This window comes from Pinus tabuliformis, chromosome J, assembly GCF_031772625.1.
Source record: "Pinus tabuliformis cultivar Carrire ecotype Pingquan chromosome J, CPIR1, whole genome shotgun sequence".
NCBI classification, from domain to species: Eukaryota; Viridiplantae; Streptophyta; class Pinopsida; order Pinales; family Pinaceae; genus Pinus; species Pinus tabuliformis.
In genome coordinates this window covers 30112927-30257105 of record NC_142295.1, presented here as the reverse complement: position 1 = coordinate 30257105, position 144179 = coordinate 30112927, and the positions used below count along the sequence as shown (strand labels likewise).

General features: G+C 37.8%; 2 protein-coding genes across 2 annotated transcripts; one reads left to right on the top strand and one right to left on the bottom strand.

Moving 5' to 3' along the window:
• Nucleotides 1–28738: 28738 nt before the first annotated feature.
• On the top strand, nt 28739–106203 carry LOC149225276 (uncharacterized). The gene is made up of 4 exons (XM_089379903.1): nt 28739–29771; nt 29872–30013; nt 30149–30263; nt 106141–106203. The coding sequence occupies exons 1-4, from the start codon at nt 28739–28741 to the stop codon at nt 106201–106203; spliced, it is 1353 nt and encodes a 450-aa protein (XP_089236029.1).
• Nucleotides 106204–134479: 28276 nt separating this feature from the next.
• On the bottom strand, nt 134480–140387 carry LOC149225275 (E3 ubiquitin-protein ligase WAV3-like). Its single transcript, XM_089377038.1, has 2 exons — nt 139499–140387; nt 134480–137038 (listed from the first exon to the last, which is right to left on the bottom strand). Exons 1-2 carry the CDS (start codon nt 139733–139735, stop codon nt 134837–134839), a joined length of 2439 nt encoding a protein of 812 aa, XP_089233164.1. The 5' UTR covers nt 139736–140387; the 3' UTR covers nt 134480–134836.
• Between the last annotated feature and the right edge of the window lie 3792 nt (nt 140388–144179).

The following is a 144179-nucleotide window of genomic DNA, read 5'->3' as shown; positions in this document are numbered from 1 at the left end:
GCTCTAGATTTTGTTGGACCCATTAATCCTCCATCCAAGAAAAAGAGGTGTATACTTGTTTGCACTGATTAAGTTATCAAATGGGTATGAGCTAAGCCATTAAATTTTTCTATTGAAAATATATTGTTACATTTCTTTTTTAGGATATTTTCACTCAGTTTGGTGTTCCAAGAGAAATTATAACAGATCAGGGTGCACAATTTACATCCAATGGTGCAGAAGATTGTGGAGCAGTACAAGATCAGGAATTGCAAATCCACTCTCTATAATCCACAAACCAATGGACAAGTGGAATCTATAAACAAAGTCCTCGAAGCCATACTGAACAAGACTATACATCTACATAAAAGAGACTGGGCAGATAGGTTTCCAGAAGCACTCTCGGCATACCAAACCACATGGATAAATACTAGTGGACATACTCCTTATGAGCTTGTCTATGGGAAACAGGTTTTGCTTCCTATTGAATTCCGAGTGGAGACCTACAATACAACAACAAAATTGGGGCTTGATCTCTTTTAAGGTCAAAAACAAATATTGACAAATTGAATGAATTAGACTAGATCCGACAAGATGCATTACAAAGGACAAGGTGGCACGATAAATTTATCAAAGTTAAAAAGTTCAAGACATATGATTGGGCCATTCTTCCCAATAACTAGTTATAAATAAGACCATTGATGAAGAAGGGATCGCTTTCCTTGTCAATGGGCATAGATTAAAACAATATCATAGGCCCTTGACAAGAGAAGAATTTCTTCAGAATCTTCAAGGAAATTTCAATTTAAAGTTGCTAGGAAAAGGAAATCCTTCTCCTCTGCTACCAAAAGAAGTTTGATGCCTTTTCTCTAAAATAAACAAATTATATATATATATATCGAGAGAGAGAGAGAGAGAGAGAGAGAGAGAGAGAGAGAGAGAGAGAGAGAGAGAGAGAGAGTTATGAAAAGCAACATTGTTCGCATACACTATGTAGAAAAGCTTAGTTGAAAACCAAAAGTCCTTTGGCAATTTAGATTTTCCTTTCCCCTTTCTTGTTTTCCATTTATCTTTCCCCTTTCTTCTTTGCAAAATAAAATTTTAGTCCAAACTAATTGGTTTGAATAATTTGTTTCTATTTTAAGAGAACTCATCAATATTCATCAACATTATCAGCTTTGAGTAAACAACATGAGTCCTGAAGAATTGAAGCAAAAATTTGAAGACTATCCATATTTTGAAGCTAGTTCAACATTACGTAGTTGATTCCCCAAGAAAGTATTTTGGAAACGCAAGTAAGAAAAACATAAAAGTGAGGTATGCAACAAAAGGTAAACTATATGGATAATCAATCAGTTTTATTAAGGTAAATACTATATATTTTTGAGTTGATGGAATTATTATAACATTTCAATGGATTGAAAATTGGAGGTGAGAATGGCTTTGAATTTTGTTGAAGGTTCGACCTTGCGATCTCCGTTACGATTTGGGTAATATCTTTGTAGGTTGCTGCATCAGCACATCACAGTCACGAGGAGTATAAAGGGAGGTTGTTTATGGTTATGCTGCGAACTGAGGGATAGGGATTAGGGACAAACATAGTTGTCGAGAAGTGTAGATCAACTGAAGGTCATAAGGAAGGTTTCAGTGTAGAGTGGGATATTTATTTGCTGAGATGGATGAGGAGCCGGTGGAATACTCCTCAGACCCATTTGAATTTGTGCTAATCTAGACAAAATATCCACTTTAGCCTTCCAGTATGGAGCTACCGAGATTAGATGGTTCACCAACCCTATAGGTAGCGTCACCTAGGTCATCTCTGGAGGAGGTCTTTGGAAACACATCACCGCTTAGTATTGGAAATATGTTTTCAGCACTTGGACAAAGCTCGCTTGGTTTTCAATGCTCAGGTGAACCAGTGATGCGGACATGGGATTTTTCTCAGACACAGCTGAATTTTTCGGTTCCATCTCCATCATCCTTACAGTTTATGGAGAGTTACATAAACCCTAGCTCAGTGGAAGAAATGGATACAAAAAACCCTAATAGAGATGACACATAAGGGGTTTAAATTCTATATGGTGGTTAGGGTTCCTTTGGGCTCCAAAAAGTTGTAGGTAATTCCCTAGGGTGGAGGGTTGAAGCTTTTTTAATAACACATGGGTTAGGGGCTTCTTATTTGGCCTAGATCTCTGTTTGTTTTGTTGGGATCGCTATCAGTGAACCATACCAATTTCGGTGAGAAACTAGGGTCAATGGAACTGAAGGTAATCTCTCAAAGGGTTCAAGAAGCACGAAGGAAGGATTACCAACGGCACGAGAGAAGAAATCTAAATCCACCAAAGTAAGAGAAAAAGGGCATCAATTTGTTCTTAGGGAAGGCATTAAATTGAACGAGGTTATGGACACAGCAGATTGAGTCCTCGTGGGTAGGTTTCGGGGCTAAAATTACACAACAACGCCTCCGAAGAAATTGGTTGTGGATGCTTGGGGACAAGTCTTAGATGTTATGTCGTTCGTGGTAACAATGAATAGGGGATGATTCGTGCTTCGTTTCACAAGAGCCGAACATGCGTCGTGGGTTTTGACAAAATTATGGCACATTGAAATGGATCCTATAATGTTGAAGAAATGGTATCCCCTATTTTATCCAGAACGAGAACAATTTGGAGCCGATCAGATTTGGGTCAGGGTGTTTGGACTTTCTCTGCAATTTTGGATAGAAGATGTATTCAGAAGAATTGGGGATGATTTAGGGGTATTTTCAGACTATGATAAATCCTTTGTTGAGACGGGAAGATGGATTTTTCTCATATACTAGTTCACCTTGACACCAGGGAGGGCCTGGTGGAAAGCTTACAACTACAATGGCGGGGTTTCTCTAGATTGTAGAGGAGGATAAAATGGGTGGGATGGAAGGCTCTTTCATAAATAAAGATGGCCCAAAATCTATGGTGCAAGAGTATCAAAATGTTTCGGTCAGCCAAAATGAAGGGGAGGATAACAACGGAAGGAAATCTCAATCTCCTTGTCTAACACCTTCGATGGTTACCTGTTCGCGAGCTTCATCAACAACACCTTATCTGGGTACCTATCTTCATTCCCCATCCTTGGATCCTAGTACATCCTTAAATACATATTTATACTCTAAAGTTTCATGTCCTACTATGAATGAAGGGGTTGTATCTTCATACATTTTAAAATGTGTTGCATGTACCATGGTTTTTGTCCCTGTAAGTTGCCCAATTCCTTTCCCTGCTATGCCTGCTCCGTCCCTCATTTCTAAATCCTCAATGAAGGAATTATCATCAAGTCTTGTGAGGTAGACAATCCTTTATATCGAAATCCATTCATAAGGCTAGTATGGATGTAGCAGAAGGAAGAAAATTATCAATTGATGGGGTTCTTAGAGAAAAGGGAAACCTGATCAAGGTTTCTCGATGAAGTGGTTATCTTTTAATTGTACAGGGTTGTCTAGCCCTACCAAAAAACTAGCTCCCAAAAGATTAACTACATCCGAAAGATTGGATGTGATTTTTCTTCAATAGACATTAGGGATTAGTGATCAAATTATTTCTCTATTAGAAGATATGATTCCGGGATGGACATTACATGCCTTAGATGTGAGAGGGATATCAGGTGGTATTGCTACGAGTATAAATGGAAGATTGATGAAATTATTGAATATTTGGGGGCGGGAAGGCGCTATAATGGCATACGTATTCTCGGAGGAATTAGGCCTTGACATCAGGATTTTAAACCTATATGGGCCTTGTCAAAATCATATGGTTTACTGGGAAGATATCTTGGGCTCATAATTCATGCAAGTTGAGAATTTAATATTGGGGGGATATTTGAATTTATGTATGGGTCATGCTGAATCCTGAGGTCACAATGATCAGGTGGACTCACTCACAAATTTATTTGAACAAATCCTAGAAAACAACAAAATCATTGATATAGAAGTTGCTTGAACTCAACCTACCTGGAGAAATCATAGAATGGGCACTGCTATGTTAGCAAGATGTCTTGATTTATTCCTAATCAAGGAAACCCTAATGGATAAGATTAACTCAATTAGGAAGTGGGTGGGATCAAGTGGTATATTAGATCACTCTCTTATATTTTTAGAAATTGCCGAAATTAACCCTAAGTTACATGCTCTGTTCTAATTTAATGCAACTTGGTTAAGAGATGAGGAATTCCACGGGATCGTCAAAGAAGTGTGGGAGGTTCCCTCAATGAGGATAGGTGTCTGACAAAGAACTTGGCTCAGAATATATTTCGTCTTAAAAAGAGAACGATCGAATGGGCAAAGGAAAATAAAAAAAAGGAGGAGGAGGCTCTCTGTAGAATAGAGGCAAAATTAACTAGTTTAGAGGATTCTGATAGTGGAGGATTTGACACCCCTAAATCAAAACTGCATATGACACAATTAGAGGCAGACAAGATCAAGCTATTAAAGGAGAAGGAAGAATCTTGGAGACTTAGAGTAGGGCTATATGGATTCAAGTGGGAGATGAAAATAAAAAATTCTTCCAGTAGCATGAAAGAGGTTGGAAAGCCATCAATAATATATAGTCTCTGGAGGATGAGTCGGGAAATACATCACAGACTTTTATCAGCTTAGCAAATCTTGGAATTCATCATTTTGGAAATTTGTTCAAAGCACAACTTGAGGCATCACTGGCTGAAGTTATCAAGGTGGCTATTTTATTCCCTCGTTTTTTGAATGAGGAAGTCAATTAAGACCTGAATGTGCCTGTATCGATGGGGGAACTGGAGGTTGTTCTAAAGTGGTTCAAAAAAGACAAGAGTCTCAGTCCGGATGGATGGCTAGTGGAATTTTATCTTACTTTCTTTGATCTGATTGGACAAGACTTGTTAAGGGTGATTGAAGATTGCAAATTAAATGGGAGAATGTATGATGCCTTCAATGCTACATTCATTGCCTTAATCCCCAAATATGATAAGCCCAAAATATTTAATGATTTTAGGCCTATATCACTGTGTAATTGCATATATAAAATCATAGCCAAGATCATTGCCAACAAAATTAAGCCTATCTCATCTCAGCATATATCCATGGAACAATTTGCATTTTTAGAAAATCGATAGTTCCATGAAGCCATTAGTATTGCATAGGAAGGCTTGCACTCCATAAAAGTAAATAATTTGAAAGGCATGACCTTGAAAATTGATCTATCTAAAGCATAAGGGACTAGTTGGCTGTACGTATGAATGTTATTGACTCACATAGGCTTTCATAATGATTTTATTCATTGGATAATGTGTTGTATAACATCCATTTCTTATAGCATAATTATCAATGGATCAATAATATTTTTTTTCCATGCCAAACGTGGTCTAAGGCAAGGATGCCCATTATCTCCCTTACTATTCCTCTTGGTCATGGAGGGTCTGAGTAGATTGTTGTCCGATGAAAGGAATCAAGGGAGATTCAAAGGAGTGAAAATTGTTGTAAATATAATCTTATCACATTTACTTTTCATTGATGATATATCATATTTTTTAGCAAGGCTATTAGTGATACAACTGCGCTCAACAATATTCTCAAAACTTTTTGTAAGGCTACAAAGATGGAGACTAACCAGGAAAAATCCACTTTATCTGCATCGGGATGTTCTCAATTTGAACTAAACTATGCCATATAAAGATTTCCCTACAGAAATATGGATTTTGACAATGGGCTGAAGTATCTGGGCTTTCGCCTAAAACCAAACAATTATAAAATTGCAGATTGGACGTGGCTAGTAGCTAAGATTGAAAGTAGAATAAATGTCTGGCATCATCGATGGCTATCTAGGGCAGGTAGAGTGGTTCTTATCAAGTCTGTTTTGGAGGCCATCCCTGTGTATTGAATGTCTTTATCATGGATCCCAAAGGGCATTCTTCATAAAATTCAACAGATTTGTTGTACATTTCTCTGGCGAGGAAAAAAGGAAGGTAGACTTTTTTCTTAGGTTAGTTGGGATCAAATTGCCATGCCCAAAAAATGGGGAGGTTGGGGGATGAATTTTTTTTCCTGTTTTTCAAAAGAACTAGATGCCAAAATGGGATGGCAATTAATCACCACAAACAACTTATGGTCATAGGTGGTTAGCAGGAAATATATTAACCCACTTCAGGTTGAGGACTGGATCAGATTGTCCAGTTGGAATAGAACGGATGTCTCTTCGATCTGGCGTGTTGTATTAAACTCCTTTGAATATATCAGAGCATGATTCAAATGGAGAGTGGGGACAAGGGAGCAGGTTCACATTGGTTTGGATGCTTGGTCGGGAAGTGGTAATGTGCACATTCTCCCCCCGACCTGAACCATTTCCTTGAGGAGGCTGGTATTCAGATTTTGAATCAAATTGCTGATGCAGAAAATTCCACGCTTTTTGGTAAAAAATGGAAGTCTGCACAAGAACTTCAGATCTTGGATCAATGGCAACAAGACTGGGTTACCTTCACAAATTCCCTCTCAAAATTTCATGGGAGATTACAAGATAGGGAGGATGAACTTATCTAGACTTTGGCTCCTCATGGCAGATACACTCCAAAAGATGGATACTCCTTCATTTTTGTTGAGCACGAACCCGATAACAGTGTATGGTGGTGGCAGTCGATTTAGAAGCTTAAAGGACAAAAAAAAACAAATTTGTTCATGTGGTGCTTTTCGCGTAACAAAGCACTTATTGGAGACAATCTTCAATGTAGATCATTTCAGTGCCCAACATGGTGCATCTTATGCAAGGAAAATGCAGAATCAATAAATCATTTGTTCCTTGAATGCCCAATAACTGTACAATTATGGAATCAGATATATCAGATGCTAGAAATCAATTTTAGGTGGCAGGGAGAAACAATTCAAGAAGCTTGGGAATTATGGTGAAATAGGGCTCAACCCACAAAGCTCCAGAATTCGCCCCCTCTGGTATGTTGGGGTATTTGATTAGGTAGGAACCAAATTTTTTTCCAAGATAAAGATAAAAATTGGAATTTCACTTGTTCTTATACAGTGGCAACTTATAACTTGATCCCTGAAGATGAACAGAACCAGAGGCACCAGATCATAAGTACAAAATTCATCGACAAGTCCTTGCCATTTTCTTATTTTGATGGTTCTGCACAACCAAAAGGATGTGGTGGAGGAACTGTGATTTATTTAAATGAATATCATTATTTCAAACTGAAAATGGGGTTAGGAAGAGGTACAAACAATTATGCATAACTAAAAAACCTTAGACTTCTGCTCATTTTTTCGCTAGAGAAAGGATGCCGACAACTATATATTTTTGGAGATTAAAAAATTGTCATAAATTGGTTCAATCAACAGTCAAATTGTCACGTGGACACACTCAGGAATCTGTTGGAAGAAGTAATTATTTTAAAACCACAATTTGACTTTGTGATCTGTCATCATATCTACAGGGAAAGGAATCAAATTTCCAACAACTTATCCAAAGAAGTTGCACAACAACATTTTGGCACTTGGATGATACGAGAAAATTTGGGACATGAACTACTCAACTCATAGTCATACCACTTTTTGCTTATTTTCGCTGAATATCAGATCTCATGGCTTTGTTCATATTTATATGTTTTATCTAGTTTTGTTTACAACTACTTATATGCATACAGTCACTGTTATTTTGAACTCTATGCAGTATGTGGAAAATATGGCCACCAGTTTTGAGATATGCTCCTTTTGCAACATCTACAACATGTAATTTTCAATATTCTATATAATGAAAAATATGATTTTTCCTTGGGAAAAAAAAACATTTCAATGGGCTCTTAGATTAAAAATAATGGTTTACTTATATTTCAATAATGAAATTACTAATAATCCACTCCCTATCATTTCCCATATTTTGTAAATCTCCTTATCATATACAAAGAATTCAAATCCCAATGCCTATGACGATATGAACAGATCGTATTCAAACAGATCATGGGAATTTATGGGTTTCAAAGGGAGATTCCTACTATAATACTAACACCAAAAGCTATTCACTCTATTTAACCCAAAGCCCTCACCAAATTTCATCCATATCACCATCCATTTTTTCCATTGATACACTGTTGAAAGGGAAATTTGGAAGCAAGACTTCTTCTATAGCAACGGGGGTCATCATCTGCCATGAGCTCGTGGGTGTAAAATTCCTAAGTGCTTTCCCTAAAGTCAGAGAGTAGTTGCGAAAGGTAGGCTAGTTGAAATTATTTGAAAAGTTCGACGAGTATGAAATGGAAGTAACCAGAGCTTTTGCACGAGACTTCGATGGAGTTGAAGCTGAAATTGGGGATATCAAACTAAAATTGATAGAATCCTTCAGCGCCGAAGCTACAAAACTTCCTAGGAATGGAGAAATTTGGTTCAAAAACCAGAGATTAAAATATGAGAAATGGAAATCCTTTCTACATAAACCAGGTATGGACATTTTGGCATTCAAGAAAGGTATTCTTGTTTCTGAACTTAAATCAAAATGGAAAAATATGTTATTTGTATTGCAAAAATTCCTTACCTATGAAGGAAGGTATGGAATCCTTATCTTTTATCATGCTAGGTTGTTAATGCATTTCATCAAAGGGAAATAATTGAATTTACCATATTATCTCTTGCAGAGTTTAAAGAAAATGGCGTTAAATATCAAGCGAGACTCTATAAACATAGATAGAGCTCTATATCATCATGGTTTAGTCAAGATTCTTATAGAGGCACAAGTAAAGATTAATGGTGATAACTGGAAGGATTTTCTTGTAAGAAACCATTTTGTTGAAAGTTTAGAAGGGGAAAAACTTAAGAAGATCAAAAAGAGGAGGGTTTCTTCAAACCCTAATCCTAAACATGAAGATAAAGAAAACGAGAATTTGGTCACATAAAATGTACCAAAAACAAAGGTTCACGACATTGAATATACATAGGGTGACAACACATCAGATAATTGGAAAATCAAGCAAAACCCTCTAGGGGTAGACTGAGGAGAAAACAAGAAAATCAAAGAGAAAAGAAGGATGAACCAGAGAATATAAGAAGAAAGAGAGCTAGTGAAGCAAATAAAGCATAACTACTAAAAGAAGACAGAAAAACCAGAGATAGGGTACTAAAAGGAAAAATGTTCAAAGAACATTGGAGCTTGTGCAAGAAGAAAGGGAAGTAGAATATTAACAAGAAGAATGACTAGACAAGTCAACCATGATCCACCTGAGACCATACAAATTGATGAGACAAAAGCAAAGGTGCTATCAGAATCATCTACAATAAAGACTCTAGAAGTGGATTTTGTTAAACAATAAGCTTATGATTACTTTGAAACATTGGAGAAAGAAGCAAACAAGGAAAAGGTAAATTCTCCTCATGGTTTGCATCACGACAATCCAATTTTTTATCAATTTGATTAGAAACAAACCTTTCTTCTCCTTAGGAACAAGAAGTTATCAAAACATTGAAGCAAGATATATTTGAACTTGAGTTATTGAATAATCATATAAAGGATGAGAATCAATTGATCAAAGCATAAAATGAAAATATGCTTCTTCAAATGTGCTATTGGTATAAAAAGAATCAAAAGGTTAAGAAAGAAAAAAAGGTGCTCAAGTAGAAGATCAAAAGGTTACAATCTTAACTATAAATGAGGAAACCAAGGTGGTCAATTAATGTGAAGAGCAAGGGAGTTCAATCAAAGTTGGATGTTTTTTTGTAGGACTCAGAAGTTATCCTTTGAAGGGCATCACTACAATTTGGATTTTTTCCAGTCATAGGTGCATGAGGATGTGTAAAACCCTGAACGTGGGGGAATGTTGAGCCTCCAAATTTGTCCTCTTTTTGATAGTTTTATCTTCTTCTTTTTTTTTAACTTTTTTTGTCACCTATTCCCATCTCATTGCATCTTCTCCTTGCGTTAAGAGTCATCTAGGCCATGCAAATACATTGAACAGGTAAATGTCCAATATCAACTCAAGTCTATATGTTTTACTTTGTGAAATTGGTTTGACTAGACAATAACTACTGAGTTGTGCATAGTCTGCAGTTATTTTAGCATTTTATAACTAAACTAAAGATTCTATATGTTCACATGTGTTAAAAATCAACCAAAGCATATGGGAAGCTGCCAAATGTTGCCAAGATGTAGATCCACCTATTAGCCATGGGTGGAGGTTCATAGGTTCACCATATCTCTTGAGTCAAATTTACAGTCAAAGTAGCCATGACACACCTGTAACACACAAAATATAGAGGGAATCAATTCTATAATTAAGCAAGTGAGATTTGTTTTTTTTTTTTTGAAGCTGATGATATGTCTTCTCACAATTCACTTCTTGAGTAGCGTATCATGAGAAGAAAGACTCATATTCTAGTTATGAAATTGAGATGTCAATTCGAGTTCTATTTTATTAGACAATGAATTCTCAAAGTTATTTAATTTGGAACTCTATATAAATGCCTCACCTAGAAGTGGAAGGCAATTCATAAGTTAAGGTAATTTTGAGACTTATTGTTGTTAAGAAAACTATGCTTATAGATTGCAATTAATACAAACCTATGTTATGGTGTTGTTATAATATTTGTTGTTGATTTTACTTTTGATTTGAAGTTTCCATCACCTCGTACATCTTAGGAGGACCCCCTACAAAAGTGAGAGTTCAATAGTATAGTTGCTTTTCATTTGATTTACTTATGCTTTGTTTTTCATGCACTTAGATTAATGCTTTGTTTCATACATTTTTAGATTAATGCTCTATTTATTTACCTCACCTTTTACTAATTTGTTTTACTTTATCTTCCATAGGTCAAGTTCTTGAGAAAAATAAAAACCAACCAAAAGCATTTATTTCACTTCTCATTAATTCGCTTAGTCTCGGAGTTATAAACTGTTTTGTTATGACTAGCTCTAAATGATATGCACACATCAATAATCTCACTAGGATTTATGCAATTTAATTTCAATTACTTTCTTCTCGCTTTAGAATAAGATTTTATTGCTTCTCTAGTATAGAGTTGAATTGATTTCCATAGATTAGAATTACTTTCAAAGTCTAATAGATTAGGTCTCCTTTCAAGTTCAATAGATTAAATTTATTTTCAAGTTTAATAGATTAGATTTGTTTTGAAAAAATTCATTATATTATATTTCTTTTCAAAGCTCAATATACTAGATTTATTTTGAAAGCCCAATGGAGTAGGTTTAATTTCTTGTTCAATATAATAGAATTTCAAATCTTTCATAATATAGAATTAGAATAGATTTGTTTTGAATTCCTTTACTTTTCAAGCTCTGAATTTGATGCTTCGTTAGATATAGTCTTTAAGAAAGAACATGTGTGTGTGCTCATTTAAATTAGTTCATGAATAGGTTTCATTTTCGTGTTGCAATCATTTTCTTAGAATAGTTTTTCTTTTCAATTGGAATTAAATAACATAGCATATACAATGCAAGTATGCTTCACATGAATATGAACCCTGGATTGATAATTTAATGCAAGTAATTTAACCAACAATTAAATTACCCAACAAGAATAAAGGTGATAAATAATTATTCACCCTATACATATGCTAAAAATTCACAAACAGTACTAATATGATACATCCATAGAACGGTAAACAAAGAGAATTGTTTTTTTTTTTCTTTTTTTTCTTTTATCTCCCGAGGTATGTTGCCCAGCCAGACTACCTAACAACGTTTTGCTAATAACTTATTTGTCTGATGTATGTTTAAAGTAGTTCCAAACCCACAATAAATTATATTCATATGGATATCTCTAGTAGAAATATGCCTTGAAAATTCCATGAGATGTTATGTCAAATCTGCTAAGGAACAACCTACATAATGGAGCTATTTTTGAATTCCTGCATAGACCAAGAATTAATATTTTAGGTGTAACTTTTTGTTTGAAAGTAGATTCATTAATGTATTTCCAATAGAATCACATTTCTAAATTCCATGAAATAATGTGCCAAACATACCATGGAACAACATGTATGACAAAATCGTTTTTTTTCTATGTCAAAGACTAACAAATACTAATTTAGGTGTAACTTTTTTCATTTGATGATAGATAAATTTGATTCCAATTGGAGATTAAAGTTAAGGAATGTAGGTACCTATTATAGAAACAGTTTTTAAGGGAAAAAAATTGATGATTCAAAAATTCCTGTGAATAGACTAGGAAACAAAATTTTAAGTAGTGTAGATTTAAGATAGACAATTAATATTTTAGGGATAATTTTCTCACTTGATATTGAAAGGGAGTTATTCAAATTGCTTTGTAAACTAGATTTATAGGATAATATAGCATAAAAGTAGGTTTGAAATATCTATCCATTTAGGCATCCAAAAATTGACTATCCTAAACCTATCCTAGAATTTCTTATTTGACATTAAGTGAGTGTTTTGACCGTAATTTTTTTGTTTGATATCCAAATTTAAAAATTAAAATTCGATTAAAAACTAGATTCCAAGGGATATTTTAGGTAAAATAAATTTATAACACGCCCATATGATCTCTCAAAATATAATTTTTGAACTTCGTTTTAGTATATTTGTCAAGCTAACATCCTAGACAATTTTGATGATCATTTTTTTGTTCTGTTTAAAATATGATATGGAACAATGGGATGTTAGCAATGGGATCTTGACATAACCATTGACGGAGTCCACAATGTGCCCCATTAGTTGGAATATGATGTTTTTGAACATTTTTTTTAGGGAATCTGAAAAGAATCAATGTTGCAAAAAAAATTAGCTGAATTTCTCATGTAAGTACATAGTTTATTTTTCTATGATGATTCTCCTATAATTTACTTGTAAAACAATGATTTAAAGAAATATAGTAGCTATGAACCAACCATACCTTTGGGTCAAAAAATTAGTATAATTTAATTGGGAACCAGTTGTACTCCAGGCCAAACATCAACTAGGACTGAACTATTCATCATCCTATGAACACATTCCCATCTACCGAGACACCTAGACATCCAACCACAATGCTTGCTAGTTCTCTAGGAGAATTTTTTAGATACATGATATATCAATGTCAATCTTACATACTTCATAAAGTAATGGTAATTCACCAAGAAACAATTACACAAGATGAAGCATATTATTAAGTCTGGGATTAAAATTATCAGATGTTGATACTCCTTCATTCACTTGTAAGACTTTAATTAGGAGCAATATACCAGCTGGGGACCAACTATACCTTTGGGCTAAATACTAGTATACTGGTATAGTTTGAATGAGAACATGTTGTACTCTGGGGCCAAAAATCAACCTTGATGTAAGGATTGAGGCATTGGTCATCCCATGGACACATTCCCATCTACTAAGACACCTTGGCACCCAATCACGATGCTTGCTATATCTATAGGATAATGGATTAGATATAGGATGTACTAATGCCAGTCCTACAACAATATTTACCAAGAAAATGGATGAGATGAGACATGTAATCTAACTTTACCAAGAACGCTCAAGTACTATTATCAACCATTGATTTCTTATACATTGATTCATTGATTTGGTGTACATTTTTTCCAAAAACAAAGAGAATAAGCGTGTTACAGAAAAAAAAAAAAAAAAAAAAAAAAAAAAAAACCGTAGGTTGGTCGATGGAAAAGGAATGAGGGAGGGAGGAGAGGGAAGAATGAGAAATAATTTTTTTCCAACAACAAAATTGTGATTTGCAAAGCTACCAAATCCATGAAATCCATAATACATCCCATACCTCAAGGTTTAAGGCTTTTACATCCCCTTGGCTCTTCTTCGTTCATGAATGATTTTCTTTTCCTTCTTCCAAGATTCCCTCAAAAGAAAGGTTAGTAGTATGGGTGGATCTTACTACACCACAATTTTTTTTAGAAACTCAATCGATGTATATAAGTGACCTATATCATGTCCTATAAAAAAAACAAAGAAAACAATCTCTTATGTATGAAAAAAAATGAAATTCAAACCAATGAAAGAAAAAAAATTGCTTTTGGTAACTCCCGAGCAACGACGCCAAAAATGACAGGCCTTTTAATTGCCTTTCTAATTGCTTAGAGAGAAAACTAAAAGAATATGCATTTAATTTTCATCTTGGAGTTTGTATGGAACTTGCAAGTTTCCGTGCATGGTATATGTAGGCTACACTCTCTACTTCAGTTGGTTTGTTTTGTGGTTGTAGTATCAATGATTGCTTTTGTAGATGGAGTATAGATAGTTCAAAATCTTGGCAATGTTTTATAAATTCAAAATTAAAGTGATTAAAGGTACTTGCAAGAAAGTAGACATGCTTGTAAGAAATTAAACACACTTGCAATAAAGTAAACATGCTTGTAGGAAAGTAAACATACATGCAGGAAGGGATGGGCGACTCTTGCAACATTCAACCATTCACAAAAAAAGAAACACGTATGCCGGAAATAAAAGAAACACACTTGCATAATTGAAATAACATGTTTTCACCTAGTGGGCTTAGGAAGTTTATTGTTGTAACCCCTAGCACAAGTAGAAAAAAATGCACAAGCATGAAATAAATCACATAGGAAGAAATGAATGAAATGACTAATCCTTGCCAAGATGATCCCTGTTTTTACTGAGGCCAACAAATGTAACCATTGTGTTGAACACATTTATTCAAAAATAGAGATGAATGAAAACCAACATGAAATAAAAGCATGTTAGATGAATAATCAATTGCATAATAAATTGATGCATGAATAATTTATTGCATAAATAGATAAAATCACACAAGCAAAAAATAATTACAGAAGTAAATAAAATAAATTTAATGTGAATAAATAACTAAGGAGTTAAATTACACAACTAGAAAAGAGAATTCCTAAATTACATAAAATTCTATTGTATTGTATTGGACCCTGGCTCCATATAATAGAGTGTTGATATTTATCAACACTTGTTACATTGATATCATATAATGATTTAATTAACTAAGTTAATTAAAAGAATTAATATTTCATAAATATGAAAAGAAAATAAAATTATTTAATTAATTAATTATATCATAAATTCTAGAAATTGTAAACAAAAATCTATAACTAAATTATTTCATTATGATTAAGGCGTTGCTCTAAGAGTCCTCTCCGCAGAATAAAAGAGGAACACTTTTTTATACATAAATTTTGTTTACAAATAAAATAACAACCAATAAATGTGATCCACAAGTTTCTCATGTGCTTTGCGAACAATTACCAAACTATGAATATATCTCCATAAGTTTCTCATGTGATTTATAGACAATTAGTAAACAATGAATGACACACACATAATTGTAAAATACTTATAGAAACTCAATTAATCATGTCTAATATCAAGATCCAAATTGAAATAATGGAACAACAATTGTGTAATAGCATCAACTCAAGTTTATAATCAGGTCAAGGTTTCAATGTCTCATGGTTCCATTGTCAACTCATGGTTTCAAGAGCTACAATACAAGAGTTGTAGCAGCGAGTTTTGATGACTCATGGTTCTAGTTTTGGCTCATAGTTCTGAGAGTTGTAGCAGTAGGTTGCAACACCAGATTTGCAACAATAGAGTTACAACATCAAAGTTGTGCCACCAGAGTTGCAACACCAAAATTGTAGCAGGGAGTTGCAGTAGTGAGTTACAACACCTAATTTGCAATAGAGAGTTGTGGCACCAAAGTTGTAGTAACGAGTTGCAACAACATAATAACAACAACTGTGACCAAGATTGTTAGGTCCATATAATAATAGTGTAGTACCCTTAGTGTTATTTTTAATGTAGCCCCCAATTGTTATTTTTGTGTCCCATAGAATCCCACTATTTTTATTGTTGTGCCCTTACATTATTATTGTTATGTAGGCCCTGATTATATTGTGACCCATTAGACTCCTATATATAGAAAGGAGGTCTTCTCATTTGTATCATCTAAGAATTGTTCATTTATGTGATGTAAAGGGTGTTTCCCCCTCGAAGAGGCTATTTCTCAAGTCGTTGAACTATCTTTTCTTCTATGTTGTGAGTTGGTTTCATAACATTTGGTATCAGAGCTTTGGATTCTAGGGTTTTGCTGCTTCAAACAGGGCATCTTGGTATTTCAACTATAACATTTTTTCTATGAAGCTTTAGAAGATAAAATTTTGACCACTTAGACATGAAATCTTGGTAAACCTCATATACAAATTTTAGATCTTGGTTCGCTATATTTTCTGATATATGGTCCGAAGAAGTTAGGGTTTTTGTAGGCTCCATAATTCAATCTCAAACATTTGACCTAGGGAAAATCGTCAAAAAATTTCTCTTTCATAATTAGATTTGAATTTTGTAAAAAGAAATCGAAATAGAACGGAATGTAGTTTTCTCTATATCATTTTAGGGATGAAGGTTGAAACAGTGACACGTGGCACTCCGTACAAGTTCGCTCTACTGAACTAGTCCATAATCAGGTAATCATGGGAGATTGGGCATAACTTTATATTTAAGAATCCAATTTTGTTCTAACTTGTTGCGTTGGAAAGAAGACTCAAAGGGGTATTGCAATACTGAATTTTAGATATTGGAGAGCCAAAATTATAGAGATACAATAGTTTCAATATCTAGCTCCAAAAAACAAGGAAAAACATGTGTATATATTTTTTTAATCTGCATAACTTTTGTTTTAAGAAACAATTATAATTTGTATATTGATCCCATATTCACTGGAAATTTTTGGATGAAATTATTTTCTTGTCTTGGTATTAAATTAGCTCATAGATCATATTATCATCCTCAATCTAACAGACAAACTGAGATAGTGAACAAATGTTTGTAAGGGTATCCTCGTTGCTTTGTATCTGAGAAACAAGCACAATGGGTCAAGTAGTTACCTCTGGATGAATGGTGGTATAACACTTCCTTCCATACTGCAATAAAAATAACCCCATTTATGGCACTTTATGGATATCACCCACTGACCATCACATCATGTTAATGAGAAAATTCCAAAGTTCAAGCAGTGGAAGATCACATCGAGCATCAACAACAAGTTCTCCAACTCTTAAAGGATAAACTCACATTGGTGCATAATCGAATAAAACAACAAGCAGGTCAACATCGCAGTGAATTTTTTTTGACGTAGAATACTGGGTATTTTTACGGCTACAACCATGCAAACAAATGTCCCTCGAGCACGCTAAGAAGGATAATAAATTATCACCGAAGTACTATGGTCCTTACAAGGTGTTGCAAATAATTAGTACTATGGCATACAAATTGGAGTTTTCTGCATCTTCTCAAGTACACCCAGTTTTCCATGTTTCATGCTTAAAGAAGGTTATCAGTGACAAGCTCCCAGTTCAAACAATATTGCAAGAACTTGATGAAGAAGGAAAAGTTATAATGGAGCCTGGAGCGGCCATGGAAATAAGAACCCGAAAACTACGAAATCGATCATTTTCAGGGTATCTCATTAAGTGGAAGAACGAACTTGTTAAAGATTCCACATGGGAGGATGAGAATTTTATACAAAAGCATCCATAACTACTCAAGCATTGAGGACACCACTTTTTTTGAAGGAGAGGGGCATGTTAGGTTCATATAATAATAATGTAGTCCCTTTAGTGTTATTGTTAATGTAGCCCCCATATTGTTATTATTGTGCCCCATAGAAGCCCACTATTGTTATTGTTGTGCCCTTACATTATTATTGTTATGTAGGCTTTGATTATATTGGACCCCTTATATATATATATATATATATATATATATATATATATATATATATATATATATATGTATATGTATGTATGTATGTATGTATATATATACATACATACATACATACATACATATATGTTGAAAAATGTGCAACAAGAAATGTTAAATTTAGAATGTGCTAAAAATAGAATGTCTAAAATAGCATGTCTAAAAATAGCAGTTTGGCCAGTGAGGTCATTGGCCACCTTGGGTGAGAGGTGAAACTGCTAAAAATAGAAAGTTCTAAAAATAGCATTTCTGGGTCCCTTCCTATTTATAGCAGTCCATGGTCTATCTATAGGAAGTAAAATTAATCTTGGTCTTAATAGCAGCTGGAAATATTAACTAATTAATTTGGTTGAGTTAATTAGTTAAGGAAATTCGAATTTGAAGTCTTTGTGAGCATGCACATGAGTTGTTCCATTGATTGAGGAATTTATCCTTAATTTCCTCCACTGACTGAGGGAATAAGTATGAGTTCTATAATGAGAGAATCAGTTGACTTAGTTCTAACTAGTTAAGTCCAGTTAGATTATTTTAACAAGTTGTTAAAATAGTAAAATATAGTTTGTTAATGCTTGCATGCATGTGACAACTACTATTTTAGATAATTGAGGATTCACTCATGGATAACTGTTGCATGTCAGTTCTGTCAGAGACCCAGTTGAGATCAAATGTGGGACAGTGTACTATCAGATGCTTGACTATTCCTAGTAAGTAGTTTTTGCATGATTGAGGAACTAGTGTCCTCAAGGATTGCATAGTTGGACCATAGGTTGACTTGGTATGTTTGGAATTAATTGCATACGCTTTTGCTATTATTTCCTAAGAAAACCGCATAAGGAAATAGGGGTTGGATCATAGGTAAAGCCTTTATATACAGGGCTTGGTTGGTTCATGAGACATATCTTCATATCTTCATAGTTCATTGAGAACTGAATAGCTTGACAACTAATTCTTTTTGTATTGTGAAGAGGATTTCCACTTGATTGATAATACATGGTTGGGGTTTTATGTTGGTGCTTTCCCCTGGATATATCTTGTGTTATGTGTGATTATTTCTCTTGATCAGTTATGCATGTTTCTACTTGATGTTGCTCATGAATTTGATTATGCTTCTGCTTAATGTTTTCTAGAAGTAGAACAAGTATTATGCTTTAGGACATTGCATATATCGGTTTGTTCTATAGGTGAAATTTCTACATGGTATCAGAGCACAGGTGATCAAGCAAGAACAGTATACTAGCAGGAGGAATTCGAAGTTTCTTATTCTTGATATAGATCTCAAGTTCTTATCACATCTATTTCATCGATGGTGTTCTATGTTTGAGGCTTGAGTATGCCCTTGATGGCAGCTCAAACTATATAGCTTGGAAGGATCGCATGGAGGCAATTTTGGAAGATAATGGCCTTAAGGATTTCTTTGATTAAGAAATTCCTAAGCCTACTGACAAGACTGAGTAGGTGGAATGGAGGAAGTGTGTGGCTAGAGCTACGAGAATTCTCTTGGAGGGAGTGTGAGATCACATTGTCTCGAGCCTCCATGGGAAGGAGACTCCGCATCAATGTGGAAAACATTGAAAGATTTATATCATAATAGCAGTGATCAAAGGAAGTTGGCACTAAAGGACAAGCTTCAAAAGATCAAGTGTGAAAGGGATGAGACGATCTCTATGTATCTAACCAAGCTCATCACATGTAGGGATGAGCTTGCAAGTGTAGGGGTCGTGACATCGGATGAGGATATGGTTAGTCTAGCACTCCTTCACCTTCCCTAAGAGCTGGCATAGCTACCAGGACTCGGTGAATGGAAAGGAGAAACTGCCAGATTGGGAATGACTATGGTCGGATTTGATGCAGGAGGAGATCAGACGAAGCACTAGAGAAAGTTCTTCATCCATGCATGATGAGGAGAATTGTGCCTTAGCGAGGAAGGCGAAGAAGGGGAAGGAGAAGGTTTCTCTTTTCGAATCCAGTTCTTCCAATGATGGGAAGAATGTTGACAAATCAAAAGTGCGATGCTTTCTTTGTCATGAGGTGGGCCATTATGCTACAAATTGTCCATGGAGGAAATCCAAGAAGGGATCTGGGGAAGGATCTGAAGGTGAGGCACTTGCTTCATAGTTTGAGTTGGATTTCACACTCTTCGCATGCATGGTTTCATCCATGGTGGGAAGTGGTTGGTTTCTTGATAGTGGAGCTTCTTTCCACATGACCGGTGACAATATTTTTTTTAGTACTTTGGAGGAGAAAGATCTCCACATACTCATAGCGATGGGTAATGATGAGAAGTATAGTGTCTCAGGTGTAGGCACGGTTATTTTTCAGAGGGAGCATGGAGCTCGCCTTACCTTGATCGATGTCAAGTATGTATCAGGACTGAAGAGAAACTTGGTGTCGATCGCGATGCTAGAATACAGAGGCTATGATGTAGTCTTTAGTAAGGGAAAGGTTTTCCTTAGACACATCATCACTAGATAAGTGAAGCAGATTGGTTCACGGGTCAAGAACCTGTATGCTCTTGAGGTTCAAGATGCATGCAAAGCCTTGAGCAGCAAGGAAACTGATGGAGACTTGGTGGTTGAGAGGGAGGGTATATTAACTCTCAATATGCAGAGCCAGAAGAAGTCTCAGATGATTGTGGAGGAGCCATGATTGGTGTAGCAGCTTCAGGAGGTTTTGGAGCAGCCACAACAGGGGAAGCTTAGTGGAGATCGAGTAGAGACATCTACTCATGCAGAGACCTCCAGTAGGAGGAAACTTCGAGCCAGGTGGGCTGAGGGATCACATGCAGCCATACCTCCAGGTAGGAGGTGGGGTGATATAGAGTGATTGTCCCAAGGAGAAGGGGCAGGATCCTTGAGGTACCCAACCTCTTGGATGAGACCTTGCTACAAGAGCCCCGATGTGGAGTAGCAGGAACTAGCTGATTGGGTAGAGACAGATGCAGATGGAGCGGCAGAGAGAGTGACAGTGTAGGGAATCCCAAGACAACGCATAGCTAGCAGACTGCAGCAATGCGAGAGGCACAAGTGTTTTGCACAGTGTTAGGTGGCACAAAGAGGTGTGCAATGGTGCAAGATGCATGGAGATGTTGCAGTAGTGCAGATGTCAGAGAGGGAGCACTTGTCAACAGTAGGTAGAGCTTCAACATCAAAGTATGTTCCTAGCCAAACAGAGTGGTTAGTTGGGAGTCTTTTTGTTCCAAGTGTTGTTGGAGCAAGTGGACGGGGTAGATGTGTTGCATGCAGAACATTCCAGAGTTACAGGATCGAGTTCGAGAGGAAGCATTTCTTGTTGAGAGGGAGTGTTGAAAAATGTGCAACAAGAAATGCTAAATTTAGAATGTGCTAAACATAGAATGTCTAAAAATAGCAGTTTGGCCAGTGAGGTCATTGGCCACCTTCGGTGAGAGGTGAAACTGCTAAAAATATAAAGTTTTAAAAATAGCATTTCTGGGTCCCTTCCTATTTATAGCAGTCCCTGGTCTATCTATAGGAAGTAAAATTAATCTTAGTCTTAACAACAGTTGGAAATATTAATTAATTAATTCGGTTGAGTTAATTAGTTAAGGAAATTCGAATTTGAAGTCTTTGTGACCATGCACATGAGTTGTCCCACTGATTGAGGAATTTATCCTTAATTTCCTCCACTAACTGAGGGAATAAGTATGAGTTCTATAATGAGAGAATCAGTTGACTTAGTTCTAACTAGTCAAGTCCAGTTAGATTATTTTAACAAGTTGTTAAAATAATAAAATATATTTTGTTAATGTTTGCATGCATGTGACAACTATTATTTTAGTTAACTGAGGATTCACTCATGGATAACTATTGCATGTCAGTTCTATCAAAGGCCCAGTTGAGATCAGATGTGATACAGTGTACTATCAGATGCTTGACTATTTCTAGTAAGTAGTTTTTGCATGATTGAGGAACTAGTGTCCTCAAGGATTGCGTAGTTGGACCATAGGTTGACTTGGTATGTTTGGAATTAATTGCATATTCTTTTGCTATTATTTCCTAAGAAAACTGCGCAAGGAAATAAGGATTGGACCATAGGTAAAGCCTTTATATACAGGGCTTGGTTGGTTCATGAGACATATCTTCATATCTTCATAGTTCATTGAGAACTGAATAGCTTGAGAGCTAATTCTTTTTGTATTGTGAAGAGGATTTCCACTTGATTGATAATACATGGTTGGGGTTTTATGCTAGTGCTTTCCCCTGGATATATCTTGTGTTATGTGTGATTATTTCTCTTGATCAGTTATGCATGTTTCTACTTGATGTTGCTCATGAATTCAATTATGCTTCCGCTTAATGTTTTGTAGAAGTAGAACAAGTATTATGCTTTAGGACATTGCATATATCAGTTTGTTCTACAGGTGAAATTTCTACAATATATATATATATATATATATATATATATATATATATAAAGGAGGTCTTCTCATTTGTATCATCCAATAATTGTTCATTTATGTGATGTAAAGGAGGTTTCCCCCTTGAAGAGGTTATTTCTCAAGTCGTTGATCTATCTTTTCTTCTATTATGTGAGATGGTTGCATAACAAAGATACACCCTATGGAAACATTACCACCTGCAAAACGACATTTCAAGCACTTCATTCTTATACATTTACTCAAAAATAAAAATATTCTTTCTTTCCAATGTTTAATCATAAATTCATGTAAAATACTAAGGAAATTGCGACACGAAGTTGCAACACCAAAGTTGCAATAGAGAGTTGTGGCACCATATTTGCAACACTAGAGTTGCAACACCAAAGTTGCGAGAGAGAGTTGTGGCACCATATTTGCAACAGGGAAATACACCTTGTGGTGTCATTAAAACATGAAAAATAACTTTTTAGGCACTTCATTCTTGCACATTAACTCATTTTTTTTTCCAATGTGAGTTGTAGCACCAGAGTTGCAACATGAACTTGCGACACCAGAATTGGAATAAGGAGTTTCAACTCTAGAGTTGCAACAATTGAATAACAACAACTATGACCAAGATACACCCTATGACAACATTACAACTTGCAAAACAACCTTTTAGGCACTTTGTCCTTGCAAATTAACTCAAAAATAGAAATATTCATTTTTTCCAATGTTTTATCATAAATTCATGTAAAATAATAAGGAAATTGTTGAAAAACCAAAATTGCGGTTGTGAGTTGCAGCACCAAAGTTGCAATAGGCACTTGCAACACCATAATTAAAGCACGAAGTCGTAGCAACTAAATAACAACAACTATGACCAAAATACACCGCGACATTAGAACTTGCAAAACAACCTTTTAGGCACTTTGTTCTTGTACATTTACTAATATATATATATATATATATATATATATATATATATATATATTCTAATGTTTAATCATAAATTCATGTAAAATACCAAGGAAATGCAATGGAAAACACTTTATGTCTAAATCCTACATATAAGTGTTAGAATGGACTGATATAGGGTCATATGCAAGTAAAAGGAATTAAGAATATAAAAAATAGGATGTAAAAATATGTCAATTATGAGGCCTCTCAATTAGCCAATTCCTAGAGTGGCAACGACTCAGTGGAGGTCTTCTATAGTTGTTGGAGGCATGGGTAAATTTGTTTGACCATGGCCTTATGAGATTCACACACTTCAAATGCACAAGACCTATAATCCTCCATTTTAGTTCCCTCTTGTTTTAGAGTTTTGTTGTTTCCCTTTAATAACTTGACCTATTGCTCTAGTTTTTCTATAAAATCATCTTTTAGCTTTAGTTGTTCGAAGAGGTCTTTCACATTTATTTCGGTGACTGTGGAGCGATAAAAAGGTGTTTTGGGAACTCCTAATTACCTCACATTAATTATCAACCCAGGGACGACTTTTTATTTCAAGAGTGTACTCTGTCTGAGGCGGCTATTTACTTAAGAGTAATGTTTTGCAGTATAGTGCTTAAAATGAAAAAGTAAATGAAAGCTGGAAGCAAAATCTAAAGCAAGAAACTGAAATGTTCTAAACTAAAATCATTCATTCAAACGACCATCAATCGAGGATATAGTAGCAATAACTCATTCCTCTAGAAATTGATGAAGGAAAATGAATTAGAGTATGGATCATGGATCTGGGAGCATAATAGCGTCTGCTGTGTCTCACGGCAGCCTTGATCCTCCTCCCACACTAAAACAGTAAATGCAAGTAAATGGAATGGAAATTAGAGCATGGACCAAAGATCTGGGAGCTAAGCAGCGACTTGCTGACTCACTACAGCTTTAGACCTTTTCTCACACCAAAGCAATAAAGGAAAGTAAATAAATCAGCAGAAAGTAAAACGGAACGGCGAAATGGAAATGGGACAGCAATAAATGATACATCAGTAAAATGGAACAACAATAATCAAATGGAACAACAGCAATCAAATGGAACATCAATCCTTAATGAATTACGAAACAACAACTATCACCCGTATGTACATGATTTACATTAATATAGCAATCTGAAAGTATTGAATGATATGATTACGTTTCTGAACAAAGTAATATTGTCTTCAAGCCTCGCAAATACTTATTTTATATGAATCCAATGATGATAGCATTTATACAAATATCTTGATATGGAAATAGATGCAATTCAAATAGATTCACTTCGCGTAATACAGAGACATGAGTTAAAGAACTTATTCAGATTCAGATATTAAGTATAAAGCATAGTCTATCATATGAAAGATATATCAGATTGCTGAAACAATAGAAATAAACAAACCAAACACAATTTACCGTATAACAATACAACGGCAAGTGTCCGTTGGAGCCGGGCCCGTAGCTTCCAATGGCACCGCCGTAACTTACTTCAGATGCAGGGACGAATTGAACACCAAATCCTTTATATTGATTGCATTAACAGAAGTATACAAAATCAGATCTCAACAAGACTCCATGATCAAAGTTGTTCTGAAACTTATAATTACAACAACAGTCCTTTTCTTCCCCCGCCCTCTGATCTTTGGTTTCATTAAATAGAGAAAGATCAGAGCATAGATAATTACAATCATGACTTCTCTTACAAATTTAGGTTGATTCTAACCCATTGATCAACAAGAACAAGGCGGATTTGGGTTTGCAGCTAAGATTTGGAGGGCGGCCGCAACAGCAAATCTCAGAAAATCGTGCTCAAAGAACCCTGCGTTTCTCCATGTACAAGCCGAATTTGGGAAAACTGTTCTTTACAAAGATAATTGGGCCCGTTCTGGACAAAACCCATGTTTCGGATTTTCCAAATTCGTCTTCATTTGCTCAGAATCTTAACCGCAAAACTGTCACTCCTTAAACCAGCGAATTTCTGAGTTGGCTGATTTAAAAATCAAATATTCAATCTGGAAGTTACTTTGGAGGCTAAAAATGGTAAATAAGGTTACAACCAACTTATTAGAACTATCATTGGTAAAATAATGCATAATCATCAATTTATTAGAAATAAAGGAGAAATAAATAATATTTATTCATGAGAGCATAAATAATTAATAAAATGGATTTAAATGATAAATTATAATAAATGGCATGATGAAGAATGGAAGAAATGGGTGGAATAAGTGTTCAAAAGTGGTAATAATAATGGCATATTAACGACTCTACATACCCCCACACTCAATATGTTGCATGTCCTCATGCAACGAAAACTGAATATATTGCATGTCCTCATGCAACCCAAAGACAAAAGCCATGTGTTAACCAAGCAATAAAAATTTGAGAATAAATGAATGCTTCCTTAATTAATAAATATTCAATTTTAGCAATCTCGATGAAGGCATAACAATTTTTACATTGACATTCAACTATATGTATGAAGTTGCAGCAAAATATGACATAAATAACAACAAACTTCATTAACCATTTTCCCAAAAACTACAAACCAGATTTTGTTGAAATGTTGCAAGTAGATTTTTAATATATGAAGGCTTCTATGATCCAAAAATCAGATCGTTTGGATGCACGGATCATGAGATATAAACAAAATGGCTGTAAGTGAGAGTGCATGATTTCTGAAATTTTATGAACCACTATTTCTTGAAATTGTGTGGGTTTGTATTAATGATAGGTATGTGTTTTCCAAAAATTACAAGAATTGGGTTCATAGTTTTAAAAATATGTGGAAATCAAAAAATGAAATTGTATGCCTTAAATAAGGAAGAAAGTAGAAAATATCCATCATGCATAGCAATTCCTCCCCCTCTTTGAAAAATTAGCATGTCCTCATGCGATGCTAGAAAACAAATAGAGGTGGTTGCTACCAGCTGTTGAATTCTATGCTTGGTGTAAAACAACATGAAATAAGGGAGGCGTTGAGAATGAATAAGAAGAGCAATGGATGATAAAGAATATGAATGACATGGTCATAAGAAAGAAATGAAGGAACACTCCCCCATACTCGGAAATGATATGCTGCTGAAAAAGGGAAAGTGGTAAAGATGTGGAATGAAGGATGACAAATAATGCTCAAAATGGATTTTCAGTAGATTCTCCTAAATTTATAATAAATTAGAAAACTATGCAATTTTACCTCAAGTTTTACCTCCAAAAAATGTGGAATGACATATAAATACTGGCAGTTGTTGAAGCTGATGTAGGCAGAGTTGGTGCTGAAAGTGATGCAAAAGGTGGAATCCAGGTAAGCACATAATGTCTGAAGAGTTGTTCATGTTCGCAAGTTGGTCGAGCCGCGTCTGTTAGTTGCAGTGTTGAAAATATCGCCGATATTTCGGCGAAAATCGTAAATATCGCGAGATTTTTACCAAAACGAAATTTCGGCTGTAATTTCTCGCGATTTTTTCTAGTTTTGAATTTCTCGCGATATATCCGAAATCTCGGCGATTTTTTTGCAAATATCGCGCAACGACCATAAAAATCGCCGGCAGCATTTATAAATTGGGGTTTGGCCGTAAATGATCCATTTCTGTTTCGAATTTTCGTTAGAGCTGGAGCCTGGAGACGCTGCGAAGTTTCAACGGTGGTTGCGGAGGGTTTTGGCTGCGGAGGGTTCCAGTTTATGTGTTTACAACTTTCCAGGTATGCGTATTCACTATTCCCCAACCGTTAATACTTTGGCTGCGGAGGGTTTAATATCATGTCTGAATATCATGTCTGTCTGAATACCAAAGAAAAATTTTCAACACTGCTGGGAATAGAAGAAAAGGTTAACAACTTAACATTACTCACAGTCCCAAAGAAAAATTTTGGTACTATTATTATCTCCCACAGAAAAATAATTCGTTAAAATTACAGTGTCCGAGAAAAACGTTGGCATCAATTTTTAGTCCCGGACATGAGAAATCAGAGTTGGTTGTCTCGGATGGGAATTCGATACTGTCCAAAGTCCTTAATGATACATAGACAAAATGTATAACTTATGTGTGAATGTTAAATAATAAAAAGTTAAAAGTTATAACCATGTGTCTTTGTCACTGCCATATGAGAGTCTGAGACTATGCCACCACATGTTATCGAACCCAATGCCACAGTATAATGCAGAGTATAGTGACACCATTAAAGATGCAAACCAGAGCCATTGTAAGAACAAGTCATGAGCTGCAGTCAAGCGATCCTTCACATTGTTTATACTGAAATAGAGAGCTTTTGAGATGTGTGTCAAGTTACCACAGAGATTGTCACTGTGTTAATGAGAATCATTGTGTCACCACTGTAATGGAGTGCAAGCCTAATTCTATGTCACTGTCATGTCACAAGTTACAACAACTATCATTACAGTCATCAGGTCACTATGTCAAGAATCAAGATTACTGCTGTCATGCTGCCATTAATTAGTAGCAATTTGGAATTATAGACCTGTAGCATTTGTAGAAAAATTTGGAATTATAGACCTGTAGCATTTGTAGAAAAATTTGGACCTGTGTTAAATTGTTAATTACCAAATTCAGTGAAGACCTTTTAGAGCTCAGACCTGTGAGACAATGTACATTGTAAACATTAACTTAGCCACATCATTGGCTAATTTTTTAAAGATGTTATTTTATTTTGGTCAGAAAATTCAAAAAACAGCAGTCCATCTTTCGATAAGTGTCAATAGCCCGTTCGATTCCCTTGAGAACTTCAGTCTATGGGCCCAGGTCTGCAGTGTTTTATTCACAGAATTGCCCAGAATTTTGATTTTATGCTTGACATTTCTTCTGGGTAGTTCGATGATCGATCTGAGCTTTTCTTCAGAATTTTATAAATTTAAATTTTATATATTAAAAAAACAAGGGTTATATATTGCTTAATAACTTATTAAGTTACTAATTCTAAATTTTTTTTGGTGCTGTAGGTTTCCTTTTGAGTTAGCCGGAGCCCACTACAAAATACAAATATGCCAAAAAACTTGGACCCATTTTGGGAGTATGGGATCCCTGATGGTGGGACAAATCGTGCATATCTTTCATGCAAATTGTGTGGGGACAAGATGACAGGTGGGGTTACACGACTGAAATACCATCTTGCTAGACTCCCTGGACATGATGTTGGCATTTGTAGAGTTTCTAGTCCGGAGCTTATACGAAAAGCTCTTGAGGCAATTGAAGAAAAGGACAGAAAGAAGGAAGAGGCGGAAAGAAACAAAGCTGAACGTGCAGGTAGATCCTTTGGGATATCTTCTCATGATTTTGATGTTCAGGGTAGTGGCCCTACTGGCGCTAGTGGGAGGGGCTCCACAACTGGCACACCATCACATGCTAGTGTGAATGCGAGGTCATCATTTTTTGTTCCACGAACAGGAGCTGGAGCACAACCTGGCATAAAATCGCTTGTCAAAAAAAAGGAGAAGGAAGAAGCAGATAGAGTCATGGGGAGGTGTATTTATTGGAGCGACTTACCTCTCAGCATCACAAAAACCAATCCATTTTGGCAACCAATGTGTGATGCTATTGCTGTTGTGGGCCCAGGGTACAAAAGTGAAACATATGAGGAGTTGCGGGGGCCAATTCTTCAAGCAGAAAAAGAGGACATCAACTCTAGATTGGCGGAGTTGAAACAGACATGGGAAGTCACTGGATGCACAGTGATGTCTGATGGTTGGACGGATAGGAAGGGTAGGACCCTTCTAAATTTCTTGGTACATTGTCCTAAAGGTACCATGTTTATTAAATCGTTGGATGCATCAGAACATATCAAAGATGCAGCAACGATATGTGAGTTGTTAGATGGGTTCATTCAGGAGATTGGTGTGCAGAATGTGGTGCAAGTCGTAACAGACAATGCAGCTAATTATGTGTCTGCCGGCAGAATGCTTATGGAGAGGCATCCCACATTGTTCTGGACTCCATGTGCAGCGCATTGTCTTGATTTGTTGCTTGAGGATATGGGGAAACTCTCCTTCATCAAGGAGGCAGTTCATATGGCTAGGAGCATCCCCAAGTTTATTTATAACCATGCTATTGTTCTTAGCCTTATGAGGAGGTTCACAGGAAACAAGGAGTTGCGGCGTCCTGCCATCACACGTTTTGCCACAACCTTTATTACTCTTCAGTCTTTGCTTCGATGTCAGTACGAGTTGAAGCAAATGTTTGTGTCTAATGATTGGCGTGGTTGTAGATACAGCAGGAGACCTGATGGGAAAGCCATTGAAAAAATGGTGTACTCTGAGACATTTTGGCGTGGAGTAGAAGAAGCATGTGCAGTTAGCGAACCTATAGTAAAGGTTCTTAGATTGGTGGATGGAGAGAAGCCTGCAATGCCTTATTTGTATGAGGGCATGGATAGGGCCAAGGAGGCCATTCGTTCCTATTATGCAGACAAGGGTTCTGCTGGCCTTAATAGGCAGATGATGTTATGGGATGTGATCGATAGTCGGTGGACAGGGATGCTTCATCGACCCATTCATGCAGCAGCACTCTTCCTCAACCCTGCATTTGCATACAAATGCAATTTTCGTTTTGATGGCGAGGTGATTGAAGGGCTCCATTCCTGTATTGAGAGGATGGTACCTGATTCTGAGCTTCGTCTCAAAATCAGCCGCGAGATACATAATTATCAGGATTGTGTTGGCCTATTTGGCTTTGATGATGCCATTAAGGAAAGGGCCCTCTTCATGCCACGTAAGTGACAAGTCATCACTCATTAGAAATTATAAATTTGAATTTAATTATGTTTTAACTTTTAAGTTTTTGAATTTTTTATTTCATTATTTTGTTGTAGATCTTTGGTGGCGAAGCTATGGTGCAAGGGTACCAAATTTGCAAAATTTGGCTATGCGAATCTTGAGTCAAACATGTAGCTCTTCAGGGTGTGAGCGCAATTGGAGTGTATTTGAGAAAATACACGCCAAAAAGCGCAACAGGTATAACTTTGAACTCAAGCCTTCAGTTGAGCAATTACACTTATTGTAATTTTTAATTTTTAATTTATGACCTTCAAGTGTCAAGACTCAAGAGTCAAGAGTCAAGACTCATTACTTTTTTTGACACTCTTACAGGTTGGAGTTCGCACGCCTCAACGATTTGGTGTATGTGCATTACAACATCCGACTTCGAGTGAGGCAAATAGAATCACCAGTGGATCCAGATGCCATTTCCTTAGACAACATTGATGTATTGTCTCCGTGGAGGGTGGAGTCTCAGGAGCCCATATTGGAGGAGTCACCTTCATGGTTGGAGGAGCCAGTGGCAGATGATCCATTAGAGCAGGGGCAGCAAGAGGAGGACTCGGAGTCAGAGGAGCAGCAGCACTTAGAGGAGGAGCAGGAGGAGCTGGAGGAGGACACTGCGGGAGCATCAGCATCAACACCATCTGCTATAGATATAGGAGAGCATAGCTCCATGCCTATCACTCATTATTTGACATTAGGTGCAGAGGCAGTGTCAGGGCCTTCTACTACTAGGGGCAGGCCTGACAAACAGCCCATCATGTTTTCCCGTAAAAGGGGGAGAGGGCAGTAGATAGATAGCTGCTAGTTTTATTTGTTATGCTACATGTAACTCATGATGATGAGATACTTTTATTATTATATGTGATGTTATTTTGTATTGGTTCTCCACATTTGAGTCCTTGAATGGACAATTATCAGGGATTAGCACGATTTGGTATCGCCTTTGATATATCATTTCTATTTGACATCATATATATCAGTGTTTTCTTCATATTTATGTGCCAATGTGTTTAGTTCATGTTGTTATTGCTTTATATGTTTAGAAATCTGAAAAAAAATGAATATATTATGCATTTTTTATGCTTGCCGATATTTGCCGATATTTTGCCGATATTTTCGCCGATATTTCCGATAAGATATTTTCCGGACCCTCGCCGATATTTTCCCGATACCGATATTATCAACACTGGTTAGTTGCAATAGTGCGGTCATGCTGTGAATAGAATTTTGCCCATACTTGTTGTTCTCCTGTAAACAAAGCACGATTTTGCATACAATGTGCTTGAATCCATAGTGTTAGCTTTGAATATCAACAGATAAGATGCATGCAAAATTGCAATTAGAAAAACTCAAATCAACAAGGTATGGCAAAGTGCAGTAATCATGTCGCATGCAATCCCATAATGCATACATTCCCCCCTCCAATTGGAAAATGGGTTCCATAACCATAAAGCATATGAAAGGGGTGGTGCTGACGGCAAGGCAATGGAAAGAACAATATATCAGTAAGGGAGGCAGAGTGCACTTATCAATGATAGGACGGTGAAAGTTATGGTTATTTTGAGAGCAAAGTGTGTAAAGATAGTTATGAATAAGAGATAGGACGCTTTGGAGTGATGATAGTTTATGCAAAACGAAAAAGGACAACAATATGCTAAAAAGATGGTTTGCTGACGGTATTCTAGCTGAAAATGATGTGATTGATCATAAAACAATTTCTCATGCATAAAGGTTCAAACAGGGAAAAAGTTAAGGAAATAACTTCTCTGATAAAAAGAAAATAAGAAAAGGGTATTATAATAATAATTGACGAAAAGATATAACTTCAATACCATAAGCAGAGCCGTTGCTGCCAGCAGGCGTCCATAGCCTCGGCAGGGTTGCTTTTTAACCCATATGAGCCAGAATCCTCAATTTATAAATGGAGAGGTTTAGTGTTGTTCTACAGAAGAGATCAGTGTGCTGGCATGGTAACCAGATAACCACACTGCCATTCACTAGGAGGTAGCAAAAGTGATCAGGCCGGCTCGTGATGAGACCTCCTGTTCCAAGGATAATTTGGCTATCCAATGGATCATAACCCTGGTGTGGTGGCCATAATGAGAATGTCACTTTGTTACATCCTTATGAACATGGTAGGCTGGCTCGTAATGAGACCCCCTATCCTCCATCTGCGAACAAAATTTTGTTATTATTACACATTTTTATGATAAAAAAGAGGGAGGCTCAGTACTCCTTAAGAGCAGGGATGGCGGAAGAAGTTGAAGATGTCAATAGAAAAAAAATATACCCATAATCTCATTTATTACAGATAAAGAAGATTATAACCAGGGATGATGGAACCAGCATGGTATTAAGATGATCAATCAATATCATGTTCAACAGAAAACAATGCAGTAAAGTAGTATATAAATAATTGTGTCTCTTTTGAAAAAAAAATCTGTCATCAAGGAGCTGTCCTGTTAAAGATCATAACGTAAATGATAATACTTGCTTCAAAAGAATCCATAATTCTTGTCCTCATAAAAATAGTGTACTTCATGCCATGAAAGAGAATCAGGAGAATGTGGTTGAGCTGACTATGAATAATCCCACAAGAGAAATGAAATGGTTGCCCTCAAAAATATTCCCAAAGTGTTGCTCTTTTGAACGAACAGCAAAAACACTCACAAAGCGGTGTTTCGTGTAAGGAACATCAAAGAAAATGCACACCAAAAAAACAAAAATACATACAAAAAACGTGAAAATGCAAATGTCGTTCGAAAAATCACAAATGTTGTTTCTTCTGAGAAAGGAACAACAGAGACACTCAAATGTTGTTCCTTTTCGCAAAGGATGAGCAAAAATACACAAGTGCTGTTCCTTTTCGCAAAGGAACAGCAAAAACATGCGCGTGTTGTTCCTTTTCGCAAAGGAACAGCAAAAAACACGCAAGTGTTGTTCCTTTTTGAAAAGGAACAGCAAAAACACACAAATGCTGTTCCATTTCGAAAAGGAACAGCAAAAACACACAAATGCTGTTCCATTTCGAAAAGGAACAGCAAAAACACACAAATGCTGTTCCATTTCGAAAAGGAACAGCAAAAACACACAAATGCAAATGTTGTTCCATTTCGAAAAGGAACAGCAAAAACACACAAATGTTGTTCCATTTCGAAAAGGAACAACAAAAACACACAAATGCTGTTCCATTTCGAAAAGGAACAGCAAAGACACACAAATGCTGTTCCATTTCGAAAAGGAACAGTCAAAACACGCAAGTGCTGTTCCTTTTTGAAAATGAACAGCAAAGTCACACAAGTGCTGTTCCATTTCGAAAAGGAACAGCAAAATCACACAAATGTTGTTCCATTTCGAAAAGGAACAGCAAAAACACACAAATGCTGTTCCATTTCGAAAAGGAACAGCAAAAACACACAAATGCTGTTCCATTTCGAAAAGGAACAGCAAAAACACACAAATGCTGTTCCATTTCGAAAAGGAACAGCAAAAACACACAAATGTTGTTCCATTTCGAAAAGGAACAGCAAAAACACGCAAGTGCTGTTCCATTTCGAAAAGGAACAGCAAAATCACACAAATGTTGTTCCATTTCGAAAGGAACAACAAAAATAGCAAAAACACGCAAAGAATGAATTAGCTGTTCACTGCATTGTTGCTGAGGATGAGTTGCAGTTTGAATGAAGCAACACCTGAAACACAAAATATAAAAGAAATTAGAAAAAAAAAACATTTTATTTAAAAAAAATATGTAAAATAAATTGAGTTGCAATAGCTATGATGTTATGTCAAAAAAATGATCTATTCGAAAAATGTTTTGGCAGCAAAGACATGACATGAATCTTCAAATGGAAATCAATTCTTCATTTGTTCTATTATGAATCCGTTGGCTAATGATTTGGATAAAATTCCTTTGTTTTATAAAATTTTTTTTGAAAAATCACTCGTCCATAAATTGACCTTCTTTATTTTCCTAAGACCTGCAAAAAACGAGTGTCTACCTGCATTAAAACATTCAATCATGGAGAAAGAGAGGTGATCGGGCTCCCCTAATCCAAGAATTATGCAAAAAACAACAAGTAGTTACTCTGTTATAACAAATCCATAGAGAAAATAACAAAGTAAACTTTATTTGTTACCTGCGGGAGAGCAGTGGTCGACCATACTAACCAGCAGTGTTTTAATCACAACTTCTTTGTTTTTCGTCCAAATTGAGTGATTCCAAATCCAAATGAGAGCTAAATCAAAGTTTTATCTCCAGTAGAAACAGGTTTTAAAGATTCAATGATATGATATGTCAATTTTAGCTAGAACAACCTGCATAACATAGTCATTTTCGATTACCCGGCTTAGACCAACAGTTGATATTTCAAGCATAACTTTTTCGTTTGATGTCGGATTCGAATGATTCAGATTGGAAATGAAAATAGATTAATTTATTGATCTCCAATAGAAACAGGTTTTGAAGACAAGAAGAATTGATAGGTCAAATACATTAAGGAGCAGCTGGAAAGACATAGTTTTAAGGGTGCTGATTTACGATAGACAGTCAGTATTTTGATCATAATTTCCCCATACGATATCAAAAATGAGTGATTCCAATTGCATTGTAAACTAGATTCATAGGGGAACCTACCATAGAAACAGGTTTTAAAAATTCATTCATTTAGGCCTCCAAAAACTGACTGTCCCAACTCTGTTCCTGAGCTGCCCGCTAGACATCCGGTCAATGTTTTGGCTCTAACTTTTTCGTTTCAAATCCAAATTGAGTGATTCAAATTGGATTGGAAAGTAGACATCAAGAGAAACTTAGGATAGAAACAGGTTTTAAAAATATGGTCATTTAGGCCTCCAAAAACTGACTGTCCCAACTTTGTTCCTGAGCTGCCCGCTAGACACCCTGTCAATGTTTTGGTTCTAACTTTTTCATTTCAAATCCAAATTGAGTAATTCAAATTGGGTTAGAAAGTAGACATCAAGGGCTACCTAGGATAGAAACAGGTTTTAAAAATATTCACTTTTGGTCCCTCAAAACATGACTGTCCCGACTGTTTTTCCAGAAAGTTCATCAAGCTCGCAAGCCAAAAAAATGATATTCAAGCATTTTTTCAAATTGGTGATAAAAATGAAAATGAGTGTTTGTAGAACTTTTTATTTCCATTATGATTCATCTACAAACACAAATTATAAAAAAATTATCACCGATGTTGATTTGCATAGCATATTGCAACAAAAACCCTAGTTTTACAAAAGAACAAAATGCACTTATTTATGTCCTTATTTTGTTTTATTTTAACCTACTTTGATTGAAGGATGAATATGACTACGTGTATGAGTACTTCCACTGAAGCCATTTTCGAAATAAGGCTTCTAGTATGCACATACCCAAATTTGAAAAATACATGTTGATAAAAATTAAGGTATGAGAAGGTGGCTTCCCTTGAAAAAATGATATCAAAAATTGTTGAAGCATAGAGTGATGTTGCAAACAAATGATTGAGTGAAACCAATTTTCAATGTATCATTTATTTTCTTGATTTCGCATAGCCATCATATCATGAAGTTCTTGAGCTTTTAAAATAGTTTGTTGATGCATAGTAAAAGAAACCTCATTTTCTTCCATAGCTTCTACAATTTTTGCATTTGAAACATTCTGAATCTCATTGTAGGTTTTCTTTAATGGCGCATGTGAGATATAATGGGTGGGAAGGGTGGGTAAATTTTCCAGCTCAACATTGTAAGCATGTTGTACTGGTTTATTATGGTGAGGGTGTGGAATTAGTTGAGCAGGAAAATGTGTAAAGAATGGAGCATTGTGATGATGTGGTAGGTTGGGTTGAGTGAATGAATTTGGTATGCAAGCAGGATGTTGTGAAAGAGCTGGTGAAAAATATGGAGAATGTGTTTGTGCTACAAGATGAGGGAGAGTAGTCATGCTATCATAAGATGAATCATGCCCAACTTGTAAACAAGATAGGTGGTTATATTGAAATTGACATGGCTGCCCTAACACATTAGCATTCCATAATGGATTATGCAAGTATGACAATGGAGAAAAAGTGTTTTGAACCATACCTGTAGGCCTTGTTGCAGCTTTCTTACCTCTTTGATATGCTACTTCCATCCTAGATAAGGAAGAGTGAGTATCTATGAGATGCTCCTTTCGGTCATGAGGGCAAAACACTTTATCAAATTCTTCATTTTTATGAACCTGCAAAACATCCAATTTTTCATTTAGAGAGCTAATAAAGTCAACTTTAAAATTTTCAAATAAAACATTGATTTCAGCTCTTATGTCTCCTATTCTTGTAGCAGATTTGGAAAACAAAGAAAAAACATCTCTAAGATTCTTACCAGCCTTGGAGATTCCTCTTGAATACCTTATGCCCAACTCACAAACATCATCATATGATAACTGAAAAACATCACCTTTTCCTATCAGATTTAAAAGTTCTAAAAATTCATCTTTGATTCCTTTAAGAAGGAGTGTTTTTAATATCTCTTTCTCCAAATGCTTATATTTTGATTTTTGAAGGTTGTATTGAAATCGATCTACATAGTCCTCCAAACTTTCATCTTCCCCTTGTATCATATAGAAAATATCTTCATTGGCTTTGCAATAGTCTTGGTACTTTTTCAAGAATATGTTCTTCATGTCCTCCCATGATTGGATGCAATTCCCACCTAGGCTCATGAACCATCGGAGAGCTGCTCCTTTTAGAGTAAGAGGAAACACTTTCAATCTTTGATCATTAGTACAATAATCATATCCTCCACAAAGTATTTCAAACTCAAACATAAATGTATGTGAATCTTCATTTGCTAAACCATGAAAATTTGGTAAAGATGGGGGAATTATGTGCATTTGTGTCACTCCTAGATCTTTGATAGGAAATTCAAAAGTAGAAACGTGAGCCATTTCTTACCATAATAGAAGATGTTCTTCATGTGTTTCTTTGAGGCTCCTTCTTCAAATTTTCCTGTCAATCGGTTAGTGAAATGGGTGGTGCTTACATCACCACTTGCATGAGATCATGTGATTCATTTTTTAAAAATTTCTATCTTTTTCCTAATCATTCACACAAAAATTCAAACATCTATTTCTACCTTAGGTTCTTTAATAGTCCTGCTGGAAAAAGGACGGGGGAGCAGGGCTTTTACATGCTCCGTACGCAGGTTCTTACCTTCCATTTTTAAAATCCAACTCTTCCCTAACAGGCACTCATCAGATTCACACTACTCTTTAGAAATGGCTACACTCTCCCCGGCAACGGCGCCAAAATGTGGAGCGATAAAAAGGTGTTTTGGGAACTCCTAATTACCTCACATTAATTATCAACCCAGGGACGACTTTTTATTTCAAGAGTGTACTCTGTCTGAGGCGGCTATTTACTTAAGAGTAATGTTTTGCAGTATAGTGCTTAAAATGAAAAAGTAAATGAAAGCTGGAAGCAAAATCTAAAGCAAGAAACTGAAATGTTCTAAACTAAAATCATTCATTCAAACGACCATCAATCGAGGATATAGTAGCAATAACTCATTCCTCTAGAAATTGATGAAGGAAAAGGAATTAGAGTATGGATCATGGATCTGGGAGCATAATAGCGTCTGTTGTGTCTCACGACAGCCTTGATCCTCCTCCCACACTAAAACAGTAAATGCAAGTAAATGGAATGGAAATTAGAGCATGGACCAAAGATCTGGGAGCTAAGCAGCGACTTGCTGACTCACTACAGCTTTAGACCTTCTCTCACACCAAAGCAATAAAGGCAAGTAAATAAATCAGCAGAAAGTAAAACGGAACGGCGAAATGGAAATGGGACAGCAATAAATGATACAGCAGTAAAATGGAACAACAATAATCAAATGGAACAACAGCAATCAAATGGAACAGCAATCCTTAATGAATTACGAAACAACAACTATCACCCGTATGTACATGATTTACATTAATATAGCAATCTGAAAGTATTGAATGATATGATTACGTTTCTGAACAAAGTAATATTGTCTTCAAGCCTCGCAAATACTTATTTTATATGAATCCAATGATGATAACATTTATACAAATATCTTGCTATGGAAATAGATGCAATTCAAATAGATTCACTTCGCGTAATACAGAGACATGAGTTAAAGAACTTATTCAGATTCAGATATTAAGTATAAAGCATAGTCTATCATATGAAAGATATATCAGATTGCTGAAACAATAGAAATAAACAAACCAAACACAATTTACCGTATAACAATACAACGGCAAGTGTCCGTTGGAGCCGGGCCCGTAGCTTCCAATGGCACCGCCGTAACTTACTTCAGATGCAGGGACGAATTGAACACCAAATCCTTTATATTGATTGCATTAACAGAAGTATACAAAATCAGATCTCAACAAGACTCCATGATCAAAGTTGTTCTGAAACTTATAATTACAACAACAGTCCTTTTCTTCCCCCGCCCTCTGATCTTTGGTTTCATTAAATAGAGAAAGATCAGAGCATAGATAATTACAATCATGATTTCTCTTACAAATTTAGGTTGATTCTAACCCATTGATCAACAAGAACAAGGCGGATTTGGGTTTGCAGCTAAGATTTGGAGGGCGGCCGCAACAGCAAATCTCAGAAAATCGTGCTCAAAGAACCCTGCGTTTCTCCCTGTACAAGCCGAATTTGGGAAAATTGTTCTTTACAAAGATAATTGGGCCCATTCTGGACAAAACCCATGTTCCGGATTTTCCAAATTCGTCTTCATTTGCTCAGAATCTTAACCGCAAAACTGTCACTCCTTAAACCAGCGAATTTTTGAGTTGGCTGATTTAAAAATCAAATCTTCAATCTGGAAGTTACTTTGGAGGCTAAAAATGGTAAATAAGGTTACAACCAACTTATTAGAACTATCATTGGTAAAATAATGCATAATCATCAATTTATTAGAAATAAAGGAGAAATAAATAATATTTATTCATGAGAGCATAAATAATTAATAAAATGGATTTAAATGATAAATTATAATAAATGGCATGATGAAGAATGGTAGAAATGGGTGGAATAAGTGTTCAAAAGTGATAATAATAATGGCATATTAACGACTCTACAGTGACTTGAGAGAATGTTGTGCATGCTAAGCCCATAATAAGTTGATCTTTCCTATGTCTGACACAATGGGCCTTTCAATGGTGACTGACATTGAGGGAAAATGAGGAGTTGACACGGTCTTGCCATTGTGCTCCACTATCATATTCAAAGTGTGATCATATTTGAATCTACCTAAGCTAACCACTTTCTTCTTCCTGGATGTGTGATGCTCATCTATGTAACTGGTAGGGGACCACCTATGATGATAGCGACTACTGGTTGAATTGGATCAATGTCCATTAAAATTGTGTCTTGGTGGGAATTCTGGTCATGTGCTTCTTTGTAGGATTTGATAACTTCTTCTTTAGCTCCGGCCTCTGCTTCTTGTTACTGTCTCTTCTCTTCTTCTTCGTATTTTCTTTTTTCTTCCTCTACCTTTCTTTTTCATTCTTTCACCCCCCTCATCCTTTCCTCTTCCTTCTCTCCGAGCTCAAGTTCCTCAGCTATCCTGGTTACTTATTGGTCCTATTTTAGCTTCTTCTCATATGAAACTTGATCTACTTCTTTTGGGGTAGCCTACTTCCTATTGGGAAGTCTACACCAATGAAGATGAAGTTGAACCAAATTTCATATCTACAATGTTGAAACATATCCCTTCATTTATTTCATGAAACAAGAAGTCAGGTCTATCCAAGGAGATGGAAGAAACAAATATTATTAGTTTCATTTGGGGTCTTGATCTAGAGAAACCTGCAAATCCTTATAGTTTTATGATTCATTTCTTCATGATTGTTGGCCATTATCAAATCAAACTTAAAGTGTATGCTAATATTCTCACACAAAAAGAAAAAACTTATACCTACCTTGGATTAATCCATAGGGTGGTTAACCCCTCCTCCTTCTATATATTCTATCCTATCTCTCTATGAAAATTTTCCTACAAAACATTGACCGGAATCCTAGCAAATAGATTCAAAATTATTCCACCCAAAATTATATTCAACGGGGTGGGATCATGCAAAAAGTATAAATCCTTGGAAATATAATATTGGTGCAGGAGGTAGTAGGTTCAAGCACGAGTAATGAAGAAAAAGGGATGATAATTAAGATGGAAATGGAAAATACAATTGACTAGGTAAGACACTCTTATCATTTGAAGTTTTACAAAAAAATTAATCTAGATGAATCTCTTATTTTATAGGTGAGATTTTATATAAGTTTTCCTTGGATAGCCACTTTAGTGAATGACAAAGCCTACAACATTCTTTAACAACAAAATTCGATTGGGACATGAATTACCCCTCTTTCGTGTGATTTACATAATCATGGAAAAATGTTTAAGTCACGTGATCAAATATGAAATATTAACAAACAATCTTCAAGGAAACAACATTTCCAAAGGCTTCAAAGAGAAAAATCACGCTTAGTTTGTTGATGATACCCTTCTTATGGGGAGCATAAGCCATAATAATCAAGCGAAATTTCTCAATGTTTTAGGTTGCAAAGTAGACAATAGAAAAAGTCTTATCTATGGGTGGAATGAAAACTCTCATCAACAACGAGATTTTTCATACTCGTCATGTTGGTCCTCCTTTAAGTATTTGAGGATACCAATATCTCTAATCAATTAGAACTTTTATTATTTTACAAGGTATAATAGGGAAAATATAGAAATGGGGTCTCATTGGTTGAACCTGATAGGAAAAGTTTTTCTTATTAAATCAATTTTAACAACATTTCCAATTTTCCAATATTCAACTATGCTAGCTCCATTTGGCACAATGCAACAAGTAGTGAAATAAATCCATAAATTTTTGTGGAAAGGTGGAAAAAATAATATAAATAAGTTTCAAAAACAAAAATGGCCTAGGGTAAAATATCCATTGTTAATGAAGATTGCTTTGGGAGCCTCATGGTGTCTCATAACCAAACAAACACACTAGCAAAAAAAATGCATTGTTCAAGAAGTGCTTCCATGACAATAGGAAAATATTCTTAGATTAACCCTTGGATGGTGGAAATGGTTCCCTAAATTTACAAGTTGATCAATATATGGGACGATGACATTATGAGGAAGCTCCCTCTCGAACATATTTAAGAGCTTTAGAGGCTGAGAGAATGGATGAATACTCAAAGCATCATCTCAATATTTTAATTTTCCCTTCGGGACAAGTAGGAAAATGAGAGATGGGTTGGTTGGATGTTTCTTTATCCCTCAACTTGTCTTGCCCCTCAAATGAATACCCTCCTTTCTCTCCTTTGGGTTTGTGCTCCAGCGAACAAATATTCTCTACACAAGAAAGAAAGGGCGCCTAGTGGATTTGAATTCTTGTACAAGTTAAGGTATAATCCTTAGCTTTTGAATTTCCCTCTACCTCCTTGTTCAAGAATTTGAAAACATGGCATCTTCCAACAAGGATAAATATTACCTAGAGAAAAAAATACTAAAGCACACAATCTCTTAATTGAATTGATTCAAGTTAAGGGACTGAAAGGCCACCATATGGAAGAAACAAAGTCACTACAAGATGTTTGATTAGGGGAACCTCTAAACCAAGAAGCATTATTTCAAAACCCATGCAATGGAAGAATTGGAAAATTAATATAAAGAGGATTTCAAAATTTGGAAACTATCTTAGAGAAAATTCATTACATTTTTTGATGGGCTTCAAAAGGCAATCATAGGGTGGAAGGTGTGGGGGATCATTCTTGATCCTTAGTGAAGTCAAGAAGAAAGCTTTGAATGGGGTTTAGGTGGAAGGGCTTCTAGGAAAAAGGAATCAAATCTTGACGTTAAAAAGGGATGTTTCCTAAGGGACATTACATGCATTTTACGATTAGACACTCTAAATTTAATGGAGAGGCAGTGATCAATTTGATTTTATTGTGACCTTGCAAGAAGGTGGGATAATGGAGCTTGTTCGAAGGCTTAGTTAACAAGTCCTATGAGTCCACTAGATGTAAAAGATTCAATGGAGGGTAGTCAATTGACTAGGCCAGGTGTACCAACCAAGGTAGTTATCTCAATTGCAACTAGGTTTAGTGATACAAATACATAAAATAGGCAAAGAATTTGTTACTATTGGTTCCACTATTACTCATCTTCCTCTTACTTGTATATTACTTACTTATTGATAACTTATTTCACATAATCTAGAAAATTACAATATTGCAATATTAATACACTTCCCGCTTCATTAGGTACGAAATGGATAAAAACTTTTGCAAGTGCTTGTGGGTTACAACAACAACAAAGAAAATCATGAGTGAATAATGGTATGCCAGTTCAAAGATTTTCTTGAGGATGAAAATAATAAATAAATATATGGGGAGTTGATCATGTTGTTGATTCTCGATTAGCCTATCTCTCTCTACCTCTCTAGTTTTCAACTAATGTCAAGTTTTCAGTAGAAACCCAAGGGTGGATGGTGTGGGACTTTCATATCCAATGACAAGGGTGGGTGGTGTGCGACCTGCAATATCCAATGACAAAAATTGATGAATATGAAGTCTATTCTCAGGGTGAAGAAGAACCGTGGTTGTGGCTGACTCGTTAATAATCGTGTGATGATGGAGTTCACCGCCAAGAAGAAGTTATTTCCTACTTTTTCACCATCCAATTCCCAAGTGGGTTTTGTACTTAAGGAGTTTCAATGTGGTGATCAACCACATAGGAGAGATATTACATAACAACCATTATGGTTGGAGGAGTTATATAATTGATTTCAGAATTCCAAAGAAGTGTATTTCAATAGACAAATATTAAGTGCACCATGGGCTAAGTTAATGATTGGCTCACTACTTTTATTTATTCATTGAATTAGAATAAGCAAAGTAAACTATCAAATGGGAACTATACTGAGTACTTGTTTTTTTTGAGGTAGCAAAAAATCGTCCGATTTTGAAATTATTGATTCATAATACACCCTTTTTTTTAAGCATATTTTTGAACTTTTTTTTTTAGCATAATAATCAAGTATGACCATTTTTTTAAATGTTAGTGATTTTCTTGTTGATTTTGAAAAGTGTTGATACAACATCAACCATTTTTTAGAGGACTTATTTTTGACACTTTATTTTTATTTATTTATTTTTATGTATCAAGTATGAACATTTTTTTTAAATATTAGTGAATTTCATGTTGATTTTGAAAATTGTTGATGCAACATCAACCCCTTTTTTTAGAGAGCCTATTTTTGATACTTTAAATTTTTTAATGTATTAAGTGTGGATAGTTTTTTTAAATGTTGGCGATTTTCATGCGGATTTTGAAAAACATCAACATTTTTTCTTAAGGCATTTTTTTGACACTTTAAATTTTCCTATATTCTAAGTGTGAACAATTTTTTCTAAATGTTGATCATTTTATCATTTTTCAAGTTGTCTTATTCCTCTTCTTGCTTTTTGTCCTAAGATGTTTGGTTTTTAAGGGTTTTCCAAACATGTGTTTTTTGTTTTTTTTTTTTTTGCATTGTTTTTTTGTTATGATTTTTTTTTTTTTTTTGCAAAGTTAAAAAAATAATAACATTAATATTTTGAGGTTCTGATTTTTTACATATTTATATATTATTAATTAATACTTCAATACACATAAAATAATTATCATTAAAAAATAATAATTTTAAACACTCAGGGGAATCAACTACGTGCAGTGTTTTACTATGTACATGCAATGAACAACGACTATGTCAACCCCAGCATGGTACGGTACAGTATGGCACTACGAGCGACATTGTTAGTGAATCACAGCTAGCGATACCATGTCCGTTGGTTGGGTAAAGTGAGTACATAAGCTAAGTAATGGGGTTCGTCAATAACCTAATACTTCCAACTCGTAACTGACTTATTGGGCACGAAACCAAACCCCATAAGTAGACTAAAAGTGCGAAGGGCATATTATGGGAGACAAAAAATACACATTTTGCATATAGATATAATTCGAAAAATACGTCCATGACCTTTTCGCTAAAAATGACATATTAAATAAAATATTTTTATGAAAAAATTGAATAAAAAGAATTAGATAAATAACCAATTTTATAAAAAAAAATTATGATTTTTATGATATTTGAAGTTTTTCCCTCTAAAAAATGATCTAGATAAAATTTTAAATATAATACCAAAAAAAATCATACAGTTTAAAAAAACAATAAAAATAAACCAAAATCCTTGAAAAATAAAAATTAAAACCATAAAAATAAATAAATACAATTATAAATAATAATTTAAAAAAAATCATTAAAGCATTTTTTTGGAAAAAAAAACACACATTAAAAAAACATAAATTGGAAAAAAAAACATTAAAAAATAAAAAATAAAAAATATTTTAAAAAATAAAAAAATATTAAAAAAACAAAACAAAACATATGAAAAAAACAATTAAAAAAAAAAAAGAGGTCTCATGGATCCTAGATGGGGCAAGAGCGATTTTGGGAATCACCCTTACTATTTTTATTTTTATTATTTTTAATTGTTTTTAATGAATTTTTTAAAATGTTTTTTTTTTTTTTAAGTTTTCTTTTTCATTTTTTTTTTCATAAAAAAATATTTTATATATATATATATATATATATATATATATATATATTATTTATTTATTTATTTCAATGTTTTAATATATTATTTATTTATTTTATTTTAATGTTTCTTTTGTTTTTTTTGTTTTTCAATTAATCAAGCATTATTTATTTGTTTTTTATTTTCTGTTTTTTGTGTGAATTTTTTTATATTTTTTCATAATTTTTTTTGTTTTGGGAAATTTTCTCTTTTTTTTGTCACGTTTTTTTATTTTTATTTTTAGTTATTATTATTATTATTATTATTATTATTATTATTATTATTAGTGTTTTTGTTTGTTTGTTTGTTTTAATTTTAGTTTTAGTTGTTATTATTATTATTATTATTATTATGATTATTATTTGTAGGGTTTGTAGCAATCCTTAACTAGCAACTCGATCCCATTATGTGTCAATTTGATAGTTGATTTTAAAGTTTTCGTTATAATGGATCAAGTCTGCCCCTACAATATGTCAATTTCATGGTTGGTCTTTAAATTTTCATTACAAGGGGTTGAGTTCACTTACACTACGTGTCAATTTGATGGTTGATTTTTAAATTTTTGTTGCAATCTGTCAAGTTGTCTTAGGATGAGACAACTCTTAACATTTAAAAAAGAAATTAATCTTGGTATAGTGATTCTTTGATTTTAATTCCACCGTTCAAAAAAATTCAAAATTTTAAGGTTTTTCTAAGTCATGATATTTTATCTTTAACGCTATGGTTGAAAACAATTATAAATATTTTTTCTTTAATACCATGGCTTAAAATTGTTGGAATTATTGTGATATTTTGTCTTTAATGTCATGTCTGAAAATTGTTGTAATTTTAAGGCTTTTTAGAGACGTTATATTTTATTGCGCTGAGAAGCGCTTTACAACCCAGTATGGGGGTAGATCTCACGTAAAAACATAAACATGTAAACGTAAACCTGTAAACATAAACGTATAGGATAGATCTCACGTAAAAACATAAACATATAAATGTAAACGTAAAAGTAATGTAATGTGTAAAATTTAATCTAACTAATCTAATGTCGACATTAACTATATACATTTAACACAAAAACAAAGTGTCAAATTCTATTTGTGAGGAAGCATTTTGGTGACAGTGCGAAGTGTGAAATATAATTTGAGAGAATGGATTTTGGGAGTTGTGCGAAGTGGGAAATAATATTTGTGGGAAAGGATTTTGGTGTCAGAAAGAAATTCATTCTAGGTTTGATTTTGATTACTCTTCCTTTGTGCATTTTATGTTTTTTCTACGTTTTCACCTCTGTCAAAACTGGGGTATTTTCTTTATCATATGGAGTTAAGTTGGTAACGCACCTTGTAATCAAAACATTAAAGTCAAATATTACTATTTAGAAAGAAAAAAAATGAAATATTATAATTTACCAAATAATTCAAGAGAGACAAAATTGTTTTTGTTAGGTTAAAGGGAATTCATTACCAGTGAGTTTTCTTGAATAATAGTAAAAATAGGAATTCATTACAAATCTGTTTTTTCATGAAAAAACTAGCTTTTCTAATTGGATAGACCTAATTAAGCAATTAAGATTAATCTAGATGAATGTAAAGATTTAAAAAGGAAGAAGAAAATTTCACTAGATGGCTTTTCAAATAGTTGAAAAAGATGTAGATGATTTTCTCTACTTGTCTTAAAAACATTAAGGGTTACAATTTATAATAAATTGTAACCCTTAATGTTTTTAAGTAATGGAGGTAGATTTTATCAAGTATTAATAGATAAGTTGGAATATACTTAATTAAGCAATTAAGATTAATTAATCAATGGATTAGGTTATAATCTTAATGAGTTGCAAACCAAAGTTGTTAATATACCATAATCTATAATATTTTATGATGTATTAATCTTAGCATCGAGCTCTATTAATCATTGATGCTAAGGGAATTAATTATGGATCCATCAAATCCCACATTACCATAATTTTGTAATATGTTAATTTTAATATATTTTGTAATAGTTTTGTAATATATTTGTAATATATATGGGAGGGAAGAATAAAGACATAGAGTGATAGAGGTGGAGAGATAGGGGGAGTGAGAAGGGAGAGATGGAGATAAACTGAAGGAGAGGGGAGAGGATGAATGAAGAGAGAGAGAGGGAGAGAAGTGAGAGAGGTAGGGAAGGGTAAGAGAAGGAGAAGGAGACACAAAGATGGAGTTGGGAGAGGGAGAAGGAGAGAAGGAGGGAGATAGTGAAAGGATTGAGGGGGGAGGAGAGAGAGAGAGAGAGAGAGAGAGAGAGAGAGAGAGAGAGAGATGGGGTAAGAGAGAGGAAGGTAGGAGAGAAAGGGCGAGAGAGGAGGATAGAGGGAGGGATAGAGATATGGAGTTGGAGGGGGGGAGAGGGCGGGAAGAAGAAAGACATAGAGAGTGAGAAGTGGAGAGAGAGGGAGTGACAAGGTAGGGATGGAGAGAGAGAGTGTATGTTTAGGGGTGAGATAAATACACAAAGAAGGAGAGATAGAGATAAGGGAGAGAGAAGGAGAGTGGGGGGGATGTAGTAACATAGTTGGAGAGAGAGAGAGAGAGAGAGAGAGAGAGAGAGAGAGAGATGGGGAATATAGAGGGAGGTAGGAGAGAAAGGGAGAGAGAGGAAGAACAAGAGATGGGACTTTAGAGAGAGGAGGAAAGCGATGGGGGAAGAGAGAGGATTGGAGGGAAAAGAGAGAGAGAGAGAGAGAGAGAGAGAGAGAGTGATGGGGGAATAGAGAGGGAGACAGGAGATAAAGGGAGAGGGAAGAATTACGAGAGAGAATACTTGAGAGAGAGGAGGAGAGAGGGAGAGAGACAGGAGGAGAGATGTAGGTATATGGAGATGGAGTTGGAGGAGGGGAGGGAGACAATAAGAAATACATAGAGAGTGATAAGTGGACAGAGAGAAGGAGTGACAAGGGAGAGGTGGAGAGAGTGTGTGTATGTTTGGGAGTGATATAAAGAGACAAAGAAGGACATAATGGGGGAGAGAAGGAGAGAGGAGAGAGGGAGGGATATAGTAATAGAGTTGGAGAGAGAGAGAGAGAGGAAGGAAGAGATGGAGGCTGCGAGAGAGTGGAGAGAGGGAGGGAAGGAGAGATGGAGTTGGAAAGGGAGAAATAGGGAGGTAAGAATAAAGAAATAGAGAGTGAAAGTTGGACAGAGAGAGAGGGAGAGAGAACAATAGGAGGGAAGAGAGATAGACCAAGGGGAGAGGGAGAGAAGGGGAAGAGAGAGAGAGGGGGATAGGAGGAGGGAGGGATAGATAGAGAGATTGGAGAAAGAGAGCGTATGTTTTAGGGGTGATATAGAGAGACAAAGGGATATAGATATAGATGGAAAGTGAAGAGAGGTAAGAAGAGAGATATCAATAGAGGGAGGGAGGGACAAAGAGATTGATAAATATGGAGTGAGAGAGAGTGTGTGTTTGGCAGTTGAGATAGAGAGACAAATAAGGAGAGATGGAGGGGGGAGAGAGGGAAGAAGATTTCTTACACTAGATGCATTGATTTTAGTGTAGATGGTGATTTCTAATCCTATTTGATTGCTTGCACTAGATGCATTGATTTTAGTGTAGATGTTGATTCTTAAGTATATTTGATTGCCTGCACTATATGAATTGATTTCAATGTACATGATTTCTATTACTGTTTGATTGCTTGCACTAAATGCATGGATTTCAGTGTAGATGGTGATTTATAATCCTATTTGATTGTTTGCATTAGATGCATTGATTTCAATGTAGATGTTGATTTCTAATAATATTTGATTGCTTGCACTAGATGCATTGATTTCAATGTAGATGATTTTTAATCCTATTTTATTTCCTGCACTAAATGCATTGATTTCAGTATATATGGCCATTTCTAATCCTATTTGATTGCTTGCACTAGATGCATTGATTTCAGTGTACATGTTGGTTTATAATCCTATTTGCTTACTTGCACTAGATGCATTGATTTCAGTGTAGATGTTGGTTTATAATCCTATTTGCTTACTTGCACTAGACGCATTCATTTGAGTGTAAATGTTGATTTCTAATCTTATTTGTTTGCTTGCATTAGATGCATTTATTTGAGTATAAATGTTGTTTTCCAATATTATCTGATTGCTTGCATTAGATGCATCGTTTTCATTGTAGATGTTAATTTTTGATTTGATGTAATTGGATGTATGATGATACATTAATTTTAAAGTGATTGGATTAACATTGTGCATTGATTTCAATGTAAGCACAAAAAATTATTGACAATGTACATTGATTTTTGTGTTATAGTAATTCAACCTATTAATATTGGAGAGAAAGAGAGACAAGGTATGATGTTTACTACAATAGCTCGAGCTAAAGATTTAAATGGTTTACAATTTAACCTGTCATTTTCATATAATCAATATGAAAATATGACAATCGATATGAAAAGATGACAAAAGTAACAAGGGTGACAATAAGAATAGTAGAAGAAAATAGTTTGAGATTAATCATAATGAAGACTATTTGTAATTGACTATATTCTTATTATTCACATTTTCTATCATTCAACACTATTACATTGTCACTTTACATTCAAAATTTTTATTTCATCATTTTCATCATTAAAGTTATTAACAATATTTATCATCTCAACAAACTGATGTAACTATGCATATTTTAAAATTAAAATGACAGATTAATCTGAGACATATTTAACATATTTAAAATGATTATATTAATATTAGATGAATTTACATATTATTGATAAAATTAATCATATGTTCGTTAGATTTTCTTTGGCCGCACACGACTGAAACTAGCCTAGATCCATCTTAAATGTGGATTTCTCAAGCGCCGAGAGGAATCAAATCTCTCGAGGTGCAAACCTTTCCTCAAGTTTTGCACTCAAAAAAGAGGTTTTCACCTTGAGATATTTGATCCCTCTCAGCGCTTGATAGATCCAGAGTTAAGATGGATCTAGGCTGGTCTTTAATGTCATACTTGAAAATCCTTGGAATTTTAAGGTTTTTCGTAGTCATGATATTTTATCTTTAATGTCATTATTAAAAAATGTTGAAAATTTACCGTGAAAAAAATAATGCTATGGTTAAAAACAATTATAAGAATTTCTTCTTTAATATGAAGGCTGAAAATTGTTGGAATTATTGTGATATTTTGTCTTTAATGTTATGTTTGAAAATTGTTGGAATTTTAAGGCTTTTTAGAGACATGGTATTTTATCTTTAATGTCATGCCTGAAAATCTTTTAAATTTTAAGGTTTTTAAGAGTCATGATATTTTATTTTTAACGTTATTATTAAAAAATGTTGAAAATTTAATATTTAATAGTTTGGATGGAAAAACAATAAACCAATGATATTAATTGTACCATGCTCAGTATTTGCGATATTGTAAAATAATATTTACAAAATAACACTTGATATTTGTGATATTCCACAAGGCCGGTTGGTAAAATGGGTGATGTTAATGTGGGTTGGTAAAATGGGTGATGTTAATGTTCCACCCAAACATTGGTTACGAGGGGTGGGGAGCAGGGGAGATTTTAGTTAAGGAAGTTGCAGTACGTGATGTTGCAGGGGGAGAGGTGGCAATTTAATAGATAACAAGTAAGTGAAACAATTAAATTAAAAAATTGCTCTATCCACCTCATTCTGGAATTTTCAATGCCCTCTTCTTCCATCCTTGCAATGAAGACAATTGTGTGTAACCCCACAGAATTTAAATCCCTTATCAGTAGCATTGTCACCACTACGATATTCAATAGGAAGTTGTCATTGTAGATCACTCGTGATTCACAACAACAAAGTGGCAAAAGGTCAAGTTTGATAGAGCTTTTAGCAATGAAACAAAGCATCAAGTAAGAGTACCCAAGATTGATTGAGCATAAACCAAGCAATAGAAAAATGGTCGAACTAGGTAGTTTCACTAAGGATATTGAGCATAAAGAGCATACATATATTTTAACATGATTGACCAATAAGATTCAAGCATTGACTTACAAAGAGTATTAATTTTGAGATTATCATTACAATGACAAGAGAAGAGGGCATTCAAGAAACAGAAATTGGATGAAACACACATGCAAAGAGCTTAAAGGACAAGACAATGACATTAGAATTATTGAATTGATTGAGCCCCTTGAAATAAGAGTTGTAGAGTAGTTTCTTAGGTTGTGACCTTGGATGCTAGAAGGCAAAGAAATGGTATGTAGGTAGAGCACAAAGTAATTTTCTCACACTATGAGAATTTTTGTGGCGAGAGATTGAGCCAAACTAAAGACCCACTGATTGCACATGCACCAACTATATTGAATATGGAGGATAAAGAGTAAGAGGCCATGGTAGAACCTTGTCTATGTGTATCTTCCTATATAATTAGAAATTGTTGTAGTTGATTTATCTATGTATACCAATATGCATGGTTTATGTCATCATACATTATATTAAGATAATAGCCTAAATATATGAATTATATGTAAAAGTAAATAGTAAAATACAAGTATATAAAAGAACCTAGAAACTGCTTCAACTATCTCTCTATTGTTTCAACACCATTGAAGAAGGAATAAGATCTTGGTTGGGATTAAAAAACAAAAGAAAATCCAAATGTCAAAACCCTTAGGGGCTCCACTAGGTAGGAATTCATGTGAAAACTAGTTAGGTGGTGAGTAGGTTCCTAGAAAACAATATTAAATAATAAAGATTAATGGTGAAAACTCTTGGGTGTGCTATTAGGTGAGAACTTACTTAAAAAATAACTAGTTTGGTAGGTAGATTATTGGAAAAAAAATCCCAACGGAACAATCGATTAAGGCAAAGTAGGGTAAAAACCTTTGAAAAATGGGTTCAATTTGTATCATGATTCTTAATCGAACTAAACAAATAAGAAGTAATCATCCATAGATCATGATAGCTGACTATGATCAAATGAGAAAAGAGGATGGATAGAGCAAGGAAGAATGTTGATGACAAGAGTATCAACATGGTAGACAAAAGTAGGAGGAAAAATAAAAGAGAAATAAAGACACCATCCAAGATATTTTTTCTTCTACTCAACCGCTAGTATCACAAGGAATATTAGATAAATAAAAGTGCATTAGTCATTAGCAAATAAATAAATGAATGGATGACGAAGATAAAAGTGGGTCAAAAGAATAAACTAGTTTTACATAGGGTATTTGACTAAGACAAGAAAACCAATTGTGACATAGTCAACTCCATCATAAGGCAACTTTGGCTACATGAATAACATCTAATACACAACATTAATGAAGTATGTTTTAGAAGGGACAACCACACAAGTGACCATCGTGTGAGCCCACCCAATTTTCCTATAAATATAACCATTGTAGGAAATGAGAACTTTATAGAAGTTATTCACTTAAAACTATCTAAGTCTTAGAGAATCCAAGTAAAAAAAACTTTAATCAAGTGCTACAAAGCCCTAGAGCATCAATCAATTGAGAAACTAAATAGACCACTAGTACATTGTCAAACTTAGAAGAAATCATGTCGCCTAACATTAGAGGGGAAACCCACCATTTGAAGTTCTAAAATCCAAAGTAGTCAAACCTTGGACCAAAATGAGGTTAAAAAAAAAACCATTGTTAGAGTTGGGGGCTCCCATGAATAAGATTTGACAAATAAGAATGGAAGAGATCGACTTGGAGAAACACTAGCTAGTGGGAAATGGAGGGATGAACCCCTCCTTTTAGAAGGATCAAGGACTATATCATATTAAAGTACACTCAAGGTGGTAGGATTCAATCCATAGTAGGAAGAAGCAATTGAATTAATAGTTAATCAGTATCATAAAGGGACATTTGGATTGATCAGCTCATCAACATTCCAACTAGTCTAATTTGCAAAATTACAAAGATGTCAAGGCATTCCTATCACCAATGACCCATTGGCTTGGATATAAAAGTTTACGACATGAATTATGTATTTTGGTTGGTTGGGGATGGACCTCACTCTAAAATTATGTGACATATCGATAGTGTTAAAAATTTGATCAGGTGATCAGTATTTAGCTCAAAAATAAAAGTGCTCAAAATCGCTCAAAAACTGAACAATCGCGTATGTCTCGGCAATACAATCCCAACGCAACTTGTTTCACTCAAAACTGAGCTTATATGAGGAAGATATCACATTTTCTCTACTTTGCCAAATAGATGAATTTTTAAAGAAAAAAGTACATCCACTGCACAGTCAGCAGTTCATACTGTTGACGTGGTAGGTGACTGTGCAGGTCAAAGGGTTGGTCAACGGCTAGTGGGGTCTCACCAAGTGGCACAATCTGGTTGGTCTACAGTTTGGTGAGTTGGCATTAATTTATTGGTTGGAGGAGGAACAATGAGAAGGTGACATTTTGCAAGCCCGAAGGCTGCCACATGTCCCTCCCCAATGGCTAATAGGCATTGGCGTGCAATTGTAAAATTTTATGGGCAGGTTGGCGGAATTGAACTGCGACCTCACCCTCATAAGCCTGGAGACTTACCACTACACCGTCACCGTATTTCTTAACATCCAATGGTCACAAGTTCTATTTAAAGTTGAAACAGTTAGTAGTTGGGGGAGGAGAGGGCCAACCCCCTCCCATGTGAACACCACCATGAAACGTCGGCCAACTGTTAACGATAACCACGCGCTTAACGCTAACTCCAAGTTTAACGTTAATTAATCTATGCTTATTATTTAATTAATTCGGGGTTAAGTTAGTGGAACTTTCGATGGTTTGAAAATACGGAACAACTCCAAATTTGGTGGAGTTAACTGGAGTTTCTCTAGTTTTAGTGGAGATTTCCTAGGAGAAACTGAAGAAGCCATAACTTTTGCAATTTTCGACCAATTTGGGGTCAAAAAAAGTCATTCCTAGATGATTTTGATGTTTTGAGCACATTGAAGCAGGTTTCAGGAGCAGTAGATCATTGTAAACATAATGTTTTTCCATTTTGAACTAATACAAAGGCCCAAGCCATGGAAGCTGGACCAAGGAGATGTAGCCCAAGAGGGGTGAACTCCTTCATCAAAACACTGTGTTAAGTGTTCATTTTTATGGTTTGATGTATATTTGTTTTCTGTTGTTCAACACTTCATTTACATGCTATTTTTCTCATGAATTTGACATAAAACTTGACATATTTACTTGTTACATTCACAAACACCATAAAGGAAACCTATGCACATAAAGCAAATGATGAGAAATTGTTTTTTTATTCTGAAGTTGAAATTAGCACAACAAAACTAACATTCAACAACATATCAAGTTGGTATCAGAGCAAAGGTTATTTGATTGATTTCTTGAGTTTTGTGCAAGTGGGTTTTTAATGGTTGCAAATTTGTGATGCTTAGAAGGTTAAAGTTGTAGAGAGGAGAAGGGAAACTATTGGTTGCAAATCCTGAGGTAATTCCCAGAAGAAGGAGAGCCACAAGGCCACAATCTCCACCCAAAGTTTCAATCCCCACTGCACTTGAAGCAACTCAAGTTTTACCTTCAATTGAGATTGAGGAGGTACAAGCAGTACCAGAAGCTAAGCTTGAATCCAAAGCCATCATGTTTCGAGCAAGAGAGACTGAAGGTCTTTCAGAAGAGGAAGCATACAAAAATATTTATATGACTTAATTGATATGGTTAGAGCCCTCTATGAAGAGAGGAATACTAGAATGGTTGGAGAGAGTTCTAAGTCCCCACATGGAGAGGGAAGCTCAGAAGATAAAAAAGATAAAAAGAAGGATTCAAAGGGTAATGGAGGAAATCCTCCTCCATCTCTGTTAGGATATTCCGACACATAGGATATAGTTAAGTTCAACTTGGTCTAGTATAGAGTTAGGTTAGAGTTAGGTAAAGTGTGTTTCTTTACCGTTGTACATTTTGTAACTTACAATCCGACGGTCACGATATGTAGTGATCCGACGGTTCACTCTCACCTCGGTATTACCGACACTTGATCCGTGGCTTGACACCCGATTGGTCCATGAGTTCTATTTAAAGCGCATGGAGGGTCATTGTTCGGGTAATCCGTGCATGAGAGAAGCTTATGTAAATTTTCATTCTTTGATTAATAAATTGCCTGTAGTACCCACGTTGGGACAGGCCGTGGACTGTTTCCCTCCTTGCACTCTGAGGGTTTTAACCACGTCAAAAATACTGGTGTATTGATTTGAGATCTGGTTGTGAGCGGTGTCCTTTTGGTATTCTTTCTGTGGAACTTACCCTGTAAATTCCTACATGGTATCAGAGCTATTTGAGGGCCGCGTCCGTTGGTGATCCAAATCTGAAGCCGGTAGAACTGCATGCGGCTGTCGTTTCCTAGATCTGTTGTTTCTGACTGCTTTCGGGCCGAGAGGACTGCTCTGTTGCGTTCGGAGCATCTGTTCCAGTGAGGAACCCCTTTCGTTTCACGCGAAAAGGTTTCCGGTAGCCCTAGCTGCGTCATTTTTCAGATCGGGAGGTATACAGTGTTTCTTTTGCAGTTTACTGTTATTTTCTCTCTGCTTATTTCGGTCTCAGTTTATTTAGCCTTTTTTTTAACCGGATCTATACCTTTCATTTCTGCGTATGCTCTTTGCCCTGCGACTCTGTGCGATCTGGGCAAATCAGAAACAGAAAGGAAGGATTTTTCTCATGCGTATGCTCTTTTCCCTGCACCTTAGTGTGATCTCGGAAAATCAGAAACATTGAGAAAAATATTTAGTTTTTCGGCTAAAGCTAACTTTGAGATTTTTTTTTAAATTTCTAGTTTTTTTGCTAAAGCTAACTTCGAGCCGCAAGGTTCGTTTTTCTTTGCATATTCGTGTTGGGTTTTGTGTTTTGTGTTTTGTAGGGAAAAAGAGCTTTCTCAAGGCAAGCACGCAAACCAAGGCCCCCCCCCCCCCCCCCCCCCCCCTCTCTCTCTCTCTCTCTCTCAAATTTTTTGTATAGATCAATTGGTTCAAAGCTATTTTAAGAGAGTAGAGGTCTTGGGTTCAAGTCTCCATTTTGTGGGGGCGGATTTTTTCATTCCCGCACATTCGCGCACTTTGCCGGCAACGTCAACAATTTTTTTTTCAAAAAACCATAACTTCTTCATCCGGAAGCCTTTTTCAGAGCCGTTTTTTTTAAAACTGCCTATTTTTTCGAGATCTATCCATTGGAACACTTACTTTCAGCATCTTCAGCTTCAGTTTTTTTAAATGGAAAGTCCATGCCAAGTCATTCTTGACAGCACTAACTACTTCCAATGGGTAGCCTACATGGAAGATTTACTTAGAAGTAAAGGTCTCTTCAGAATAGCCACAACCAAGAGAAGAAACCAAAAGATGAAGACAAGGCGGCAAAATGGGAAAATAGACAAGATCAAGCACGTGGTTTGATAGGGATGTCTATTTCTCCTGATCTTAGATTCCACATTGCAGAACTTGAGACTCCTCATGAAGCATTAGAAAAAATTGCTAAAGTTTTTGGGATTAAAAATGAAATTAGAGCCCATCAACTTGAAAATGAGCTGCTTACTTTGGATCCTAATAATTTTTCTTGCATTGAAGATTTCTTGTCCAAATTCAAGACCCTTAGATATCTCTTGGAAGGTGTTAAAGTTAAGAAAGAAGATGGTAACCTTATTTATTCCATCCTTACTAAGTTGGGACCAGCCTACTCTGTATTTGTTTCCACTTTCCATTCTACAAGGGAAGCTTTCATTTGTCAAGGACAAGACTACAAGGCCCCTTCCTTTGACTCCTTTTGTGATTCCTTAATAAGAGAACAAGAAAAACTCTTACACCTTGGTCTTCTTAATCTTGGAAACTCTTCCACGAAAGCGTTAGCCGCCCAGCAGCAACCAAATTCAAAGAATCCTAAGAAGTCATATCCTCAAAAGAATGGTCCTAAACCATCTCAGCCTCAAAATGAAAGATCATTTCAGCAAAATGATAAGACCAATAAAAACAAATGGAAGAAGACTGATAGACATTGTAACTTTTGTAATCGAGATGGCCACTTAGAATCTAAATGCTTTAAGAAGATGGAAGCCTTGGAAGCCGCAATGAAGAAACATAACATCCATGTGGAGCCTACTTCAACTTCAACTTCCGGAATGGCACTTTCTGCATGTCATTGTCAATCATCTCAGTCTGGTTATGCATTAAATGTATCTTCTTCTTCTTCTCATTCTCATGAGTGGCTCATTGATTCTGGAGCCTCTTGTCACATGGCCAAAAACCAAGCCATGTTTTCTTCTTTAAATGATTGTAACACCAAAAATATATATATTGGTGATGATAGATCTCTTAATGTTGTAGGGACTGGAACTGTTCATCTAGACAATGGTCAGTTTAATGATGTATTATGTGTTCCAACCTTATCCTGCAACCTTCTATCTGTCTATCAGATAACTCATTCAGGTGAAGGTAAAATTGTTGAATTTTCACCTCATGATGTTGTAATCAAGGATCTAAAAGATCCTAAACAGATTCTAGCTACTGGTCTTGCTGATGATTCCAAAAGGTTGTATAAGTTTCACAACTTTGGGTCATCCAATCTTCCCTCAGTATTTGTTGCTCATAATGATGAAGTGAGCAAACTTTGGCATGAGCGATTTGGTCACTTAAACTATCGCTCCCTTCAGCATCTATGTAAAGAAAATATGGTGACAGGTCTTCCTATGGTATCTTGCAGAGATGGTGTTTGTTCCGGATGTGTACTCGGAAAACATCATCGGGACAGTTTTGACAAACGTGCCTCTTGGCACGCCTCAGCCCCTTTACAGCTTGTGCACAGTGATTTATGTGGTCCTCTTCCTGTTGCTTCATTCTCTGGCTGCAAGTACTTCTTAACTTTCATTGATGATTTCTCCAGACGCACTTGGGTATACTTCTTAAAACTCAAGAGCGAAGTATTTAACACTTTTTTGGCCTTCAAAGCCTTTGTTGAAAAACAATCTGGACATCAAATTCTTAAGCTAAGAACTGATAATGGTGGAGAATATGTTAAAAACACATTCATCAACTTTTGCACCGAAAATGGAATTCAAATGCAACATACTGTTCCATACACTCCACAACAAAATGGTGTAGCTGAAGGAAAAATCGCACCTTAAAGGAAATGGCTAATTGTATGCTGCAATCTAAAGGACTCAGTCTTAGTTTTTGGGCCGAAGCAATTAATTGTGCAAATTATATAATCAATCGCACTCCTACTAAGGTTCTAGAGAATATCACTCCAGAAGAAGCTTGGAGTTCCATTAAACCAGATGTAAGTCACTTTCGTGTGTTTGGAAGTGAAGCATGGGCCCATATTCCAGATGAAAAGCATAAAGCTTTAGAACCTAAGAGTGAGAAATGTACTTTTTTTGGATATTCTGAAGATGTAAAAGGTTATAGACTTATTCCATTTAAGTCCAAAAATGTTATCATTAGAAGAGATGTAAAATTTGATGAAAATAAATCGGCCTGCGAGCCTAGTCCGGCGGATGTGCCACCTCTTCCTATCTCTTCTACTTTTGAAAACATTTCTTCTTCAGATGATGAAAGCGAGGATGATAATCCTCCCCCACCTTCTCAGGATCCTCAACTTCCAAGATGGGTCCGTGCTACTCGGGATGCAGCAGGTGATCTTGCCGGTGATCCTACAGATCAGCGACGTACACGTTCTCAGTTTGAAAGAGCCTCTTCTTTACTGGCTCAAGCTCCAGTAAATCATGATCCTGACACTTTTGCAGAAGCTTCAGGCCATCCACATTGGGAAGCAGCTATGAATGAAGAATATCATTCATTAATGACAAATGATACATGGGATCTTGTTCCTCTACCAAAGGGACGCAAACTTGTTAGATGTAAATGGGTTTACAGAACCAAGTATGGACCAGATGGGAAAGTTGATAAACATAAAGCTCGTCTCGTTGCTAAGGGCTTTTCACAGGTTGAAGGCATTGACTACACTGAAACCTTTCCCCTGTTGCCAAAATGAACTCTATCCGCCTTGTTCTTTCCCTTGCTGCCTCTTTAAAATGGGAAGTCCATCAGATGGATGTTAAATCTGCCTTCTTGCATGGGGACTTGCAGGAAGAAATCTATATGGAACAACCCATTGGCTTCATACAAACAGACTCCAGCCTTGTTTGTCGACTTAAGAAATCCCTTTATGGCCTCAAGCAAGCTCCTCGGGCTTGGTATGCCAAAATGGATAGCTTTCTTTTAGAATCTGGCTTTTCTAGGTGTCATTCTGACAATACTGTCTACACCAAGAAAGTGGGCAACTCTCTTATCATCCTTGTTCTTTATGTTGATGATCTTATTCTTACTGGTAGTGATCCCAACCTTATAAACCATGTGAAGTCCAGCCTTAAAAAGAAATTTGAAATGACAGACTTAGGACATTTACACTATTTTCTCGGTCTTCAAGTCTTGCAATCCCAAGAGGGTATTTTCCTTTCCCAGTCCAAGTATGCTTGTGATATTCTTCGTCATTTTCACATGGAAGACTGTAAGCCAGCCCCTTCTCCCTTTCAGTCTGGAGTCAAACTTTCAGTCTCTTGTACTTCTCCTGAAGTTGATGCTACCTTATACCGTCAACTTGTCGGAAAACTCCTGTATTTAACCCATACTCGTCCTGATCTTTCCTTTGTTGTTGGCCTTGTTGCTCGTTTTATGCAAAACCCCCGTGAAAGTCATTGGAAAGCAGCTAAAAGAATACTTCGTTATGTTCGAGGTACAGTACAGTTTGGGATTCATTACAGTGCCAAAGCAGCTCCTCTATTAGTTGGTTTCACTGATTCTGATTGGGCTGGTGACCCTGATGATCGGAAGTCTACTGCCGGTTATGTCTTCACTCTTGGTTCAGGACCTATTACATGGGCTTGTAAGAAACAGGCTGCCATTTCTCTTTCGTCAGCAGAAGCAGAGTATCGTGGTGTCGTGGAAGCTAGTAAGGAAGCCTTGTGGCTTCGTCAAATCCTATCAGAGTTTGGCTTTGAGCAGCAGCATTCAACCACACTTTGGTGTGATAATCAAAGTGCCATTCAGTTATGCAAAGATCTAGTCCAGCATCAGCGCAGCAAACACATTGAACTACAAATGCACTTCATCAGAAAGCTCATTCATGACCATGTTCTTGAAGTGCAATATTGTCCAACAGATGATCAGGTTGCAGACATCTTCACAAAGGCTCTCACAGAGGCGAAGTTCACTAAACTTCGATATATGCTTGGAGTTTAGGAAGTTGTCACTAAGGGGGGATAGGCTCTAGTGCCTCCTTCCTTCTCCTATTGTGTCATATTTGTAAATCCTTCAATCCTATCCCAAGTTGTTCTTAAGGGGGGATGTTAGGATATTCCGACACATAGGATATAGTTAAGTTCAACTTGGTCTAGTATAGAGTTAGGTTAGAGTTAGGTAAAGTGTGTTTCTTTACCGTTGTACATTTTGTAACTTACAATCTGACGGTCACGATATGTAGTGATCCGACGGTTCACTCTCACCTCGGTATTACCGACACTTGATCCGTGGCTTGACACCCGATTGGTCCATGAGTTCTATTTAAAGCGCATGGAGGGTCATTGTTCGGGTAATCCGTGCATGAGAGAAGCTTATGTAAATTTTCATTCTTTGATTAATAAATTGCCTGTAGTACCCACGTTGGGACAGGCCGTGGACTGTTTCCCTCCTTGCACTCTGAGGGTTTTAACCACGTCAAAAATACTGGTGTATTGATTTGAGATCTAGTTGTGAGCGGTGTCCTTTTGGTATTCTTTCTGTGGAACTTACCCTGTAAATTCCTACAATCTCCACCATCTTCCTCATCATCTTCATCATCCTCATCATCACAAACAACATCATCCTCCACTTCCACCACAAAAATTGTTCATACTCATTCAAAAACCCAAAAGAAAAATCTTTGTTACTCAAATTGGACATTAAGTTTGAACTTCCCATGTACAATAGTGAGGTAAATGTAGAGAAGTTAGACAATTGGAGGTTTATTGCAGAATTTAGAACCTTAAAGAAGATGACATAAAGATCATGTTGGATTCATTGAGGCTAGAAGAAGAAACACTAGTTTGGTGGGAAGCAAAGACTTAAGAGTAAATGTGAATTCATGGTAAGATATCCATTTCTTGGGTTGAATTTGTTTCTTCAATTAAAAGACAGTTTTATCCTTTAACCTATATGAAAACAACCATTATGAGTTGGCAAAATTTTAGGCAACTCAAGGGTCAAACAATTCAAGACTATACACAGGAGTTTAGGAAAAAGGATTTGTTGTTAGGAGTAAACTTGAATTTCCAAGATACTCTCTTGAAATATATTGGGGGTTTACATTCCTACTTAAAACACACTATCCTTATTTTCAATCCAAGAAATTTAGATGAGGTATGTGTGCAAGCCACGCACCTTGAAGCAAGAGGAAAGAACATTGAGGAAGAGGGTAGTAAGAAGAAGCCATTCAAGGGTAAGGAGAAAGAGAAAGGTGGAAAATGGAAAGGAAATAAGAATGCAAGTGTAAAGAAAGAGGGGGAAAAAACTATATGCAAACATTGTTCCAAAGCGGGGCATGATGACACCCACTGTTGGAAACTACATCTTGAACTAAGGCCTAAGAAACCAAACAATAAGGGGAAACAAAAGACGATTGCTACCACACAACATGATCTTGGATCTAATTCTGGTGATGAGACCAATATTTCAGCCATGGTCACAAAGGTAAAAGAAGCTATAGCAAGCACTAGTTCCTCACATAGTCACAAAAACACTCCAAATGAAGAATCAAGGATAGAGTTGTTCCATGTAAGGGTAATTTCAAATCATACAAAGATTGATGCATTATTTGATAGTGGGTCACAATCGAACTTAATTTTAGAAGACTTGGTCAAAAATCTTAACCTTGAAACTATACCTCATCACAAGCCATACCCTTTGGGTTGGATAGTCAATAATGCAAATTTATAGGTTACAAGGAAATGCTTATTCAGGTTTGCCATTACTAAAAAATTCATTGATGAAGTTGAGTTAGATGTAGTTCCACTTGACATCTCAGGAATTATTCTGGGGAGCCCATATTTGTATGATAGGAAAGTGGTATTTTATCACCATGAGAACAAATATCTATTGCTCAAGGATGGAGTGGAGTATATTGTGAGATCCCATCGCAAAAAGTTAAACATTTCTTTGGTTAATGTAGGGCAGATGAAGAGACTAGTAAATGCAAGTAAAAATTTTGTGCTTCTCATGATCAAGAAAAAGAATGATATAGATTATGAATCTTTTGAAGGTTGTGATGATAAGTTAAAATCTGATTTGTTTGATGTGGTAAGAAAGCATGGCGAGATGTTTCAGGAACCAAAGGGGTTACCTCCCAAGAGGGGAATTCAGCATGAGATACAGCTACAGCAGGATGTTCCACTTCCAAACATTGGCATGTATCGCATGTCGATCATGGAGAGCATGGAAATCAAGAAGAAAATTCAAGAATTGTTGAACAAAGGTATCATACGCCCATCTACTTCACCATGTGGTTCACCAATTGTTTTGGTGCCAAAGAAGGACGGGACTTGGTGCATGTGTGTGGATTTCTGTGCACTGAATAAGATAACAGTAAAGAATCGTTATCCACTCCCAAGAATTGATGATTTTATTGATAATTTGAGGTATGAAAATTATTTCACTAAGTTAGACTTACGAAGTGGTTATCATCAAGTTATAATAGCTAAAGAGGACATTTGGAAAACCGCATGTAAAACTAAACAAGGATTGTGGCTTATTATGCCTTTCGGTCTTACAAATGCTCCAGATAATTTCATGAGGGTTATGAATGATATATTGAGACCATTTCTAGATGATTTTGTTATTGTTTACTTAGATGATATTCTCATATTCAACAAATCTAGAGATGAACATGTCATGCATGTGAACAAAGTACTTGATGTCTTGAGAAAAGAACAGTTGTTTTTAAAGATGTCAAAAATGTGAATTTGACAAGACTTCTTTAGTGTATTCGGGACAAATTGTTGGAGGAGGTGAGTTGAAGATAGACCCCTCTAAGGTTGAGTTCATTGTGAATTTTCCCAAGACAAATACAGTTACTGAGGTAAGAAGCTTTCTAGGGGCAACACAATATTGGAGGAAATTTATTGCTAATTTTTCTTCCATTGCAGGTCCACTACACGCATTGAATAGTGTTAAGAAAGTCCTCCACTGGGGAGATGTACAACAAAAAGCATTTTATTCTTTAAAACAAAAGATTAGTTCAACACTGGTATTGTCTCTTCCCTATCTTAGACAACCATTTGAGATTCAAACGGATGCTAGTGATTATGCCATGGGAGCAGTTCTCATGCAACATGGTAAGCCCATTTCATTTAATTCTGAAATTTTTAATGGTGTTGTGGCTAACTTTCCCACTTATGACAAAGAACTTTACACATTGGGACAAAGTGTTAAAAAATGGAAACACTACTTCATGGGGAAGGAGACCATTATCCATATCAACCATCAACCATTGTAGTACTTACAGTCACAGTCAAAGTTGTAGCGATCACGACACTTCAGATTGATGGGTTTTCTAAAACAGTTTCATTTGGTTATCAAGTACAAAAAGGGAATCTACAATAAGGTAGCTAATATGCTTTCTAGGCCTATTGTAAATTCATCTATTATACTCAATCACAATTTTGTTTTACATGAAAGTTACATTGAGCAATATGCATATGATAATAACTTTCAAGATGTGTATGCAAGCTTGAGGCAAGGAAACCAAATTGAAGAGTTAGATTACCTTGTACATAATAGTTTGTTGTATCACTTGGGAAAATTATGTATTCCACAGGGAGAAAGAAACAATATCATAAGGGAGAAAGACACTTTGGTGTAGGAAAGATAGTAGCGAATCTCCAAAGGTATTGTTATTGGCCATGCATGTTTGATAATGTATCTCATTTCATTAGAGGATGTTCTTTGTGTGCAATAAGTAAGCCTAGAAATAGGAAACTAGGATTGTACACTCCACTTCCGGTACCTTCACATCCATGGGAGAGTATCTTAATGGATTTTGTAGGAGGTATTCCATTGTCAAGGAAAGGTCATGATTACTTGTATGTAGTTGTAGACAGGTTCAAAAATATGTGTATTTTAATTCCATGTAAAAAGAAAATTAGAATTGAAAAAACATCTCATCTTTTCTTTCAAAATATTTGGGTTCATTTTGGTCTTCCTACTTCCATTGTAAGTGATCGAGATTCTCGATTTGTTGGGGATTTTTGGTCAACTTGTGGGACATTATGGACACTAAGTTGAAGAAGAGTACAACCTTTCATCTGCAAACAGATGGAAAAAATGAGGTGTTCAATAGGACAAACATTCATATTCTTAGAGGATATTGTTGCAAACATCCCAAGTTTTGGGATGAACAGTTGCATACATACATCATGCATACAACAGAGCAAAGCAGTCTTCCACAAACACATCGCCATTTGAGGCATTATTTTGAGTACTTGCCAAGATCGCCATTAGACTTCATCTTTGAGAAATATTTTTCCATCGATGGTCATAGCGAAATCGATAAGGAAAGGAAGTTCATTGAGCAAAATCAGTTGATACATCACACAATGCAAGAACAACTTGAAAAAAGTCAAAGAAGCTACAAGGCAAGGCATGACAAACACCGTGTCGATCATAAATTTCAAGTTGGAGACAAAGTTTGGTTGTATATTAGCAAAGAGAGAATTTAATGGGAAGGTAAAAATCTGAAGCCAGTCCGTTATGGTCCTTTTAAAATTTTGGAAAAGATTGGTAACAATGCATTTAAGCTAGATTTTCCTCCTTATATGCAAATATACTTTGTTGTTAATCTTGAGAATTTGAGATTGTTTGAGCCTCATTTGATTGACGATCAAGGACAACATGTTCAGCTGCCATCAATAGATGATTTCTCACCAGAATATCTTGATGAACTACAGCAAGATCTCATACTTGACAGAAGAACCAGAACTTCAAAGTGAGGGAATGTCGAATACCTTTGAGCGGGACTCAAGAGACAAAATCCTTCTAAGGCCAAATGGATGCAGATTGAGAAGGTGAGGGAGATGTACCCTCACCTACTTAACAATTGATAGTATATTTTGGGGTCCAAAAGGCTTCTAGTGGGGAGGAATGATCAGGTGATCAATATTTAGCTCAAAAATCAAAGTGATCGGAATTGCTCAACAACTGAACAACCGCGTCCGTCTTGGCGATATGATCATGTGGATGATGCTGGACCCGCTAACATTCAGGGGATCACCCCAGTATGAAACACCAACTAGACCTCACATTGTTTGGTGTGGGAGTCCCATCCAGTATGATGGCCCAGTTTCCATTGGCTTAAGGATTTTCCTCAACTCTTGCTTGTCAGTATAGGAGATTGGTTTGCTTTGCCTTCGAGAAGTGAGGTTCACGTGCCTGGTGAGTGCTAGTGTAATTGTGTAAATGGTTCTTTCACTGCAAAGGGAGGGGGTGAAAGTCAGTCCCAAGTTGGTTTGGATGCAGTCCCAACTCGGCTAGGAGCACACAACACAACATGACATGCACAACTTCTGGAGGAGCAGTCCACACAGATGCGGCAGTAACAACATACAAGGTAAGATAACACGTACAACACTTAACGGATTAGTCCGAACGAGTGCAACAGTTGTTACAGCAAGCTTCATGTGAAATGTTTGTCTAATGTCCGGGAGAGTAGTCTACACAGGCAAGACAACGTTAACAACATATACAACACATTTCCACTAATAGATTATGCATTACAACAAGTAAAACAGTTCAGATGTAGAACACAGGTTAAAGCAACATGCATTACAAGTGTTAAAGATTAGTCTTACAACAGATGAAATACATTTGTGAAAATGTAATGGCCTCTTAGCAGGCTTCTAAATTAAGCGAAAGTTCCAAGACACATTGTTACACCATACATCACTAACCCCAAGTGCGGGGCGTTGGAGCCACTACTTACTCTTCAAAGAAAAGATTACAGACTCTCTTGGCTATGTGGGAGGAGTTGAGGTGAAAAAGTCTTTTGCATGTACAAAAGAGGGGAATTTATGGCCAAGGGTGAAACTGGCCCTTATTGTTGTTCGACTACCCTCATGAACATTTGACTTCCATGACTTTTCGACTTACATGACTCTTTGTTCAACAAGTGGGTCTCTTGGACTTCCATGTGACATCACATTAATTGACAACATAGCCCATAGTAGAGATGTGGGCGACATGACTCAACATGATAGTGCTGGTACATTCATGTTGTTGCTGAAGTGCATGTCAACCTTTAGTGTTGTTGGGTGATGGGCGTCTTCATGGTGTATTACAGCTTCATCTCCACATGGCAAAGTGCGCAAAGTCTTTGATGGTCCTTGGTTCACTTGATGAAGCTTTAGCATGTTGTTCCTTGCTTGCATGTTGGAAGGCTTGACAGGTTCATCTATTCGCGAAGGTTCATGTTTGTCGTGTTCATCCGTTTCGCATGCATCATTCATTCGTCCATTGGTGAACCTATCCTTCTGCATGTGCTCCATTCGTTCATCCCATTCGTCATCTTTCCATGTTTGTTGGTGTACCTGTACCTGCAGTCACTCATGATGAGATGACATCAAATCCAAAACCTCCTAGTCTACCATGGCACATGATCATTTCAGATGTAGGTGACCAAGAGAGGTAGCAAGGTTGTGAAGCGGGATGATGGTTCTGGGCATTGTCGATGAAAACTGTGCAAGAGTTACTGAGTGATGGAGATAGGCAATTTGAGTCGACAGTGACTGTCTATGAGGTCTGGCTCGTCTGGGAGGAAAAATTGCACAAATTTTGGGAGGGACAGTCTGGGCTGCAGGAAGGCAAGGCAGGCATGCTCTGCGCATTTTTCGAAATGAACGGGCAGCAGGGGCTGGACAGCCAGATTTGCGCAATTTTCCAAAGGAGCGGGTTGGCCTTGGTCTTTCAGGGAGTATTGAATCGATTTGCGGGTTACTTCAGTTTTCCCACTTTCTCCATGGACATACATGGTTCACCCTTTGCCAACTCAATCAAACACAATAAAAAATTCAACTTAGATCTTAGTGTTTTGAATCCGGGAAGGGTAGTTTAGCTCGTGAGTTGAAGATTTTCAGAGTATGAGTTTTCATCTCTGGTGTTGCTCCGCTACCAACAGGCCTGGAAAATACCCCGACAGAGTCACGCAGGAACACACACATTGCTCCACTGCCAACGAGCCGGGTCAGTACCCCGGTGGAGTTGCATGCTTCACCTCTCTACACAGGAATCCTTTCTCTTCTTCGCCTTTGTATTTTTCAAGAGGATTGTGCATAGGCACTTACTAATTTTTGAGGCAGAAGAGGGATCCCGAATTATTGAGAGTAGAAAAGTTTGTTCCTTCCGAGAAGCATGTAAGACCTCTGACATAGGTTTGCTTGTTTAGATTTTCCCCTTCTCTATTTCTACTAGTTGGATGAGTTTGAACACACAGAGCAGAAGGCTGAGTTCAGGCATGGGGCTTCCCAGTGTGGACACATGTTCATGGTTGTACCAAAAATTCCCTTACAGATGGTTTGTATTTTTCATTAGGACTTCATCGGCTAAAGGTTATAACCAAGCACAAAGAAGATGAACACAAGATTGGCTAAGTGCTATAGTGTCACAAGTCTCTTCAAATTTCAACCACATGCTCTATTCAAAATCCAGAGCGTAGTAGTTGGCAGCACTTATTTCTGGAAACAAAAATAGTTATATATAATTCAAAAAAACAAAACACATGTGAACAAAAATAGTAAGCACAATCAAACAAAGAAAAAGCAAAGATAATAAGAAAAACAAACCAAATGAAAACAACAAGAAGCAAGCAGACTATGTACATGGCACGGGCACGACCTGACCTACTGAAAATAATGCTTGAGATCTTGGTCGTTGGCAGGAAGGTTGTCAATCCTCCTTCCCAGTGTTTGCAAATGATACATGTGTTGGCCAAGCTTCTCGTAGACCAGCGCAAGTCCACCGGGTTCTGTTATTGGAATTTGGTGGCATTCCAGAAGACCTTCAAGTGAAGATGACACCACTGTTTCAGGTATTGCGTGCAACATGGGCTCGGATGATGGCGCGAGGTAGTTGTTTTTATTCCGGGAAGGGTTCAAGTTTCTAAAATCAATGTATAAGTGGATCTTCCCGGAGTGCTTACATGCAGGATTTAAACTAGAAAACCAAGTATGATGACGAACTTTGCAAGTAGTCCAATCACCTAAAATGTTAGTAAATTTTTTTATGTAAAAGGAGTGCAAACAACATGTATGTGTTACCTGGTCTTTGCTACAATGGCTTGCCTCCTCCTTTACATGGAATCTCATGTTGGATTTCTCGCGTGTAGTGTGTACTCAGGTCATCATCTACCTGTGCAGACCCATCCAGTACTATTTGATCAAGCAGTCAACGATTTTTCGTTGTTGCGGTGTGTATATTGCATCGAGATTGGCCATATTCGGATCATGATAGGTTCACAGGCTTCTTTGTTCGTTCATAGTGGTGGTCCTTCGTGTGTTCAACATGATAGCTTCATACCCAACATTGTTGTTTGTGCATTCGAAATTCAAACAGCTCGAAATCACGCATTGTCCATTGTTTTGGATGACTGAGATACACTCGGTCCTTGAGTCATCATGTGTTCCTAATTTGTCAAGACTCATGGCCCACAAACTGTTAGTACTACTGCTACTATCAAAAAAACAAATTGTACAAGTTTCATTACCATCATTTGGGCGAGGAAGGAGTCCCAACTACTTGTCTGATGAGGTTGGAGTTGGCCGTGCAGGATAACACTCCAATGTTGTTTCCAGGAGGCAGTTTCCAAACATGAATTCTGCGAAGGCAAACGGTTCATTCTTTCCATTAAGGGGAGTGACATATTGTTTCATATACCTCTTCGATAACACCTCGATTTGGTTGCATTTTCCCTTGTACAGAAGCCACATGTGAGACCAGTGTGTAGCAAAATATCCATCTAGCTTGTTGGACCAGTCTCTGCTGAGTACCAGGCCATATGCTTCCAGTATGTCCACAACAACTATGTTGATGATTTGATGGACTCGATTGTCATGAGATAGTTAGATGATCACATCTTGTTGTTCAACAATGGTTGGTATGGATGTTCTATCAAGTTGGATGATTCTCGCGGATGTTTTGCTCCATCGTGCATTGATATTCTTAGCAATGGAGAGCAGCATGATGTTGGATGTCGCGCCAGAATCAACCAAGCAATTGTGAACATTGTGTTAGCGCTTGAAATTTCACCTCAGGCCGAGAAAGGTAAACCTCAAGGCAACATCAAACCATTTAGCCTCGTAGCTAGCCCTACAGGGCAGGAGAAGGCTCTCTCCGCTCTATCTCGGTAAAATCTTCACTAGATGAGATGACCAATAGGGTAACACTGATATTAGGCTAGTAAACTGATCAAAAGGGTTGGGTTTTTTGGGTTTTTGGTGGCAAATTGAGGAGAGGGCAATTTTGGGTGCGGGGATTGGACACAGTTTCTGCAGGGGGTTCCTTGGGGCGAGGTAGGAGACAGTGTTGATGCCTTTAACTGAGGTGGATGGTCAGGAACGAAATATGAAGAGCTAAAGAGAGAAAACAATAACTTTGAATTCTCTTTAGACAGAAGAAAACATTGAAATTAAACAAACTTAAAAGCAGAGCATGGCAAGCATGAATTCTTACTTTAACACTTCATTTGTTTAATGTGCAGAAGTAAAAGAAAGGAAATGAATCACATAACAAGCTTACAAGAACATTGAGAAACACAGCACCAACACATGAGTCCACAAGAATCCCAAAGAGGACTGCAAAACCCTGGTCTTCCTTAGCCAAAAATTGCAGAGATACAGTGAAATAATACATTGATAGCTTCTCCCTCAAGAGTCCAACCATGAAAATGAGCAAGAAAGTACATAATATAGATGATCTAACCTCTTTCCCTGCCTCCATGGGTCGAGCTCACTATCCTAGGAGTTGTTTCAACCACTTCTAAACTAAGCACTACAAATTAGGCAGTCAAAACAACTTGCCTCTATAAACTTGGAAACCAATTCATACATTACATATTTACCCATTACATGAATGAATCTTCTAGAAGTGTTAAACAAGAGTAAAAGTGTCTTAGAGTTACAAAAATTACATCAAAGATAATCATCTTTAACCCCAAAAAGTCAAACTGAGTCAAATCTGCGTTTTTTGGGCTGTACAGTGTAATCTGGCAAAAAATTGCCTGACAGGTCGCGCCCCCCTGCCTGACGGGTCGCGCCCCTTTGGAGCTTTGTTTGAGGCACTTGAAGGTGTCCAAATTGAGCAAAAGTCGGCTTGTTGGAAAGGTCTGTGAGTCTACTTTCCAACGCAACTGGAATTTTTTAATTTGGAGTTCATTTTCCCTATCAAAAACCAATTCTCCCAAGACAGCTTTCTGTAGTTCAAAAAAGTGGCAGAAAGTCAAAATTTTCATGTATTTTGACCTTCTGGAGGCCCAAAACTCCATAAAAACTCAAGTCCATCCATGGGAATATGTAACTTTGCATAAAAAATCAGGAAATGCTGAGTTTTTGTGAAAAGGAGTTGCCATGACAAAGGGTCTCACGGGGGGTGAGACCCGTTAAAGAGCCAAAACCTGTAAATTACCAAAAAATGCCAAAATTACCCAAAATTCTCAAAAAATTTTGGGATTTGAGCTGTGGCTAGGCTATTGAGTGCCATGATCTTTGAGTGAAGCCTCAGCCAAGATACGGAGTGGATTGGTCTTCTTCTTCCCTTTTAGGGCCTCGGACAACCGCCTTTGAAACATCTTCATTTTGGACTTGCACACATGCATTCTTGCCCAGTAATGGTTTTCCATGTTCCTCAGCAACTTTTTATCTTGGTTGGCCTTAGCCAACAGCCTCTCTAAGTGTGCGTTCTCCTGGATAAGCATAGACTCTCGGTCAGCAGGCAATGGGTCACCGGGTCTTCTACGGTTTAAGGTTCGGTCACTACGAATCCTCCATAGCTCATCAAGTGCTTTCTCCTCCTCCAACTGTTTGTTGCGCTGCTCCAGGTAAGTGATGGTCCATTGGGCACCCTCAAATCTCCTCTGCAAAGCATCATTTTCAGCTCTGAGATGTTGAATGATCTCCTTTGCCTCCTGGCTAGGAGAACTGGTCTCAAGATCAACAAACTCAACATCGGGAACTCCTGATGGACCCTCATCAAGCATGGGCTCTTTGCCCCTCTCTGATACCTGTGCTGGTGAAGAAAGCGAGGCCCCTTCCACCTGATGTGGAGATAACACTCGCTGAGCTGAAGATGAAGGCGAGACCCCTTCCACCTGCTGTGGAGATAGTACTCGCCGAGCTGCTGCAAACAAGGCCCTTTGGCCTCTCTGATAAGTAACCAAAGGTGAGGAGCTGACATGTCTAGTGACGGGGATGTCATGCTGCTGTGATGGTCCTTCCTCCTCGTGAACAATCTCAGGATGTGGTGGTGGTGTTGTTCATGACATATACATCATCATACAGTTTCATTTGCAAGGATGTTATGGGAGGTAGGGTTAGGGTTTAATTTTTGATTTCTTAGGAAGAGGGGTAGGGTTTAGGGCTCTTAGCAATTGTGGAAGGGAAATTTAAATAAAAATGATAGGGAATATGGAATGGGAGGTGAAAAATAGGGAAGACAAGGGATACCTCAAAACAGCATATAAAACCCTAGCAATTTGACAACTTCAAGCCAACGCACAATGGAGACTTCTACTTGCAAATGGAGACCTCTACAAATATAATCATGATCTTCTTAAACTGTAACAAGCAACGATTTTTCATGATTTGAGGGCCTACCTTACAAAATTTTGCAATTTGTGGCTCCTTGGCAAGTTTACTGGCAAATTTCTGTGGAGAAATCCCCAACGGGTCGCGCGCCCGTCAGTGTAATTTTTGCACTGGCAAAGGTGTCCTGACGGGTCGCGCGCCTCTGACGGGTCGTGCACTTTTGCAAGAGGATTTTGGAGGCCTTCCCAGTGTCAGAATCAGGTGACGGATAGCTCGTTCGAAAGGTATTTGAGTTTAATTTCCAACCAAACTAGAATTTTTCAATTTGGAGTTCATTTGCCCTGTCAAAAATCAAATCTCCCAAGACTGGTCAAAAAGTGCCAAATGAGGCTGCCTCAAGGAAGAGTGTTGTTGCAGTCAACTTTTAGATGCCTTCCTCAACCCCAAATTGAGCTCATGATAGCTCATTGGAAATCTATTTGTGTCTAGTTATCATTTAACCCATCAAGAAAATCATTTTTCCAACCAAGCTAGGAAAAAACTTGATTTTCCCAAGGTCACTTTAGAGGTGTCTTTGATTCTCCTGAGGCAATGATATTCTTGACATTTCTCTCAAACCATGACACCTGTGTAATAAGTGAAGGAGTTTTTTCTTCCTTGGCATGTTATAGACAAAAACCTCTCTCCGTTTTCCAAAATTCATTTTTGATTTCTCTGAAACAGCTTTTGAGTGAAACTTATCCCGATGTGTGAAACAAGGAATTTTGTCGAAATGAAGCAAAATGAAGGGGATAAGGGGCTTCTAAATTCTTGGGGAAATTTTTGGAAGTAGGGAGGGATGTTAGGAAGCAGGGGAAAGTGGAATCTCAGGGATTGAGTGAGGGAAAGGGGTCCAAAAGGGCAAAACACAGGCCCAACCTAGAAAATTGCTAGGTTGTAGCTAGAAACTAGGGTTTGTGCAAAAATGAAGAATTTGGGGGATCTCAGTGATGGGAAGTGTTTGATAAGGTACTTTAAGGATAGGGGAAGGTGTATGAGCATCAGGAAACAAGTTTTGCTGGTGATTTGGCCGCCCAAGAGAAATTACCTCCAAAACCCTAGGAGAGGGAAATGACCCTACCTAGGCGCAACTGAAGCATGAACAAGGTGTAAAATGACTCATTAGACACTGAGATGATAATGAAAACCCTATGAATGATGATAGAATCAGCTGAATGATGACATGGACTGCCATTTGGACAACTTTGAGAAGAGTGAAAGCAAACCCTAGACCTAATGCCTAGTGACCAAATTTTGCTTGAAGACTCACTGAAATGACAAAATTTGACCTTGACACTTCAAAATCACTTTGTAAGAGCACATTTGATCACAGGAGGAAGGCTGGAAAGACTGACACTAACACATTGTAGTTGAAAAATTCAAATGAAAGCAAGAATAGGGGGCAACCTGAGTTTGCTTCTTCCATCCGGAGTGTATTGAGCACAATGAAAAGTGATATGGGAGGTGTGCCTGCTCCCTTGCTGGTAGAGGTTGTGCTGTCTATTGTTGTTTACACCAACGCACGCAACAACATATCTCGCTGACTTTGGACTTTGGCTAACTCGAACAAATTGATGTTTGCTCGAGTTTTCTTCATGTCATCAACTATGTTGTAGTCTAGAGGTGGTAGACTCACCGAGGTGTCTGGGGTGGAACATATGTTCATGTTGTTCGACGGAGTGTTCTGTAGCTTGCTACTCATGGTTGTACTCTTATTCACCATTGTCTTCCCGAACTTTCTATGTCTTTGCTGCTTTGAGGCAGCCGGTGGATCGACCTTCTTCATCAGTTGTCTCACCTTCCCTTGCATTTCACCAAGTGTAGGGGGAGCCCCTTTACTCCTAATATTGTAACGATCATTTTGCTTTTGGGGCTACTTCTCGGTGTTCGTATTTGAGATTACTTGCGAGCATTGATATGCGTTCACCACATGCCTAGAACTTGGTATTTCATCAGGTGAAACCTCTTCGTCATCACAGTGTCTTTCGGCTGCTCCTGCATATCACCTTCTGCATCGAGTGTATGACTGCAGATAGAGCTAATGACTCGCTTCCAATCCAAACAAGAGTTCTCGGGGTGGAAATGTTTGTGGAAGGAACAGAACTTAGGATCAACGCATTGATCGACTTGGAAGACAGGCTTCTGCACAATTTTGGAATCGAACCGGTTGTTTCTTGATGAGCCAGTTGATGAGTTATTTGCCTATCTCTGTCTGCGCGGATGACTGCTTGTGAATGTGTTCGTTTTCCATTGCTTGAATTCGGACATTTCAGTGGTCAATTTCTTAACAAGGCGTGTGAGGATCTCAATATCAGTTGCTTCCTTGTCTCTACCCTTGCTAGTCATTGCTTTGGGATTTCTTCTTGCATCCTAGGAGTCTTTCGTTGATTCGTCATCCTTGATGACTCTGATTGCGCGCAAGTCCTTTTCAACAACAATAGCCTCTTCGCAACTTTCTAAAAGTGTTGGCTTCGCAGCTCGCTTGACAAACTACGCAATAGTGGTTGGCAGTGCAAACGTGTAATAATCAATGGTGATGGAGTCATGAGGTTTAGTGTCTGCTGCAAACTTGTTCAAAATACACATAAACCTCTTATTGAAGTCTTTCACTTTCTCTTTTCCCTCCATCTTGAGGCTTCCCAATTCTTTGAGTAGCATGGTTGGGGTCTTGTCATCAACAAAATTTTCAAGGAACATATGTTTGAAAGCACCCCAATTCTATATGGAGTTGGGTGGAAGGTTGTGATACCAAGCAGCTGCACGATCGTCCAAGGTACATGGGAACAATCTACATGTTACGTCATCATAACGTACCTTAAGGGCCTGCAGCTGTAGGTAGAATGTGTCTAAGTGGTCTTCTGCCTTCACCGTGCTATCATGGTTGAAATTGATGTTCATTCTATTTGCTCGCTTCGGCATCTTTTGTAGAGCAGTTGGGAGAGCTAGTGGTCCCCGAGTCATCCATTCAAGATTTGGGTTAGCCATCTCTTCGTCTTCTTCGTCCTCTTCCTCTCCTTCGGAGTCTGATGATTCCAGACCTGAGTCTGTTGGTTCATCTCCGCCTCCACCTCCTCCACTGCCTTCCCCTCCACCTCCTATACCGGAGTTCAATCCCAAGATCAAAAGAGTGCCTTGTTCGTCTTCTGGGAAGATTGGAGGTTCCTCTCCATCTTCAATAGCTTCTTCTAGACATTCAAGCGTGGCAAGGATTGCTTCTTCCACCGATGATACAAAAACTATTGTGGGAGTGGCTTTTGGCTTCCTAGATGTGTGTGGGAGATGTTGTATGCATGGGATCAGTCTGACTGCTTTCTTGAACTGGCAAGTGATGGGACGAACGGAGTGAAGGTGTTGATGTGAAATCTCGTGTTCAATTCTGGGAGGTGAGGAGTAACCAAATGCAGAGTCACGTGTAGGTGAGAGGGAGTTAGAGTTATTTCATTGACCAGATGGTTGATGAATGAGTGTGATGGGAATTTCAGCCATGTACAACAGGCTTCCCTCCTAGTGCCATAAATGTTAATGGTGCTAGACCCACCAACATTCAAGGGATCACCCCGATATGAAGCCCCAACTAGACCTCACATTGTTTGGTGTGGGAGTTCCATCTGGTATGATGGTCCAGTTGCCATTGTCTTAAGGATTTTCCTCAATGCTTGCGGCACAGGAGAGTGGTATGCTTTTCCTTCGAGAAGTCAAGTTCATGTGTCTGCTAAGTGCTAGTGTACTTGTGTCAATGGTTCTTTCACTACAAAGGGAAAAGGTGAAAGTGAGTCCCAAGTTGGTTGGGATGCAGTCCCAACTCGGATAGGAACACACAACACAACAAGACATGCATAGCTTCTGGAGGAGCAGTCCACACAGATGTGGCAGTCACAACATACAAGGTAAGATAACACGTACAACACTCAACAGATTAGTCCGAACAAGTGCAGCGGTTGTTACAACAAGCTTCATGTGAAAGGTCTATCTGATGTCTGGGAGAGTAGTCTACACGGGTGAGACATCGTTAACAACATAGACAACACATTTCCATTAATAGAGTATGCATTACAACAAGTGAAACAGTTCAGATGTATAACACAGGTTAAAGCAACATGCATTATAAGTGTTAAAGATTAGTCTTACAACAGATATAATACATGTGTGAAAACATGTTGGCCTGTTAGTAGGCTTCTGAATTAAGTGAAAGTTCCAAGACACATAATTACACCATACATCACTGACCCCAAGTGCGGGGTGTTGGAGCCACTACTTACTCCTCAAAGAAACGATTACAGCCTATCTTGGCTATGTGGGAGGAGCTGAGGTGAAAAAGTATTTTGCATGTACAAATGAGGGGGTATTTATAGCCAAGGGAGAACTGACCCTTATGGTTGATTGACTACCCTCATGACCATTTGACTTCCATGACTTTTCTACTTACATGACTCTTTGTTCAATAAGTGGGTCTCTTGGACTTCCACATTACATCACATTGATTGACAACATAGCCCATAGTAGAGATGTGGGCGACATGACTCATGACATGACTCGACATGACAATGATGGTACATTTGTGTTGTTGTTGAAGTTCATGTCGAGCTTCAGTGCTGCTAGGTGATGGGCATCTTCATGGTGTATCACAACTTCACCTCCGCATGGCGAAGTGCATGGAGTCTTCGATGGTCCTTGGTTCGCTTGATGAAGCTTTAGCATGTTGTTCCTTGCTTGCATGTTGGAAGGCTTGATAGGTTCATCTATTCGTGAAGGTGCATGTTCGTCACGTTCGTCTGTTTCGCATGCATCATTCATTCGTTCATTGGTGAACCTATCCTTCTGCATGTGCTCCCTTCATTCATCCCATTCATCGTATTGACATGTTTGTTGGTGTACTTATACCTACAGTCACTCATGATGAGATGACATCAAATCCAAAACCTCCTAGTCTGCCATGGCACATGATCATTTCAGATGCAGGTGACCGGGAGATGCAGTAAGGTTGGGAAGCAGGATGATGGTTCCGGGCACTGCTGATGAAAACTGTGCAAAAGTCACTGAGTGATGGATACGGGCAATCTGAGTCGACAGCGACTGTCTACGAGGTCTGGCTCGTCAAGGAGGCAGAATTGTGCAAGTTTTGGGAGGGATAGTCTAGGCTACAGGAAGGAAAGGCAGGCATTATTTGCGCATTTTTGGAACGAACGGGCAGCGGGGGCTGGACAGTGAGATTTGCGCAATTTTCCAGAGGAACGGGTCGGGTTGCATGAAGGGTCAACAGACTGAAATTGCACAGTTTTTGGGAGGAACTGCCGGGGAGATCGGCAGCGAAAACTGCACAATTCCTAGAGGGAACTGGCAGTTGGATGTTGGGATCATTGGTAGCCAAAACTACACAATTACTAGAGAGAACTGATAGTTGGCTACTAGAGTCACTAGCAGCAGAATCTGCACAATTCCTGGATGGAGATGGCAGTCTGCTGTTAGGGGTTGTTGGTAAGGGAAACTGCACTGAAGCCGAGAGGCCCGCTTGCTGATCATCTCTGTGCAATTTCTAAGCTGAACTGACTTGATGGGCAGTGGAAGGCTTGCTCATGAACATTGCGCAATTTCTAAGATGAACATTCGAGATGACTGACTGGAAAATTGCATAATTTTTTGAGGGAGACAGGGATGGGCATTTGGTGTTTGTCCTGCTTGTCTGCGTAATTTCCTTATTCAGCTAATTGAGTAAGTTGAGTGGCCTCTACGCAATTTTTTAGGGGATTCAGTCCTGGGGTGATTGTCGGGTCTGATTGTCCGAGTGGCCAGCATGAGAGTTGATTGAATTGCTTGTGGGCAACACAGCTTGAAAAGACTAGCTTGGTGCTTCTGCGTTGTTCTAGTTGACAACCAATCGAGTTGAAATCAGGGTGATGGTCCAGCTGTCAGAGGGTATTTTGGTCATCAGAACTTCAGCAAAAATGACTAAGTGTGTGAATGATTGAAAGATGCATAGGTGATCATATGAACACACCCTCACATGACTCAATGACGAAATGACCCAAACCATCCAGACACACATGTTCAACATGATTGACCGACGGTGCAAGTGACAAGCGCGAAACTCATGATTGACCGTTCATTGTTCGAGATGACGTTTGCGCTACACTGACTATGACTCCATGTGTGAGTGTGACAAATGTTTTCATAGTGAACACAACAAGCACATATGAAGCAAAGACTTTGAGCATAACTATAACATGGTCACAAGCATGACTTAGACACCAGCATACAAGAACTTGAACGAAAAGAGCAAGCAAGGTGGATGCAAAGACTCACACGAGCTCACGAAGTGAACCCGAGTGTGTGCAATCATCAAATGAAACTCTTCAAGGGAGGCTCTGAAATTGGTGCAGGCCAAAATTTTGGAACATGCTTGTAGGCCCTCTTTGCCAAATAGAGGAATTTTGAAAAAAATACAGTCATTGCACAGTTTGAAGTTCGTACTATTGACATGGCAGTTGACTGTGCAAGTCAAAGGGTTGGTCAACAGCCATTGTGGTCTCACGAAGTGGCGCAATCTGGTTGGTCTACAGTTTGGTGAGTTGACATTAATTCATTGGTTGGAGTAGGACCAATGAGAAGGTGAAATGTGGCAAGCCTTGATGCCACCACGTGTCCCTCCCCAATGGCTAAAAGGCATCGGCGCGCAAGTGTGAAATTTTATGGGCAGGTCGACGGAGTCGAACCCGCAACCTCGCCCACACAAGCCTGGAGACTTACCACTACACCGCCACCGTAGTTATTAACATTCAATGGTTACAAGTTCTGTTTAAAGTTGAAACAATTAGCGGTTGGGGGAGGAGAGGGCCAACCCCCTCCCATGTGACCACTACCATGAAACCACCGACCAACGGTTAATGATAATTGCATGCTTAGTGCTAACTACAAGTTTAACTTTAATTAATCCACACTTATTATTTAATTAATGTGTGGTTGAGCTGGCATAATTTTTGGCGGTCTGACAAATCTAGAACAACACTAAATTTTTTCGGAGTTAACTGAAGTTTCTCCAGTTTTAGTGGAGATTTCCTAGGAGCAACTGAAGAAGCCATATCTTTTGCAATTTTCAACCAATTTGGGGTTAGAAAAAGTCATTCCTAGATGATTTTGATGTTCTGAACACATTGAAGTAGGTTTCAGGAGCAATAGAGCATTGTAAACAACACTTTTACCATTTTTAGCCAATACAAAGGCCCATGCCTTAGAAGCTGGACCAAGGAGATGTAGCCCAAGACGGGTGAAATCCTTCATCAAAACACTGTGTTAAGTGTTCATTTTGATGATTTGTTGTATATTTGTTTGTTATTGTTCAACACTTCATTTACATGCTATTTTTCTCATGAATTTGACATAAAACATGACATATTTACCCATTACAATCACAAACACCATAAAGGAAACCTATGCACATAAAGCAAATGATGAGCAATTGTTTTTTTATTCTGAAGTTGAAATTAGAACAACAAAACTAACATTCAACAACAGAGCAACAATGTAGTACAAAATACATTGGAGCTTGAAAAAATATTGATTCTTGTTCTAGGCAATCTCTTGGACTAGTAAGAGTGGTAATAGAGTACAAATTAATAAGTATAGTTAGAAGAAAAATCATTTATATTAGTTTTATAATGGTAGTTCATTGTCGAAGGTGGCCATTTCCAACTTTGCTAGGGTCAAAGATTCCATAACTTTGAGGAAGAAACAATATTTTGTGAATTAATTTTTGGCAAGATTTGGCATGCCCATGGGGATTGAGTGAGCACTAGAAGACTAGAGGGATTTTGAAGGATGATTGCAACAGATAACATAGCACATTTACAACACTTTTTCAAAGGCCACTAAGGATCCACCCTTGTAGCATGCATCACCAACATCCCCTCCAAGGCCTAGTTTAATTTTTTAAGTCCCATTGCATCGACCATTGAGCCATACATACCAAAAGAATATGTAGGTTTTAACCTCGTATGGAAATTACCTGCTTACGAATTCTAAATCACATAAAATAAAAAAATGCGAGAGAAATAACACATAAAACACATACACAGATATTTTCCCCTGGATCCCAAAACCGGGACTACCAGCTTGATTTTTCATTATGTTCCTTTCAATGTTATAATACATATTTATACATGTCGAAGCATCCAATACCATGGACCGAAAGCCATCGTGTCTAAAACCACGGACCAAAAACCATTGCATCCAAAAACATGTGAGAAAATCATGCACAAAACCATAGGTGGGTCCGCCCAACCTAACATAGGTTCCAAAACCAAAATTTTCCAGGGCGCTGCCGCGGACCCCATAGAGTGGGGTTACCTACACCCCTCAAACCCCCTATGACTCCCCCCACTACGCAATTGGCGCAATGAAGGGGGGCTCTTCCCCCCTTCTAACCCCTCGGTTAATTACGTGGGCTAATCGTGGAAAGAATATAACACAACCCAACATTCTCCCACTTGTTTTCTTTCCACAGGGGGCCACAAGAGAGCTTAGTCATTTATCCAGCCCTAAAACGCCCATTGTTTCTCTACACCAAGAGAACTTCTTAGAGCTCACAGATTTTGTCAATGCATCTGCAGTATTCTTCAAAGTGTCCACCTTTACCAGCAACACCTTTTTGTCTTCTATCATATCCCTCACAAAGTGATACTAAACATCAATGTGCTTTGTCTTTGAATGATATGCAGTGTTCTTTGCCAAGAAAATTGCACTTTGGCTGTCACATTCTATCCTTATAGCTCCCTGTACTAACCCCATATTTGAACACAATCTCTGCAACCAAACTGCTTCCCTGCTTGCATGAGTGGCTGCCATGTATTCTTCCTCTGTAGTTGATAGTGCCACTATAGATTGTTTCTTACTCATCCAATTGACTGCACCTCCAAATAGGTTAAACACATACCCACTTGTAGATCTTCTCTGATCCAGATCTCCAACCCAGTCTGCATCAGCAAAGCCACGAATATCCAACACTCTGTCCAATCCTAGTCTTCCTTGGTAGCACAAACCATAATCACTAGTGCAATGCAAATACTTGAAAACCCGCTTCACTGTTGTCCAGTGCTCCTTCCATGGTTTTGACATAAACCTACTCAATACTCCCACTGCATGTGAAATGTATGGTCTAGTACAGACCATCACATACATTAGGCTACCGACTGCACTTGCATATGGAACATGGGACATGTCCTCTTCCTCTTCTTGTGTCTTGGGACACTGTTCAACATATAATTTTACACCTACAGGAATAGGAACCTTCACTGGTTTATTATCCTGCATATTAAACCTCTGCAATATTGTCTTGACATACTTCCTCTGGTTTAACCAGAGCTTCCTCTTTTTCCGATATCTTTTAATTTCCATGCCCAAAATGTAGTTTGCAGCACCAAGATCTTTCATGTCGAATTTGGAGGACAAATGGGTCTTCAAATCCTGGATAATTTCTTTGTCATTTCTAACCAGGAACATATCATCCACATACAAGACCAGATAAATAACACGGTCACCAATTAATTTAAAATACACACAATGATCTTCTTTGCTTCTAGTGAAGCCAAGTCCTCGTATAAATGTATCAAATTTATGATACCACATCCTTGGTCATTGTTTTAACCCATACATAGACTTCTTTAACTTGCATACCAATTCAATCTTACCCTTCACCACAAAGCCTTCAGGTTTCTTCATGTAGATTTCCTCTTCCAGATCCCTGTGAAGAAATGTTGTCTTCACATCCATCTGTTCTACCTCAAAATCAAAGGCAGCAGCAACAGATAAAAGTAATCTAATAGAAGTTACTTGGCAACAGGAGAAAAAATATCACCAAAATCAATTCCCGGCACCTCGGAATAACCTTTTTCTACCAACTGAGCTTTGTATTTCTCCACCTTTCCTTCTGCATTTGTCTTCTTCTTGAACACGCATTTGTTGTCAATGGGTTTCCTTCCAGCCGGCAACTCCACCAGATCCCAAGCCTCATTTTTGTGCAAATATGCCATTTCATCAACCATGGCCTCTTTCTAGAGTTTTCCATCCTTTGAATCTACTGCTTCCTTCACAGTTCTAGGATCATCATCAGTAATAGATAAAGAAAAATTTGAACAGAAAGCATATGGACTATACCTTTCTGGTTGCCTTCTTTTTCGAACTGATCTTCTCACACCCGGAGTTTGTGGCTCTTCATGTTTTGATTCCTCCTCTGCTGTAGAGTCTGTTTCTTCCTCCTTTAGCTCAAACTTTATCTTCTCAGTTTCCTTTGGTTGGACTTCATGTTTAATAACATCTTTCACCTCTCTGAACACCACATCTCGGATGTACACAACCTTCCTTGTTACTGGGTTCCAAAGCTTATAACCCTTTAAACCATCCTTATACCCGATAAAGATGCACTTTTCAGATTTACCATCCAACTTGGTTCGTTTCTCCTTTGGAACATGTACATATGCATCACACCCAAATACCCTCAGATGTGAAAGAGAGGGTTTCTTACCAGTCCATACCTCTTGTGGAGTTTTATCCTCCAATGTTGATGAAGGTGATTTGTTGACCAGGTAACATGTTGTCTCCACCGCCTCTGCCCAGAATTCCTGTCCTAACCAGGCACCACTGAGCATGCTTCTTGCCCTTTCCATCAACATCTTGTTCATTCTTTATGCAACTCCATTTTGTTGAGGTGTATATGGAGTAGTCTTATGCCATGTTATACCACACTTCTTATATAATTATTCAAATTCCTTACTGCAAAACTCTCCATCATTATCTGTCCTCAGCACCTTTATCTTCTTCTCTCTCTAATTTTCCACCAAAGCCTTGAATTCTTTAAACCTATCAAAGACTTCAGATTTCTTCTTAAGGAAATATATCCATGTATTCCTTGAGAAGTCATCTATAAATGATACATAGTACACAGACTTATCCAGTGATGGAACCTTGACAGGTCCAAACACATCACTATGCACAAGCTCTAATATATGTTTCGCTCTCTTACTACCAAAGGGGAAACTCACCCGATTTTGCTTCCCAAAACACAATTTTCACAGAAATCAAAATCCAAAGAGCTATTACTCATACCTTCTACCATACCTTTACCATGAAGTATTCGAAGGCCCTTCGCTCCAATATGTCCAAGCCTTTGATGCCACAACATGTTCTTCTCTCCAGAGACCACTATATTTTCTACTCCACTTTCAGGAACCACAAAACTGTTGCACCCATCAACAACCATGCTACCTTGCAGCTTGTACAAAGTTCCAATCTGAACTCCCCGCATCAATACCAGTTCTCCCCGAACCATCTTGCAAGTATCCTTATCGAACACTGTTTTTACAACTACATCATCCAACTTGCTTACAGAAATCAGATTTCTGGCCAATGCAAGAATATGCAGAACACCCGGAAGTGTTCTAACCCTTCCACCTTGCAACTTCAACTTTACTTTTCCGCGACCAACGATTCTAGCCTTTCTATAATCCCCTAAGAAGACATCACCACCATCGTATTTCTCATACTCACAGAACCACTCTCTATGGGGAGTGAAGTGAAAGTATGCACCTGAGTCAATCAACCATGCCTCATGATCTACATGTGTACTTGAAGAAGCCAAGTACACATCCCCACCTTCATCTGAGGTGGTTTTCGCCTCTGCAGCAGGAGCATCATCAAACCCCTTTCCTTTATCAGGAGCTTTAGATTTACAGTCCATTTTGTAGTGCCCTTGCTTTCCGCATTTCCAGCACACCACCTTTACAGGTTTTCCTAGAGATTTAGATCTCCCTCTAGATTTAGATCTCCCACTCGATGACTTATTTTTGTTTCTGTTCTGGGACCATCCTTGTACAGAAAAGGCATCACCATTCTAGCTCTCCATATTTTTCCATCTCATCTCCTCCGTCAGCAAAGATGAGACTATTTCATCAAACTACAAGGCAGTTGTATTGCTACCTATTGCAATAACCATACTATCCCATGAATCTGGTAGAGAACACAACAAACTAATGCACTTATCTTCATCTGAAATTTTAATATCAACAGATAATAACTGACTTACCACATTATTAAATGCGTTCAGATGCTCTATCATTGAGTCTCCATCTTTCATACTCAGGTTATACAGCTTTTTCCGCAGGAACAGTTTATTCACCATAGACTTAGATTAGTACAAAGTCCCTAACTTGTCCCACAAAGCCTTCACCGTAGCTTCCCCTGATACATTCAGCAATACTGAATCTGAGACACACAATCGTATTGTGCTCTTTGCCTTCCGATCCAACTTCTTCCATTCTTCATCGGACACTCTCGTTGGTTTAGTACCTGGATCTACCGCGATCCATTGATATTTATCCACCAACAGATCCTCCATCTTGAGTTTCCACAACTCAAAACTCTAACCATTAAATTTCTCGATCTCTATCTTTCCACTGCTCGCCATCTTCTTTCACCACCAGAATCGATCTCGCAGATCTCCCACTGAACAGGGTCTACCACAGGCCCGAGCGAAACCCCTCAGCAACAAAGGTGTCCCCTTGAAGCCAAAACAACTCCGATACCAAATGTAGGTTTTAACCCCGTACAGAAATTACCTGCATACGAATTCTAAAACACATAAAATAAAAAATGCGAGAGCATAACACATATACACAGAGATTTTCCCCTGGATCCCAAAACCAGGACTACAAGATTAATTTTTCATTATGTTCCTTTCAATGTTATAATACATATTTATACATGTCGAAGCATCCAATACCATGGACCGAAAACCATCACGTCCAAAACCATGGACCGAAAACCATTGTGTCCAAAAACATGTGCGAAAATCATGCACAAAACCATGGGTGGGTCCGCCCAACCTAACATAGGTTCCAAAACCAAAATTTTTTGGGGCGCTACCCCACACCCCATAGAATGGGTTACCTGCACCCCTCAAACCCCCTATGACTCGCCCCGCTATGCAATCGGTTAAATGAAGGGGGGGGCTCCGCCACCCTTCTAACCCCCCTGTTAATTACGTGGGCTAGTTGTGGAAAGAATATAACACAACCCAACAGAATCAACATCGATCCCCAACATTCAAAATGACAACCCTTAAAATGTAATTGTTGATTTTTTGTAAGATATCCAAATTCCCTCTTCTTCGGGATGAATAAGGTTTTAAGGCTGATGGGGATGTTGAAGGGCCTAGCCAACTCGCTAACTATGCCTATAAGTCAACTAGATCTAAAATAGTTAGTTGATTATAAAGTCAAGTTGAATGATAGTTGGGGTGGTTAATCGACTAATCCGCATTTAAACAGGAATGCAACAAATTACAGATATGACCATAAATACAGAGACGCAACATAAATAATACTTCATTACATTGATGTAAAATACCGAAATACGCTTACGAACATAAATGGAAATAAACTAGCTCGGGTGATGGTAGCTTATCTCTGAGAAGAGATGTGGTGGCTACATGCCTCTGAACTGTGTTACAATGAGGCTCGAAGGCCTATTTATTGTTGAGAAACAATGGAAAACCCTAAACATCCAAAACCTAACCCTAGGAGATGAAGCGCCAAACTATGGGCCCCGTTTTGCGTAAATTGGTACATCAACTTCTGGGGGTCGTAACTTTGGCATACGATCTCTGTTTGACGTGCACAATACCTTGTTAGAAATATCTATCCGAGGAATACAACTTTGGGATGAGAAACATTTGTCTAGGGACACGTGTTGCTCCCGGTTTTCCTAAAAAATGTCGTTTATGGCCTCAAAATGACTCCGGAAGTTTAGGACCCAAAAAAGGGCCAAAAATAGTAAATTGTGCTACAAATACGGAAACTCACAAACTAAAAGAGACAGTTGTGGGGGTCCAAGTGGGATAGGTGGGTGGCCACCAACATCCACCTGGATCATTCCTCCCCCCTTAGGAATCAATGGTCCCCATTGCGTTGAGTTCCTCCATGAGATGAGGAAACTTTTCCTGAACTTGGTCCCTTGTGAGTTGTTCTGCAACCTCTGACGTGTCTAGTAATGGTGGGAAGCATGGTCGAGGGTGGTCCACATTGAACACTCGGTGCAAGCAAAGGAATGGGGAATGTTGTGCTCTGAAGCATTGTTTCACACGGCATTGGTAATGGTGTAAGGATCATATCAGAGTGGTTTGAGCTTCCGATGGGCTCTTGTTAAGCGTTACTTTTGAAGATGTAACCAAGTTTTGTCGCCCACTTGAAAATTGTGTGGTACTTGATGCTAATCATGTCGCTGCTTATACTTGGAATTTTCCAGAATGGAGTGGCGATAGATCAGCCCGTTGGGTAGAGGTGCTCCGGAAGTCAGATCAGACGAATGCTTGACCTGACAGTGCAACGGTACATGTAGAATTTTTTCTACAAATCAGCTAGCTCTGATACCATGTAGAAATTCCCACTGTAGATCACCTGATAATGCAATATACTAAAGCACAATACAATATCTACTTCCACAACACATTGCGAAAGCTTAATTGAATTGAGCAGGATCAATGAGAACACATATAACTGAGAATTAGAAACAATCACCCATAACACAAAAGAAATAACCCCGGGAAATCCTCAACCTAAAACCCCAACTCTATATTATCATACAAGTGGAAATATAGTTCGGATTACTAAAAGAATCAACTCACAACCTATCTTGCTCTCTCTGCAATCCCTCTGCTGCTCATAGACAGTCAAAGGCCTCTCTCAAACTTTCTCCTCTACCCTCCAAGCCTCCTATTTCTTTGCGCAATTTTTCTTGGGGTTCTAGTGAAGCCACATGTGTGAATTGGCCTCTTCACACACTCACTAACCTCTTCTAACTGCGCAGTCCTTAAGGAGATAAATCCTTCTCCATGGATGAGTTTCCTTTATAGGAAAAATCCATCCAACTGATAGTACATTGTCCCTCCTCTGATCTCAACTGGGTCTCTTTCTAAACTGACCTGCATGGGTTATTCATGAGAGAATATTCAGTTATCTGAAGAACAGTTACATGCATGGAAGCATTAACTAACTGAACTCACATTAATTTAAACAAACTATTTAAATCAATCTAACTGGACTTGACTCAGTTAACTGAACCAACTAATTACAACTCAAATTAGAACTCATCCTTATCTCTTTAACTAATGGATAAATTCCTCAATTAATAGAGAAAGTGTTGCATGTCCTTACATAGACTTCATGTTTGATTTTTCACAACTAATTAACTCATGGTGAATTAATTCATTTATTTTCAAACAACTGTTAAGTTCAAATTCGAATTTTACTTCCTATTTTAGTCCAGGGACTGACTAAAAATAGGAATCCATCCCAAACTACTAAAAATAGAATGCTATTTTTAACACTTCCATTTTTCATTCCCTGTTGCTCAATCCAGCATTGGTACCCAAACTACTATTTATAGCAGTTCTATTTTTAGCACTTCTATTTTTAGCATTTCTTGATGCCATTTTCAACACTACCTCTCAAAAAGAAAGGCTTCAACTCGAACTCGGTCATGTACCTTTGGAATGTTCTACATGCAACACTTCTACCATGTGTGGTTTCTCTAGCAACTCTAGAAATAAAAAAAACTCCCAACTGACCTCTATTGTGCTAGAAACATACTCTGATACTGAAGCTCTACTTGCTGCTGACAAGTGCTCCCTCTCTGACCTCTACGCTGCTGCAACACTCCATGCATCTCGCACTAGTGCAACACTCCTGTGCCTCTCACATTGTTGCAACCTGCTAGCTCTGCACTGTCTTGGGATTCCTGCATTATAGCTCTCTCTGCTGCTCCATATGCATCTGTCTCTACCCACTCAGCCAGTCCTGCTACTCCTCGTCGGGGCTCCCATAGCAAGGTCGAATCAAAGAGGTTGGGTACCTCAAATATCCTGCCCCTATTTCAGCCTTCGTGGGACGATCACTCCACATCGCCCCACATCCTACCTAGAGGTATGGATGCATGTGATCCCTCTGCCCACCTGGCTTGAAATTTCCCCCTACTGGAGGTCTCTGCATGAGTGGATGCCTCCACTTGGTCTCCTTTCGGATTCTCTAGTTGTGGCTACTCCACAACCTCCTGAAGCTGCTTCACCAATTGTGGCTCCTCCACAATTGTCTAAGACTTCTTCTGTGGCTGCATGTTGAGAGGTAATGTACTCTCCCTCTCAACCACCAAGTCTCCATCAGTTGCCTTGCTCCTCAAGGCTTTGCATGCATCTTGAACCTCAAGAGCATACAGGTTCCTGACCCGTGAACCGATCTGCTTCACCTGTCTAGTGATCATGTGTCTAAGGAAAACCTTTCCCTTACTGAAGACTACATCATAGCCTCTGTCTTCCAACATCGCGATTGACACCAAATTTCTCTTCAGTCTTAGTACATACTTGACATCGGTCAAGGTAATGCGAGCTCCATGCTCCCTCTGAAAAACAACCGTGCCTACACCTAAGACACTATACTTTTCATCATTACCCAGGGCTATGAGTATCTAGAGATCTTTCTCCTCCTAAGTACTGAACAAACTCTTGTTGTCGGTCATGTGGAAAGAAGCTCCACTGTCAAGAAACCAACCACTTCCCACCATGGACGAAACCATGCATGCGAACAATGTGAAATCCAACTAGAATTGTGAGGTCAGTGCCTCACCTTCTAATTCTTCCACGGATCCCTTCTTGGATTTCCTCAGTGGACAATTTGTAGCAAAATGGCCCACCTCATGACAACGAAAGCATCGCACTTTCGATTTGTCAAAATTCTTCCCACCTTGGGAAGAACTGGATTGGGAAAGAGAATCCTTCTCCTTCCCCTTCTTCGCCTTACTCGCTAAGGCGCAATTTTCTTCATCCTCCATGGATGAAGAACCATCTCTGGTGCTTCTTCTTATCTCCTCCTGCATCATATCTGACCAAATTCGTTCCCAATCTGGCAGTTTCTCTATTCCATTAACCAAGTCCTGGTAGCTATGCTAGCTCTTAGGAAGACTGAGGAGTGCAAGACTCACCATGTCATCATCAGTTGTCGCGATCCCTACACTTCCAGCCTCATCCTTACATGTGGTGAGCTTGTTCATATACATAGAGATCATGTCGCCCTTTTCACACTTGATCTTCCGAATCTTGTCTTTCAACGCCAGCTTCCTCTGATCACTGCTATTCTGATATATATCTTTTAATGTTTTCCACATTGAAAACGGTGTCTCCTTCCCATGGAGACTTGAGACTATGTGATCTCAAACTCCTTCCAGAAGGATTCTCCTTGCTCTAGCCACACATTTCTTCCATTTTGCCAATTCTTGGGCACTAGATGCTGCAGGCTTGGGGACTTCTTGATCAATGAAGTCCTTTAACCCGTTATCCTCTAATACTGCTTCCATGCGATCTTTCCAGGCTATACAGTTTGAACTGCCATTAAGTGCATACTCAAGCCTCAAACCGTTGAATGCTATTGGTGGAAATGAGATGTGATACAAGATCACCTGATAATGAAATATACTAAAGCACGATACAAGATCTACTTCTACAACACTTTGCGGAAGCTTAATCAAATTGAGAACGATCAATGAGAACACATATAACTGATAATGAGAAACAATCACACATAACACAGAAGAAATAACCGGGGGAAATCCTCAGCCTAAAACCCCAACTCTATATTATCATACAAGTGGAAATATAGTCTGGATTACAAAAAGAATCAACTCACAAGCTATCTTGCTCTCTCTGCAATCCCTCTACTGCTCATAGACAGTTAAAGGCCTCTCTCAAACCTTCTCCTCTGCCCTCCAAGCCTCCTATTTCTTTGTGCAATTTTTCTTGGGGTTCTAGTGAAGCCACATGTGTGAATTGGTCTCTTCACACATTCACTAACCTTTGATCTAATTGTGCAGTCCTGAAGGAGATAAATCCTTCTCCATGGATGAGTTTCCTTTGTAGGAAAAATCCATCCATCTGATAGTACACTGTCCCTCCTCTGATCTCAACTAGGTCTTTGTCTGAACTGACATGCATGAGTTATTCATGAGTGAATATTCAGTTATCTGAAGAATAGCAGTTACATGCATGCAAGCATTAACTAACTGAACTCACATTAATTTAAACAAACTGTTTAAATCAATCTAACTGGACTTGACTCAATTAATTGAGCCAACTAATTACAACTCAAATTAGAACTCATCCTTATCTCTTTAACTGATGGATAAATTCCTCAATTAATAGAGAAACTGTTGCATGTCCTCACATAGACTTCATGTTTGATTTTTCACAACTAATTAACTCATGGTGAATTAATTAATTTATTTTCAAACAGCTGTTAAGTTCAAATTCGAATTTTACTTCCTATTTTAGTCCAGGGACTGACTAAAAATAGGAATCCATCCCAAACTGCTAAAAATAGAATGCTATTTTTAGCACTTCCATTTTTCATTCCCTGTTGCTCAATCCAGCATTGGTACCCAAACTGCTATTTATAGCAGTGCTATTTTTAGCATTTCTATTTTTAGCATTTCTTGTTGCCATTTTCAACAGTACCCCTGTGGGTGAGGAGAAGATGTCCTTGTCTTCTTTCACGACCATATCCACCTGCTTCTGCTGCGTGGAGGAACCCTTCCCGGGGGCCATAGATGTGGATATGATCTTCCCCTTACTTTGAGAGCAAACCAGATAGAAAATAAATTTCCTAGTCTGGAAGATGATCTTACTGCCTTTCTTATCAGATATCAAAGAAGTGGCAGTAGGTGTGGCTACATTTGGTGTCCTGTATAATGTATTACACAAAGAAATAATAACAGCGTTAGGCCTTGATTCATACACGGCATGTCGCTTCCACAATTATGGTTGGCCTAATAATACATCACAAACATCAAGCGGTGCAACATCACACAATACCTTGATGTTGTAGGGAAGGCGACACTGCTAGCGGACTCAGAGATCTCGTCTTTGGTGAAGCCACCCAATGTTGTACGGTTGCAAGTGTGGTGTGGTCAATAGGCCCAGCCGCTTCACGACCTCTGCTGAAATGAGGTTCTTTTGGCTGCCACTGTCAACAATGAATTGCAGCGGCGAACCCTTCACCCACATCTGTGAGTGGAAAAGGCGCTCCCCCTCCTCTGGATCTTCGGGCTCATTATTTTGGACCTTGGAAGTGGCAATAGTGGTGTTGGGCTCTGCATCAATCAATTGCTTCCCTTTGTCATTCCCCTTGTCAAGTTCTGACTTAGGGTCGGAACATGCATCTGATTCGGAAGCCTTCAACTCGGCCACCAGCGACTGCTTGGTCCAACACTCACTTGTGTTATGAGTGGGGCTCTTATGGAACTCACACCACTTTCCTGTGTCCTTCTTTAACTTCGTGGTGTTTTTCTTTTCTTGCAGCTTCAACGGGTTGTCTTAGGTCACCCTACCTTGGTTTTGTCCTTTGTTCTTCAGATTCGCAGATCCAAAGTCTCGCTTCTTTTGTTTAAACTTCTGCTCGATCTTGACAGCATATCGGTATGTTGTGCCGAGCGAGGAGATGTTCAGGAACTCCATCTCGTCCTGGATGTATCTATGTAGGCAGCTGTGGTATTTTAGTACCAAATGCAACTCAGAATCCTTGATACCCAACTTTTGTGCGAAGGGTATGAAAAATATTTGTGAACTTCATCACATCTTGGTCCCTTCCCTGTCATAGTGTGGCCCACTTTATGTATTTATCCTCATAGTTTTTGACAGGGTAGTAATGCTCCTTAATGGCATCCCAAAATGAGTTCCAAGTGGGTGCGGCTAAAAACAGTGAGGCCATGCTCTCATCCATCTGCTTGCAGTAGGTTTCCCACCAGTCCTTGATGTGAGGGGCTGCTTTGAGAAGTGCAAAAGTGATCTTTTCCCGGCTAGAAAAATCATGAACAGAAAAATAACCTTCTAGCATATTTAACCATTTATCTACAGCATCTGTGTCTATCTGACCGTCGAATATGGGGATTTCAAAGTTAAATTGTACCTTAAAGGGTGTGGCACTTCCAAAGTAGTTGCTGGAAGTAAATGTGTCGCCCCTGGGTAGCCACTGAAGGATCTAGGCAAAATTGTCCATCATCGCATTCCTTTGTCACTCGAGGGCCTCTTCGAGCAAGGTTTTGATAGGATCTCCTACCCCCTCATATTTCTTTTCATCCGCCGTGGGGGACCGTTAGGATTTGCGAGGCTGGTCTTGCAAAGTTTCGTCCAGTTCAAGCCCTAACTCCTTATATCCCGACCTCGTTGGGGACATGCAAAGAAAATTTGAGAAAGAGCAGACCGCCTCTGATACCACTAATTTGAATTTAAACAAGAACGCAACAAATTATAGATATGACCATAAATACATAGATGCAACAGAAATAATACTTCATTTCATTGATGTAAAATACTGAAATACGCTTACAAATAGAAATGGAAATAAACTAGCTCGGGCGATGGTAGCTTATCTCTGAGAAGAGATGTGGTGGCTACATGCCTCTGAACTGTGTTAGAATGAGGCTTGAAGGCCTATTTATTGTTGACAAACAATGGAAAACCCTAAACATGCAAAACCCTAACCCTAGTTGATGAAGCGCCAAACTATGGGCCCCGTTTTGGGTAAATTGGTACATCAACTTCCCAGGGTCGTAACTTTGGCATACGATCTCCGTTTGATGCGCACAATACCTCATTAGAAAGATCTATCTGAGGAATACAACTTTCGGATGAGAAACATAGGGCCATGGACCCATGTTGCTCCCAATTTTCCCAAAAAAACATCGTTTAGGGCCTAAAAACAGCTCCGAAAGTTGAGGACCCAAAAAACTGCCAAAAATAGTAAATTGTGCTACAAATAAGGAAACTGACAAACTGAAAGAGACAGATGTGGGGGTCCAAGTGGGATAGGTGGGTGGCCACCAACATCCACCTGGATCATTCCTCCCCCCTAGGAAGTAATGGTCCCCATTGCGTTGAGTCCTCCCTAAGATGAGGAAACTTCTGCTGAACTTGGTCCCTGGTGAGTTGTTCTACAACCTCTGACGTCCAGTAATGGTGGGAAGCATGGTCGAGGGCGGTCCACATTGAACACTCGGTGCAAGCGAATGAATGGGGAATGTTGTGCTCTGAAGCATTGTTTCTTACAACCTTGGTAATGGTGTAAGGACCATATCAAAGTGGTCTGAGCTTTCGATGGGCTCTTGTCAAGCATTCTTTTGCAGATGCAACCAGGTTTTGTCGCCCACTTGAAACTTGTGTGGTACATGATGCTGATAATGTCGCTACTTGTACCTGGAATTTTCCAGAATGGAGTGGCGATAGATTGGCCCTTTGGGTAGAGGTGCTCCGGAAGTTAGATTGGGACGAATGCTTGTCCTGACAGTGAAACAATACCCTTGTGGGTGAGGAGAAGATGTCCATGTCTTCTTTCATGACCATATCCACCTGCTTCTGCTACGTGGAGGAACCCTTCCCCGGGGTCATGGATGTGGCTACGATCTTCCCCTTACTTTGAGAGCGAACTAGACAGAAAATAAATTTCCTAGTCTCGGAGATGATCTTACTGCCTTTCTTAGCAGAGATCAAAGAAGTGGCGATAGGTGGGGCTACCTCCAATATCCTGTATAATGTATTAAAAAAATAAATATTAACAACGCGAGGCCTTGATTCATACATGACATTTTGCTTCCACAAGTATGGTTGGCCTAATAATACATCACAAACATCAAGCGGTGCAACATCACACAATACCTCATTTTTGAAGGGCTTAATGCTTTAGGAAAGGCGGCACTGCTGGCAGACTCGGATATCTCATCCTTGGTGAAGCCACCTAATTTTGTATGGTTGCAGGTGTGGTGTGGTCGATAGGCCTAGCCGCTTCACGACCTCTGCAGAAATGAGTTTCTTTTGGCTCCCACTATCAACAATGAATTGCAGCAGCGAACCCTTCACCCACATCTGTGAGTGGAAAAGATGCTCCCCCTCCTTTGGATCTTTGGGCTCATTCTTTTGGACCTTGGTGGTGGCAACAATGGTGCTAGGCTCCACATCAATGATTTTCTTCCCTTTGTCATTCCCCTTGTCGGGTTCTGACTCAGGGTCGGAACATGCATATGATTCTGAAGCCTTCAACTCGGCCACCAACGATTGCTTGGTCCGACACTCACTTGTGTTATGAGTGGGGCTCTTATGGAACTCACACCACTTTCCTACGTCCTTTTTTGACTTCGTGGTGTTTTTCTTTTCTTACGGCTTCGACAGGTTGTCTTGGGTCACCCTGCCTTGGCTTTGTCCTTTGTTCTTTAGATTCGTAGATCCAAAGTCTTACTTCTTTTGTTTAAACTTATGCTCGATCTTGACAGCGTATCGGTATGTTGTGTCGAGCGAGGAGATGTTCAAGAACTCCATCTCGTCCTGGATGCATCTATGTAGGCAATCACGATATTTGAATACCAAATGCAGATCAGAATCCTTGATACCCAAATTTTTTATGAAGGGTATGAAAAATATTTGTGAACTCCGGCACATCTTGGTCCCTTCCCTACCGCAGTGTGGTCCACTTTATGTATTTATCCTCACAAATTTTGACAGGGTAGTATTGTTCCTTAATGGCATCTAGAAACGAATTCCAAGTGGGTACGGCTGAAAATAGTGAGGCCGTACTCTCATCCTTCTGCTCGCAGTAGGTTTCCCACCAGTCCTTGACATGGGGGGCTGCTTTGAGAAGTGCAAAAGTGATATTTTTCCGGCTGGAAAAGTAATGAACAGAAAAATAACCTTCTAGCAGATTTAACCATTTATCTATGGCATTTACATCTATCGGACCCTCAAATATGGGGATTTCAAAGTTAACTTGTAGCTTAAAGGGTGTGGCGCTTCCAGAGTAGCTGTTGGAAGTAGATGTGTCACCCTTGGGTAGCCACTGAAGGATCTAGGCAAAGTTGTCCATCATCGCATTTCTTTGTCACTTCAAGGCCTCTTTGAGCAAGATTTTGATAGGATCTCTCACCCCCTCGTCTTTCTTTTCATCCGCCATGGGAAGCCATCGGGATTTGCGAGACTGGTCTTGCAAAGGTTTGACCAGTTCAAGCCCTAACTTCTTATATCCCAACCTCATTGGGGACATGCAAAGTAAAATAGAGAAAGAGCAGATCATCTCTGATACCACTTATCCACATTTAAACAAGAAAGCAACAAATTACAGATATGACCATGAATACAGAGATGCAACAAAAATAATACTTCATTTCATGGACGTAAAATACAGAAATACGCTTACAAACAGAAATGGAAATAAACTAGCTTGGGCAATGGTAGCTTATCTCTGAGAAGAGATGTGGCAGCTACATGCCTCTGAACTGTGTTAAAATGAGGCTCAAAGGCCCATTTATTGTTGAGAAACAATGGAAAACCCTAAACATCAAAAACCCTAACCCTAGGAGATGAAGCACCAAACTATGGGCCCCGTTTTGGGTAAATTGGTACATCAACTTCCGGGGGTCATAACTTTGGCATATGATCTCCGTTTGATGCGCGCAATACCTCGTTAGAAATATCTATCCGAGGACTACAACTTTGGGATGAAAAATATTGGTCTATGGACCCATGTTGCTCCCAATGTTTCCAAAAAACATCGTTTAGGGTCTCAAAATGGCTCTAGAAGTTCAGGACCGGAAAAATTGCCAAAAATAGTAAATTATGCTACAAATAAGGAAACTAACAAAATGAAAGAGACAGTTGTGGGGGTCCAAGTGGGATAGGTGGGTGGCCACCAACATCCACCTGGATCATCGACTAAGTTGGGTCAACCAACCAACGTAATTATTGTAGTTCCAACTACCTTCTAGTAATACAAATGTAAAAATAAGAAAACAAATCTATGATATAAGAGAGATATAGGATACTATTGATAATATATAATAAAATACTACTTATTGTTGGTTCCATTACTACTTTTCTCCTCTTCCTCCTTCTATGTATGCTTCCTTGTAGTATATTACATATATATTATGGCTATGTAATTGTGCTACTGGAAAGCTATCTCACAGAATCCCTTAAATTACAACAAATCACGAAGTGGGTTTAGGTGGCTAACTCCTGAGAGGTTTCCCCCAACTTGACATCATTCCTCTACTTGCTTTTGTTTTTTATTGGAGGTGTATAAATTGGAAGTGTCTCATTATAGGTCATGTTAATGATTAGTCATAGGAGTTTTTAGCCCTATTAATAGTTTGACTTGAGTGTCGCTTTAACTACCCAATATTTGTTCCCCCATGTCTCTCCTTAGCCCATGTTTGGTGGCTTCTTGGAGTTTCATAGTCTCACTAGTAGTTTAAGTGAGTAGCTCAATTATTTACCCAATATTAGTATGTTCTCATGCATTCTTTTCTTTTAAATTGGTGGTTAAAGTTTGATTCTAATTAAGGATTTTACAAAGAGGGTTTGGAATTGCTGGATTCTTGGTAGTTTTCTTTAGGGCTTTGAATGTGTGAAAAGTCTTAAACATCCAAGTCAATTCCCTCTCAGTGAGATTAAAAATATTCATTTTGTTATTCGAAGACAAAAGGCTCTTATTTTAGATAATGGGACCTCCATTTTTATTGCTACAAGAAGAATTCATGTGTAGGAGGAAAATCATAGCAATGATTTAGTAGTTGTAATGGAAAATTTGTTACAGTGAAAGAGACTAATTGAAAATTTAGATGCAGAGTACAATTTATTGTACCATTAGGGATCAATTTTGGCCAGGGACCATCAGTCAACAACATTCAACTTTACAGTGTCCATTGGATTAGATGTTGAAGAAAACAATGAAGAAGAGATTTTTCATCAGATTCCCAGGGAAATATATTTATTAGCCCATTCGTGAAAGAAGTACAATAGATGCGAGCAGTAGTTTAATCTCAACCTTTCGTTGACACATTTGCTTGTCTCCCCCCATCTACTTTTGGATTTTTTTTGTCAGTAGGTGTTATTTGACATTTGGATCACTCTATCTCTCCCCGACCTTATGATCACCTTTTGGTAGGGGTAACATTTATATATTTTGGATATATGTGTTATGGATTGGGACCCCTAGCCTTCTCCTATGGAATAAGAGGAAATTTTTGTTCCATGGAAAAAAATCTAGACAATTTTATTTATGTAAACAAAATTGTAATGGTAGATGTTGAGTAGAAATTAATTCTTCCTTTAGAGGTCTACATGTTAAATAAAAAACTATCATTTGAATATTCAATGTTCTCTCTTAGAAAGGAGATCTTAAGTTATAATCTATACCATTGAAAACATCATATACAATTATCATCAAATTTTCAGAGAAGCATAGTCATTTTTATATATATAAAAAGTTCAACCAATCTTCATAAAGGTACCTAGTTAGTGTTTCTACAAATAGAACCAAACCATAGAGATTTAAAATACATAGAAGAAAATTAAAATGAAGGAGCATGAAGATATTCAAAGGACTATGGAGTAGTGTTGTTAGTGATATTCTAAATCTCATTTTCCAACACAACTCTATCACTATATAATCTTCTACTTCATGGTTCTTGTTCTTGTCAACATGTGTAAAATAAACGTGTGAGAATGATAATTTTAGAAGTAATATGTCACGAAAAAGGAATTTGATGTTGCATAAAGTGAATTCTCCTTTCAACCATTCAATCAAAGTAGAGAGTCTCCATAAATTTGGATTTGATAAACTCCATTTTCCTGAGCTAGCATTAAGACTGATGTTAGAGCCATAAGATCACAAAATTTATTTGTGTTACTACCTAATCTATCCTTAAAAGAGATCTTGTGAGTGGGGGAGAGATGTAGAATTCCTCTAGACCTGTCTTTATGGAGAGATCCCTAGGAAGTCCATCAAAAAAATACCATAGTGATTATTTATCCATTTATTCTTCAAAGGAGTGCTTTGAGATGCATGCTTCCTTATATTGAAGAAAAGCAAAGAGGATGATTAAGCTTTGGATAACACATTTCAATGGCATGGTATCCTTATCTTTAAAGACCTCATATTATTGAGCCAAAGACATTCCCCAAGTTGTGGTTAGAGGAGGAGATTTACACTTGTTTGTGTCTTTTTTTGTACCATGATTCTTATGGGTTTCTTCAAAGAATTTCCCCTTCCAAACATTGTTTAAACTAGTCAAGTGATATGTTTCCTACTAGACCATAATTAGGTGAGATTAAATCTTAGAGCCAACTTTGCAAAGACAACATTGACCCAGTCCCTTGTAGCTTCTTTTTGAAGGATACCTCATGTTAAGGCATTCATTTTTTAACAACAACCACATGAATATTTTTTATTTGGATGGGTATTTGAGTTTTTATAGAAGCTTTTATCACTAGGATTTGGATTGTTTTTACCCTCAATAGCAAGGGCTTTGTATCCTAGCCTGGGCTCATAATTACCTATACTAAGGATTCAAATACCAAATGAGTTGATCTTTTTCATCGTTTAAATATATGAAGCAAGTTCTTATCTTTCAAGTATAACATTCCCATATTATTTCTAAATTTTACTCTTGAAGTCTAATATCCTCCCAAGAAAGTAACTATTGTGGGCTATCCAAGGTTTTGATTGAAAACATGGTAGCCCCATATTTCCAAATCTATAATTAGTTGGGGTAAGAGCATATATATGTATTATTTGTTCCAATATAGGGGTCCAAGCCAATTTAGACTTTGTCTCCTTTTCTATTTATCCATAAGAACCAATTTCTTATCAAGGGGAAGGATGTAACCATTATTTTTCATATTATTGATGTGCTCTGGAAATGTCAAAGTAGCCTTTTGACCCATTCCTATATGAAATTATGAGTAATATATTTATATTTGAATACTTGTGTCTAGAGTCTAAAGCCTTGTATCAATCTCCATATAACTTTAGCTGCAATGACCTTTGAAAAAAAAAGACTATTATTTCAGCCAGATCCACCCTAACATTTCATAATGGTAAGTTTTTTCTAGGAAGATAAAACCCTCACTTTTTTTCCTACCTCTCTAGACCAGATGAACTTGAACTTACTATAATTTATCTAGGGATGACTTTAAAATCCATGCCAGGGACATTTGACAAATTAGGATGGCTTCCAGAACCAAGTTGACAAGAACCAATCAACCACTTCTAGAGAGCCATTTATTGCATCATGTCTTGAGTTTCTTGTATACCCTGGGAATTAGCCACTAATAGGCACCTTTTTTATATTAGGACAGTTTCAAATGAAAGCTAAGGTATTTCATTCTATCATTTGTTGCCAATACCTAAAAATGAAAGACTTGAGAGTACACAACTTTTTCATTCTTTGGGAGGTCCCAATAGGATATTGTTTAGTTTTCAATGTTTAATTCCATAATCATTTCTTCATAGAAGAGATTGGTGATATCTCTAAGGTTTTTAGCCGTTCTTCTAGTTCCTTCATTGAGGATTTCAATGCCACCAACAAAGAGTAAATTGTTGACGTTGCAAGAAGTATGAACATTTATACCATTGATGTTTCTAGTTTTGGTGGTAGGTTTAAGAGATCTACTGAGGCCTTCTGCAACAATGAGAAATAACATGGTGGATAGATGATAGCCATGTTTTATCCCTCCTTTATAATTAAATAAGGGAGAAGCAATATCACTGGTTGGGACTATAAAAGAAGCCAAGCTAATGCAACTCATTACCCAAGTAACAAATCCATGATAGAAGCATAGATTAATATGGATGCCTCTAATGAAAATCCAACTCACCTAATCAAATGAATTAGACAGGTCCAACTTCAAGGATAAGGATTTTAGGTTCCTAGTCTTCATTGAGTAGAGACTCCTTTATGCTACCCCCATGGCCTCTTGAATTTTCTTCCCTTCTATGAATCAAAACTACTCTAGAGTTTGATGAAAGAGTATTCATTTTATCCCCATGGCTATAATTTTCGATATAATTTTTTAAATGTAATTGAAATCGGTTTGACTAGCTCAAAATTAGTTAGAATATCTGCCTTAGGCATAAGAGCTAAGAAAGTGGTATTAAAAACTGCTAATAATTTCCAAAAGGTTTGAGAGACCTTGAGCACTCGTCGAAATCTCTCTTCAATGAAATCAAAACAAATAAAAAAGGAATTAATTGGTAGGCCATCGAACCCAAGGATTTTATCCTTTTAGAAGCTTTGGAGAGTTCATAAAAACTCCTCTTTCTTGATTTCATCCATTAATTCTTGGTTATCTTCATAATAAACAAAGTTTAGAAATAAATTCACTTGTTTGGTGATTACAACAATGGTTTCTTTGGATTATTCTTTAAAAAGAGAATGAAAATTGTTTACCTCAAATTTATAATTTTCCTTATATTGGCATATTTAAGGAAAAAATTAACATTTTCATCCTCTGCCTGCAACTAGCTAGTTTTTCTTTGGACTCTCTATTATTCCACCCTGTCAAGTAGGATCTACTTTTTTTCATCTTCTGAGAGTTTTATCTCCTCTTTTCAATTCAATGTGAGGAAAGAAAAGCCTTCTTTGTTATAGCAGAATTCTAAAAATTTCTCAACTTCTCTTCAAATCCTATTATCCTTCCTTCTTTTTTTCCTCAATATAACAATTAATTGCATTCATATTTACCCTTCTAAGGTTTTAATGAAATTGAATGGTTGATAATTCATCAAGAGAGGCATCAAAGGGCTTCCATCTGTCTTCTATTTTATTTAGGAAATATTCATCCTTTAACCGTTCATGATTTAGTTTGAAGAGGTTGTGAGGTTTCTCTTGTGCTAGATCCACCTCCAAGAAAACAAGATTGTGATTAGAGTCTCCTCCTGTGGAAACCCACTAGCATAATCTTACAACTTCATCTAACAAGCCTTCCAAAATTAAAAATTGATCTAATCTTTTTCTATTTGGGTTTCCCTTATCCTCTCTTTCCTCCAAGTTGGGGTTAATTTAGTACATTGTATGTCAAGAAGCCCTAATAATTCCACTGCAGTAATGAAAAATCCTAAAGTGTTATCCACCTGAGCTAGTGGTCCTTGTTATCACTCCAAGAAGCTCTCTTAGGTTGCAGCTCGGAGATGCTTGGTAACATATAATCTTCAATATTGTTCTCTGAACTATTGGAATGAATGATGGTTTGGATCAAGCCAGATAACCATTTCAACTCTGTTTTTACTCAAGACATGCATGAACACCCTCAGCTTACAAGGCTTTAGACCACTAATGTTCAATAGTTTGTAGATTCAATGGGTAAATGGAGAATACTGACTATACCGGCAGATGCATATATAAACACATATGAATGGCTAGCTACAGGTAGTAAATGAGAATACTGACTATACTGGCAGATGCATATATAAACACATATGAATGGCTAGCTACAGGCAGTAAAAGAAGCTTGCAAATCTAATTTATCAACGCAGAGATAAGATGACAGTTATCTGGCATTAGATATAGAAGAAACATGAACAACCTGTTCAAGTGCAAGCTTAGAACAGAAGAGAAAATGGACATTGAACATATAACAACAAAAGAAGCTTATATTGCTAATGAATGAAGATGAGAAGCTTGAGTAGCAAAGTCTCAATAGTCTCCAGAAGTTGAACCCTTGTTACATCTTTCTTTCAGCCATTTATAGGCCTTTTACAATGCTCCTGAGCTCTCAAAGGCTCGGAGTCTTAATCTATCCTCTTTGTCCCTTAACTGTTTGATGCCCTGACTAGGCAAGCATGGGCTCGGAGGTTCCTTCTTCTCACAAAAGAGTAACTTCTTTCTGGTATGTTTGTTGCGTTGTATGGGAGCTCTCTCGTTCCAGAGATGCTCCACGATGTTTGTTTTGGCTGTGTTGCATTGTTGATGCTCCATGATCATTTGTTGGTTGTGGCTGCATCGTGCTGGGCCCTTTTGTTTCCCTTTTCGGTCTCTGTTTCCCGACAATCTGTCTCCCGGCCTCTGTTTTGTGATGGAATGGGTCTTCAGGCCTTTGTTTTCCCTTTAAAATGCAAACAATGATTGTTTTCTGTTTAATACAAAAAATGCTACAACACTGAGAAATCCCATCTCATTTCTATTCTTTCGGACTTCAAAAGTCCTTAAATATGGCTTATTTTTCTATCGGGTCTGCCCTTAAGGTTGCTATCGCATATCGTAGATGGCCTGTCCCTGTGTATTTTCCTTGTATTCTGAAATATGCACAAAACACTGAAAACACATGAAAATGGCCTTTGATAGACATGAAAATATTATGTATTTTCATTCCCGAACCCTTTCGGGTCCGGGCCTTATCACATATCGCAAGTCCAAGGTTCCCTTTGTATTTCATTATATAACGAAAATACATGAAAATGCATTAAAAACGGCCTTCCCGTGAACTTGAAATATTATGCTATATCATTCAAAACCCCGTCGAGTCTGATTCATCGAGTTGCACCCATATATATGTAAAGGCCCCACCCATTTATTATCTCTAATAGCGATCCTGCGACACGATGTGGGCCGTCGATCTGCGCACTTGATCGACAGTCCACATTGCATCACTAATCGCAGTCGCAAGTTCCCCTCTGTCTGTGTCGGTTTCCTCCGCCGATTGTGACTGCTGATCAGATCCACCGATGCGATCCACCGATCATATTTGGACCGTTGATCGGCTAGATCAGATGGATGTCATGCATTTCTCAGTTTAAGCTTGTGATACATGGTTTTTCATGGTTTTAGAGTGTTTTAGCCTCCCAATAGTGCTTTTCCGCCATGCTAAGGGCTCTTAGCATGCAATGGTTTTTATCCTTAGCATGATTTTAAGAAAATTTGGAAACTTTGGGGTATATTTGGATCCATTTTTGGGCCATTTTCCAACAAGGCTAACAGTCCTTATACCTCAAAGCTCCCCAAGAGAGAAATTTAGATCTCCAACAATTATCACTAAACCGTTTTCTTGTTTAGTCTAGTCTCTACAGAAGAAAAAATCTTAGTATTCCATCCTATTAGAATAAGGCCCATGTATGTCTATACAAGGGGTTTAATTTTTGAGGCCTAAGGAGAAAAGGTAATTTTTAGCCTTGATACAAAATCCTAGGGTTAGTTAGGGGGAATGATCATTTTTATCATCTTGTGATATTTCCCTAGATATTCCTAGTTAGTTAATAAAGAAAAAAACCCAACCCTTTAAAATTATTGAGAAGTCATTAATAACCTTCTCCCATTTATCATAATCTCTTGCATGAAAATGATTGATCGATTGTGAATTTCAATTAATCTATTCAAGGCAAATATTTTTGAGGAATTGGTTATTCCCCTATATTTTAGGGTTAGAAAAATCATTTAGGAACATCCATAGGGTCATTTCCTCTATGGCCCCCAATTAAGGACAATTTTCTAACTTCAAAATTGGCTTGCTTACATGCCAGGGAAATGAGGGATTTTAAACCTCTAGGAGGGTTTGGAGTCAATTGTTTCCACGATCCCTAATCCTCTTGTTATTCCTCCTAAGAAAATATGGGATACTATGATTCTAGATCTAAGATTGTATTTAAGGGTTTCATAGGTTTGAGAGAAACCATGGCTATAGTTTTGAAGTGAATTACGTAGAGAGTTCTAAAACGTTTTAGGTGTCTGAGTTAGTGGCCTTCCCAAACCATAAAATGGAATGAGGGTACTAGGCAAGGCCCCTTTATATTTTGATAATATAGGAAGGAAGTCACTTGTTTGTTAACGGTGCAACTCTTTTAGGTGTACCTCCCAAGGCATAAAAGACAAGATTCATTCTTTGCGATATTGGTGTTGAGAAATCTAGGGTAGCTAGATTAGGTGATTTCTTTTACTTTGATAACTTCTTGTGATGTGTTTTTACTTAACATAATTAGATTCTTCTTTCTCTTGATTATATTTTGTTTTCCTTTCATCAAATAGCTACCAAACCATAAATAACAATAAGACAAGAGGACATAAGATGTAGGCGATCAGCCAGGGCCAAAACCTCTCCAATTGAGAGGAAAAACCACCATAATTATTCTCTTCTTATATAAATTCAATTGATGAATTCCAAGACCTATGACCCTTGGCCAAGACCCTCCAAGACCAATTCAAATATTTCCTTCTTGACGGGCTTTCCTTCCAATAATTCCTCAACAACTTATGCAATTTCGATCTCCAGCAAATTCTTCTACAACTTCGACCCCCCAACAGATTCTTTTGCAACTTCGTCCTCCCAACGAATTCTTTTGTAGAAACCCTAATTCACACTTCTGGCTAGAATATGGATGAATTGGTTTCCTCTATCCTTTGCTTGACTTTACTTCTCTTTCTTGATACTTCAACTTGCAAAGGATACCTTTCTTGACCCAAAACTCAACCCTTAATGATGATTGCAATTCGGTACTTGCTATTGCAGAAAGGTGCCCTAATCCACTTCGCACATGTGAGAAAGACAACCCAAAAACAATTTCAATAACTTGACTTTCTTTTCTCCTTCTTTCCTTCCTCTTCATTGTACACTTTTCATTTTCTTGATTGAACTTGAGTGAAGTGAGTAAGTGAGGTCAAAGTCTCCTTTACATATAGGTCTTCCACTAGGTCGAATTGCTCCTTTTAGGTCGACTCGTCCATTTGAGTAGGAGGAATTGATCTTTGCATCATCACGAGGCCTTGGAGGGTCTTTTGACTCAAAAAAAAAATCTTTACAATATGTAACATGCCCCAATGGGTCTTCAATACATGACAATGACTCAATTGACTTGGAGACTCAATGACAAGCCCTAGAAGCTCTCAATTGGAGCTTGACCTATAAAATAAATTTCCTTGAGCATGAAACCCATGCCTCAAAAATAAAAAAAATAAATTTATTTTTCTCATTACATTAAATACATAAAATCATGATTACATGTCATTATGAAGACCAAACCTAGTTACATATTTCAACACTCCCTATTAACTAGGGATATATTCATAATCCATACAAGGTACTTGGACGTTCTCAATTGAAGAATTCTCATAAGAAGAGTTGGATTGATAAGCCATTTCTTTGCATCATACCAATCAACATTGTCACATAGCAATGCCTTGACTAACAACTCTATCTCTCCATAAGATCAGAGCACAATGTTGGCAAGACCAATGACTAATAGACGTAATCATCATTGTCTCTCAAGGCACATACCCCACCGAGGTATTCACAGGGTATGTCCTTCCAGGACTATTATTATCTTCGATTCCCAATTCTCAAAGAATATTGGTTCTCTTAGAATACCCTTATCTTGGATTCCCTACCTCATCCTCAAGGAGTATCAAATGTCAGATGCTTACTTAATCCTCCATTATTTCTTCACAATATGAAGATAAGAATGATGTGTTTATATCCCCCTCTCAACTAGGGAAGCTATACTTGTTGGTTTCCGAGTGAGAATAAACTATTCCACCCTTTTCCACATTCGTTTATCAATCTGGGTGCATACAATTTTCAAGGTAATGCACAAGGTATATGTAGGGGCAAGGTTACAATCTTGAATTAACCAAGGATTCGTGACTAAAGAATCAAAGCATCGATGTAACAGTAATGGGAAATAAAATTGCAGAACTTAAAAGGCATTTACATCAATCGATAAAGACCTGTAACAGCAATAAGGAATTAACACACCATAATACAAACAACACACATAGAGAAAATACGCAATAGCTGATCATAAGAGTGGGCCCATCTCTCTAATCAGGGTTGCGTTAACTCACAACTAAGAAGAGAAAAGAAACTTGCTTGTATTAATATATGAGAAATTTTTACAATACTTGTCTTTGCGTGGCTAACGCCTCGCATAGGAATAAAACCCCTTTTATACAAATACATGGAAATGACATATTCCCCAAAATCTGGCAATTAATGCCCAAAAATATACGACTGTCATAACAACAACTAATCGCCGAGAGAGCGGTAACAATAAATATCCAAAATAAGCTTTGAAAGCAACTGCGAGTTGGTTATGTTGTTGCAGCGTTGCCGAACAATTGTTGTGAACGTGGGACTGTTGCTGCAAGTTGTGAAGGCGATACCTTGTTCACTGAAATCTGTGGAAATAACAAGGTTTAGTAGTTCACATAGGCAAAATCCCCGTGACCTTACTTCATCAATTAAATATTCCAAGAGACGTTAGAAAGAAGGGTTACCTCATAGATTTATCACAATAAATGCATATCATTTGGTGCAAAAAGGATGAAAGGATAGGTGAAAATATAAGGAAAAGATAGGCAGATTTGGTGCCCAACATCTCCCCCCAACTAGCCTTCTGCATGCCCTCATGCAGCTCACCGCTTCCGCAGGTCTGGGTTAGAATGACTGTAGTCAGCATGGAGCTGGGCGAGATCATACTCATCTGCCATGTCTGTTCCTGGGGGTTTGTATCCTTATGTGAGAAGAAAATCCTTCCACCAATCGCCTGGTACATTGTAAGCTGGGGTGTAATGCTCTGTTGGCAACCAAATGATGGGGAACCTGAACCGGAGTCCCATCCACCGGACCCCGCATGTTTGGATGCATGCTACATATCTCGGCACATGACTTAGTGCCCGTGCAAAATTTGGTGCTCCAAAAGGTTCCCTGTTTCGGACAGTTGTAGGTGACATCATCCACCTCTTCTGACAACTATCAAGGGCCTCATCTTGAAACATGACTATTTGTTTGACACAAAGGTCAATACACCACTTTTGTGTCCTCAACATTCGTTCTCTATTTCCCTCAATCTCTAAAAAGGTGTTGTGCTTATTATACATAGTCACGACAGTTCGTGCTCCCCTCTCATCATAAGAGACTTCGTGTTTTGATTTGACTCAAACATATTAGAAGCCTTCTGCCAGTTTATTTGGTTGATATTATAAGAGGTGAGAGTCCTTAAATGAATGTCCCCCACATATGGGGCTGGGTTAAACTCTTTTTCATTGCGCAGGAAGTATCCATGCAGATAAAGCTCACACATCAAATGTTGGGTTACCAAGTCATGGATTCCTAGTATACGGAGGAACTATACAAACTCCTCGATCTCATGACTGACCTCCTTCTTAATACTTTCCAAACAGAAGAAAATAAATTGCTCATGCAGGAGCAAGGCATAACTAGAAGCAGGAGGGTGACATGCCATTACCTGTTGTGCCAAGCTAAACATATGTTGTTTGTGAGTTTTCAATTCCAGTACTTGCCTTTCCAACCGTTCTACTTTGGGTTATTTCTTTGCATACTTCAACCGTAATATTTCCACTCGCTCTATATACTTGAAGATAGCCTTGGACGACTGTTCTTGGACCCTTTTCACCTCGTTTTGATAGCGAGCTGCGGTGGATTTCCAATTTTGAATATTGATTGTTAGAGAGAATTCACGGCTATCGAACAAGTGCTCGATAGGATCCGTTTGAGTAGCAGCAGAGGTCGTAGGCACATCATCTACCTATGTTGCTGCTTCGACCACCGTAGCCTTAGGCTTCTTAGCCCACTGTTTATACTTTCTTACCTACTTCTTAAGTCGATGCACCTGTCTTCTCAGCCTTCGAACCTCTATTTTCAATGCATCGTGTCTCTGAACTATAGCTGATATTTCTTTTTAATGGGCGGCCTCCTCTTCTCACACAGTTCTACCCACTCCTAGTTAACAATCACTTCATTTTTCCCTGCAGCTGATTCAGCAGGTGGTGGATTACTCGAAGGAGTATCCATTGTTCCCTCTGTCGGGTTCTCCTTACTTGGTTCCTCTCTCTCGAGAGCAATTGCTTCTTCTTTGACAACCAACTCAACCAGCCTTGCAGCTGGTTCAGCAGGTGGTGGATTACTCGGAAGAGTATCCACTGGCCCATTTATCGAGTTCTCCTTACTTGGTTCCCCTTCTTCGGGAGCAATTGCTTCCTTTTTTACAATTAACTCAACCGGCCTTATAGCTAGTTCAGCAGGTGGTGGATTACTCGAAGGAGTATCCATCGGCACTTCTATTGGGCTTCCCTTACTTGGTTCCCCTGTTTTAGAAGCATTCGCTTCTTCCTCCCTTCTAGGCTCCAAGGCATCTATTGCCTGAACATCACCTTCTTCTTCCATTCTCTGTTCTCGTTCCTCTGTAAGGTGTTCCTCCTCTCTCTATTCTTCGGAATGGCTTTGTTGAGAATCAACAGCCAACAAACTAACAGCGGTCGAACCTTTTACCGAACCATCAAACTTTAAAATGGGAGGGACAACAACCTCCTTTTCTGAGCGTCGGGGAGAACGAGACACTCTCGCTCCTCTTGGTATGGTGGCACAAAAAGGAGACTGGAAGATGTCCTCTCCTTGGTCTATACCGGCTCTATCTATGACCTCTAGTTCCTTTCCTTCACCTGCGACAATTCTGCTCTGGCTCGAGGCTCCCTCCTGTGTTAGCTCTTGTCCCATGGTTGACACTGGTTCTTGTGGGGCAGTGTCAACCTCAGGACTCATTCTTTCCACATTTTTTGGAACTATATGGGTTGGTGGTGGTTCTTGTGTGGCACCACCACCCATATCCGACACTTTCTGAGCAGATGGTGCTGACATTGTTTCCTCTTGCACTTCATTAATAAAAGTGGATTCTTGTATCATCGTGTCAATCCCATCCATCATGTCCATAATTCCTTCCGCCATTGGATCCACAATCGAGGTTGGTTCTTGTGTAACATCCTCGGTTGTGGTACTGACTGTCTCTTCTATCTCGAGCCTTTCCTACTCTGGTTCTTCCTCTTCCATTGATTCCACAGTCAAGGTTGGTTCTTGTGCAACAGCCTCGGCTATAGCACTGACTATTTCTCCACTTCAAGCCTTTCCTGCTCTGGTTCCTCTTCTTCTTCCATCAGCTCCACAGTCAATGCCGGTTCTTGTGTAACAACCTCGGATGTAGCACCGACTGTTTCTTTCAATTCAAGCTCGCTTTCTTGCTCTGGTTCCTCTTCCTCCATTTCCATCTCTTCAGGCTCTTCTTGGTCTAAATATTCATCCTCTGTTAGTTCTTCCTCCATTCTCTTCGGCTCCTCTTCTCTAGCAGATATAGCAGCTACTACTTCTTCTTTTGTTGATTCCCGAAACATTGTCCAAGTAATTTGAAATCGGGTCAATGCATGCATGACCAGTAATCGAACCAGCCCATGATTAGTGATGACTGCTACAACCTGTCACGAACAATGGGCAAATTACACCATCGATTGGAGGCTTTTCAGCAAAAATAAAGGCATGTTCAACGAGAAGACTTTTGACTGTGTAAATTGAAGACAAGCTAACACCCTGAAATGGTATTTGAACACAATGGTGAACTGGCCTTCGCAAGTTATGTATTTCATAACAGAACCTGCTACATCACCCCACGGATCCAGCAAATAATTCCAGCCATACCCCCGGCCTTTTTTAACAACGCTCTCGCCAGCGTGCAGAAATACTTCAGGGAACTCCAGGAGGGAACTTCTTCATGAAAACCAGCATGTCCCTGCTGAGGCAACCCACTGAGTTCTGCAATAACTTTGTTTGTAACAGGGATTTCTATCGCTTTGACCCGAGAGAAATTCTCATTCAAATTGAGTGTGAATTCTACTTTAATCCCTTCATAAAATCCCTGCAACATGTTAAAATAGACGTCCCAAACTGCATTGACAAAAGCTTGCCACACTTCTCTATTGTTACATACCAGGGTGGTATCCTCTGGCTCGTGACACACAACCAACCCACCCATTGTTGTAGAAACACTAACATCACTTGGACGCAATCGGCTATTGGGGAGAGAGTAGCAGCAACCAAATTAACAGTGATGGGTAACAGCAGAGTGGGACGCGGGATAAAAAATGGTGAAAGCGGCCGATAATTTTTGAAAAACGTAAATAATTATGGTGAATCATGGTAAGTGTGATGGAATGATTACGGTAATTAATTCGTATGAATTGAAAAGACTGATTGGTTATCGAATGTACGTAATTCAAATTCCAATGCATCGAAATAATTATTACGAAATCATGGAATTTATGGGTGTACCGTTCACACAAGATTTAATAATGATACGTGATATGTCATTATTGTGGTTTTAAATACGTCGTCGTTTACTTATGACGGAACCCACCCCAACTTAAATGTAGCCGTCCACGTCACGTATATGTCTCATCAATGGAATATTTTAATTGAATCTATAAAAGTTGACGGAGACGTACCTGGTGACCTACCTGGTAGTGGAGTAACGATAGAGTAACGACGGAGTAACAGCAGTGGCGAAGTAACAACACCGACGGAGTAACAACAGCAACAGAGTAACAGCATCGGCGGAGTAACAACAGTGGTGGAGTAATATCAGCACGGAGTAACAACACCGGCGGAGTAACAACACTGGCGGAGTAACAGTAGCACCGGCGAAGTAACAACAGCTTTGGAGTAATAGCATCAACTATTCCTTGGTAATTTTTTGTCAGCTCCTCATCATCAGATTTCGATCATTATTCCTGCAAAAGACAAACAAGCGAGTAGCAACAGCATATTATTATTATTATTATTATTATTATTATTATTATTATTATATTATGTTATTTTATTTTATTATCTTTTGAAGAAGAGAATGCAGAGGAAGCATTCTCTACACCAACAACCATCAAACCAGATTTATCAGAGAGATGTTTGATGAAGGCATCCTTAGAAGTTTGACGGTGGTATAATTTCAGACGGTGTCTACTTACTAAGAAGGAAGCACGAGTATCATCTATTGTAACCAATCTGGTTGTTCCATTTTCAAACACAACGTCCACTTCACAGGGTCCCATCCAGTGAGTGCGAAGCTTTCCTTTAAAATCTTTAAAATGGGAGTCATAGAGCAGTGCCCAGTATCCTTTATGAAACACCTTATTCTTGATAAATTTATCGTGCCATTTCATTCTCTGTTGTTGAATAGTAGTAGTTTCCTGGACAACCATTGAACAGATTTCATCTAACTCATTTAGTTGTTCCATTCGGTGTTTCTAGGCCTCTGATAGGCCCAATCCTACTTCCAAAGCTATTCTGAGCGTGTTGATCTCAAATTCTACCAAAAACGAGGGGGATTTCCCATAGACTAACTCAAATGATGAAAACCTGGTTGTATTCCTCCATGTTGTCCTATATGCCCAGAGAGCTTCAGGAAGTTTCTGAGACCAATCCAGACGATGGCTTGCTACAGTCTTTTTCAAGATATTTTCCAACACCGTGTTTGTACTTTCTACCTATCCATTCGCTTGGGGATGTGTTTTGGGAAGTTTTAGTGTCTACGGATAAATGCTTAAACCCCTAGACTAGTAGCTAAGTCTAGAACAACAATGCAAAGCATTCTCTAGCTTTTATATAACCAATAGATTAAATAAGACAGTAAAGAATCCTACCTGTAGCTTTCGCTTACTCCTTATCTCCCTTGACCAATTATTTCGCTCCTTTTCGTACTTAATCCGCTTAAAAAGTACTTGCACATAGACAGAAGACAAAAACCGATCAAAGCATATGCTAATGATCTATTGATTAAACATAGAATGGAATCAAGTTCATAATACACATATGAAAGCATCAATGAACAATACAAACATATGGAAAAAGCTTTGAGCACTTTATTAGTAAAAGGAAGAGTTACAACCCAATTTTCTTGATTCAATGTCACTCCTCCAGTTCAATCCCATATTCTCCTCATAACAAGCAAGACATTTTGACATCATTAAAATACTTGAAATCAACTCAAGTCTCATACTAACAACATCTCCCTATAATTCAATGATTTCCAGCCCCTGATCACTTAGATGAGTGGTATTTTATAGGTGAATGAAGGAAGTTATGTCATAAATGGTGACAATGAATGCCCTCCCAAACTTAGCATTTAGTTCCATGGAGGAAGGGATAAAGGGATTGTTGTTCCTTAACTCCTCCCCCATCCAATTTCAAGCCCAAAGGAGTAGATAAACTTTGGAATCTTCTAGATGCATCCAATGGATAAGAATATTCCTAATTTCACTCAAATTTTCACAGTGCACCCTGGTAGTGTACTGGGCTACACTGCAGTGCACCCTGGTAGTGTACTAGGCTGCACTGCAGCGCACCCTGGTAGTGTATCTACCTGCGCTAATCCTCTTAGAGACAATTTTTGGATGATTTCAGTCATAAAACTTTTTGGAAATCTAGGCATTCTGATGGTTGACTTCTTTAGGGAATGTAACAACTGAATTAGGGTTTGATGGGCCCTAAAGCACTGATCTATAAGATGGGAGTGATGTGCCCAAATGGATCTGTAACAGTTGCCCCCTAAAGCATGAAGTCGAAAATATATATGTCGAGTGAAATGCTTTACCATGTGGAGAGGAGGTTTCGAAGTGGAAGGTGACTTGCATCAATTACAATACATATATCATGATAATTTGATTTTTTCTCATGAACTCGCTGAGGGAAGGCATACCCATGCTCAGCTTATAAACTTTCATTACATGTACAAATATAGTCGTCTACAAATATATACACATGAATGGATGACCATGAATGTAAGGCCATTATACATTTGATTTAGTACTCCTGAAAATATCGCAGCCCAAATGGATGAAACTAGATTTGGGGTCTTCAATCTCGTCCAGTCTTTCGCTCAAGTACAAGTCTAACCATGTGAATAGATGAACTAAAGTCGAACATGGGAAGACATCGTCTGATTACCAACCAATGATGTAAGCTATTAACAGACGCAAGAGGAATCACCAATAATGATGATGGCCCTCAAGGTACTACAGTACATTTCGCATGGTATGAATAAATGATTTGATGTTGAACACCATACAAAGTCTTTCGATCGAAGGCTTGTGATGTCAACCTATCACTGGAAGTGATAAACCTGCCATTGATGTATGCAAGCCTCAAGGTACTGAAGAGGTGTTTTTAAGTCAACTTCTTGGATAATGTGTTGATGTCGACAAGAAGCGACTTGTCGCAGGAGGGCCTTAATGTATCCCACATCAACGACACAAAATGAGGTAAACGATTTTGGAGATGAAAATCGACTGACAACAGAAGGTTCAGGAATGGCGGTCATGAAAATGAAGGTTTACGGTATTGCAAAGGATGAAGTTTGAACTGAGTGACTTCTCTTGAACATGTCAGCGACACTAAAATGAATTGGTAGCGTTGACCCAAAACAAAGTAATGGATGGTATGATAAACCAACGGTGTGATAACCATCAAGTTGAATGACCCAACCCACATAGTCATGGTGATGAGGTGAAAGTGTCATGTTCAAGAGCGACTTGCTATCATTAAGTGTTTTCCCCTTTTTACAATTTTCCCCAGTCATTGCTGACCATTACCTCTTTATTTTTATAAATATTGAGGAGGATAACATATGCTTGCTATATAATTTCACCATTCTGGTGAATCCATCGCTATTTGATGCTTTAACGAGTCTAATGAAGGTGAAACTCGGTCTTGTCTAGATGGATAAGTTTGTCGCTATTTGATGTTTTTAACGAGTTTAACAACAAAGATAACTCGGTCATTTTCATGTTTAGAGAGTTTGAAAAAGGACGGAAAGAAAACTCCACATGTTATTTTTCATAAGTTAATCTCTCAAGTCCAAAAAAACGTAAAATAATACAAGAGAGATATCATTTCCAATCCGTCAACACGCTGGAAAGGACAAACGCTCGGCAATCTTTTCATGTTTAGAGAGTTTGAAAAGAGCTTAAAGAGGACTCCATTTTGAGGAACGAGTGGTGTCCAGGGTAGCAACTGGTTCCGGTGATGTTGGAACTTCTCAAAACATGTTGATTTGTGTGAAGAGGCTGGCTAATAAGACCACTCATTGCAATTGTTCCTCAAAAAAGGATAAAACAACCAAGTGAAATTGTATGATGGGCCAAAGGGATGGTGGCGATGGGATGAAAACAACCAAGGCTCATCTGATGAAAGAGGCTGATAGAATGGCAATCACGAGGGTTAAAAATGGAGATGGGTTCATTTTTACACAAGCTTGAACCATAGGGAAATATGCTTGGATTCAGTTTCATGTTTACACAAGCTTGAAACGACAAACTATTCTTGGATTCAATTTCATTTTTACACAAGCTTAAAATGAAAAGCTATGCTTGAATTTAGTTTCATTTTTACACAAGCTTGAAATCAAGAACTATGCTTGAGATTGGTCTACATGCCCCCAGCATGATGAAAGGGAGAATCTCTTGTAACCAGATGGAAGTCGCTGCGGTGAAGCAGAACAGTTATCCAACACCTTTTTGGCTTCGTCCAGATAGGGACAAAGGTGATGGGGTGATTCCATTCACATAACCTATAGGGAAACTTAACTTTACCACTAGGTGAATGCCCCCTGAGCTTCATTACATTCACCTAAGTAGACTACTCGTGGCTATCAAGTGGATGGAATGAAGGTTCATACACGAGATCAATTGAAAGACTCGACTAGGATTTTACGAAATCTAATCAAAGACTCGACTTGAAACTTGGGACCTTGTTAAATTTTTTAATGAGCTTGACACAAGACAAGGAACTATGCTCATGAACCTGTTTCATTTTTTAATGAGGTTGACACAGTAAAAGAACTATCCTCATATGCCTTGGTTTCATTTTTTAACGAGGTTGACACAAGACCATGAACTATCCCCATGCTCCTTGTTTCATTTTTTAACGAGGTTGACACAAGACCAGGAACTATCCTTGTGGACCTGTTTCATTTTTTAACGAGGTTGACATAGTAAAATAACTATCCTCATATTCCTTTGATCACAAATCATAAGAGGTCATGAAGGAAATATCTGGTACCAATGCCTCCAGTACATGATATACAACATTACTGAATTGATCGTCAGTTGATGTAGGTGTGGAACAGGTTTCCACATAATTGACCCATGGTGGGGATGATACCGTTGGTACAAAAGGACCATTTAGGGAAGATGGTTGACTAGAAGCCATATTTGGACCGGGAAATGAAAGCTAGTCAATAGTGACTATTCTGCCTTCATGCAGGAAACAAATCACTCGAAAGAGTGTTGAAACAATAGCTCCCATGCCATAAACATAGTTGCGCCCAAGAAGTAAATTGTAATCTAAAGGGCCTGGGACTACCATCACATTTAGATAAATGATTTTTCCTGCCAAAGTAATAGGCAACTTAGGAAGGATCCCTAATGATTGACTAGTTCCTTTGTTAACAGCCAACAAATTCTGGGTAACAGGCACAAGCGGCGGCGAACCGAGCGCTTTCCAAGCAATTGAGGAAAGGATACTCACAGATGCACCTTCATCTATAATAGTGCCAAATACAATCATATTACAAACCTGTACTAGGCACATAAGAAGGAAGACGGAATCCTGCTAGTTGATTCCAATCAAAGGAAGTGACTAGACTACTTGGAGGGGGTACCGTAGAAACGGGAGAATTAACCCCTTGAGTTATGAGAGCGGGAGGATTTTCCTCCTGTCTTGATGGAATAGGAGGATTTCCCCCAAGCTCATTTGAATCTGAAGAAACAAAAAGAACTTGAGTGGTATCATATTCACTCTCTTCGGGAAAGGTACGATTTACTGAAGGTGAAATCGGGTCAACTGTTACCTTGACCTGTTGATTTGGGTCGGGTATAGACTCATAGGATTCACTTTCAAAGAGAGTGGTTTCAACCGATGGTTGATTTTGGTCAATCAATTCATCAACTAGTGAAGGATTTAGGGAGAGTTTCCTGTAACCAGATGGAAGTTGTTGCGGTGAAGCAGGACGGTTATCCAACACTTTTTTGGCTTCATCCAGATAGGGACAAAGGTGAATGGGATGATTCCCTTCACATAACCTACATGGAAACTTAACTTTACCCTTCTTTCCATGAACTTTACTACCACTAGTTCATGGTGTGTCACCAACATGATCTCCAGAAGTTGATGACACAGGATGATGTGAACGGGAGGACCATTCTTATAAGATCTGAGGAATATTAGGACAATTTCGAAGAATATGGTCTCTTGCAAAAATTTTGCATGGATATCGAACTTTGTGAGGCTTGACAGATGGTTTCTCATTAGATGTTGCATTCAAAGCAATGGTTGCTTGGTTGCCCCTCTTCTGAATTTGCTTCTTCTCCTTCTTCTTCCCTTTCTTCTTCTTCTTATCCACTTGGTTACTAGTACCAATACTTTCACCAAGTGCAAAGGAAGAAGGGGAGGAAGAAACAACCAAGGAAGAAGGCAAAGGTTCAACTTTAGGATCAACTAGAGGTTGATTTTGTCCAGTTGGAGGTGTACTTGATTGCGGAGAAATCATGACATTTTGAACCAAGGAGGTTGAAAAAAACCATACTGGCAAGCCAATGGTAAATCCCGGAAGGGACAATGTAGCCATATATGGAGCACCAATATTTCCAAAAGAAGGAAAAGGACTAGGATTCCCATCAAAAGGAATTCCTTGATCGGTGGACTTCGGATTTGTCACCATATGCTTCAACCTAAGATCAACTAAGGAGCGAGCATGGAGGATGTTATCCGCAGTCAATTATATTTATTTTAATCAAAGTAACATAACAAAACAAAAGAGGGATAATCTAGGCAAAAGGTTTACCAAGCAACTGTGAACTGCAGAATACCTCCTGACAAACCAAGAAGTACAGGCAGAGAATCTCCACGAATGTTATGTTCGGTGTATCACAGTGTACAAGGCGGTCGACTCGGTTACCTAAGGATAGATAGCAACCTAGTGTTTTCCTCCCATATATACCCGAAAGTACGTGGAGGCCCAATCTGTATAAGCGTTGTCTAATGCAAAACCGCACAGTGAGAGCATTCCCATATACTTTATGTACTGTAACACCACCCTATATACCTGAAGGTACGTGGACGAGCTACGATATACTCACATACATGGAATGAGGTATCACACTCGGGATGTATTGTAGACAAGTTAGCGACAGCTGCTTTGTTTTATGACGCCGGAACACGTCTCTAGCCTAGACCTCTAAATGTTTTTCGTTAGGTGACAATGCTCCATTAGGTAAATTCAGATAAATTTTAAGTTGATCTTCTTTAGAATTTGCCTTTCAAGGTTCACCACGTGATGTATGTTTGCAATTCCTAAAATGAAACTAATATGATAAACATTCTTTCCATTCAATTTAATAATGAAAATCCTTAGCTAATAAGGGATAGAGCAATCAGATCTTTGACAAAAAAACAAAGAGCATATCTAATGCAATTTCCCTAGCTATTCCTATCAAGCATTCACAAACTTTAATATGCACAATGCATGTATTTATTTTCGATTTCCCTTAATGTGAGTGAAAAAAAAGGAAAACTAATGCACAATTGATCAATAAACTCTTTTCATAAAAATGACAATTTTGCGACAATTTCTTTTCAAGGAAAGGAAGACTTTACGACACTTTCATTTTCAAAGAATTGAGGAACTATGACACTTTCAACGAAAATACTAATCATTTGCACACCTCAATCAATCGATCTTTCATGAATTAAGACTTTTACGACAATTCAATTTTCGAAGGAAAAGACGATTTTACGACACTTTCTTTCGACAAAGATCAATAAACCAACATACTAACTTTTGACTATAGACTGAAAATGACAAAGTAAATACATAAGAAACATTTATCAATCCTATTCTAAGTAGGGCCAGCTAAGGAGATGAAAACCTATTTTTTGAGACATGACATCCATTTACAATTAGCAAACAAGCAATCAGAAGAATTTTGGCAAAAAATTTAATTCCAAGGGTGGGAATCTGACCCTAGGAAGATCAGCGCAGGCCAAAGAGGGAGTAACTATGCTACAGTGCACTGTCTCTAACTGGAGGGTGCATTGCAGTGCACTGTCTCTAAGGCTAGCCTGCATTGATTCCTGTGAGGCCACTCAAGAGTCATCTAACCTCAAATTTTGACCAAAATTCAATGCAAAAGGTTGAATTACAACAAGTAAAGTATGTCAAGGTGTCTAAGGAGGTGGATTAGCTACTAGGAAAGATGATTCATTCCCCAGTATGGTCGCCAATTTGTTTTGGGAAGTTTTAGTGTCTACGGATAAACGCTTAAACCCCTAGACTAGTAGCTAAGTCTAGAACAATAGTGCAAAGCATTCTCTACCTTTTCTATAACGAATAGATTAAAAAAGACAATAAAGAAGCCTACCTGTAGCTTTCACTTACTCCTTATCTCCCTTGACCAATTCTATCGCTCATTTCCATACTTAATCTGCTTTAAAATTACCTACACACAGACATAATACAAAAACGATCAAAGCATATGATAATGATCTATTGATTAAACATATAACGGAATCAAGTTCATAATACACATATGAAAGCATCAATGAACAATACAAACATATGAAAAAAGCTTTGAACACTTTATTAGTAAAAGGAAGAGTTACAACCCAATTTGCTTGTTTCAGTGTCACTCCTCCAGTTCAATCCCATCCTCTCATCATAACAAGCAAGACATTTTGACATCATTACAATACTTGAAATCAACTCAAGTCTCATACTAACAGCATCTTCTTATAATTCAATGATTTCCAGCCCCTGATCATTTAGATGAGTGGTATTTTTATAGGTGAATGAAGGAAGTTATGTCATAAATGGTGACAATGAATGCCCTCCCAAACTTAGGATTTAGTTCCATGGAGGAAGGGATAAAGGGATTGATGTTCCTTAACTCCTCCCTCATCCAATTTCAAGCCCAAAGGAGTAGATAAACTTGGGAAGCTTCTAGATGCATCCAATGGATAAGAATATTCCCAAACCCCAATGAAATTTCGCTCAAATTCGCCCAATGCACCCTGGTAGTGTACTGGGTTGCACTACAGTGCACCCTGGTAGTGTACTGGGTTGCACTACAGCGCACCCTGGTAGTGTATCTACCTGCACTGATCCTCTTAGAGACAATTTTTGGATGATTTCAGTCATAGAACTTCTTGGGAAGCTAGGCATTCTGATGGTTGACTTCTTTAGGGCATGTAACAACTGAATTAGGGTTTGATGGGCCCTAAAGCACTAATCTATAAGATGGGAGTGATGTGCCCAAATGGATCTGTAACAGGATGGTATGGAGTTGTCACCCTATGTTTGACTCCATATTTTTGCATAAGCCTTGCTATCATGTGGGATGTGAATTGTGCCCCTCCATATGAAACAATCTCCCTTGGAGTACCATATCGAGCAAAAATCTCTTCAAAAAGAAAATTTGAAACCACCTGTTCCGTTGCTTTCACAACAGCTCTGGCTTCCACCCACTTATTCACATAATCAGTGTAGACCAGAATGTGAACCTTTTGATGAGAAGGTGGGTTAAAAGGCCCAACAAAGTCAATTTCCCACTTCTCAAAAGGCTCGAGGACTACCTGGGGCTGCAATGGCATCTCATCCGATTTTCCAGGTTTCCCCATGCGTTGACAACTGTCACATCTTTGGACATAATCTCGAGCATCCCGAAATATAGAAGGCCAATAATATCCCATTTGCAACACCTTGTGGCCTATTCTTTTATCTACAAAATGTCCTCCACAAGGGCCATCATGGGAAACCTTCAATATCTCATAAATTTCATCCTTAGATACACAGTGTCGAATCTGCTGATCAACCCCTGTGTGAAAAATGTATCCTACCATCCATGAATATTGGGTACTATGATGAATAATTTTCCGTTGTTCCTTGTATGAAAAGTGACGAGGTACTTTCCCTGTAGCAAGATAGTTAGCAATATCTGCATACCATGGAGTGTTAGCGGAAATTGAAAACAGGTGCTCATTTTGAAAACTATCTTCTATGGGTGTACTTTCAGCATTATTATCTAGTCTAGACAGAAAATCATCAACCACATTATCCTTTCCTGGTTTAACTACTATGGTGATGTCGAATTCTTGAAGTAACAACAACCATCTTGTAATACGACCAGGGGTAATGGGTTTATTCATCAAATACATGATTGTTGCGTGATCAGTGTGTACAAAGGTAGGATACCTGGTAATATAATGTCGGAAATTGTTGATGGCATAGATGACAACAAGGAATTCTTTCTCAGTCACTGTGTAGTTTAACTCGCCAGGAGCCAAGTTTTTACTAACATAGTAAACTGCATATGGTACCTTGTCTACTTGTTGTCCCAAAACTACCCCAATTGCTATCTGAGAGGCATCAGCATGGATATGAAATGGTAATGTCCAGTACGGCCCTCGAAGGATTGGAGCTCTACAGACAAGTTCCTTGAGCTTCACAAAGGCTGCATCATAGTCATCTGTCCACACAAAATCTGCATCTTTTGTCAACAATTGAAAAAGTGGATGTTCTATCTTAGCAAAATTTTCTATAAATTGCCTGTAATAACCAGCGCAACCGATAAAGATACGTACCTATGTGGGTGTTTTGGGTATTGGAAAGTGTAATATTACCTTTATCTTAGCTGGATCCATCCGAATTCCAGCAACTGAAAGCAAATGTCCCAAGACTATTCCTTCCTCCATCATCATGTGGCACTTTACTGTACTCAAAGAGACATGCATCTGTTTACATCTTTCAAGAACTTTTTCCAGATTTTCCAGCCCTTCTTCGAATGAGTCCCCGTATGGAGTAAAATCGTCCATATAAATTTCAACACTATCATCTACCAGATCAGAGAAAATCCCTAAAATTTCCCTTTGGAATGTTGCAAGTGCATTATAGAGACCAAATGGAAGGACTCGATATGCGAAAGTTCCCCAAGGGCACGTTAAAGTAGTTTTATCTTGATCCTTGGGATCTATTTGGATCTGGTTGTACCCACTAAATCTATCCAGGAAGGAGAAGAACTTCTTCCTAGCCAAAGTATCCAAGACTTGATCAATGAACGGTAAAGGGAAATGGTCTTTCTATGTTGCCTTATTTAATTCTCTATAATCTACACATATCCGCCATTTACCATTTTTCTTGGGAACAATCACCAACAGGGAAACCCATTGGCTGTCTAAAATGGGGTAAATAAATCCTACATCCAGCAACTTTTGAAGTTCTTCCTTGACAATGTTTTTCAGAGCGGGGTTCATTCTCCTCTGGGGTTGTCTCACAAGACGACAATCCTCTTTGATGTATATATGATGGGTACATAGATTGGCAGGAATCCCCTTCATGTCTATATAGTCCCAGGCGAAGGCTTCTTTGTGATTTTGAAGAACATCTAGAAGCCATTTTGTCTGGGATCGTGACAGATTTGGATTAATATTTAGGGTCTTTCCTGGCTCTATCTCTACAGGAATGTTTTCATGGGACATAGTTGCGGGCAATTCTTCAAATCCATCTGTTGTTTCAATTCTTTCCTACATTTTACAAATCAAAACGGATTCTAGAATTCGCTAATTCGAATCTGAAACAGAATAGGGGTCACTAATGAAGGTGGTAATTGTATCATCTTTTGTTTCTATTTTCAGCTAAAGGGCATGTCCAATAGTAAGAACTGGTCTTAATTCCTCATCTTCAGATTTAGACTCTTCCTTTGGCAAAGGTTGCTTACGACTAGATGGCTTCACCGACAAGTTAGGTTCTGCAGGAGGGTATAACACAAGGTTTTTGGTAACCTACCCATTTGAGATAACCATATTTCCAGAACGACACCCAATGTAAGCGTCTACAGTTGCCAACCACGGTCTTCCCAGAATCAATGGGTGGCTACCAGTTGGGGACTGCGTTTGAAACACTAGGAAATCCACAGGGTAAGGCCATGAATCAACTAAGATTGTAATGTCTTCTAACTTCCCTACCGGTTTGACTGTAGATCTATCTACCAATTCTAACACAGTAGGTGTATGTTTCAGGTTTCGAAGACCCAATATATGCATTGCTTTAGTCGTAATGACATTTATAGCAACACCCAAATCTACCAGCACATTTGGAATTTCCACCCCATTAATTTGCACAGTTAGAATTTGGTTCCCCAGGTCCCCATATTTCACAGGAATAGCCTTTCCCATCATAAAGTTTGATAACTTTCCCATCACATGAATAGTGAGTGGATCCCTTGATTTCTTTCTAGGATTTTTAGCACAATATTCCCTAAGATTTTTTGCATATATAGGTACATCCCTCATAGCTTGTAATAGGGGAATCTTAACAAACAGATTTTGTAACTCCCCTACAGAGTCAAACTCAGCTTTAGGGATCTGTTTACTCAAGGTCAATCTTTCAGGATAAGGCGAGTCAACTCGGTGTTCTTGAGTAATTAGCAGTTGAGGAGATGTCTGATTTTTACTAGCTTGGTTCGATTTCTCTTTAATTGTTTCTGGTTCTTTAACCTCACTGCCAACTTGTTCAATAATAATAGGTGAGGGTTGAGCATCTACTATCCGCCCGAATCTCAAATTCATCTCATAAAGTTTTTTGGTAGAGATACTATATGAAGGTAGGTTGAGGGTGTCAGCTTGCTGAGCCCCTTTATTGTTAGGATTCGTATTGGGTTGGATAGGAAGTTGAGGGCGAACAAGCGGATTACCAGGAGGTATGTTAAAGGGCAACTGAAGTTGTTTTTGTGGCATTGACTGGGGAAACTTTCCAGGAGGAGAGGATCCACACCAGTTCGAAGCCCATGACGAACTAGTTTGAGGAGCCCACTATTGCCACGGTGGAAACTGATATTGGGGCCACATAGGTGGATAGGGCATGGACTGAGGACCCATATTAAAATTGTTAAAATACTGAGATGGATCCTGAAACATACCTTGATTTCCAGTTGGTGGTCGAGGTTGCCATGGATTTTTAGATCCCATAAAATACGGTTGGTCTGCCTCTTTTCCTGTCCCTTGAAAAATCGCTTTCAATCCTGGCAAGGAGAGGCATGAACTTGTTACATGGCTTAGCTTGCAGATTGCACATTCTTCCACGGAGTTCAACGGACATTCTCTAGGTGGATGCTTCTTTCTACACTTCGGGCAAAATATAGCCATAGTATTCTCCAATTCCATTTGTTTCTGTTTTACTTGCAGTGTGTCCATCTGTGCAGACAAGGTACTCCAAATATTAGTCCTTAAGTTATCTAGCATGTTTCCAATTTCTGCATTCGTGACACCTCCACCAGATACTTTTGTTGACTGAATTCCTTGTTTATTCTTTGCAGCTCCCCTCAAACACTAGATGCACAGCTCACAGATGGTATCGAAGTCCTCTTTTGATATATCTCCCTTTCCTACTATGTTTAAAAATTCCAAAGAATCTTCTCAAAAAGCCCGTAGAAGGATAATTTTCAAAATTTCCTTATCCAGGTTAGAATGACATGATCTCTGTAGTGTGTACTTAAATCGTTCCACACAATCCTCCATATTCTCGTCTTCTTTTTGCATGAACTTTAAAATTTCTTCCTTAATATCCTGAGATTTGCAGTAATATTGATACTTCTCTAGAAAAGAGGTTTTCATACCATCCCATGTGGAGATAGTCTTTCCTCCTAGACCCATAAACCATTGCATGGTTGTCCCTTTTAATGTAGTAGGGAAGATTTTCAGTTTTTGAGCATCAGTTATGTAGTCATATCCCCGACACACAATATCAAATTCAAAAAGGAACATGTCGAGGTCTTCAGAAGTCAACCCATGAAAGCTTGGTAAAGTTGTCAAAGGAATGGGCTTCGTTGGTGCACCAGTCCCAAGATCCTCAATTGGGAAGTCAATAGTAGAGGTTGTGGGTGCCATGAATATCCTCCAATAATCACTGGGAATTTCAGCAGGCTCTGCAGGGAATGATGGAGGGGGTCTTGTCACGAAAGTTTGAGTTTCTTTAACAACACTTCCCTTATCTCATGGTGATATCAATACCCTTACAGCTCCTTCCTCCCTGACACAATGGCTTGATCCCTCAGACCCTTTTCCTGCAACTTCTCCTTCCCTACTGGAATGGGCTGGTTCCTCAGATCTTCTGCTTGCAACTTCTTCTTCCTCTGTTATCAACAACGATACTCCTTCATCAGGTACACTGTTGCATACTTCTTTTGCTGCTGGAAGGTTTTGTTGTATTGAATCAATAGGAGGTACTGTGGATAGCACTGGCTGTTCAACAGATTGTCCCTCTGATTTCATTCGAGTCCTTGCCCTCATAGCAACACGATAAGATGCCTTTGATTCAACTTTTGCGATGATTTGTTGAATGTAAGTGTTCCTTCCCAAATCATGTCCCCTTTCTTCGAGGATTTTCCTCTGCCCTTTTATTTGAATCTTTGTTCATGTAAGTTGGTAAGAGGGAAATATCTAAATTAAATCACTACGCTCAGGACCTGGAGTAGGGTGTCAAAGGACCATTCCCTCCCCAGGATGAGAGGTAGGGCTTTAACAAACAAGAAAAGAAAACGACTAAAAAAAGAAATCTAGGGTTCAAGACCTGGAGCAGGGCATCAAAAGACCCTTCCCTCCCCAGGACAAGAGATTAGACAAGAAAAGAACACGCATAAAAGGAAATATAAAGCTCAGGACCTGGAGCAGGGTGTCAAAAGACCATTCCCCCCCAAGGCAAGAGATCGGGTTTTAACAACTCAGAAAAATTCAAAACAAATAACCAAAGCAAGCGACTCGGCCCAAAAACAGTAAAAAGCGACAGAAATCAAAATACTAAGCTCATGACTTAGAGCAGGGTAGCACTTCCCTCCCTAAGACGAGAGATTGATCCTTTGGTCAATACAGATCATGTCTTGCACCTTGTTAGCCTTCCCCGGCAACGACGCCAAAATGTTGGTGTTCGAGTGAGAATAAACTATTCCACCCTTTTCCACATTCGTTTATCAATCCAGGTGCGTACAATTTTCAAGGTAACGTGCAAGGTATATGCAGGGGCAAGGTTACAATCTTCAATTAACCAAGGATTCGTGACTAAAGAATCATAGCATCATTGTAACAGTAATGGGAAATAAAATTGCAGAACCTAAAAGGCATTCAAAACAATTGATAAGGACCTGTAACAGCAATAAGGAATTAACACACCATAATACAAACAACAGACATAAAGAAAATACGCATCACCTGATCAGAAGAGTGGGCCCGGCTCTCTGATCAGGGTTGCGTTAACTCACAGCTAAGAAGAGAACAACAACTTGCTTGTATTAATATATGAGAAACTATTACAATACTTGTCTCTGCACGGCTAACCCCTCACACAGGGATAAAACCCCTTTTATACAAATACATGGGAATGACATATTCCCCAAAATATGGCAACTAATTCCCAGAAATATACAACAGTGAAGATCCAAAATAGGCTTTGAAAGCAGCTGCGAGTTGGTTATGTTGTTGCAACATTGCCGAACAGCTGATGTGAACACAGGACTGCTACTGCAAGCTGTGAAGGAGATACCTGTTCACTGGAATCTGCAGAAATAACAAGGTTTAGTAGTTCGCATAGGCAAAATCCCCGTGACCTTACTTCATCAATTAAATATTCCAAGAGATGTTAGAAAGAAGGGTTACCTCATAGATTTATCACAATAAATGCATATCATTTGGTGCAAAAAGGATGAAAAGATAGGTGAAAATATAAGGAAAATATAGGCAGATTTGGTAGCCAACAATACTCATTCCTATAAAAGGAATGTACCCAAGCTCCCTCTTATCCAAGGACTTGTCCAAGCTCCCTCTTAACCAAGGACTTGTTTCCAACAACATCTCTTAGCTCTTTGGTGGAGATCATGGTACTATCAGCTGCTTGTAGAGATCCTCCTTTTAATTTCATGAATTTTATCTTCATCATTATGGAGCATTCATCCTTCATACGGAATCGACCATCCATCACTTTCACGAACCAAAATAGTTATGTCATCCTTCTTTTCATCTGAAAGTGATCTTCTATTCCATATCTAGTTTTTCTCCATACTACTACCATTTCCATGTCATATAGAATCACATGAGTGCTAGATGTAGGTGATATATACGACTCTTTTTTCGGTAGCCATGTATTAACCCATCCAGATGTTGTTCAAAATTGAAAATCAAATCAAGGTTATCTTTTGTGATGGCCTTCCATCATGACATCTTGCTTTCTTGCAACATCAACATCCTACATATTCACAAGCAAATCTCCAAGAATTCATATGCCAAGGGTTTCCTTTATTTACAAACCTTATCATGGTCTTTTTCTCTATTGATATGTCATGAACAATTCTTCTAGCCATCAGATGTTGATTTCCCTTTTCCTTACGTGACTATAGTTGCATCGTTCATGATATCTTCTTTCTCTATTCACATATTGCTTCCCTAGAACTTTCATCCATAGTTCCTTCATATTTGTCAACTATCTCATATTCCATATGAGAACATATTATGTTGATTTGATCTTGTCAACATGTGAACCATGCCTTCATGCAACTTTCCAAGGGAAGAGATCCATGCTCATGAGGTAGATAATTTACCCAAGCTATTTGCAACTATATGATGACATGATTTAATCTATCAAATATATACATACCTCTTTTCTTATTTTGGTCATCTAGACTTCCTTCGGCAACTTCCTCTCCTTTATTGAAAGTAATTCAACCATCTTGACATGCTACACTCCTTAGTCATAATACCATAATCATTGTCTTTTCACCTTAGCTCTAATACCATGTTAAGAAATCTAAAGTAGCTATATTAGGTGATTTCTCTTACTTTGATAACTGCTTGTGATGTGTTTTTACTTTACTTAATTAGTTTCTTCTTTCTCTTGATTATATTTGGTGTTCTTTTCATAAAACATCTACCAAACCATAAAGAACAATAAGACAAGAGGACACAAGATGTAGGCGATCATCCAAGACCAAAACCTCTCCAATTGAGAGGAAAACCCACCAAAATTCTTCTCTTCTTATAGAACTTCAATTAGCGAATTCCAAGATCTATGACCCTTGACCAAGACCCTCCAAGACCAAGTAAAATATTTCCTTCTTGGTGATCTTTCCTTCCAACAACTTTTGCAATTTCAATCTCCAACAAATTCTTCTACAAATTTGACCCCCCAACAGATTCTTTTGCAACTTCGTCCTCCCAACAAATTCTTCCGCAGAGACCCTAGTTCACACATGTGGCCAGAAGATGGATGAACTTGTGTTTCCTCTCTCCTTCGCTTGACTTGAATTCTCTTTCTTGATACTTCGCTTACAAAGGAGACCTTTCTTGACCCAAAACTTGGCCCTTGATGGTGACTGCAATTCTATACTTACTACTATAGGAAGATGTCCTAATCCGCTTCGCACGTGTGAGAAATATAGCCCAAAAATAGTTTCAAGAACTCGACTTTCTTTTCTCCTTCTTTCCTTCCTCTTCTTCACACTATTTTCTTTCTCTTGATCAAACTTGAGTGAAGTGAGTAAGTGAGGTCGAAGTCTCCTTTATATATAGGTCTTCCACTTGTCCATTTGAGTAGGTCGAATTGACATTTGCATCATGACGAAGTCTTGGAGGGTATTTTGACTTAACTTGGACTCAAATAAATTCTCTTTACAATATGTAACATGCCCCAATAGGTCTTCAATACATGACAATGACTCAATTGACTTGTACACTCAATGACAAGCCCTAGAAGCTTTTGATGGGAGCTTGACCGATAAAATAAATTTCCTTGAGCATGAAACCCATGCCTCAGAAATAACAACAATAAATTTATTTTTCTCATTACATTAAAAACATAAAATCATGATTGCATATGTCATTATGGAGACAGAACCTAATTACATATTTCAACAATTGGTAGAAAGAGGATAGAGTTGCTTACCCAAATAATCCTTGAAATCAACTCAATTTTCCACAGGGTACTCCAAGCTATGAACATTTTCCTTTGATAGTAATTCCAGTGAAGTTTTATCCATTGATGGACTTATAGGGAAATCCTCTAAGGAACCTTTCTCCCTAGACTTTGTAATGTACCCTTGCACTCTTGATGTTCCTTTTGAACCCGTCCCTTCCATTTATTAGGAAGAGAGCATCCATTTCCCAATTGAGCATATATGTGGCAGCGTCCACATTTGAATGGAATTCGCTCATAGTCCAAAGGTTGATAGAAAATTGTTGGCCCCTTTCTAATGATGATTGAGTTAGCCAAACCTTTTGTGAGGCATAATCGAATGAACAGTCTAGTCATTCCCGTATTCCCTGTATGTTTTTAAGAATTATTAGCTTCATGGAACATACCCAAGGCATTGCCCATTTCATTGAAGACTTCATCTAGCCATAGAAACAAAGATAGATCCAATAGCTTAACCCATATTAGATATTAGTCCATATGTGTTGAATTGCCATCAAATTCCAAGTGCCACTTCTTAATAAATAGAGATTGTGAATCCTATTAGTCCATATGTGTTGAATTGGCATCAAATTTCAAGTGCCACTTCTTGAAAAAGAGTAATTGTGAACCCTATTTCCCTCGTGACTAAATAATTTTATTACCATCGCCTTTTGACCTAAGGATTTAGATCATCCATCTTTTGACCAATACTACGCAACATGGAGAGTAACCTAACACTACAATGAAGGTTTCCCTCATCTATACTTTTAGGGACTTTCAATTCATATGTTTGCTAGGGAAGTGAAACATAATGGTTGAGTTCTCAAGCTCCATAACTTCGTTTAGTTTAATACTATCCCATAAGTGTAGGTTTACTACCTTGGCCTTTCAAGTTAATGCACTTTCCACCTCCTCTTTTCTTTGCCCAAACCTCTCATTCCCAAACCCTCTTAGTCGGATGTTAAGGATTTAGAAATGGGAATTCTGCTTATTAACTCACTTATGAGCATACCTCCAATGAAACCCTATTCAAGCTTTCCACTTACAGAATCCTCCTTCCCAAGAAATAAAGAGTGTGAGAAGCTTGGAAGCAAGTCTAAAGGAACGGCCTTTGAGGGACTTAATGATTGAGGTAGAATCACAAATGGTGAGTATGAATGCTCATCAGTGTTTGCACTTGGAGAATAAAATCCTTGGCCTTTCTAATCTTTCACTTCATACCTTCCAAGCTCACCTAATAGGTTGATGTGATGGTTTAACAATTCTTTTACATCCTAGTGCATAGTCTCACTCAATTAGAAGTTTGGCCACTATATTGTTCTCTTGCAAATCACCTAGAATTGTTATGGTTTGTTAATATAGTGGTTTTGCTCCAATTTTGATGCTTCTAAGTAGAGGGGGTTCAGATCTAAGCCTAAGATCCACTGGATTAGAATAGATTTGTGGCCCACCATTGGGATTTTAGAGAAATCCACAATTTCATCTTCCAGATTGTATAAAAGCCTTAATCTTGCTCAAACCCTTTTCTTAATCTTGGACAAATATTCTCCCCTTTAAATATAAAAGGCACATCCATGTTTAGTTTTGTGTGCCTGGGAGCCTAAAGAACTACCACGTTGAGAATTTCCTTAGTGCCAAGGTGCAACTCAACTTCCCTCATGATTATATTTACAAAAGATGTTAGAACAATAAACTATATTTTGGAGTCTAGGGTTCCATGCAAAAAATAATTTTGACGGGAATATAAATGGTTAAGAGCATGTGTTTCCTCCTAAGAGGTCACAGGTTCAAAACCAGAGGGGGGTAGAGTATGTATGCCTTTGTAGACTTAGCAATCAAATCGTTGCGCGGAGGTGGGTCCCTTGTCCCACAAACAAGGGGGTCTCATACACCAATTTGGTGTCTGGCTTGGCTGTGACCTTAAAAATTGATATTATTATTATTATTATTATTAAAAGTGATTACCTTACATGGCACAATGCTTCCTTTCTCAAGTAAATGGCTTAAGCAAGGGCCTACAACTACCTCGAGCTCAAATGTGTGAGACAAATAAATGATGGCTAACCTCATTCAATTCTCAAAAACCATGTGTTTTGAATAGCCACCAACCTATTCTCCTTGTTGTAAAAAAAAAAACAACACTTAGGATGAACCCTAACTTTCTCCCCTTTGAAGCAAATACCATGCATGTCCTTTACCTAGGAATCACTTGCATAACGCTTACTTTATCTTTGCTACTTTGCTGAATTTACAAAGAAAACTAGCTTAATTTTTCTAGGCATCTTTCCAGGAAATTTCTTTACAAACTCTATGCATATGAGATGAAGATATATTGTGGTAGTATGTTGCAATAACTTAGTTTGTTTTACAAGAGTATCAACAACTTCAAGGTGATAATGCTAATGTAAAATACAGCAATGCTTGTAAAAGTGTCCAAGTATCAATATTTATCTTCATCAAACAAGTAAAAGTAGCAAATTAAGAGCACAATGTTCGAAGAAAGGCAATAGAAGCTCCAATGAAGAATTTGTTTTGAGTTTTAAGTTGTCTACAACATGGTGACTACAGTAAATGATTATCCCCTGTACGGATAGATAAGCAGAATTCTCAACGATGATGTGCTAACCCTATTGGCATAAAAACCTAACCTTTTCACTTGAAATCATGTCATATCTAATCTCTTCTCTTTTGATTTGTTGTGCCTCCATCAAGATCGATATTAGCTATGCGTCCTTTCAAACGCTCACCTCCTTCACCATTCTCACTTCCATTAGAAGCTTCAATAATGTTTCCTTATTATTGATGCTCGCCTCTCACAAAGTGAGACTCCAAGTTCAGAGCTCATCTCAAAACAAGAGGAAGTTTATAACAAGAATATATATAATTTTAGATTTCTTCATGTTTTATAAAGTTTGTCTTATTTTTTTTTGTGTATTTTCCAAGCTTTATACAAACATAATATTTTGGACATAGTCTATGAAGGATAGTATTGTCTTCTTTGTCTTCTTTGTCTTCTTTGTAGTTAGTTTGCAAGTTTTTCAGCACTATGAGATAATTGTATTATTTTGTATTATTGATGATGATGATGTTTAACGGACCAATATGGTCTATTGGACCTTAAGAAGGTAAGAGATTAGTTGAGATTTTTAAATATTTTATTTCTATAATTGAAAAGAAGGGAGAGAAATGTTCCTAGATCACTATAGCTTTATTGACTTAACAAGTCAAGAAGGTTGGTAGTGTCACAAGGATTTTGAAAATTAGAACGAATGAGTAAGAGCTAGATAATCCAAGAGAAAATGCTTTTCTTCTTCAACCCTCTTAGTATGGCAAAGGTGATGGACTCTTTCTTGCCGAGATGTTTTAGGAATGACCAAGCCCGGTCTCACTTTGAAGCTCATGAGAATTAGTTTTTATCTTGACAATGCTCATTTTTTTAATAAAACAACTATTTTTCTTTATTTTTAAAAAATAAAATATATATACATAATAATAATCTACATATTTTTAATATTTTTTGCTCATTTAAATTTTACCAATAACCAAAGCAAACTTACCAACTTTAATATTATTTTAATTAATTATAAATCAAATCTCTAAAGATGAGAATCTCAATTTAATAAACAAAAATATAATATTCTCCTTTCTTCTTAATATACTAATACAACTATGAAATAATATTTGATATATAACATTAAACATATATATATATATATTAATATTTTATAATCACAATATTCTTTATTTTGACATTATTATTATTCTTATAAAAAACTTAAAATCAATTCAACTTTTTATATATTCTTTAGTTTGTTATAGTAAAGAATATCAACTTTATATTATATTTATTTTTCTTCACACAAGATTAAAAAAAGTTAAAGATCCATAAAGATTTTATCAGATGATAATTAAAGATTATTCATTATTATTTAGATTTTAAAAAAATGATTTCTGACACTAAAATAATCAAATCACTTATCTTCGAAATTTAATATATAAAAAAACAATTCAAACTAACTTTTTAAACTAATTTTTATAATAAAAAACTTTAAAATTTAATCAAACCTATAATTACTTTTCCTAGTTTCTATTCAATTGCTTTCTTTATGTATATCCTTATCATTACCTGCACAACTTTCCAAAGACTTTCGCACTCCATTATCTTTCACCAAAGGTTCTTTATGTGCAAGGAATCCATATAAATCTCCACAGAATATACAAGCTGTATCACTTGAAAATAAAAAGCAATTAAGAACCCAACTACATGGCAATATCATAATTTAAAATAATCTCTCTGCAAAATAACCCAGTATGGACCTTTAAAAAAATGCATGAAAAGTGAGTGAACCAACTGGATAAAAATGAATGAAACAACATACTGAAAAAGGCATTGACCTTAGAAAAGAGAATATGAATCTGCACTACTGCTGATGATTTTGGAATGTAGCGTGTAGGTCCATCACTGGACAACTAATCCATCAGTCACACTGACATGGACATGAGATGCCTTTGAACTTGTGCAAAGTCTAAAACCACCACTGATAATGTTCATGAAACGACAAATACCAAATGGCACTTTGTGCTCGTTGAATAATGGGATGCGGGTGTCTTTTGTCTGCTTTCTCAGTACTGTAACCCAAGGTGCTAGGATTTACCCTATTTAGAATGAAAAAGAAATGGATTTTTTTGGACCTATATGAACATGTTGGTTTCAGAGATCAAAATTTTTCAAATTTAAATATTGGATGGTTTATACACAGTTTTGCTAAGTAATTGGTACAAACCTTTATTACCATTATACATTGTAAATACAAGGGTGCTAAATAAATATGAAAGTTGGTTATTCAAAATTATTAGAAAGGATTGATGCCAAATTATTGTTATTGAAAAATAACATTAGATTCAAGCAAAGATTACATAACAATTATTAAATTTTACAGGTGGTACATATACATATTATTAATACTAATGATTTATAAAGGAGAAAAAAGTGTAAATAAATTATGGTACATACATGAAAAAGACTTTAAAATTAGAAAAAATATATAAGCAAGTAAGCAGCTAAGTAATGTCCAGTCAAAAAAAACAAAGATAAAGAGTAAAGCGAAAAATCTGTAGTACTATCTAAAAAACAGTTGAGAATCTAATTAATGAAGCAAAAAAATCAGATGATATATGCCATGTGATAGGTAAGCATCCCAATAATGTCAAATCAATGAGACAAGTAGGCATCCAATTAGTGAAACAAAAAAGAGATGACATATTCCATGTGATCGAGTTTTTTCGACTCTGCTGTCACTGTAATGTCAAATCAAAGAGACAAGTAAAAGCATCCAACTAGTGAAACCAAAAATGTCATGTGATTGTGCTGTGCTTTTTCACTCTGCTGTCGCTTGTTTCATATAATGAGAGTCATTGTTTCATATGTGTAAACTGTTACAAGGCTTTTTTTTTTCCAGTCTCAACAAACCTACTTGGTCGTGTGTAAAAGGAATCTATCAGATTTAATTTTGAGGTAATAAAACTGAGGGTTCAGATGTAACTCCGTGATTCCTAGGAACCCATGTTTTTCCACATGACTTGGGAGATCTTAACTAGCCACTTGAAGTATTTGCTTTCCATGATTACTAGACAGCCCTGTTCTCCACGTGAATTGGCACATCTACACTAGCTACTTAACAAATATTTGATTGTTACTGTCTATTGTATGCAATTAGCAATTTTGTTCTTAGTGGTCCCAGGTTTCAGTAAATGGATAATGAAGTAGTTATACAATAAATAGTTATCATAAAGTTCCATATTTCCTCTGATCCTCTGTTCAAAACTATATTTCATCAACACATTTCAAGAGGCATTCATCAAGCTTTTTCCCATGTTGACATTGCATAAGTTCTATTGATCCCTTAATTTGTTGTTATATTTCAACACATTTCAAGAGGCATTCATCAAGCTTTTTCCCATGGTGACATTGCATAAGTTCTACTGATCCCTTAATTTGTTGTTATAAATTAATTTTCATCAATGCATTTTTAGTGGCACTTGCCAGACTTTTTGCCATATTATTGCGTAAGTTCCACTTAGATAATCAAATTATGATGTGTACTAATTGAGATGATCGAATTAAAATCTGTACTTAAGTTGTAGGCTGGACTTTAGAATTAGGGACTTTTCAGTAGCGCATTAAGTTGAAACAGTGGCAAAGATGAACAAATTGAGCTTCATTCTCAAGTTTCAGAAGATTTGATTTCATGTTTTTAATCTTATAGAGATATCACAACTGTTCATTGTGGTCTATATTCCAAAAGTCAGTTACAATTTATTCTTTTGGCTTCTGGAACCACTGTTTTTACATTATATTTTGAGCACTTTGTACTCAATTTCCTAACCACGAGGAGAAGATCATATTTGTAAACTTGACCAAAAACTTTATGTGAAGCACGACTTAGAATCCTGGCGCATTTAAATCCACTGATATCAAGCTAATCCTTAGTTTTTCAACACATTCTTAAAATAGCATACCTTTAGAAGTAATCATGAATTTACATGCAATAGAAAAGAAAATGCTATGCTTATATTTGGTTCAAGACTGGCAATTATGTGTGTGTGAAATTGCTAAGTCGTGCAAATTCCTCATTTAAAAATAAAGCATGGCCTCCACCATGCATGCCCCATGTTTGTGGATTCCTCCTAACCCTTCACCCTCAGTTCATAACACTCCCTTTCAACAGTTTATTTCCTCAATATTATATTTCTGCCACCAAGGTATTCTCTATGACCTTGAGTCGAGACTCTGTACACAAACCACTAACTATCAATACAATTCACGTCTCGAAATGCATGATGTGTAAAACCAGGTCCCTCATACCCTTAATGAATTGGCCGGGACAGTTTGAGCTTTGAGGCATTTGTTTCAGATACGGTGGCTTATGTTTCTAAAAAGTATAGCTACTGCTAAACATTTTCTTGAACAAGCATTCTGAAGAGTGAAATTAAAGTTCCATTTCACAGATTTAGATACGTTCGTAGAAATGAAAATTGAACATTGCGGTCAATAATGCGCTTTAACAAAGGTTGGAATTTTGCTGCGTCCTATTCATTAGCCGATAATGACCACCACATCAAATAAGCACTTAAAAACCAAACAATTTAAAAATGACCCAATTCCCATGAATTTTTTTAATGGAATGCCAATGAGACTGCAGATACAAGCTAGTAAAAAGGAATGTGAATTCCTGTTCAGCACTCCAAATAACAGGCTTTTTAATATATAGAGATAAAAAATTTAGTGCTTCAAGATTTTAAAGAAAAAAGTGATGATTAACAAAAGATGTATATGAAAAAATACTTTGCTGTAATTTTTAAAATGCAATACTAGCCTTTGACAGACCTAACAAGTTCATCGTCAAGTTGTAGCCATAAATTAAACAAAAACAATAAAAGCTACTTTACTATATTCAACTTATTTAACCTTGGCTTTGTCAAACATTTCCTCCCCCTGCTAATGGCATCCCTGTCTTGCTAGCTTTGTCTCCAGGTTGTGCTATAATGGCAAAACTTCGTACCAAAAGTTCAATTTTACAGATGCCAGGAATGCATTCGATATTCTAAAACACTTCCAATAAATAATGGACGTGATTCACGCTTTTCAACAACTTGTACAAAGAAATAAACAATATCCAACTGCATCAACCGTGGCCTCAGAAAGGCCTTATTTAGTCAGGATAAAAGAATGAATGTGACTCGTGAATGGGGAACGGTATCTCAAACTTTCATATATCTGCTTTCTACAGATTGGGATTTGCTTATGTACAATAAAAGAATGTAGGATTCAATAACAGAGAATCTAAAATTTAATAGCATTTCCAGAATAGACACTTAAGCAGGGTATGCTTTGGAACTAAACTGTTTCGAGAGAAAGAGGGTATTCTCTTTATTTTGTATTAGCATGAAGTTCTGACGCTCTTTGAGATGGTTCCCTCCATGCTGGGGGAGGTAGAGGCATGTCTGGATCGCTGATCTGATGAGATGGCCTTGCTTCAGGCACTGGAAAAGATCTAGAAGGCAAAAGGGACCGAGACGTTACATCTTGGGGTACAGGGCAGATTGACTGTGAACGCATCAGCATGTCTACCATTGTGGGTGTTTGGTAGCTGCCATAGACCAAGCTTACACTGTCACTAGAATCTCCCCGTGTCGTAGCCCTCTGCCAAGAATGAGAACTTAATCCAGAAAGAGCATATGCACGACCCGAGGTCTCATACAACTGCCTGCTTGCCATTCTATCTTGGATCTGTTTCAACTCAGCCTCGAGAGAAGTGCAAAGCTGGTCTCCGGCCTGAGCTGCTTGGGATGCCTGCAAAGCCCTTCTCCTGATCCCCAATACAAGCTGGGCACCTGTCAAATCACCCCGGTCTGCCAGTGCTCTAGCCTCTGCTATGGATTCCGCAGTGCACAATCTGTTTCTTTGCCTGTCAACCTCAAGACAGACAGCCTTTTCATTGCTGCTAACATATTCAGGACGTCGAATAGATAGTTCTGTCACTGGTGTCTGAATAGTTTCTTGTGAAACAGGATCCCTGTAAGAACAAATAACCTTTAACATTTTCATTTCATTAATAGTGGTGCTCTCTTCAGGTTTTCTAAATGGAGGAAGCTTAACATGAACCAAGAAGTCCCTCTCCTCCTCTGCATACAAGTCTCCAATCTTTACCAATCCCTTCTGCCCATCGTCTAGAATATTGCCTACATAACTGCCTGCTTGTATGGCACTCAATTGCACTCCTGAACTTGCACATGTGACAATAACCTGCATATCCTGAATCACCACACTCAGCAAACCACCAATGCACTGTGCAAAAGCATCTTGAATGATACTTTCTGTCTCAATGAAGGAAAAGGTGCCACCAGAAGTCTCTGATATGGAGTGCATGGATGCTGAATCATGATCCGTCCCAAATCCAAAAGTGTGTACAGGGATCTGTATGTTACGCTGCTCTGCAGGTTGCCTTATTGATCCTGGCAACAAGGACTGATAATCCAAAACCCTCCTGGAATTTGACAAAATGGAAACCTGCCTGTGGTTTCCCACATTGTAGGTGTCCTGCCCATCCGAGAGTAAAATGATACTACAGACAGGGTTCTGCTCACGCCGGTCTTCCAGCACTTTGGCACCCTTTTTCAATCCTTCAGCAATGTTGGTTCCACCAGTGGACACTAGGCCATTCACTGCTTGCAAAGCAAACTGCCGACCCCCCTCAGACATACGTCGTAGAGGAAACAAACGCCTAGCAGTTGATGAGAAGGCAATGACTGAAAGGCGGTCCATGGGGCCAAGATTATGAATCACAAAGCCCATAGCACGCTTCAATAGTGCCAGTTTTGTGCCTGCCATGCTTCCACTAACATCAAGAACAGTTACAAGATCAATGGGGGCTCGATCTCTAGGCATATCAAGGATTTGGGATGGATTTCCAGTATTCCAAGTTCTTTGGCTTTGCTGCTGTTTTGCACTAGAGCATGGAGCTTTCAGATGTACCAGGACACTGAACTTCTCACGAAACTCTGAGCATGGAATTGCAGAAAACTCAGGAAACATTTTTAACTGTACAGATGTATTATCAACTTCTCTTCCTTGAAGCCCTCCACTTCCTTGTGCCAATTTTCCTCTTGAATCTGTAGCCTGTGAATTTCCTGCTGCTATCTCAATTTCAACCAAAGTAGGTTCATTCCCATTTTCCCCACCTGACCCATTTTCCCCACCTGACCCGTTTTCTCCACTTGACCGATGCTCCAATGGCTCATCATCAGCGAACACAGCAGGCTCTGTAGCACGTCTTGCGGCTTCAGGATGTGGGGGACGAGCAGGTGGCAAACGGGGTAAAATTGTCGTCCAACCATCTTGCTTTTGTGGCCAATTCAAAGGACTTATTCGTGCTCTGCAACGCAGTGGTTCTGAATGAATCCCTTGTAAGGGAACTTCTTTCCACTTGGCTCGACAAACTGGACATACCCTATTTCCATGCTTCACATTGGAAGCAATGCAAGCAAAGTGGAAAGTGTGGGAACACTCTGCAGTAAATAAGGCATGGCCATGGCCTGGTTTCATTGCATCAAGACATATTGCACATGTTTTCTGCATCATAAAATGTATGCATTAGAGCGCCAGATCTATATACACAGAACCTTATTTTTACAATTTCTTCAAAACACCCCATAACCACAGTAGGAAAATTCATCCACAGAGATAAGAAGTTTGGAATTTCATAGTTCTTTTTGCTGAGAAAATTAATCAACTCGAAAATTTTGGAGAGAACAAGTGATAAGGTGTGGCCACAAAAAGGAATTGCTATAAGTTAAATATGACTACCGTTTTGTCAAGAGAGATTTTCTTTCAAATAGAATGGGTTTCCTAAGCAGCACAATACCAAATTCCAGTATCTGTCTCCTTTTCTTTTCTTCCAGTTTCGAAGCAGTCTTGACCATCCATTAAAACCGAGAGCAGAAAAGAAAACAACAGGAACAAAGGAAAAGACTTGGCATTGTGAGATGCGGGCACTTACAAATATCTATATGTTCCTGACAGAATCTAACCTTTTAACCATGTTTTTTCTGGAAATTGTAGAAACAACGAATTTTAATTCTTTATTGTCCTGGTGAATTTTAAATTTTCAAATATCAGATAATATTACTATTAATTTTATTTTTGGGTGGGGGCATTCAGAAAGGAGTAACATACAATGCTGAAAACGGAATTGAAAAGGCTGCCAAACAACTAGACTTTCCACACATTCCAAACATATTCAAGTCTACCTCTTCAGCATATAGATTGAACCCCATTTTATTCTGTAAAAACATTTCCATAAAGCATATAAAATAAAGAATTTTGATATAAGACGGCCACTTGTTCAGATAAGAGGATTAACATATATTTTTTGGGAGCATAGAGGACCTACGAGCAGCACCTGTTAGAAGTTTTCATTTCGAATCACAGTTTTCCAACAACCAGACCGAAATGAGGAAGTTCATTTCGAATCACAGTTTTCCAACAACCAGACCAAAATGAGGAAGTTCAGAGGAAAGAAAAGGAATCTCTGAATAACCCAGTTGGACAAAAGGACCATGGTAAAACAAAGAAGATCAAAATCAAAATAATTTCTCAATGATCAGATCAAATTAAAAGTGGGTTGACTAAATGAGATCTTAAACCAAGCAATTACTCTTTGATGCAATTAAAGAGATAAGAGGAGTGCACGTGGTTAAAGGTAGCACATAAGGAGGGACACACGCAATATACTGCAAAGTTGATTTGCAAAAAAGTGATATATACATTGTATGCTTTTCAAGCCAAAAAAATTAGAAATAACTATCACTGAACCAACAATAGGACCTGATCAATATCTTAAAAGAAGCAAAACATCTAAACAAATTAATTGCACAATGGTCCAGACTCCAGTCCAAGAAACAGTGGTTTTCCACAAACCAATCCAATAAGCTAATGAATTAAGAGCAGAAATTTAACAATAGACCAGAAAAGAAAAGAGAAACGAAACTCAGAAGCAAAGAAAATCCTAATAGGGTATTATTTTACTCAACGATCCAATTGGGAAATAAAACACTTATCAGTAGCCTGATTGGGCCAAAGGGCATTTCCCAACAAAGGGGAAAAAAACGTTGAGGTTTTCTCGGTGATTTGAATAGAAAACTAGATTTTTCAGGGGGCGAAATCCAGAGATGGAAACATCTCTCTGATTGAAATGTAAAAATGTAAAAAACAAAATCCCTCAGTCGATCAACTCAGAAAAATAGATCATCCAGAAACCCAACAACAGAGAAAGGAAAAGAAATTTCCTAACTGCCCAATCCAGAAAGTAAGATTATGAAGACACCCAACCAGGAAGAAAAGAAAACAAAATTTCCTAACTGCCCAATCCAGAAAATAAGATTATCCAGAAACCCAACCACAGAGAAAGGAAAACAAAATTTCCCAGCTGCCCAGTCCAGAAAATGAGATTATCCAGATACCTAAACAACGAGAAGGGAAATCAAGATTCTCAATAACTCACTTCAGAAAACGAGATTCTTCAACGACCCTTTCAAAGTTGATATTTATTTACCGCATGGCACCATTAGGTGCATTAGCCAGAGCATTGATAACTTGGCATCACAACGTGTCATCACAACAGTAACCACAAAGCACCCAAGCACGGTATTTTCCAATGACCAAATCGAAAGGACCATGATCTCGGCCACACAAACAATGAAAATCAAGGTTTCTACCTTACAGAATACAGAAAACGCGCTACATAAGCTACCCGGTTGAGAGGAACAAAATAAATCAGCTACCCAAACGAGAAAAACAAAACTTCTCCATGAAACAACTAAAAAAGGCAAGATTGCTCAAGGGCCCGACGCCAGAAAGCTAGATTTTCTCAAATATCAAAACGGATCTTGGACCTTTACCTTTGTGCTTGTAAAAGTAAGTCCACACCAGAAAAACGAAATAACACAAATAAAAGGCCGAGTCAGCCAGATCTGCGTCTGTGTGTGAGAGAGACAGAGAATTAAAGCAGGAGTACCAAAACAATAAACCTACCCTGGAGGTCCTGCTGCCTGTTCTTATGAAGGCCAGAGGCGAATGAGACCTTGAAGGAGTCAGAGGCCCCGAGTGAGAATACCGGATGGCACCTATGTCTGCTGAAGCCATTGAACTCACAGAACTATCGCTGTCACGAGCCATGACAGCATCACCCTTGTCATCATCTGTTGGAGGCTCTGAGGTACACAGATGCAATGTCAGGGCATTCTTTGCCTTTCTCCACTTACTGCTCATCGCTGGTAACCCAAATGATACTCTTAGAAAAGAGGCTATGTATCCAAGAACATCCACGGAAATAAACCGTCTACACCCAATGAGTTTTCACAGAAACAAAACCGTGTATACCCAACAGTTCACAGAAAAAAACAAACCGTCTACACCCAATGAACTTTCACAGAAACAAAACCGTGCATAGCCAACAGTTTTTTCACAGAAAAAACCTCTCTATACCGAATGAATTTTCACAGAAAAAGCCCAATATTATTTTCAACAATATAGAAGCCAAATGCTTACGAGCAGAAACACAAACTGCACAATTCAGTGATTTATCTTCACTGCATAGATATCAGATACACCTAATGGGTTTTCTTGTATATATCCTCAGAAAACACCCTAATGATGTTGCAGACAATAATGAAGTGGAGTGGGTCTTATTCCTCTTTAGTTATAGGCCATCAAAGAGCTCATGTATTGCAATGACCCCATTCATGCTGTCATAGGGCCGGCGTTGTTAACGCTCTTGTATTTTGGTTGCCCAGTCAATGAGATATCTTGCTTGTGTGATGTTAGCAGATGAGGCTGAGGCCATCTGGGGTTCCCTTCCCACTGAAAATCCCAAGTGGGTAGTTGTGTTCTGATTGCCTGTCGGCCATTGACCTGTTCTTAAGGACGCCCACATTGAAAAACAAAGGCAAATCCAGGTGGTTTTGTATAGGTCAAAAGAGTGAGGCGATGGGTGGTATTAAAAAACTAGAGGTTTTTCCACTTTACAAAAGTCAAAGCAGTGAGAAAGCTAGGGTTCAAAAATATATCATGCAGTTACAGCTCAGAAATCTTTGACAAAATGAAGGGTTTGCCCAGCAGAAAATGTCAACTTAAAACACCTTCACGTAATTAAGGGTTTACTAAGTAAAAAATAGGAAAATGAAAGGAATTATAGATGTTATTTAAATATATTATTATTTTTTTAATGTGGTCTGGACAATGAATCACATTGGTTGGTTCCTCGACAAAAGTTTTTTACATGTGATTTACGCCTAAATTCTTCTTAAAAATATTATGGATCAAAGAAACGTCACTTCAACAAAGAAAATGCTTTAATTTTTTAATACAATTTTTTTATTATTATTATTTTAAACCAAAAAATATAAATGCTTTAATTTTTTAATACGATTTTTTATTATTATTATTTTTAAACCAAAAAATATTTTTTTCATTAAATTTGATAAAAGATTTATTTATTATTATTATTTTAAACCAAAAAAATATATTATTCATTAAATTTGAATCTGATATCTGCTTATTTATTTGTTTAGTAAAATAATACCATCTAAATTATTTTAATAATATTCGGATTGAAGAAGCGTCTGAATAATGTAGAAATAAATATTAATATAGACTCGATAAGATAATAAATAAATTTTAAAATAAAGATATACGTAATAAGATAATATGTAATGTTATAAATAATAATTATAAATCAAAAGTAATTTGTAAGACGTGATATATGCTATTAAAGGTTGGCAATTTTAAAATACAAATATGTTAAAATAAAGAGAAAATAAATTATAAAAGAATATAAATTAGTAAAACCAGCCCAATACAGTGTATGTGATTATGTTACTCATATATTTATAGTTCCAAGTCAACGTTTAGAGATTGGCAAAGTTTAATAAATAAAACACTTCATAAATTATAATGATAATGATTTTTAATTTAAAAATTAAGTTTAATTAAATTGATTGTGAACACTTCCAAAAATGGTTTATAAATAATTTAAAAAATATATTAGAATACTGATTTTCAAATGAAGTATAATACAAGTTTTATTGGATAATTTAATAATTAAGAATGAGAAAAATACTATCATTATTTATAAAGTAAAATTAGATAAATTAATTCATAATTCATATTTATATTTAATAAAAAGTTATAATTGTATTTGATTAACGAACATTTTAATTTGAAGAAATTTAATTTATTGTAAAAATATCTAGTTTATTTTTCCAAATAAAGTGATAATAATAGGATCACCACCTTATAAATGCCTCGATGACATTATCTATTCCTCGCATGAATTCAAGAAGACATATGGTGAAATATAGGTGCATTTGTTGCATGTCTTTGGCGTAGTGGTGGCAATGGAAGGTTAATGCAATTATGAACAAGCAAGGGAAGGTAATGAGGTTTGGGGCCTAGTATAGTCACACCTCCCGACTCCTTTCCATTGTATGAGTCCAATGCTGGAAAAAAATTGTGAATTGTGGTGATATAATGGAATAACACTTCACGATGAACCTGGCGGATGGGAAATTTCAAAGGAATGTTTCGACTTATGTCAGAGGACACTGCAGTTTTTAAGGTATGCGAAATCTTATGGACTGTTTTCCATTATTTGAAGCTCGGTGTAGTTTCTATTAACTATTTCACCAATGATAATGTGTGTTAGCATAGTCCATGAGTATGTAGGGTTCTTGTTTCTATACAAGGAGCCTAATTCTAGCAAGATTGATTCCCTTTTCTATAAGCCAAGGGATTTTGTTTAGGTCAAATTAGGTCAGTGGCCTTTTGTCTTCCTCCTAGAAATTTCCAATTTTGATTTGCCCTTGTTAGCAACCAAATGTGTTGAGTCTCCCTTCTTAACTAAAGGTCCTAGTTATTGCCCATTTATTTTTGTACCTTATCATAGTGTCCTCATTCCTATATCATGACCCCTTTTTTTATGTTGGGTTTTCCCCACCCCTAGTAGTGAATTCTTTGTTCATCCCTTGCCTTCCAATCAACAATCATCCAAATTGTGCTCTACTGTATCTGCCAAGAAGCAAGTCTTAAATTTTTGCTCAAGTACCATGTGGTGGAGACATGGAAATCAAGGTGGTCGAGGCAAAGGTAGTAGGGGCAACAGGGGGTCATTCGCTCACGAGTTCAATAAGTTTTGCAAGAGGAAACCAAAATATATTGGGAAGAAATCCCTCCTGATATATGTGAACATAGCTCTATTATTGAAGAAGAAATTTAGCTTGATCGTAGAGCCATGAATGACTGGGATATTAATGATGAGATAAGAAAATGGGTGGCAGATGTTGAGAACTCAATAACAAGAAGACATAAATACTAGAAAAGGTACATCAAGGTCACAGATAAGATGTATGACACACCAAGAAAATGATAGACAATATCCTATGGGATAGGGATGAAGCAAGAAAGAAGGTTCTTCTCTAATATTTTTATTCAACACTTGGTTCAAATTATATGACTTTACAATTTATTTATTTTGTGTTGGTCGGGTTTCCCAAGTGGTCAACCTATCAAAACCTGTTATATGTATGTTGATATCTTAGTTAATTAATAAAATCCATAATCTATATAATAATAATAATAATAATATTTGATTTATTTACATTTCAAAAAATAATTTTATCAAAGTAAGATTATCCACTCCATATTTATACATAAACTTGTCTAAATATAGTAAACTCCACAAATTATCCCTATACTTTTTTTTAAGCAAGTGGATAACATTATATTAGCAATTTTTATTTACATAGAGTACATCCAGAGATACGTTGCAGGTCCAGAGAACTGAACCATGCCATCTGCCCCTGTAGGGGAAACCAGAATGGCTATTGAGCAAAATAAGAGTTTGACCCTGAGTCATGGTGGCGACAAGAACAAAAACCAAAACAAATTACGACAAGTTTTGTGCCAAAAGTCTGCATTTGAGATTCAAAGAGACAAGAGCGTAGAGCAAGGAAAGACAGGAGCGATAGAGGCAATGTGGAAGACTTTTTCATGTTGGTTGCTTGTCGTTGAGCTCGAAAGATGTTGGTTGAGTGTGAGTGTTGTCAGTTGTGTCACCTTCTTTGTTGCATGGGTGGTCCATGTCCATGTCAACTTTTCCTCCATGATAAGGAAACCGTAGGTATTATAGCTACGTGAAGAGGGTTGTCAATCAACAAGTTGAGCCTTAGTAGTTGGAGGCCTCTTAGAGCTGCCAATCCTAACACCAGAATTCTCCTGGCCTAGCTTGCCTCTGTCCTGCCCATGCCCAACCAATATGATAGATGGTGAGGGAGAGTGGATTTGATGTGGGATCAATTCTTATAGTGGTTGCTTTGTGGACTTGTCTAGAGCGTTGGACAAGTTGGAGGATGTCACATTGGGAGGAAACTTGATACCAATATCTCACAAGAGGCATCAAAGCGTTGTTTTGATTTGATTGGTGTAGGCATTAGATTTCACAACATGACACTCAGCATGAGAGCGAGCCAACTCTTGGTCCAAAATATGCCTAGCCAATAAGTTACGAACAACCTAGAGCATGTGGTCAATTCTTCGTCTCTCAGTTGCTTCTAGGATTGCTACATTATGCCTGATATGCTCATGGATGTCATGGTTAAAGAGGATCACATGGTCATCGCGCTATGGAGAGTTGGGACGATGACCTCTCCCCCTACCA

Bases quoted from the DNA above. Each gene is read 5' to 3' on its own strand.
- LOC149225276 (XM_089379903.1), top strand. From the start codon at position 28,739: ATGTCTGATGGTTGGACGGATAGGAAGGGTAGGACCCTTCTAAATTTC. The intron at 29,772-29,871 runs GTAAGTGACAAG...ATTTTGTTGTAG, and splicing joins AAGGGCCCTCTTCATGCCAC to ATCTTTGGTGGCGAAGCTAT. The intron at 30,014-30,148 runs GTATAACTTTGA...ACACTCTTACAG, and splicing joins CACGCCAAAAAGCGCAACAG to GTTGGAGTTCGCACGCCTCA.
- LOC149225275 (XM_089377038.1), bottom strand. From the start codon at position 139,735: ATGAGCAGTAAGTGGAGAAAGGCAAAGAATGCCCTGACATTGCATCTG. The intron at 137,039-139,498 runs GTAGGTTTATTG...TTTATGATGCAG, and splicing joins CAGGCAGCAGGACCTCCAGG to AAAACATGTGCAATATGTCT.